Source organism: Ceratotherium simum, chromosome 13, assembly GCF_057802395.1.
Source record: "Ceratotherium simum simum isolate JZ-2026a chromosome 13, ASM5780239v1, whole genome shotgun sequence".
NCBI lineage: Eukaryota > Metazoa > Chordata > Mammalia > Perissodactyla > Rhinocerotidae > Ceratotherium > Ceratotherium simum.
The window spans coordinates 42344896-42485900 of record NC_141912.1 but is presented as its reverse complement, the minus strand read 5'-3'; the positions used below and the strand labels follow the sequence as shown (position 1 = coordinate 42485900).

Below are 141005 nucleotides of genomic sequence, written 5' to 3'. Positions count from 1 at the left end.
ACCTTTTGCCCTTCTGCCCTCTCACAATAATTAGCTCTCAACAAGTTGCGGGTGGCTCTTCAGTAAGCCCAAGTCCCTTTAGATTGAAAGGGTTAGTTAAAGGAGGTGGTCTCCATTCAAGACTTCCTAAAACACAGTCCCTGTGGATTTATCAGAACATTGTCAGAGTATCTGGAATATCTTGCAACCATTCATTCATTCATTCAGTATGCATCCGTTAAGTGCCAACTATTGAGGCCCTGTCCTCAAGAAGTTCCAACTCTATAGGGGAGAGTGAGGCATGGACAGGCATAACCACAACCTGGGGCGGAGTAGAATTGTGGCCTTCAGGAAGCACGTCATGGTTGTTTGAGCAGGAGGCACCAGGCTGTGGGAATCTGGGAAGGCTGCAAGGAGGTGGTATAGTTAAGTTGGGTCTTAAAGAACAGGTAAGATTCACTAAGCAGAAACAATGCCAGTGACATTCCAGGTAGAACAAACAGCACCAGCAAAGGCATAGAGGGAGGGAAGTGGAGGCCCATGGATTAGCTCTTTTAGTCCTCGTGGCATCCTAATTGAGTAGGTATTATTATTATCCCCATTTTGCAGAAGGATAAACTGAGGTACAGAGCAGTTGAGTGACTTGCCTAGAGCACACTCAGCTTGTAAGTGGTGAGCTGGGGTTTGCAGCCCAGCAGTCTGAGTCCAGAGCCCCTGCTCTTAGTCTTTTCATCACATCCGCTGGGGAAATGCAAGCTTAGCAGGGTGAATTTGGACCATGGGAATGAATGAGTGAGCTTCATTTATTCATTCCCACTGCCAGTCAACAAACACTGATGGAACACCCACTGGGTGCCAGCTCTGTGCTGGAGCAACCAAGGTGGCTCAGCAGCCCTCCCTCGAGGAGCTCCCATCTGGAGGAGGAGGCCAATGTGTAGATGCTGCCCTGCCTCACGGCCCAGTAAGTGCCCCGGGAGATGGGCACAGAGGAGAGAGAGTGTAGAGGCCAGAGGCGGGCTCAGGGAAGCCTTTCTCAGCAGGATGGAAGAGGGAGCGAAGTCAGTGAAGGAGACTGGGAAAAGTGGTCAGAGCGCTGGCAGGAGGGCCAAGAGAGCAAAATGAAGCCCACCCCTCACGTTTGCAGGGCCTAGGGAAACACACCAGCCCCTGGCTCACAGCCTGCCACCTTTCTTTTCACAGTCTCCACTTGTCCCGCAGAGCGAGGGGTCTCATATTAGTGTGCATGCACATTCCAGCCACACATCCAAGCTCTGTCCACACTCTCCACCTGCAGACAGCTGCCCCTGATCGCCCCTCAGGCCCAGGTGCACGCACTAGTCATGATTCACCCTCAAGAGGACAAAGGAGGGAAGAAGCCCTTGCAGGCTCTGGAAGTGGGCCTAGGGCTGTTTGGACAAAGAATTCCCAAATTTGGGTACCTGGAGCATGGCCTAGAACACAAGTTCCATTTCTTTGGCCCCATGAGCTCCTTGTTCTGTCAGGGACTCTAGTTGTCCAAGTCTAAGGGCCATTTTGGAGAGAATCATGGAGGCCCTACAAAGATGTTTCGTCCACTGTCAAATTCTCCAGGGAGGTTGAGAGGAGCGAGGATGGAGGCGTGGTCCCTGCAGTGAGAGGGGAGCCCGGGCTGGTGAGAGAGCAGCGTGTGAGCAGCGCAGGGCGTGTAGTGATGTCGGCTGAGCAGGAGGTGAGGAGCGGAAGGCAGAGAGGACAGAGCCCTCTTTCAAGAAATTTGGCCGTGAAAGGAAATAAAGCCAGAGGAGAGGCACTTGATGGAGCGGGAAATGAGGGAAGAGGGAATGATTTTGTTTGTTTGTGTTTAGAAGGCAGTAGACAGGAAGACGTTTTAGTCTGAGGGAAAAGAGTCTGAAAGAGAGAGAGGCTGAAAAATCAGGGAAAAGAAAAAGGAATGAAGACTCCCTAAAAAGATCTTTTTACCTCATCAGCCAGGGGAAATGATTGCCCTGGAAGAAGATGAAGGACTTCTCTTTCTCTGAGCAAAGGAGGGAGGGGATTGAGGGGGCCCTGGTTGGATGCTCTTGATTGTCCTTGAAAGAATCCACATTTATTGAACACTCACTCACTCTGTGCCAGGCGCCATTTTAGGGGCTAAGCATGTAAAATCTTATCCATTTCTCACAACTACCCTTAGGGTCAATACTACTCTTCTCCCCTCCATTTGACGGTAATGAAAACGGAGGCACAGAGAGCGTTAGTAACTGGTCTCGCGTAGCACATCTAGTTAGTCCTGCTTTTAGATGTAGGGATGGGGCCTCTGACCTAGGATCCGCACTTTAGAAGCCTCTGCAAGTCACAGCCACACACAAAATACATTTATTAACAGAACAAGACTTCAGCTTCTGGCTATAATGAAGTGACAGGGACTTGATTTCATCTCCTGCCTTAAAGAACCAGGACTCCAGACAAAATAGATGAAACAATGATGTTCAGACTTTGGACAAAGGCAACTGAGGAGTGTGATCCTTGAGAAACGGGAAACAAATGAGGTGAGTCCTATAATTACCCCGGCGCACTGCCCAGGGCAGTTTCCAGGCTTCAGTGCAAGGAGGAGGGAATCCAAACAGAGCATGGATGTCTTGCTGATTGAGAAGACAGGTTTAGAGTTGAAGAGGCCCAGGTGCTAGGATTTGCAGGGCAGAGTCCCAGGGAGGGGAGCTAACATATACCCAGAGATCTCAGAGGTGTCTCCTTGAGTCTTTGGCTGAGTACTGATTTGCACACACATGAAAGGAAAGGCTAGGGAAAGACCCACTGAAGGCAGAGGAATGCCTGGGGCTCACACGGTCCAAGATTAGTTTATGTTCCCAACAGGCAGAGTGGAAAGACCTGGTAATACATGGGGTACAGTCCTCAGAAGGGTATTACCTTAGTGGAGGTCTAAATTAATCTTAGACTAACAGCTACTCTATATCTGTCCTAAAAATCTTAAAAGCAAGCCTCAAAAGTGTACATCTTTTTCCAAGTATGTTAACTATGTGCCAGAACAAAGTTGAACCCACTTAAAGGAATGCAACAAACTCCAACACCAAGCAATGGAAAATTCACAATGTCTAGATTTAATCAAACTACAGACCAATATCTCTCATGGACATAGATACAAAAATTCTAAGCAAAATTTTAGCAAATCAAGTCCAACAATAGGTAAAAAGGGTAATACATTATGACCAAGTGGGATTTATCTCAGGAACGCACAGTTTGTTTAATGTTTGAAAACCAACCAATTTAATTCACCATATTAATAAACTAAAAAAGGGAAACCATCTGATCATTTCAATAGATGTAGAAAAAACATCTGACAAAAGTCAACATCCATTCCTGATAGAAACTTGCAGAAAACTAAGAATTAAGGAAAGTTCCTCAATCTGATAAAGAACATCTAAAAACAAACAAACAACAACAATAAAAGACATGCAAAGAAGTAGAAAGTATGACCCAGAATCAGGAGAAAAATCAATCAGTAGAAAGAGACCCAGAAGTGGAGAGATGAAGGAGTTAGCAGAGAAGGACATTGAAAGAGATAATATAAATGTTCCTCATATGCCTCACATATTCAAGAAGGTAGAGATACACGTGAACATCAAGAGAAAAGAAATAGAGGTTATAAAAAAAATCCAAATGTGATTTCCAGAAATGAAAAATACAGTATCTTAAATTAAAAAAAAATACACTGCATTAAGAGCAGATTAGATACTGTAAAAAAATGATCAGTGAATTTGAAGATATAGCAATAAAAAACATCCAAAATTAAGCCCAGAGAGAAAATAAGAAGGGGAAAAAAGAAATAGAACAGAGATAATATCAAGCAATCTAACATATGAGTAATTGGAGACCCAGATTGGGGCAGGAGGATAAAAAATATATTTGAAGAAATACTGGTCAAAAAGCTTCCAGATTTGATGAAAACTAAAAACACAGATTCAAGAGGTTCAATGAATTCAGGCAGAAGAAACATAAAGAAAACCACACGACACATCATAATCAAATTGCTGAAAACCAGTGATAAAGGGAAAATTGTACAAGCAGCCAGAGAAAAAACGACATATCTCATACAGAGGAACAAAGACAAGAAATGACAGCGTATTTCTCATGAGAAACTATGCAAGCCATAGGACAATGGAGTAGCATCTTTAAAGTACTGAAAGGAAGAAAAGAAACTGTCAACCTAGAATTCTATACTTAATGAAAATATCTTTCAAAAATGAAGGCAACCTATAGGCTCTTTCAGATATAGGAAAACTGGGATCTATAATAGCCAAAGCAAATTTGAAAAGAAGAAGAAAGTAGGAAGACTAACACTAACTGATTCCAAGACTTATTATGATCAATTGGTATTCATCAATTATAATTTGTATTTTCCTTTTAAATTATAATAGATAATGCTGAATACCTTAAAATAAAAATAAGAAAACTTAAAAGAATTTAATTAATTTTAATTTTTTATGTTTACTTTAAAAGGCATTTATAATAAAAATATATTACAACATTGTATACTTAGAACACAGTTACATTTTATTTTTACTCTCATATCGTTACTGTCAATAAAACAATTACAAGGGAATCTTGATTATAAAAACAGAATTGGTGATTTTAATGAAATGAGAGCAAGAAAAAGAAATGTTACAGAATAAACATATAATGATTCATGTGTTATGATATTTTTATTGACTATTCATCCAAACATTGCCAGCCCATCAACAGAACCCCATAGATGTACGATATTAATTAAATTCAGTGATTTTTATATTTTTCTGTCTTTCACCATAGCTCCATGTGTATGCACGTGAGTGTGTGTGTTTGTGCACACACACACATTTTTTTGTTATAAGGAAGACATATTTGTCAGCCTAGGAAGCTGGAACTTATTTGATGTAATGGTTTGTTAGCTTTATTTGTAACTTTTAAGTATCACGATGTAGTATTGGGGGGCCTCCTTTGCACTCTTGCCCAGACTGCAAACAGGAAGGGTGGGGCTGTGTCTGGCAGGTGATGGACCCAGAACCTCACCCAGGTGGTCTGGCCCCAGCACCCAAGTGCTTCCCACTGCACCACACTGCCTGGGTGTAGAGAATGGGGAGGGTGTTTGGGAAGAGTAATGCACTGAGAAGTTTCTGGAAGAGGCCTGTAAGGATGCCAAGGAGCCTCTGTAGGGAGTGAAAGTTAATGTTGAGGCCGTTTGATGGGTGCAGGAGGTAAGGAGTACAGGTTAAGGGTGGTGGGGTGCTGGTGGCACCAGCATGCCCTCTGGGACAACAGACTCACTGAGAGGGGGGCTATCAGGAGAGAGCCTGGAGCCTGGAGCTGGAAAGGCCTTGGGCCCTGACCCCTCTGTTGAGATGGCTCTCTTTACTTGAGCCAACTCTCTATCACCCTCAGGGAATGGAAAGCCAGCGTCACTTGACAATTATAAAAATAAATACAGGGGAAACAAAGCAATACTGTTGCCTGCCAGATACTGCTAATGACGAGCCAGAGACAGCTAGAGAGGTGTTAGAGCTGGGCCAGCACTGAGCTGAGATCTTTCTCTTTGATGGTATCAAAAGGATTGAGAAAGAATTCAAAATTCAAAGTTACGTTTTGCCATGCCCAGGTCCACCCCATCATCTTCAGGACCCCAGTGATGCAGCCCCCCTGGTCTGGGAAACACTGCTTGGACCAGACTCCAAAAGAGTGCTCATCCCAGTGGCCAAGCCAAACTTCCACCATTCTCCCTCTCCCACTGATCTAACCTTATGTGCTAGCCACACTGTTTCCCAACAATTTTTCCCATCCTTGTGCCGTATCGCTCCTCCTACCAGGAGGTGGAGGCTGTTTCCCCTCTGATTCTGGGTTGGCCTTGGGACTTGCTTTGACCAACAGAATGTACCAGAAGTGATGCTGGGCCAGTTCCAGCCCAGGCATTAACTGACAGTTTCTGCCTGGACTTTCTGGGAGCCCTGGGCCACCAGGCAAGAAGCCCATCCTGCTGGAGGAAGAGGTCCAGCCAGTGCCCACACTTTCCAGCCACCCCAGCTGGACTGCCAGCTGAAGGCAGCCAAATGAGTGGCCCCAGCCACCACCACGAGGAGCAGAGGTGCTGCCCAGCTGGACTGTAGAATCGAGAGAAGTAATAAATAGCTGTTGTGTTAAGTCACTAAATTTTGGAGCAGTTTTCACACAGCAATAGACAACTGAAACGTGTGCCAAGCACTGCAAAGAACCTTCTGCATGTTATTTGTTTCATCCTCACAACATCCCTGGGAGAATGTTACCTTTAGCTCTATTTTACAGATGAGAAAACTCAGGCTCAGAAGGGTGACATCACTTTGCCCACAGTCCCACAGCTAGAAAGCGGTGGAGCATGGATTTGGACCTGAGTCTGTCTGACTCCAAGATGGGCAGGACAAGGGGATGGCTAGGAGACCAGGGTAGGGCTTGCGTTCAGGTGACAGGAGGGACGGAGACGTGGTGATGCCCACCTCATGCCCCTAGAGGACCATCCTGGTAATGCAACAGTTGCATAGCAGGCTATGGAGGGCAAGTGCAAGATGGACTGGGGAGACCAGGTTCTGCATGGAGAGTGGACCCCAGGAGCTCTTGGAGTCAGGGTCTTCATGGCCGGGAGCTCTTCAACCCAGGCAGACTCTAGCCCCCACCCCCCTGAGACACCACCAGACTTCACAGGGTCCCAATTGGATGTTATCTTTGGCAAGGTCTCCTGGCTTGTCTAGTTCTTCAGCCTGGGGACCCAGGTGGCCAGCCTCCTGCTTCCCAGCGCCCATGCTGTGACGGTCACAGGGCTGCCCACGCTGGGCATTTCCCTGGCACAGAGCTGCAGTCCGTGAGCTGAGGGATCACGTGAGACTCCCTTTGTGGGGAACATCCCCTGCTTCCCTTCTCTTGACCTCACTGCTCCCTCCTGCCTCTCCATATCAGGCTCTGGCATCCTGCCGAACATTATTCTCAGGTCACAAGCTAAACCTGAAGTCCCCCTCCCCTCTGGATGCGGGATGCTTTCTCTGACGGATGGGAGGGGAAGGACAAGGTGGCCCATTAATGACACTAATATTTCCTCAGGCATGTAGAGAGCGAGACGTCACTGCTGAGCCCGCAGTGGGATTCAGAGTTGGGCTAGGTGTGGAACTGGTGGCTGGGGGCCCTCCAGGCATCTGTTTGCATGAGTTTACTAAGTCCCAGCTGGGCATTCCTGGGAGGAGGCCTGGGAAGAGAAGGGACGTTTCTGGTGCAGTCTCCTGGGACACAGGGAGAGATTAGAGGGGTGACGTGGAAACATCAGAGAAGTCTGTGGGGTGTCGCTCTCAATCTCCAGTCCATCCTTCTTCTCTGGAGACGTCAGAGAGCTGAAAGCCACATTTCTCAAAACTCACTGGCAATAGGGATTCAGGTGCAAATTAGTTTCTGCCTTAAATCGATGTGCTTGGTGCAATTTGGAAGGCAGCAGGGAGCGCCCTTTCTGCCTGCTTTTGCTCGGAGGTGAGGGGGTGGAAATGCAGTTTTTCTGCAGCAGCGTTCTAGGGGACATTCTCCAGCCTCCTGGCTGCTGAGAGGCACATCTGGCGGCAGTAGTAACAGCTTCCTGATCCCGGGTGGCAGCCATGGGGTGTGTTCCGGAACTCTGAGCTGCAGTGGGGCCTCAGAGGGAGGAGCCCCCTGGTGGGTCCCAGGCGGCCACGTCCTCTTCTGGGAGACGCTGTTCTCTGGGCTTGGGCAACGTTACGCAATCCTGGTAGGAGCCACACTTGCCTCTCTAACACCTCGTTCTCCTGGGTGATGTCTTCCCTCCTCTTATTCCCTCTCCTCTCTCTAAATCCTCTCCCCAAGAGAGCTGCTAAGCTCCCCTAACTGTCACTTCTATGCAGCTTAGAAGGCAGCCCCTGGTGTGGCAGGAGCGATGGATAGAGCATCCAGAGGTTGACAGTGTAGCCCTGGAATTGCCTCTCACCACCTGAGCACTAGGGAACACATTGTTTCTTCTCTGTGGGCCTCAGTTTCCTAACCTGTAAAATGATAAGGTTGAAATGAAAGTTCCCTCCCAGCTTGAACCTACAATGATTCATTCCACAAACATGTAATTGAGGGCCTGCTGTCTAACAGGTACTGGGCTAGGTGCTGGGGCAAACAAGATGAATGGGGCCTGGTTGCTGTCCTTGTAGAGCTCACCTTCTAGAAGACAGGCAGACAGATAAGCATGGAATTATGACACAGAGGCCTACGTGCCGTAGTTGAAAGAATCGGCTAGTTCCACCAGCCTTGTTAAGAAAAGCAGCAGTCTCCTGGCCTCCCTGTGCCCCGGTCCCACTCCCCGGGCACAGCTGCTCTCAATTCTTTTAGATGATTCCTTTGAATTTTAACATCGTATCTGTAGAAAAGAGATCTGCGTTGCTGCCTTATGATTTTTCAGTTTTAGGAGCCAATTAAGTTCTCACCCTATAATTAAATTAAAATTCTCTTTCATCTGCCCTCCCCGTCATAACCTTCCCCCAGGACCCCTGCCTGTCTCCCCATTCTCCCAATATGGTCATGTCATCCTCTTAGATCGGGGTTCAGGGTTTTCATTATCACCACCAAATGGTATTTATAGCTAAACCACGTAGTACGTTATCATTACTTTTCATTCAACATTTCACTCTCTCTAGAGTTAATTGCCCTTTTTTATTTGCTTAGTTTTCTTGATACAAATCCCCAAATCTTTCTCAGTAGTGGAGATCTCATTACAATATTTTCAAATTTTGGGCGTTCTATGCATTTTATCTTCTCGAAGAAATCTGTCCCAGAGCCCTTTGACCTGGAGCTGGCTGCTCTCTACTCCTGGTTTGGGTCCCTAACTTCTCTCCTATGTTGATCTTCTGCTTCCTTTTTCTAGTTTTTGGAGGAACACGTCCTCCGCCCTCCCACCGTGAGAAATGGTGAATGGGAGTGGCAGTCTTTGGAGGATTCGCACGTCTCGACATGTTTTTATCCTGCACCTAATTAATAGTTTGGCAGGGTATGGAATTTCAGGTTGGAAGTAATTTTCTCTTAGAACTTCAAAGGCGATGCTCCATTGTCTTCTACAGCAGTGTTGTTGAACAACCAATGCTATGTTGAGTCTTGATCCTTTAGTGTGACTTGTTTTTCTCTCTAGAAGTTTATAGGATCTTCTCTTTGTCTCCAGTGTTCTCAATTCCATGAAGATGTGCTTTGGTGAGGTTACATTTTTATACGCTCTTTGGACTATTCAGTTTGGAAACTGTCCATCAATCCTGGGAAACGCTCTTGAATTAACTTTTGAGGGATTTCCTTTTCCGTATTTCTCTCTTTCTAGATCTCCTGTTATTTAGATGTTGGTTCTCCTGAACTGGTCCTCTAATTCCATCCTCTTTTCTGTTTTCCTTTGTTGTCATTTTGTTTGCTGTAGTTTTGGGGGGATATCTTTAACTTCCAGTCTTCCTGTTTAATTTTCATTTCTGTTGTATTTTTAATTTCTAAGACCTCCTTTTGTGCTCTGAATGTTCATTTTGATAGCATCTTATTCTGATTGCATGGATGCAAGATCATATTTCTCTTAGAATAAATGATTTTTTTAAAAACTTTTCTTCTATCTGCACAGCAGTGTCCTCCACGTTGGCTTCATCTGTTTGTTTTGATCTCTGTTTTTCCTGTCAGATGCTTTTCTCATATGTCTGTTGATCCTCGTATTTCTATTGAAGAATGAGACTCTAGAAGCTCTGTGCCCGTGAGAGGGCCTTTGCTGCCCTGGCCCTCAGAAACCCTGATGTCAGAGTCTCTCACCTAATCCCCGTGTAGCGCCCCTGTCTCGACTACAGCAGTGTCCCCCAGCCCAAAGACCCTCTGTTATACCCACTCCAGACAACACATCTCCTGTCACCTGCAGTAGTACAGGGACAGCAAGGGACCTAGAGGACGAACCACTCCTTCAACTGACTTTCAACCAGTTCACTTTTTTTTAAATAACAGACTTTATTTTTTAGAGCAGTTTTAGGTTCACAGCAAAATGGAGAGGAAAGTGCAGAGAATTCCCATATGCCTCCTGCCCCTCCCACACACAACTTCCCCCACTATCAACATCCCCCACAGAGTGATACATTGGTTATGATCAATGAACCTACATTGTCACATTATTGTCACCCAAAGTCCATAGTTTACATTAGGGTTCACTCTTGGTGTTGTACATTCCACGAGTTTGGACAAATGTATAAAGACACACGTCCACCACTATAGTATCATATAGAGTAGTTTCACTGCCCCCAAAATCCTCTGTGCTTCACCTATTCATCCCTCCCTCCTCCCTAGCCCCTGGCAATGACTTACTTTTTTACTTTTTAAAAATGCACCCTCACCCTCGCTTCTTGGGGTAACCCCACCAGCCACCGATCTCAGGGCCCTGGGTAGGGGGGTCCATAACGTAGGGTGGGTTGCCTCTCAGCTTGCTCTCCTCACCGCTGGCTCTGGACTCAGATTTCTCTGCCATCCTCTCTCCAGCTTCCAAAACTTGTTGCTGTTTTCTTCTGCCTTGTTCTATTTGTTCCAATGAGTCTACACCTTAACAAAAAAAGTCCCTCCACTGTAGTTTGGCAGGCCTTCAGGAGGGCATGAAGGGAAATGCATGTGCTCAAGCCGCCATCTTGAAGTAGAAGTCACTCCAATTGGAGTTTCTGTTGTTACCTCAAATTCACTTTAACCCAGACTAGTTCCCTCATCTTCCATCACAAAATAAACTCCTCCCCCATCTATCCTCATTTCTGCCAGTGGCTTCTGCTACTCTGTCACCTAAGGTTTAAAACCACAGGGTCCCCTTTGCTCTTCTGCTTCCCTTGCCTCCTGTTTGTGGAACCATCTCACCTCCTTCTTTCGTCCTTTCTGGTGTCCTTCCCATTTCCTTTCCTCTCTGTTCACAGACACCACCCAGATCCGGCTTCTCACACCCAGGTCTGAATGAATGGCCTGTTAATGATCTTCAAGCTTTCCCCTTTCACATCTACGCTACAGAATGTCTGTTTAAAAAAAACAAAAAACACCCTGCCATGGTCTTGTCACTCCTCGCTCAAAAATATTTTATCTAGAGTAAAAAGTCCAAATTTCTGGGTTGGGCAGGCAAGTCTCCACAATATGACTCCAATCTGCCTCTCCTCTCCGGGCCTAATTCTCCCGCCACTGCTGCTGGGCACGGTCACTCTGAACATACTGGCCCCTTCCCGACTCTGTTCCTTCTGCCTACACATCTCTCAAGACCCAGCTCAAACGCTGCCTCTGACGCAAAGCTTCCCGAGTTACCCCAGGGAAGATGTGCACACCCTCTTCCGGGTTCCCAACCTCGGCTAGAATGCAGTACTGTCACTTTTCTGCTTACATATCTGTCTCTCTTTGGGGGAGGGACTGTGTCGTATTCACTCTGTACTTCCAGGGCTTGGCTTGGTGCCTTGGATGCAGTAAGTTCTCAATAAATGTGGAATCTATGAATGGTTGACTTTATAATTATATTTCATTATTTGTCTGGTCTATTCCTTTCCATGCTGCTGCCTTCATTGTCGCCATATTAATAACAATTTTATAGGAAGATCTTTTTGATAATAAAGATCTTTTTGACTCTCTCCTTGAAAGAGCCATCAGAAGGGCCTTCTGTATATCAGGGATTATGAAGTGCAAAAGGGGGAATAGTATGTTCTTCTCATGTTGCCTTATCTTGACTTACTATTTTCCTTATGTATTAGTCTCTTTCCCCAACTGTTCTGTGAGCCCCCTGAGGGCAGGGCCTGTGTCTAGCTGTGACTTTCAGCACCTAGCACCAGCCCAGGTGTACAGTAGGTGCCCAATAAGGATTTGTAGATTGACTCTGCGTGCTCTGGGGTAGGGGAAGATGAATGGGCCAGTTCGGGGTGACTCTCTGGTATGGAAGAAAAATCGGGCAGCCCAGCTTGGCCGAGGTCAGGCCTGGGGGTGATGGTGAAGGTGTGACAGCGTGGACCAGGGCAGACTGTGGGAGAGGGCATCTGGGAACAGCCAATCACAGCCAAGTGTTCTTTGGGAAGCAGGGATCAGGGGGAGGGTGAGGAAGGAGTTAGATGGTGGGAGAAGAGAAATGTGTGGAGTGGCAGGGGTGGGGGGGGCAGGTGCAGTGGGGCAGGGGTGAGGTAGGTGGGAAGGCCTCCAGGGGGAAGGCCTTAGGGCCACTTCTTCACTCTAACGGGCTCACCGGCCCGTCCTCCTTCCTCTTCCCGTGCCTCCTGTGCACCGCAGGAGCTCCACGTCGCAGTGCGTGTGTCAGAGCCATCTTCATCTTCATTGTTGCCGACTTGCCCCTCCTCCCCTGAGTGTCATCAGGTCCAGACCCAGGCCTCTGCTCGTGGATGTGGTTCCCCACCCCTCCTTCCCTCGGCCACATGTGAGTCCCATGACTGCGTCCTGCCTCCCCCTCCCAGAGGGCGTCCCCACCCCTCTTCCTGAGCAGCTGGATCCCGAGTCCTAGGGGAGATAATGAGGAAGGAGATGTGAGACACGCCTAGTCTGGTGGAGGAGGGAGGGCATGCTCACACACGCTCGTAGGAGTAAACAGCCTGACCCTCTTCTGCCCTCTGCTCACCCCCCTTAAAAATACGTAAAAATATACAAAGTCACACAGCTGAGAAAATTCATAATAAAACCTTTTCTTGACATTCTGTGGTCGTGTCCTCCCCGCCACCTCTGGCGGTCCTCTCTCTGCCTTTGCTACTATACTCACTGAAAGAGAGATTACACCCAAGCCTCCATTTCCACGCCACACGCTGACTCCTTCACTCATCACTCTTCTCTCAATCTCCTTGGAGACTATTCTGCCCTAGGGTGCCAGAGGCTGCCTGTTGCCAAGTCCATGGTGTGGCGGAGGTGGCGGGGTCCCCCAGGCCTTGCATTCCGTGAACCCTGCAGCCCCTGTCTCTGCAGAACCCCAGCCTTGGCCGCAGGACTGCCCGCTCTCCTGGTCCTCCTTCCTCCTCGCCCATTGACCATCTCCACCTGCCTTCACAGCCCCGCCTCTTGCCCCACGAGCAGATGTGGGCCCAGATGCGCTCCACCAAGGCCATCTCTCCAGCCCTCTGCACGGGGGCAGCTTGACGTCCTGCCTGCCCTCAAGCCCAGGCGAACATTCGACCTCTTCCTTGGCCCTGTCTTGAGCCTGGAGGGTCTGAAAGGTGAGAATTCTTCCTGTGGCACAGGACCTGAACAAGAATCATTCTTCTTTTGTTTTGTTTGGTTTTTGAGGAAGATCAGCCCTGAGCTAACAGCTGTTGCCAATCCTCCTCTTTCTTTGCTGAGGAAGCTTGGCCCTGGGCTAACATCTGTGCCCATCTTCCTCTACTTTATATGGGACGCCGCCACACCATGGCTTGATAAGTGGTGAGTAGGTCTGTGCCTGGGATCCGAACCTGTGAACCCTAGGACGCTAAAGTGGAGTGCACAAACTTAACCGCTATGCCACTGGGCCAGCCCCTTCTTCTTTTGTTTTTAAATGAAATATTTCGGTCACACAAAAGGTACACGGAAGAATAGAACGAACCCACCACCCAGCTCAAGAATTAACCATTATCGATATGCTTGAAGCCCCTTGAGTGCCCCACCCCATTGCATCCGCCTTTCCCAGAGAGGCGGCCACCATCTTGAATTTGTTATTTACTGTTCCTACAAAGTCTTTAAATGTCTGCTACATGTATATGTGCCCTGATGTGATATATAGCATTATTATGCATGTTTTCAAGCATTATTTAAATGGCTACATTCTCTATACATCTTTCTCCCACTTACTTTTTTTGTGCTCACATTTACCCTGCTGAAACAAGTAGTTTTTGTTTATCCTTTTTCTCTGCAGTGTAATATTCCATTGTAAAAAATGTGCCATGCTTGCTGTCCCTCCTCTCCTGTCAGTACACCTTTAGAATACATCCAGTTGAGGTCACTCTGGATCTCTCTTTCTCCCATGCAGCCATTCAGTCCCATCTTCTACTCTGTTGTTGTTCAAAAAGTCTCCTAATATTATTCTCCTAAGCAACCTGCCACCTGGATGACCCCAGTGGTCACCTAACTCGTCGCAGCCCCAGTGTTCCACCTCGCCTATTCTCCCCCAGCTACTCTCCCCAAACCCCACGTCGATCGCTACTCCTCTGCTCTAAACCCTCTCCTGGGCACACTGCCCCCAGCCCCCAGATGGCCTTCGGGGACCACCCCCCCAGCCTGACTCCCACCTTTCCAGTATCATCTCTCAGTACTGCAGGCTCTCTGGCCTTCCCGGTTCTTCCCCAAATGTCCTAACCTGTCCCACCTCTGCCTTTGTTCAGCTATTGCCCCCCTTGCCAAGCTCTCTTGCTGTCTTATCTTTCCCTCAAGGCTCCTGTAAGCCTTACCTTCTCCAAGAAGCCTGCTCTGAACACCTCTGAAGGCCACAGCCGTGGCTCTGGGACCACTGGCTTGGCCCCTGCCAAGCCCACTGTGTATTTGTTTAAGCACAAGGCTGCCCCCCTCTGGATGTAAGCTCCTCAGTGACACAGGGTGCATCTCTTCATCTGCATCAGCATCATGCTCAGCATCACCGCTTGCTGGGTATCCAGGGGTGTGGCCTGGTGTATAGGCTTCACATCCGCTGTTCCCGAATCTTCTGAGTAGTTAGGGATTCTTCTCGGCACTTTATAAATGAGGGAACTGCACCACAAGCCACTTGCCCAAGGCCGAGCCCAGTGTCAAAGGATGTTAACGTGGGTTGGCTGTGACAGAGGCGCGGCCCACTGGCCTCTCTGCCCCTCTGCCTCTCCCACCTCCATTCAACCCTCTTTCTGCCACACTAACCTTCCCCAAGCCCACCGCAGCCCCTCTACAGGCCTAGAAAGTCTCTCCTGTCCCCTCTTCCTACTTCAATTTCCCCTCCCCAGCTCCAGCCTCTCTTCCAGGGCGTCCTCCAGGAGCAGTCTGGTCCCCCTGACCCCCAGTTGTAACTGGCATCCAGGACTGCATTTTATTAAGAGCTATTATGTGTTGTGGGCCTAACATGCACCACACCTTTCTATATGTTATGTCATTAATCTTCTCAACAAGCCCGTGATGATTACCCCACCCCATTCTACAGACCAGGAAACCAAACCCCGGAGAGGTCAGGAAATTTCCCAAGGCTGCAGAGCTAGCAAGTAGCAGGGACAGGATTTGAACCCTCACTGGGCTGACTCCTGCAGGGCCTGAGTTTACTCCAATGCAGCACCCGGCCGATCTCCATCAGTTTTCCAGCCCAAGGACCAACCCTCTGAGAACAGAGACCTGCCCTGTGCTTCTCTGGAGTCCCCCACCCCTGGCCCTGTGCGTGGCCCACTCCTGAGCCAGGGAAGCGGCCTGGTGTAGACAGTCTGAGCTCCAGGTCTGGGGTAGAAGCCTTCTAGCCTGGGCCAGAAGCTCCAGAGCGCCCGGTGTGCCCATCCCACCCCTGCACCGCCCGCTAACTCGGGCCATCTTCCAAAGGCAGCCAGCTCCATCCCCGCACCCCATGCCCGGCCCCCCCTGGCTGGGACAGAGGGCCTTTCAGCCTTGGCTGCCACCATGACCACCTTTTTGGGAAGGGCTGTTTTTCTAAACTTTTGATCCTGAGGGGGAGGCAGCCTGCAGGTGTGGAGGGGCCCGGGGCCGGGGAGATGGGAGGTCCCTGCCTTGGGTGTCTACAGCTGATCGCAGGCTTTCAAGGCAGAAGGGACCTCTTGGTGTAAACACATCCGAGTCGTGGCACGCGTGCGTGCCCGTGTCTGCGCACACGCCCAGGTGTATGCTCATGTGTGTGTGTGCGTGTGGTCGTTGCAGACTCCCCCCATCAGACAAGGGCCGCTTTGTGTTCACTGCTGACTCCCTATTCCGTCAGAAGGCCCCTTTGATTACTCTTGTAGGGTGTTTCAGCCTTCTTTCTCCAGTTCCCTCTGTCCCTCAGACTATTCCAAGCCCCCACTTACCTGGTTCTGCCTAGAGAAGAACGGCAGCTGGGGAAGCCAGTGCCCAATTCCTGGCTCCGAGGCCCTCTGTGCCTCAGTTTCCCCACTGGGAGTCTCCAGGAGGGGGCGGGGGGAAAAGCCAAAGTAAACAGTGTTGCTAGAAAGCTGAGCCTACGCCACTGAGCCCCACCTCTTCCCTTTCCCCACCGTAAACCACAGGTTCCTCATTCTTCATGCTTCCTCTGTGAACCTCTTTGCCTCCCTGACTTCGGTTTCCTCATCTGTAAAGTGGGGAGAATAACAGTGTCTAACTCGGAGTTGTTGTGAGGATTACATGAAATATCAGGCTTCTAGAACTGTGTCTGGTAGGTAACAAGAGCTCATTGAATGTGATTACCACCACCATTAAACCTCTTTATTGAGCCCTTTGTTGGGCCGGTATACTAGGCTTCCCTCCAGATCCCTCTCCTCTCTCTTTCCTTCTCCTGTTTCTGTTCAGGATGCTTCACAGGTCACAAGTTGGAGAGGTCTAGGAAGCCCCCAAACGGCAGAAGGAACCTTTCCTGCCCTGGGCTGGAGGCTGCTCTCGGGACATAGGGTTGTAGGGCTGTAGTTCTCACAGGAAGTTGAGCCTGCCACCTGCCCCCTCACCCTGATGGTCAAGTTTGCCCAGAGGAGCAGAAAGTCCGCTTTGTCTATAGCGCCCTCTGCTGGCTATTGGCAAAAGACCTTGGGCAAGGACGGCCAATCAACAGTAGGGGAGGGAAGGGCTTTCTGAACGTGAGAGGAAGGGCACTTCTGCCAATCGCAGAGGCCAGAGTGCTACCTTCCCATCCTCAAAATGTCCGGCTTGGAGAATCCCTTTTTTGCCAGCCTGACACCAGGTTCCGAAGACAGCTTCCCTCTCCCCATCAGGGCAGAAACACGAAGACCAGGACCAGCTGCCTGCCAGAGCTAACAACCTGCCCCTAATAGTTGCGGATAACAGCAGGAAGGAGAGAGGCTAGACAGCGTGCAGAACTTCCTGACAACAAAGCGTGATTGGGGGGCATGGGAGAGTGGTTCTTATTTAGAAGGTAATAATGGGGGAGGTGGCTGCCCCACCTGGGATCTGTCAGATCAGTAAGAAAATTACTGAGTCTGTAAACCCAATGCACTCAGAAGCTGGAGATCCACAGCAGCCTCCTGTTTCTTATATCCCAAGCCCTCCTCTGCCCACACCTAAGGTCTTCACCCCACGTCCAAATGCACTAACCAGACATTTGCCATATCCCTGTGGGGAGGAATTAAAAAAAGGACTCTAGTTGAAGCCACAGAAACTGAAGTTAGACTGCTGGAAGGACTGTCCTGAGAGTGAGGTTGGCAGCCAACACCTCTGGATTCTCTGGGGGCTTTCTAGGAGGCCAGTGGGTCCCAAGGGGAAGCGGCCGCAGTGAAATCATGGGTAATTGTTTTATCGCACTGCAGAGTGCTGTTGTCCACACAGATTACACGCACTAGTTCTACTGTACGGGACCCCGGCGGCCTCCGCGGAGGGCGGGGAGGGCAGAGGGCAGAGTACACACACAGCAGTGCTACTTTATACAGTTTCTGGCAGGACAGCGGCAGGCAGAGTGGGGGGACTCTGAGACCCCAAGCCGAGCTCCCTTGGCTTGACCCTCTCTAAGAAGGGACTGGGAATTCATTCACCCCAGGCTCTACGCCAGTGTCCAGAGTATTAGGGGGCGGAGGCGGTGTGGACGGGGTGAGACTGAGAGAGAAAGCAGGGAGACTGAGAGACACAGAAGGAAACAGATGACAGTCAAATGGCATAGGGAAGGATAAGACAGGCCTGAGACAAAGACTCAAATCTCCAGATCCTCCTCTCTTTTTCCTGCCCCACTTCCCCCCAAGTTTGGCTTCTGGAAAGTTCCAGCAGTTGGGTGATTTGTGGGGAGCGTGGCTGATTTCAGTTCTGCTGCTTTCTCAACACGTCCTCCTCACCCTCTGCACTTCCCCCCAAGTACACACACTCCTTCCTGGGCCCTGCCCCAGGACAGAGGCCTGGGGGCCCCCACCCTTGAGAAGGGAGTGTTGGGACAAGAACCATGGTGCTGGAGGAAGTGAACTGGCAGACAAGCCTGGTGATGGGCACTGGGGCCTGGGAAGGTGGGGAGCCTGGATTTGAGGTGGGGCTGAGAGAGGTGTCAGGACCCACCTTTGGTTTGACAGCTTGGACCTGCTCCTCTTTTCCTTCTCTCTCCCAACTGTCCGGGGTCCCCTCTGCACAGTTTTCCAACCCCGAGCCCAACAGTATTATGACACTGCAAATACGGGCATGTGTGCATCCATAATAGCCCTACCACAAGCACCTCGATGCCACCCCGTGCGCGCGCACACACGCCTATCCAGGTAGCCCCCTAAGAAGACATGGGGAGGGGTGGCCCCGCAGCAGGAGTCCTCTCCATCCCAGGAGGAACCTACTAGCTGCTGAAAAGACTCTGGCAGGAACTCGGCTTTCAAACCCATGAAGGAAGTGGGGCAAGGAGCTGTGACTTTGGGAGAAAACAGGCGAGACCTGGTTTGAAAGAAACTCCCGGAGAACACCAAGACCATGCGTGGAAGAGGGGACAGGAGAAGCAGAGGACTGAAGGCCCTGCTGTAAACCCGGAGGCTGGCCAGTGCCCGGGGCACAAGCCCACGCATGCCCACTCAGGCCCTCACAGAAAGCACCCCGACAGGAGCCCCCACCGTCCAGCGGGCGCCTCCTGCCCCAGCCCCCAGAGCAGAGCCATCTTTCTGCACTAATGCCCCTGCCCTCCCTCACCTTGGTGACACACGCACGGCCCGGTGAATAGAGGACGTTTAATATTTCTGTGCTGGTCAAACGGAACACAGGTGGGGGGTACACAGGGGAGGGGCAGAGGGCCCCCCGCCTCTGGGGAAGGGTGGCTTGTGAAGGGGTGTATGTGGGGTTGGTTGGGAAATAGTCCAAGGAGTCTTCTCAGCAAAGGGGCCTGGGGTGTCATGAGCATCCAACACACCCAGTCCCTTGGCCTTGAGTTGGGGTCCCCCATAGGGGGTCTGTGGAGAGTCTCACTTTTTCTCCAGCTCCTCTGCTGGAATCCACACTCCCAGCGTGATGGGGGACTTGGTCCTAGAGAGGGGTCCGAGAGCCCCCAGGAAGCAGCCCAGGGTGGGGATGAGGGCTCCCACGGCCCCTGCCCGCGGGGTGTCGAGGGCTGCCCGCCTCCTCCCCTCTGCCCTCTTTCCTTCCCCCAGGCTGGGCAGGAGCAGAGGGGGGTAAGCAGGGCCCCCAGCCTCTCCTGAGTCCCAGGGTCCTCAGGGTAGGGTGGAGAAAGGGTGGAGAGAGAGGGTCTCGGCCACCAACAGACACTGTAAACTTTGGTTTAAAACAATAACTTAAGTGGAGGAAGGGCTTCCAGCCTGGGGCTGGGGTGGGAGCGGGGGCTGCGGGAGGCGACAAAGGAAAAAGCCAACAAAAAGTTTTGGTTTCTGCTTCCGGCATAAGAAAGGTCTTTGGTCATCCGTTTAACTGGGGGGACAGGGACTGGGTGCTGAGGGAGGGTGAGGGAGGACTGCAAGGGGGACCTGTAGGCTGGGGGCAGGGCTGACCTGTTGGGTCACAGCAGCCACCATATTAATCTCACCTGCCCCTCAGCCTGGTTTCAGCCTGGCCTTTCCCCGCGACAGACACAGGGTGCTGCAGCTGGGCGCCACCTCTGGCCCCAGCTCCAGCCTCAAGGGTACCTTGGCTCCCATCAGCTCCACCTCCAGAAGCCCACTTGGCACAGACCTCTCTGTGGAGGGCTGGCACTGGGCCTCTTCCTGTGCCCCCTGGAGTGGGGGCAGCCGGAGAAGCACCCAGCACAGAGGGTGGAGGCCCACTTCAGCGATGGGGGGAGGGGCTGGAGCCTGGCTGTCCTGCTCCCACGGACCCCCCACAGGGACAACCTGTCCCACCTCAGCTGTGGCTTCTGAGTGGGCACAGCTGAGGGGGCTGGTTTCTCTGGGGGGTGGTCTGAAACTTCAGTCCCCCCATCTAGGCCGGGGCGGGGGCCGGAGTTAGAGGTGGAGAGTTATTTCTTCACAGTACAGAAAAGACGGTGAATGGGAGCACAAATGAGGGAAGGGGGGGCCTCTGGCCAAAAATCACTGCCGGAGCCAGGTGCGAGAGGCCCTGGGTCTGAGAGGTGGCTTTGCCCCGCCTGCGGGTCTCCATGGCGCTGAGGGGCCCCGAGGGGACAGCTGGTGGGGGAGGAGGGCCCTGCTGCTGCTGGTGGTTGGGGGGGAGACGGTATTCAGATGTCGGGAAGGGTCTGAGGAGGGGTCTGGGCCCTCCGTGTCCTCTGCTGGTCCCAGACCAGGGGTTCTGTGTCCTCTCGGGGGCGGGACCATCCCTGCCCCCGAGCGTCTGTCAGTCAGGTCAGAGCGGGCGTTGCTGGCCCGGCCCCCATCTGAGTCCTGGAAGTGCCTTGAGGTTTGGGCGGGGCTGTGGAGTGGGGGTAGGTGGGGCCTGGCTTCCGGAAGGGAGGGGTCTCACCCCTGCCCTGCCTGCCCCTGGAGGCCCTTAGGACAGCTCCTCTCCCGGCAGCTCCTCCTCCAGGTCCCTGTCTTCCGGAGGCCCCGAGGTGCTGGGGTTGGGGGCCCCCAGGGCCGGGCCCGGCCGCCTGTCGTCCTCCGCCTCCGCCGGCTCCTCTTTCACCTGCACCTGGTGGCTGCGACGGGAGGGGGCGCGTGGGCACCCTGGGGGCTTTCCTCTGCCCTCTAAATGCATCCACAATTTGGGGGCCCGGTGGGGTGTCCACAGCTCGCCTCCCCAGGATCCCACCATCCCTGAGCATGGGGTCCATGCTGGGTGCTCACCTGTATTGGGGTGGGGACAGCCGAGGGGGGCTGCTGCTGCCGTTGCTGGGCAGCGGCTCCACGGGGGCGCCCACATCGTCATGGCTGAGGGGCAGGAGGCTGCTGGCAGAACCAGGGTTCAGCATGCCAGGGCTGTTGAGGAGGGGGAAGCTGCTCTCGGCCAGGGCAGCCTGGAGGGCACAGGGTTGGCGCCTGTCAGTGGGCTCCACCCAGTCAGGTGCGTCCCCACCCCCTAGAGAGCCTCCTGTGTGTCTGTGTGCTGGCCCAGCTGGCAGGTCTCTCTTGGCACCACCCCCAGCCCAGGCTCAGCCTTTTGAACACAGCACCCTCCCCAGGCCAGAGCTCTGACTCTGACCTGCTTTCCTGGGAACCCGCGCCTGACTTACCCCCTTGCCCAGGAGACAGAAGACCTCCAGACTGACAAACCAGGGAAGGGGACCCCATTGGTTATGCCAGCCTGTCTTCTCTCTGCCCAACCCTGCCCTGCCCAAACCCAGCTTTGAAACCAGAGGTGGGGGCTGGGCCCTGAGGCAGAGTGCAGCAGAGGGTTGGGGTTTTGGTCACACAGAGTGGTCTCCACCCTCCTTCCCACCTCCCCCACCCCCTCTGGCAGATGGGCCCATGGAGTGGGGCAGTGGGGGAGTCTCTTCTAGAGGCCAGTGTATGCAGGAGGGCAATTGAGGGGGCAGGAGGTAGAGGGGAGCAGGTGGGCTGTGCGCGGGGCCCCGTCACCTGGTAGCTGGCGTTAAGTGCTCCATAACTGAGGCCTGAGATCATGTTCTTCACCAGGGTGGGGCTCCTGGAGGAGAGGAGGCAGTGTTGGGTTCACTCACTCACATACTCCTCCTTCTCACCTTGACCCTGACTAAGGGCCTGCTCCGTGCCAGGAACTGGCCCGTTCATTATCCTGGGAGCCAGAGTAGGGTTGGCCCCGTCTGCTGGGCCTGTGCACCCCATCTTAGTCCTCACGCTGACCTGGCACAGCAGGTACCGACAGCCCCTTCCAAGGGGAGGTGCGGGGCTCTCACGGACTCTGGAACATGCCCAACCTCTCAGAGCTGGTAGTGGGAACAGGGACCCTCCCATGCCTGCCTTCACATCATGCTGCTCCCGCACTTCTTCTCTTCAGTCTAGACTTTCCAGTGTTCAGCAAGGTCCGAGCTAGAGCCTCTATAGTCCAGTATCTGTAAAATCCACACCTGGCCATCCTGAATTTTGGGACATCTAATAAGCCATGTGTTCAGCCTGTCCCCACATGCTCCATCCCAGAGGCTTTTCTGCACAAGAAGGTATTCAGGGGTTGGGTCAGGAAAAGCAATGGCTCAAGGCTGTCCCTCTTCCACAGTGATGACTGTCAGTTTACAGAGCGTCTCAGAGAGGTTAAGGAATTAACCCAAGGTCACACAGTTGGTGAGAAGTAGAAGTGTAACCTGAACCCAGGTCTTCTGATTCCACCTTCATGAAGAGACATGAAGTTACCTAGTGTTGTGACTGGCATGTGGGGACACTCAGAGTGGGTGGCTTTTTCTCCCTTTCCCAGGCACCAACCCTGCCCCAGCCCTCACAATTTCCCAGGGGAGGGGAAGCTCTTGTCGGGGGAAAGGGAATCTTTGAGGGGAAAAGGCACCCACAGAGATATCCATCTAGCTTGCTTCAGACCTCTCTCCCCCTCCCCAGAGGCCTCTGGCCCAAGAGGCACAGGCCAGAGGGTGGCCTGTGTGGAGGATGCTTGGGGTGGGGAGAAGGCCCCTGGACTAGAAGGAAAGCCAAAAGAGGAGGTTTTGACCCTCCTCCAACCCAGGTTCCTCAGTTTCCACTGAAAATGCTGTATGGTAGAGCAGAACACAAAAGATGGGAGGTCAGAGACCCAGCTCTGCACGAATTTGCTGTGTGACCACCCTTGCCCTCTCTGGGCCTCCTCTCCCGGTAAAATGAAGAGGTGGGGCCTAGGGATCTCAGAGGCTGGCTCATCTGGTGATAAGATGGGGGCGAGCGGCTCTGGGGATGGCAGCTCCCTCACCAACCGCCACATTGGCTGGCATCTGCCCCTGTCCCAGCTCCAGCCATGGCTACTTTGGGTTCTGTCTCCCTCTGGTGCCAGGTCCCCCTCAGCTCCTTCCCTCAGTCAGAACAAGACATAAGTGTCTTCTCTCTACTCATCTGTCACTTCCAGGTTCCCGTCTCCCCTGGGCTCCTCCCCTTTTCTCCCGGCCCCACCCCAAAGTGGGAAGGATTTGGTGTGCGGGGGTGCCCCGGCCCACACCACGGGCGGCTGCCCCTGCCCAAGTCTGGGCCCACGTACCCGGTCATCTTTGGCGGTCTCCGCTTCTGATACTCCCGCTCGTCCACGGTCCACACGGCGCCCTTGACGTTCTCCACTCGCACGAAGCACTTGTGCAGGCTGAGGTTGTGTCGCACGGCATTCTGGGGGCACAGTGACGAGGGGCAGATCCTCAGAGGCGGCTCGCTCGGCCCTCCTCCGCCCGGGTGAGCACATACAGGAAAGTCCTCGTGTCCCGTGTCCTCTCCCCTCCCCCCGGAAGGTCTCACCTTCCCGGCCCAGGGATGAGCAGGGAGGAGACGCAGCAAGAGAGGAAGGACGGCCCCCACCCACCCTTGGAGCCAGGGGCTCCCAGTGTCTTCACCAGCAACAGCCCATTTACCTCTGCTCCCCTTCTCCCTGCCACACTGTGGAAAACTCTTGTCTACCAACTAAACAGTATCTGTAATAATTTGCTTTCCCACCATCACTAATCTGACACAGGTAGCTGTTACCCGGGCCTTCTGATCGGCACATCACACTGGGGCCCTGGCACCTCAGGAAGCCTGGGACTCCTATCTCAGGTGCACGTAGAATTTCCATTAAATAACACGGGAACCCTCACCGCGACCTTCCTCGACCCCTAGGAGTGTGGGAGCTGTGACTATGAGCTGTGGCTCAGAACAGACAGCTTATTGAGAGCATGAGGTATACAATAGAGGCCTAATACATACTTGTTGAAATAAATAAACTGGGAGAGAGGAGAGTGTGGGTTTAGCAGCTGTAAGGCAGGAAGAGGAGAGAAAAGAGGAAAAGTCACCTGGTTGCTCCCACCTCCTCCTGGCAGGATAGCTTCAGGAATTGAGGTCATCTGGTTTGTAGGACACTCTAGTGAGGGTGGGGGTGCTTGGCCCAATTCCCCCCCCGGGAGCCTGGCCGAGGGCCCCAATCCACCCACTACCCTCTCTCTAGGTTCCTCAGTCCTGCCCCTGCACTCTCCTCTCTCAGCCTCCCCCTCGTCCCCATCCTTGTCTCCTCGTTACATTTCTAAACGGGGAAGAAAGCAGGCAGGGCAGCAGCTCGTGCCCCTGGAGATCCCCTCTCCCTCTCTCCCTTCCAACTCTTGCCACTTGCAACTGGCCCGATTTCATTACCAATTTTAATTTGCCTCTAATTAAATCCTGTGTATTTTTCCGACTCGCTCGCTAATCCACGAGGGAGGCGGGCGGCTGGAGTGGAATCTCTTGGAGCGATAATTACAAAGGGCCTAATCACGCCGGGGCTCCTGCCTTGGAATAAATTTGCCCGCATTACGGGGCTCCGATCCTCCGCTTTGCAAATGAGAATGACCCCAATTTCCGAGGATGGCCTCACTGGGGCTTTTTTCCCTCATTTCGAAGCCTGATTCGTGATGAGAGACTAATTCGTTACGCTGAAACATTAACGGCAATTTAAGGGGTCTGGCGGGGGCTGCGTAAACAAAAGGACGGGCCCACAACATCGGCCCTGCGAGGGAGGGACACGACGGAGGGCTGGCGAGGACCGTCAGCTTGGCAGATGGCAGCAGGGTCCCCGGATGAACAGCAGCTGGCCCAGCCCACGCCGGCTCCCGACCTCTCTGCCCTGGTCTGAAGTGGACAGCATCTCAGGGTCGGGGCCAGAAAGGGTGAAGGATGAGGGAGAGAAGGAAGCTGACATAGCTGAGGAGAAGAGGAGGGACCTCCAAGGGCAGATAAATGCGTGGAAACTCGAGGTGGAAGGGAAAGAGAGCTGGGTGTGGACCAGGTGCATTTCCCAAGTCACATCAATGAAGCTTGGCTGCCAAACTCCTGAAGGTCAGTGGACCTCAAGCTGAGACAGATTCTGCTGTGCCATGGGGCGGGCACAGGCAAGGCCCCAAGTGCTGGAAGCAGCATTCAGCCGGCTTCCTGTTGGGACTTGGACCAGGTGAGGGGAGATGGAAGAGGAGCAGGGAGGGAGAGATGCACCACTCAGATGACCAAGCCTGGGCAGCCAGTGGAAGGTGGTGTGGAAGGGAAAGGGGGCTGGGCTATGGGAGGGGTGGCTTCATGGTGGTCACTGAGAGGTTTAAGGAAGTCACCCAAACCAGCTCCCCTGACCTTAAGGAAGGAGAGAAATTGCAGTGGGGTGTACAGTTAAGAGAGAACAGGACAGCAGGGTAGGTGGGTGAGTGGTCCTGCCCCCAAGGAGGAGGTCGTCTTACGGAAGTCAGGCTCTATACTGTCACCCCTAAAGGCAGAGGATGAAGCTGCAGTGTTAACGTAAACATCAGATACTGGTTGTGATGACCCCTAACGTTTGTATGGCACTCTATCATTTATAAAACCTGGTATCCAAACTGGCCTGGAGGTTGGAGACTGGACCAGGTGGTCCCAAGAAGGCCCTGCAGGCGCAGAGAGAGGGCAGGACTGTGGTTGGCAGGAAATGACATCACTCACAGCCAATCAGAGCAGCTGTCTCAGCCTCGCAGCCTCTCCCTCAGCTTTGGGAATTGGGCATGGGGATACGGACGGTCATAGAGCAGTCCCACCTGCTGCATTTAGCACATTCCCGGGGCAGAGAAGGCTAGGCTCTGTGCAGACCCCACCCAGTCCCAGGCACTGGTGGGGAGGGGGCCTCAGTGACACTTGTTGAAACCCGGTGGGAGGAGGGGAAGTAGCCTGTTTAACTGCAGTTTCTGCACTTGCCAGCAGGGGGACTCAAGAGCCAGAAATCCAATTAAGGTTCTGAGACAGGGACGCCTTCCCTGATGTCTAACTTTTCCCCACAGGGCGCCAACACTCCCTTCTCCTTCCCCCACCCCCTCCCAATTTAGATATTGCTTTCCCACCCTGCTGCACAGACCCTAATATTCTTATCCATCAGAGACAGAGACAGACAGACAGACAGAAACAGACAGACACACACACACACACACACACACACACACACACACACCCATCTTGGCTACCGAGAAACAAATGGCTTAGCGCCCCAGCCCGCATCTCCGTGTCCCATTTTTCTAGGGTCCCTCCCTTGCCTGCCACCGGTCCCCCAGGAAAACTCATATGGCTGAAGATGTTGAAATGACTAATTAGATGAAGACAATTATCTTCCTGCCACCGATGGCAGAGCCAGAGAGTGTGTGTGAGTGCCTATGTTTGTGACCCAGTGTCTAGCCCAAGGGCCTTGGTCCATGCATGTATCTGGGCCTGCACACCCCCTACTCCCACCCCAGGCTTCAGAACATGCACCTTTAGCCAAGGTACCTGGACCCTTAGGGTCTCTTGTGAATGGAACCCAGGCCTCCCCACCAGGCTCCGGCATTACCGACTCCTGGACACCCTACTTCATGGGGCTGGAGTCTTTGGGGCCCATGCGGAGCACTTCTGAGAACAAGAGGGCTTCCTCCCAGAGAGAAGGCAGCACAAGGCTGGAGGGAAGGGGTCATTGAAAGGCGGTTAGAGAACATTCCACAGCCCCTGCTGAGGTGGGGTGGAGGGCCCCATGTCTCAGCCTGGGCCCTGGTGGGGCCATTTCTGTAGAACCGCCTCTCGGAGAGGACTAATTATTAGGCAGCCTTGGTTTCAATGGGATGTGGAGATGTCCAAGGGTGACTGGGGCCTTGGGTGAGGAGGAAAGGGCACGCCTCACCTTCCAGGTGGCAGTGTTTCTCCGGAAATAGGCGAACATCCTGGTGAACCAGTTATAGATCTCATTTAGGGTCAGCTGCCTGTCGGGGGTTTCCAGAATGGCCTGTGGGCAAGGAAGAAGCCAAGGGACCCTCAGTCTGGGCCTCGAAGGGTCAGAGGCCTGTGTTCTCTCCCCCAGGATCTCTCCTCTGCCTGGTCCCCACCTCACCCTGAGAGCAGAGGAGACCTGCTCAGAAGCGTGTGGATGAGAGGACTGGTGGGTGCTCGCTGATCCCTGAGGGGCAGACTGGTTACAGCCCAGCCAGAGGCCAAAGGGTACATGAGCCTCAAGGACTATATGCTTGTGCGAGAGACACATGAATTTCTTCTGGGGGGAAAATGGCTCCAAGTGCCCCTGCCCTAGAGTGGGAACGAAAGCAGTATTCTTGGGAGCGAGATGTCCAGGGGCGGGGCTGATGGAATTTATCCTGTTTCTGGCAAAAGGCACTGTAAGCATGAGACAGGGATGTGTGTGTATGAGAATAGGTGTGAGGCTGTGTCCCTCTGTGTGGGGAGATCAGAGTGAGAGGACGTACATGTAAATGTATGTTCATATGTGAGAGTGACTATTACATGAGCACCAAGGACACGAGGAAGGGAGGAGAGGGGTGGGTGGGGGTGTGTGTGTGTGTGTGTGTGTGTGTGTGTGAGAGAAAGAAGGAGGCAGACTAAGAGCGACCATAAGTCTATCAGAAAATAGCCTCGTGGGAAAGTGTGTGTACATGGAAATGAGCAAATGAATGACACAGTGGGTGTTGAATGGCAAAAAATAGTGTGTCTCCCAGAGACCCGTCTGTGCTACAAGCTGCAGCCTGTGAGAGAGACTGTGCGGCTGAGAAGGAAAGGACGTGTGAGGGGAGAGGACAGACGTGAGAGGGCAAGTCATCTCCTCTGGCCCCGGGACCCTCGGGAGACTGGGACCCTGAAGTCAGGGCGCATGAGGGCTGGGGAGGCAGCCTGTGGCCATCCGCACCCCTCCGTCCACCTGCATGCTCACCTGGCGGATGAGGGAGGCGTAGGTGAAGGGCGGCCTGACGTCAGCGTTCTTGTAGAACTCATGATTCTGGGCCAGCTCTGGGGGAGACAGGCAAAGAATGAAGGAGCCGGATGGGGGGCGGAGCTTGGGGGAAGAAAACGCCCCTCCCCTTGGCCCTTACCTGAGGAGATGGGGGAGCAGAACTTGTCGCTGCTCCTCCGGCGGGCGGGGCCCCCGCTGTGCAGGGAGGCAGAGCTGAGGCCAGGGGGCCGTAGAGGGGTGACAGGGGCGGCGGCCGAGGTGGGGGGGTGCACGAGACCATCTGGGAACGAGTCTGCTGCGGAGATGGTCACCTTGGAGAATGAGGAGGAGCCGGGGACCGGGTTCAGCTGTGAGCAACGGGGAGGGGGCTGAGACCAGCACTGGAGGGTGGGGGTCCCCAGGCTCCAGGGGGCTGTAGAGGGGTTTGGGGAGGGCCAAAGGCAAGGGAGAGTCACTCACTGGCTGGCTGAAGGGCTTGGGCTCCGAAGGCCGCATGTGCAGGTGGGCCATCATGGCCTGCAGCCGCTCGCTCTCCTTGGCGAGCTGTGGAGAGGCAGCAGGTGAGCAGGGGCTTCACCCCTGCCTCAGAGGCAGCCGGGACCTCTTCCTCCTCCACATCCCAGCTCTCCCCACCAGACTCCCCAGAAAGCCCCCATTCCCACCACCACTTGCCTCCCTTCCTCGGCACGCCGGCTCCCTCTCTCTGTCCCCTGTACCTGGAAGCCCTCGGCTCTTCTCTGCCCCTCTGGCCCCTTGTACCATCAACCATCAAGGCCAGGACCAGGGGGCAGCCTACCCCGTGAAGCCCTCCCTGCTTCTCCTCCAGACCAAGTGTCCCAGGCTCAAGTTCATCACAGCAGCTACAAGTCAGGGCCTCCTTCCTAACAACACACGCCTTTTCTCCCCAGCAAGGGCAGAGGCTGTGGCAGACCACCACCCAAGTTCAGTGGCACTTGTGCCTGAAAGGGTCCTCACACACTGAATGGAGTGCAGGACTGGATGAATGATTCATTCACCCCCATTCATCAATTCAATAGACTGTTCACATCTACCCTCTCACAGCAGGTGCCAGAGGGAAACGGGTAAGTATTAATTGGCTGCCTGACAGCCTGTCCTGAGTAGCCTCCTGAGTATGTCGTGCTATAGAGCTCAGACTCGGAGGAGGCCAGACTGCCTAGGTTCTAATCCCAGCCCTGCCACCCACTAGCTGAGTGATCGGAGGCCAGTTCCTTGACCTCTCTGTGCCTGTGTTCTCTATCTACAGAATGTGGATAATACTAGTATCCACCATATAGGATTAATAGGATTCCTTGACTTACAGAGGTCAAGTATTTAGTACAGCACAAAGTGCTCAATGTTAGCTGTTAATATTATTTTCGTTGTTTTTATTAGTATGAGTCTCTTCCGGACCTCCCAGCAGACACGCCCCCGACCTCGGTCTCCCTCAGAATCCAGCTGCCCATACCTCACGACCATGGTAATTAGGACCTAGAAAGCATAAGACGACCCTTCCATGAGACCTCCTGACCCCTCCTGGAAAGTCAGCGCTGTAGGCGGGGCCAGCGCCCGCCGCCCCGCCCCCACGGCCCGGCCCACACCTGGATCTCCAGCTGCTGCACCACCTGCATCTGCACGCGGCACTGGGCCGTGCTGCGGTCGTCCAGGGCATGCTCCGTGTGGAGGTGTCTTCAAGGCGGGAGGGGTGGAGAGGAGAAGGTAAGGCCTGGTTTTCCTGCTGTCCCCACCCTCCCGTCCCCTCCTCTAATCCAGCCCTCCGCCTAGAAAGCAGACAGACCAAGAGATACAAAGAAGGGAAAGAGGTGGGAAAAAAACAGGGCAAGCCGCCTTCTTGCCTTCTCTTCAGTCTCCTTTGATGTCTTTGCTAAAATCCCAGCTACAGAGAGATCTAATTGCAAGTGAACTAATTAAGTAAACCTCTGACGAAGCGTGAAAACAATTTGTTTGACCCTGATGCTGCCAGGGTCCGGAGACAGCGGAGTTAATCAGTCAGTGACAGAGCCTGGCACCGCCGTGGCAGCTGGCCGCCTCCTGCCCTGCCTGTGGGCCGGCCTCTGGCCGTCACCAGGCCATCACTCTCTGGGGCTGAGTCTGGGAGAAGCTGGGGAGGGCGGAGGGGGAGTCCTCTCCTTCTCACACCCCCACCTGCTGGGCTTCAACAGCCTGGGGACAGGTGGGGAAGCTACAGGCCTGGGAATATAGACTGCGGACAGGGGTGGGAGTGACCAGAGGCAGAGGAGGAACGAGGCCCTCCCTGGGGAGAGGACAGCAGGACAGCTGGTGGCCGAAGGCCCAGAAGGGGCAAGCTGGGGGGGAGGTGCCCTGTGGAAAGGCTGGCAGGGGTAGGCTGGGGAGAAAGGAGAGTGAGGGGGACACCTACTTGATAAACTGGCCCAGGTCTTCACACAGGGTCTCACAGCCTGGCCACTTGCACTCTCCGTGTCCGTAGAGGGGGTGGGAGGCGGGGGTCTCCTCGTGGGAGGAGCTAGGAGGACAGGAGGAGGCGGTGGTCAGGGACCCTGAACACGGCAGCAGCCGGGGGGGCCCAGCTCAGCCCCAGCTCCCCTGCTGGTGACGTTTCTGTCCCTAATACAGGTTTCCCAGAGCCCAAGCACAGTTCTCTGTGCCCTGGGAAAGCGGTAAACTTTCCGGGTCCCTGGGCTCCGGCCCCTCTCCCAGCCCCCACCACGGGTGTCCTCCCTAGGGGTCCAGGTGTGCCCTCGGGCAGGTCGGCAGCACCCCCTCCAAGCCTGGGCCGTGTACCTGTCTCTCCGAGGTGTGAGCACAGTGGGCTGTCCGTTGGCCAGGGTGTGGTGGGAGAGGGGGGGTGAGACTTTGGGGGGGGCGGCGAACGAGGTAGCGGTGGTGGCCGTGCCGGTGAGGTCCAGCCCCTCCTGCTTGACGCTGTCCTCGGCGGGCTGCCCAGGGGCCCCCTCGCCCTTCCACAGCTGGGGCAGGTCCGTTGGGCACACGGCTGCTGCAGGAGAGAGGCAGGTGGGAAGCTGGCAGGGCCCCCTACCTGGCCCTGGAGCAGGGGCTGCTCACCCCCGGGTACAGGGAGGGCCGTGGGTCCGGGAGGGGGCGGGCCACTCACCTTGCGGGAGGGTCTGCAGGGGCCCTGAGGCTTGGCTGGGCTGCAGGCTGACCAGCCCCTGTCTCTGCAGGTTGAGCAGGTGCTGCTGCTGCAGCTGTTGCATCTGCAGAAGCTGCTGCTGGAAGGCCAGCTGTTTGTTCCCCAGTGCCTGGTGGGGGGCCCGAGGGGGTGGGCAGAGAGGGGTGCCATCAGCCTCCGGCGTGCCATCTGGCCCCCAGCCTGCGGCCACCCCCTCCCAGGGCCTGTCAGCCCCCGGAGCTGTTGGAGCTGTCGTGGCGGCGTCTGCGGCTGCAGCGTCTCTGCTCCCGGCCCAGCTTCCATAGGGCTGCATGCCTCCTCGCAGTAAACACACGCATGCACGCACGCGCGCAAACACACACAGCCAGACCCAGACACGCAGCACGACGCCGTCCCTGCTCCCGCCTCCCTCCTTCGGCTGCTCCAGCTCCCGCACCGCAGCTGTGCGCGCCTGGTGGGGGGGGCTCATCTCAATGATCGATGAGCCTGTCAGACTCAGGGGCCACTCCCGCCTGGCAGGCACCCTTCCCACATGCCCGGGGAGCCCCCCTCCCGCTCTGAGGAGGGGGCCTTCTCCCCTCCAGCTCCTTTCCTCTCTTGCTTCTTAGATACGGAGAATCAAGCAGTCCAACCGACTTGAACAGGTCAGCATCAGCTGGTCATCAGGGCCAGGCTCAGGGAACGGGCACATGGCTACCGCCGGGGCACAGGCGCCCTCGTCTGCTCTCAGTCTCCCGTTCTCTCCCTCTGTCTTGCTCTGGCCCCTGCCCCCTTCCCCTCCAAATTCAGCTCTTCACACAGGCACTGACAAGTCAGGCTGTCAGCAAGTGTTCTGAGCCCCAGGAGCCAAGCGTGTCCTGGGTGCTTGGGAGGCAGGGCTGTCTCTGCCTGCCTGCCTGCCTGCCCCGGGGGTGGGGTGGGGTGGGGGGCTGGCTATTCAGTAAACTCAGCTTAGAGATAATGCTGAGAATGCACCAACTATAAGTTGAGGGGGAGGCTGAAGGCACAGGGGAATGACTGGCTGTCAGCAGGGCAGCCTTCTGGGAAGAGGCGACTCAGAACTGGGCTGTGGTTGGCCAGCAGGAGGGAGGCGCGTGTCTGGGCCATAGCAGGGAAGCTCAGAAGGCACTGTGGCCCAGATGAGACATGGGGTGTAGGCTGGGGAGTTCTCTGGAGGGGGCAGGGCTGGGGAGGAGTGTGGTTTGCTGAGAGACTGAGATTCTCATGACCAGAGTGGAGGGCTGAGGTGCTGGGTCGCTAAGAGACGAGTGGGCAGGAAGAGGGCACGACCCGAGGCAGCTGGTCACGAGAGTGGACCGTGCGACGCTCACTCAGACACGTGTCTACACGCATGTGCCGAGACAGCACAGGGCTGCGCTTTCCTGCTCTCCTTAATCCAACACAGGCAAGGAGAGGACTGAGTGGGGATGAGGGGGGGTGGAGAAATGGGGGCCCCGTCCCCCTCTCCCCGTGCTCCCTGACCCCCTCCCCCGGCCTCTTCCTGACTGGTCCACTATTCCCACAAGGCGACTCTCTCCTGACCACCCTGGGGCTCTCAGGCTCTGGCGGAACTGGGCTGGGCCGCAGGGCACGGGCCCTCACCTCTTTGGGTTGCTGCTTCCCAGCCTGCTGTTGGGTGAGGAGCTGCAGATGGAGCTGCTCTTGCTGCTTCTTGTAGTATTCCTGCAGCTGGGCGGGAGGGGTGCAGGAGGCGGGAGTGGGAGCAGGTGACCACGGGCAGCCGACGGCTGACCACAGAGCCACCCCAGCCCCATCGCGACTGGGCTCCGGAGGCAGGAGTGGGGAGTCTCCCTGTGGCCGGGCAGGGAGACATCCACTCTCCCCAGGCTGCTCTGAGGTTCCCTGAGCAGGGTCCGCACTGCACGGGGAGGGAGTGGGGCTTCATCCCACACCCCCGAGCCCTCTCTGCCTCTTGGTGAGTCCCCTGAATAGGTCACTACAAGATGCCAGGATGTTCCAGGACTTTGCCCTTCTCTGGGGTTCTGGAGATAGAGGGGCCCCGCACCCAGGGAGGGAGGATGGGGAGGCTGCTGGGGGAGAAGCCTGACCTCTGATCTCTCCCCAGCTGCCCCGGAGGAATGCAGACCAGTCTGGCCTGAGCAGTCTCTCTGGTTTCTGCGGTGCTTTGGCCCTCAGTGGTGTTGGCAGTAAACAGGGGGAAGGTGGGAGCCTGCCCCCACCCGCCCTCCTTTCCCTGACTTCTCAGCTGCCCTGGGGCCAGACTCACCTGCTGGAGCATGAGCGCCTGCTGCTGCTGGAGCAGGGCCTGCAGTTGTGGCGGGGACAGGATCTGCTGCATCTGTTGGGGGGTAAGCATCTGCGGCGACATCATGGCCACCGACATGGGCACCTGTGGGATCGGCCCTGTTAGCCTGCTCACCTCAACCCCGCCCCGGGGAGGGCGTGCGCCCAAGGCCCCACCCACAGGACAGCAGAGCGGCTCCGCGGTGAGGCTGCCTGGGTTCAAGTTCTGGCTCTGCCACCGACAAGCTTGGTGTCCTGGGACAAGTGACTTACCTCCCTGTTCCCTGTTTTCCCGTCTCTGAAATGGAAGTAGCGACAGTGCCCACCTCTTCAGGTTATCGTGAGGATTACTGAGCTAATCCTTAGAACGGAGCCTGACACACAGCAAGTGCACGGGGCTGGCTATTACTGTGGGGGGCGCTATCTTCAGGGCAGGAAGATTAGACCCGAGTGACACTGCTCAGCAGAACTCAGGCTTTGGAGGGTTTCTCCCCTAGGGATGGGGAGTGGCAGCCACTAGCGATTCCCAACTCTTGCTCATCTACTCTGAGAACACTGTCTACAGGGTGGGCCCGGCCAGGAGGGCCATCTGCAGGCATGGGAAGGATTGAAAAAGAGGCCCGTGTGGCAGGAGGACCTGGACTCATATACTCCAGCACACCTGTCTAGATGGCACACACAGAGGCCCAGAACTGAAGCCCAGGGAGCGCTGTCAGTGCCATCCTTGGGTGTGTGAGAGTGTGTGTAGGTTCAGTTATGTCTGCAGTGCGGTGGAAAGAACACCAGGCAGGGAGTTAGAAGGGGGGCTTCTATTCTAAGCTCTGCACTGAACTTGCTGTGTGACCTCCAGCAAGTCACTTGCCCTCTCTGGAATGTCAGTTTCTTCAAACATAAAACAGGGATTAGACTACAAAAGATGACTCCTTCCAGCTGCAACATGCAGGATTCTCAAAGTAGAGCAGCTCTCTGGCCCCTGCCCTGGGTTAGGCCTCTACAGGAGGCCCAGAGAATCTAGCTAAAGACAAAAGGTTCAGGGAAAAGCAGTAACATCATTCTTTTCCCAGCCCCACCTCCCCTGAACCCCCCAGGCTGGTGCAGTCACAGCCAGGGAGACCCAAGTTGCAATGCCATCTTGTCCCCGTTTTAGCAGAACAGGTGCCCTAATGGGGCTCTCTGCCACCCCCACCACTCTGCCCTGTGTGCACACTCTTCTCTAACCCCCTTCTTACTTCCAGGCGCCCAGCACACAGCAGGCACTCACTAAGTGTCTGCTTTCCTAAGCTGAAATACTTTCCCCAGCAGATCAGAGGCCCCTCTGCCAGCTCTGGGGCAGGGAGGGAGGGGCGTCCTGCAGGGACTTGTCCTGGGCGGAACGTGACAGGTTAGGTCTCCAGGGGACTTGTGGCCCCTGTCAACCTCCCCCAGCCTGGGGCGTGGGGCACGGGAGGAGGAGTTGGTTCCCCTCCAGATCCCTGGCTGGGGCAGGACTCAGCTTCGAGCCACCACTTGGGGAATCCCCAGGCAGAGGAGCAACGGGGGGTGCAGTGGATCCAAGGACATGAGGGAGTCCCACTGCCCCCAACTCTTCTTGCCCCCATAACTACGGGCCAAGCCCCAGTCCTGGGCTTTCCTCCTTTACCTCTGCCATCTCTGTGCAAACGTCCCCGAGAAGGGCACAACCCAGCTTTTTGGCCATGGGTGTACCATGTGAATGGAGGCAAAGGCTCCGAGGGTCTCTAATGAGGAGCCTTTAGCGGCAGGGCTGGGATTCAAGCCCAGATCTGCGTGCCCAGGTTCCCGGTGTTTCCACGTCTCACACTGCCTGCCCCGCCCCAGAGCAGGTCTTGAGAAGGATTAGGGAGAGTGTGGACACGGAACCACCCAGGGAGCTGGAGGGGCCGGAGAGGAGGCTGGAGACCCCAAAGACCAACCTCCCTCTTAACAATGTACCCCGGGGAGACTCTGGAAAGCCAGGCTGCCGGGGTGTTCCCGTCAGCACTCTCGGAGGTCTGGGGTGGGAGGCAGAAAATGGCACAGACCCACCCCCCTGCAGAGCCAGCCCCTGTGTCCTTGTCGGGTGCCCCCAAGGCAGCCGGGCAGCTGCTCACCTGTCCTTGCTTTCCTCCTCCGAGGGGGGCGCCCAACACAGTGGTGCTGAGCTCAGAGTCCTGGATCTCTGAGTCAGGCCACCTAGGTTCTTGTCCCCGACACTGACTCGTCACCAAGCCTCACTTTCTCCATGCGCTGAGTTTGGAACCCCTGCCCTCCCTCGTCCCCTCATCCACAGAGGATGCTGCTGAATGCTGATGACTGCTGATGACGCACCAGGCACTTGGCTAAGCCCTCTGTGTGCATTATCTCCCTGAATCCTCACAGCCACCCAGGAAGAGGGTATCATTGTTGCCACTTTACAAATGAGAAAACTGAGGCCAGGAGAAGTTAAATAACCTGCCTGCCCTCAAAGGGATGACAGGAGGAGGGTCAGTGAAAGTGATTTGTATGCCTCAATTCTATACAAATGTATGGAAAATTACTTTTGAAAACATTCTGGATTTTCCTCTTCCCTTTTCTATTCTCTTCCCCTCTCCCTTCTCCACTGTTGCACCTGAGGCTCGTCAGGGGCCCCAGAAGGCACTGCGTGACAAGGGTCACTCAGGACAAAAGCACGAGGCCTCTCATTCTCGTCAGGGCAAGAACTGAACTAGAGGACACGGATGTGGCCCACAGCAGGGAGAATGAGACCAGACACCCAGGAGATGTTTCCAGGCACTGGGACTGTGAGTCACTGCGAGTGGCATGCGAGAAAGGATGTGGCATTTCCTTCCTTGGGGCTTTCCTACTTGGAGGCAGGGAAAGAGAAGAGATGACCTTGGAAGGCGGCCCTGGCCCCCGCCGTTCCTGCCAATTGGCTGAGCAGCTGGCTGGAGAGGCAGAGCTCTGGACGAATCCACCTTGGGTGTACTTGTCTCTAAGGTGGCCCAATGGGGTCAGGAAAGGTCAATGAGGTGGCTGCCACATGCTCATCTGCTGAGCTGGCCAACCCCCTCCCCCTTCCCCCACACCCCTTGGGGTCTGAGAACTGAGCTGGAGCTCCCCTGGTGTCTCATCTGACCCCTCACCAGGCTGGGATGTGTCAGGATGGGCACCGTCAGCTAGTCAGCTTGGTGAGGCCCATGAGTCACCATCTGGAGAGCAGCCAGGGTAGTTACAGGCTTACTGAAGCTCTGGCAATGGGAGCCTGGGCTAGATGCCGACAGCCGCCTCCAGCCCCCTCCAGCCCCCTCCAGCCCTCAGCGACCCCGCTCAGGCCCAGGGCCCTCCACCCACTATGAATACAGTGTGCTGGGCCGGATGGCCTGATGAGGAGGAGCAGGGATGGGGCCTGACATTGAGGGTTAGGATGGATGCCATTTGGTGCCAGAATCAAGGACCTGAACTCAACCACTTGAGTATGGGGTCTGGGGTCCCTGGGTGAGTGGGGAGACCAGGCCAGAGCTTGGTTTAGGTTAAGCTCCCTTGCAAACGACCAGAAGGAAGTCCTCAGACTAATTCTCGGCTGGAGCGGCAGCAAGAAGGATAGTGGTGGGAACTAAGAAGAAATGGCAGAAGGGTAAGCCTCAGGGGGGCTGAGAAGATGAGACAAAGGCTGGGCAGAGCTAAGGGGCCTAGCCTGAGCCACCTCCCTGCCCAAACTCCCAGCTACCGGTACCGCCTTCCACGACTGCCCTCTCCCTGCTGGGGCACAAACCAGGCGGTCTCTAGGCTGGAGCTCGAGACCTAATCTGGCTTTAGGAACTCTTCTGAAGCTGGCTCTAGGAGAGGGGTGGACACGGCTGGGAGGTGAGTGGGCAGGCAATCCTGCCTCAACTTGGGAAGGGCAGTGTCTCATGGGGGCCACAGACCCCCTTCATTACCCATGTCACTCAAGCTCCAACTCAGCAAAATGCACTTTCCTACTCTCTTTCCTCATCCCCTGCCCAGTCTTGCGCTCACAAAACAGCCATTTCTAGGCCCTGGACCCCACTTGGGGACAGAAGCCCCACCTCCTGGAGATTGTGAGCTTGAGGGTGGGGATGAGAGGCAAGGATGTATCCAGGGATGGCGGAGGAGAAGGATCAACAGTCTGGGCTCCAGGCTCCCAGGGAAGTTCCGACATGGCCCCAAGAACCCCCATTCTCTGAACCTGGAGACTCATGCGGCCGGGCCTCTGCACCTGGGGACTACTGGTGTTCACTACTATGGTTTGGGTTCAAATCCTGGCTCTGTCCCTTCTTAGCTGTGTGACTTGGGACAAGTTACTTTTCCTCTCTGGACCTCAGTTCCTCACCTGCAAAATGAGGGTAACCCGCATCTATCCCATAGGACTGTGAAGGTCAAATGAGATGACACTTGTAAAGCACTCAGTGTCTGCTCCGTGCTCAGCACTCTGTCGATGTTTGCTGTTAGGTGGAAGTACTGAGCAAGTATTTGTTGAATGAATGAATCAATCATTTATTGAGAGATGAGGAAGCAAAGAGAGAGAAGGCCTGAGAAAAGGGTCGTTTTTATCTGTCCCTCGGACCAAAACCTCTGCCTCTCATCCTAGGCCATCTGGGGATCTCTCTCGTTCTAAGGAAGATTCCATCGCCTCCCTTCTTCTCTCAATTATTTGGGATCACCTACCCCTCATACCCAGCTATAAAGTCCTCCCTGATACCTGACTTAGATCCCTCTAACTACCATCAGGCTCCTCCCCTCTTGCCTTGGGTCAGCATGACCTTTCTCACTCGGGGGAACATTCCCGCTCCCCAGCCTGCCCCTCCCTGTTCTTAGAAGAGGGTACTAGGCTGGGCCCAGGGTGGGGACAGAGTCAGAGCAGTAGCCCGAGGGCTACTTCAGACCCAGGGAGTAAGTGCCGGGGTCCCTAATTCTAACAGACCCAGTCCTGACACCACATGGGGTGAGAACCTTCTGCATCATGCTAGTGCGAGAATTTTCTCTTCTTCCAATTACCGACCTTCCAGATTTGTCCTCCCCTCCCCCACTCAGGCCACTCTCCCTCTTTGCCCAACTCCCCCTCCTTGAGGGCTGTCTCATTAGGTTTAAGACTTTTAAGAGGACTACTGCTAAGGCCCACAACAGTTGGGCACCTTGAACTTCTTCAAAGCACTTTCTGAACACAAGCTTGTTTTACATAAAACCCAGATCCGCAGTCAGAGCACTGGACCAGGACAAAGCCTGGTCCTGGGTCCTTCTCCCAGCACCCTGCACCCATGCCCGCCCTCCTCCTCAATTCCCTTCTTCCCTGAGCACCCCGCCTGCCAGACTCCACAGCTTCTCACTCAGGATCCTGCTCACCCTTCCTCCCTTAGATAAACTTCCTTTCAAAGCCCTGCTTAATCCTCTCCCCAATTCCGAGCCTCCCCCGGCCCCGCGGTGGAGAGGGGTGGGGGGAGCGGGAATCTCGGCTGCTGGGCCAAGGGGGAGGGGAGCAGACTGCCCGAGTGGTGACCCACCCGCCTCAGACTGCAATTCTCCCAAGTTCTTTGTGACACAAAAGGTAAACAGAAGGCCTGGCTTACCCCCGCCCACCCCCCACCGCTCTCCCCTCCCCCAGCCAGCCAGATGGGCCGGCACGCTGGGGGGGCGGGAGGGGGAAGAAAAGGGCAGATTGTGCAAAGGAAAACAAAAGAGACGGAGAGACAGCAAGAGACAGGAAACGTGGGGAGACAGAGAGTGGTGGGTGAGAGATAAGGGGGGACGTGGCGGCCTCAGCAACTGAGACAGTGCGGGAAGGGAGCAGAGAGGGACAGGCTGAGTGACCCACAGGGATGGAGAAACAGAGCCCTGAGAAGTGACTGCCGGGGAGACCCCGAGGGCAGAGCCAGAGAAGAGGGAGCAAGCAGAGAGATTCAGAAAGACAGAGCTGAGTGCAGACTCAACTCTGAGGACAGAGACTAAGCAGAGGCAGGCCTGGGGGACCAGGTGACTGAGAGAAAGTGGGAGTTTCTTCACTCACCCCTGCAAGGCCTGCATTTCCCCCGAAAAAGCTGCCCACTGTTTGGCACTGGGACTGGCCAGAGCAATTCTCCAACTGGTCCTTCCCCTCCCTCTGTGCCAAGCCCACCCTCCCGACCTGCCCTGCCCTGCCCAGTGCCAGAGGGGCGCCCTGCTCCTCACCTGCACAGCGGAGGCTGACTGCTTGCTGTCATTGTTGCCCGGGGAGCTCAGGCCCGAGGCCTGCTGCAGCAGGAACTGCCGGGCCACCTGGAGAGCCTGCAAGATAGGGGCCAGTCAGTGTGCCTGCAGGATCCAGCCACAACCTGAAAGGCTGGGTGGGAGGTCAAGGGTCAACGCAGGATCTAGGATTCAGGGGGAGTTTGGGAGTAGTAAAGGGGAGGAGATCGAGGTAAGGTGGAAAGTCTTGGGGGTGAGTGAGAGGGTAATAGGGTCCACTTAGCCTTGGGGGTAAGGACAACGGTAGGAATCACTGAGAGAAGCTGCCAGGCCTTGGGGATCAGAGGCTGTAGGGACTCCTCTGGGACCCGGTGAGGTTTTGTTGGGACTCAACAGGGGCAACAAATGAAGGGTCAGTGGTCAAAAAAGGACCCCAGGGAGAAGTACAGCAGATGGACTTCAGGTATTATGATGGTACTATTTGCGGATGGTATTATTTAGTGCAAGCACTAAAGTGCTTGCACTTTACAGGCAAGATCTCATGTGATCCTCTCCTATGAGGTTGTGAGGTAGGGATTATCAGTCCCCTTTTACAGATGAGCAAACTGTGTCTCCAGGAAGTTAAGTAACTTGCCTACACACAGCTAGGAGGTGTCAGAGCCAGGATCTGAGCCCAGGAAGCCTGGCTCCAAGGCCAGCTGCCTTACTAAGTGGTTAGTCTGGAGGCTAAGGGAGTGGCATTCACTTGTCAGGGGGGAGCGTGGAGTCTCAGGGTCTGAGCACTGTGGGGCTTTCTGAGTCCAGGCAGTCTGGGTGCAGGGCCTCATGGCACTGGGAGAATTCAATCAAGTCCTGAAAGTTTTGTCTGAACTATCCTCGAGTAACATGGACCATGGTTGGGGTCTGCCTGGTGGCACAGTGGTTAAGTCTGTGTGCTCCACCTCGGTGGCCCGGGGTTCACAGGTTTGGATCCTGGGCATAGACCTACGCACTGCTTATCAAGCCATGCTGTGGCAGGCGTCCCACATATAAAGTAGAGGAAGATGGGCACAGATGTTAGCCCAGGGCCAATCTTCCTCAGCAAAAAGAGGAGGATTGGCAACAGATGTTAACTCAGGGCTAATCTTCCTCACCAAAAAAAAAAAAGAAAAGAAAAGAAAAGAAAAAAAACCCACAGACAGTGGTGGTCTGGGCTTGGACTGTGAGCTGGCGGGTCACAGGAGTGGGAAGTATGTGGAGTTTGCAGGAGGAGCATCTTGAGCTGGCCGGTCAGTGGCCTGAGATGTGCAGATGGGCAGTGAGAGGTCTGGTAGGAGAGTGAGGGGTCAGGGAGGCCCAGGAAGTTCTTTGTAAGGTCAGCCAAGCCCTCCATCCCCCGACTCCAGGGCAGTGGGGGGCTCAGAGGCAGGGGATGTGGGGACCTGTCCTGAACCCACATTCCAGGAGCACAAAACCTGCCTGCATCCAGGTTCCTCAAAGACCTCCGTGGGAGCCAGAGCAGTTGTGTCCAGGCCTTGGACATGGGCTCTGGCATCAGGCAGACCTGGGTTTGAATCCGCTTACCAGCGGTATGACCTTGGGCAGGTTATTCCATATCTCTGGGCTTCAGTCTCCTTATCTGCAAAACTGGGACACTACCCATGTCTGAAACACAGGGTAGATTAAGGACCAGCACTTGGCACTTAGTTGGCATTCGCAAAGTGTCCGCTGCCTTCCCTTCTCATGACTCTCTTGACAGTTCTCCCTCGCCTCCTCCACCACACCTGTGAGATGAAATGTGCCCACCTGTGGCTCACTCGCACGTCTGTCCACACACACACTTGTCTGTCCTCACATGGATTCTCCTCTTCTACCCCACCACAAGCATCGATAAGGCGAAAACTCGTAAGGTGGAATATGGACGCGCTCACACACACTTGCCACTCAGCAAACACTTACGGAGCGCCCACTGTGTACCGGGCATATATACGCATCCCCCTTCCCAGCCCTTTCACTGTCATCAAAAGCTGAGCCTCTCCGGAGCCTTACATCTCATTTACCTTAGGATGGCATCTAAACACACACTGGTGTATCTACGGAACCCCGCAGACCTGGAGTTCAGGTTAGCGTGCTCGCACCAGCTGCCCAGATCCTAGGTCTCCCCGCCCCCTCACTCTTCCCCTGGACCTCAGACCCAGAGAAGTGGCCTAGGATTTCTTCTCCTCAAGATTCACTTCAGAAAGTAGAAATCTGACCTTTCTGAGTTAAAAGGCTCTGAGAGGCTGTGGACAGTGGGGAGGGTGAGGAGAGGAAGGGAGGTGTCCAGGTGGTCATCAGGAAGGAACCCAGCCTTGCTTTTAGTGACCCCTCCAGGTCTAATGACACGAGATAGACAAATGCTCTTTGTCCTCCAAAGGTGGAGGTAGGGTAAAAGGTTGGAGGGGTCAGAGGCCAGGGGGCAAGGTGGGAAGAGGATGGCTCGGAGGAGCTGGCTAGCCCAGGCGACACAGAGGGGAGAGATGGTCAGGGTGGGGAGATGAAGCACCCCAGATTCCTGGAGGGGAGAGGGGAGGAGCAGGAGAGGGGTTTCCAGGGGAAGCTGGGGGAGCCCCGTGCTGCCTCCTGGTGGGGAGTGGCCCGGGGAGTTGGATTCACTCCCCACTGACTCTCTTACTCTGTGCTCCCCTGGAGCATGAAATTACAAGATTTACAGGAAAAAATGACACAGCCTTGCAACCTCATTCCTGAGACAGGCCCTTCACTCCCCCTCCTGCTCCTCCTCCCACTCTGGGCCTCTCCTCCTGGCCTCACCCAGGGCCTCCCCTTCAGGCCAGATGAGAGGAGCCAGGTGAGACCCTCGGCCTGGCCAAGGCTGCCCCCTCCTCCGACTCCCCACTCTTCCCCCACTCACTCATTCTTCCCGTTCACTGAGCGCCTTCTTTGTGCCGGGACCACAGGAAGGTGTGCGAGGTGCTGGGATACACAGCAACAGAACGTGGCCCTGCCCCAGGGCTCACGGCTTGGGGACCGTGATGACAGCTGGTGTCAGAGGCTGAAGTGGAGGTGGGCGCTGGGCACCAGAGCCCAGAGAAGGTGGCGGCACCGACGAGTCCTGAAGGGCCAGTTCACCAGGTGGACGAGGGGCAAGTGTGTTCCAGGCACGGCGACCACCCACCCCGCAGAGGAGTGAAGTGGCCTAGGGGGTCCAGGGCCCTTGAAACCACGCCCAGGGGCAGAACATTGAGCTGTGTTGCTGACAGTAGCAGGAGAGACTGGAAGAGCCCACAGGGTCTGAACCCCTCCAGGCACTTCACTCATTCATTCTCTCCTTCCTTCAGTCACCCACATGCACGGCCACCCGCCATGCACAGGCCCTGTGCCTGGGGGAGACAAGGAGGCAACGGCGACAACACAAGGTCATTTCATGTAAGTTGCTTACAGTCCAGCCCTGATTCAATTTGGGAGCCGGTACCACCTGAAGAGCACCCCGTAGGTGCCCAGGGGTGGGGGTCCAAGCTCCCCTCCCCAGATGGCCTGGACATGTGCATTTAATGCTGCCCCATTCTCCACTCCCCACCACTGTAGTCACCAGCTACACATCCAGATCCCAGCCAGGGACGGTGTTCGGGGTGGGGAGGCCGCCCTCCGGCCCACGATGTCCTCCTCCAGGGTGGTCACCCAAGGGATCAGGTAGGTCTGAGACATTCTGAAGCCCCACCCAAGTCGTATTCACCACTCCGATGCACACTGCCTACTGGGACTGGGGTCTGATACATCACTGCACCACCCAGACATGGGAAATGACAGCCCCCTACCCTGACAGATCGAGCCCACTTTCTCTGATGATGCTGACCAGGTCAGAGACTCCTTGAAAACACAGATGTCATCAATCGTATGTGAGCCCCCGCCCCAGCCAGCAGCACACGGCAGACGCGCTCGTGAAACTCCCTGGACTCAAGGCTGAACGCGGAGGCAGGCACAGGCTGACACAGTTTAGGAGCCAGCCTTTGTACAGTGCCTGGCAGTTTTCAAAGCACTTCTACAAACACTGAGTTGAAGCTTCCCAACCTTGAGCTAGACACGGCCGGTGTCACTGTTGCCAGTTTACAGACAAGGAGATGCAAGCCCAAGGTCCCAGGGCTGGGAAGTGGAGCGCAGACACCTCTGACAGCCCAGCCCCCTTCACCCCCCTGGGGGGCCTCCGTCATCTCATGCATAGTCCCATGAGGCCTGAATCCATCTTCCCCCAAGTCTGGTGTGCTTTCAGCTGTCTGGGTGGGAAGGGGAGGTGAAGCTGGTTGAGGTGGGCAGAGAAGACCAAGAAAGGAATCTCCAGGAGGAAGGTGGGCTCTGTTCCCTTCCCTGGGGGCCAGATACCCAAATACAGTCTTGGGTGGGAAAAGGCATTTAGAATCCCATGCCAGGGAGAAGCCAACACGGGGAACCTGTGGGGTGGTAAGGGAGAGGGGGCTCAGGGCAGAATGGAAAACTGGGAGCCAGTTGGCCTTTTTTTTTTTTTTCCCATTTTTCTCCCCAAAGCCCCACTAGATAGTTAGTTGTATGTGGTACTTGCACATCCTTCTAGCTGCTGTATGTGGGACGCGGCCTCAGCGTGCCTGGATGAGCGGTGCGTCGGTGCGTGCCCGGGATCCGAACCCGGGCCGCCAGCAGTGGAGCGCGCGCACCTAACCGCTAAGCCACGGGGCCGGCCCCCGCCAGTTGGCCTCTTAAACCTCATTTTTCTCCTCCCTCCACCTCTTGGACTGAAAACCAAATGCCCGGCTCTGTGGTTTAGGGAGAAAGGTCTAGTTTTCCCCTAAGGGAAGCAGTACTGGTCCATTCAGTGCATGGACCCTGGTCAAAGAGAACAGGATCCAAATCTCGGCTTCACCATACACTGAGTGACCTTGGGTAAGTCGCTTCACCTCTCTGAGCCTCAGTTTCTTCCTGTGCAAAACAGGAGTAACCCTGGACTTAGCTCACAAACTTGTTGTGAAGTGTACATGGGGTAATGTACACGGAGTACTCAGCACAGTGCCTAGCACCCAATGGGTCCTGGATGGACATTAACTATTGATATTATTAATCTTTCACATTCCCAGGCAGCTCCTGGTCATTTGTCCAGTACCACCTGGAAGAACTTGCTAACCAAACCCTCTTCCAGCCTACACGCACCCCCACTCCCCCTCAAGCCTAAGAACTCAGTCTCGCTAATGAAGCTGAACTCTCCTCCCCCATCGCCCATGCAGAGTCATTAGCAGGATCTCCACAATTAGGAACAAATGGCTTATAACGGATGGCATCCAGGGAGGGCGGGTGGGATGGAGGCGAATGAAGCTGGAGCTTTGAGGGCAACAGGGAGCTGCTGTGAAAAGAAAAACAAGTCTTGGCACAGTGGGGTCTCTCATCTCCAGGATGAGACCACACCCTCATTCGGTCTCTGAGATTCAGCGGGGAGGGATAGGCATCCTCTCTATGGAAGCCATGCACAGGGCTGGTTACCTGTCCTTTCTCCAGGCTGGAGGATTCCAGGTCTGTGTCGGGGTCCCAGCCCTACTCTGTGTGTGTTTGGGAGGGCAGGGATGTGGCGCTCAGAGAGATAAGCTTGAAAGACTGAACTTTGAGAATGGAGAAACAGAATCACAGACTACAGGCCTGGTGAACTGGAAGTGTTAGAGGGTATCTAGTCTAGTGTTTTCCAAATTGCCAGTCACAATCTAATGGTGGGTCATAATATCAATTTAGTGGGTCAAAAAAATAGGAAAACACACACACACAAAAGAAAACATCAGAGCTACTAGGGAAGCATAAGCATTGTGTCATGAAACTGTGTGCTAGATTCCAAGGAAAATGTCTTTCTTACCATAGATCAAAAAGGTTTGTAAGGAGCTGATCTAGTTCACTTTATAGATGAGGAAATGGAGATCCAGAGAGGGGCAGTGACATGCCCAAAGTCACACAGTGGCAGAAGCAGAACCTGAATCCCCTGGTCCTGACATGGGGCTCTGCCCAGGGATGGGGAGCCAGGAGCCGGCCAGGCAGGATGAGGGACCCCCCTAGCCAGTTCTGTGGACTGTGGTGAGGGGCAGCCAAAATAAACAAAATCCAAACTTCTTTTGTCTGCATCAGCTAACTCTGGCAAAATTGGGATCTAAATTGTCTCTATAATTAATTTCAACTGGGGGCTGGCTGGATTTAGGAGAAGGGGCACTAGGAGGGTGCTGGGGGTGCTGGCCCATCTCAAACCTGAAAAGCACTCCCAGGAAAGCCCATCACCTGTCCCCCAGGGCCACAGTATGACTTTCTATTCATTTACCAAGAATTGAGCAAGGATTTATGAAGCAGGGTGTTCACACTGTCCTAGACACTGGGGACACAGTGTATTTGCTTTCACAGGGCTCACATTCTAACGAGATGAGACAGACACTAAAACAAAGAGAGAAGCAAGCTATGAGACAGTGGTAAGCCTTACGCAGACGACGGCTGGCTGGCTACTGAGGTATGTAGCCAGGGAAGGCCTCTCTGAGGAGACATTCAGGATGAGGAGGGAACTCTCTCAGGGAGAGTATTCACAGTGGAGGGAAGAGCTGATGCAAGAGCCCCAGTGTAGGAATAAGCTTGGTACATCATGAACTAAAAGGGCCAGTGTGGCCAAGCTGAGTGGCCTGAGAGGAAGGCCCAGAGGTGAGCGGGAGCCAGATCACATGGAGACAATGATTTTTAATCTCCTTCTACACTTGATGAAAAATTGCTGAAGCATTTTAAGCAGGAAGTGATACAATCTCTCAAGGTAGATACCTAACCCACTGCTAGTAAACAGTAGGTGCCTAATAAATGCTTGTTGATTTGAATTAAGCAGGAAACACCTCTCCATCCACCCCTGAAAACAACTCTTCTGGGACCAGCCAGGAGGAGGGAAGATGAGTGGAGGAAAGATGTGCAGGGAGAAGGGTCAGAGGTCAGTGGCCCCAACCATTGAGGGTACTGACCTGGGGAGATCCAGGTTCTCCACCAGCCAGGCTTTGTCCTCCAGCAAAGAGACATAAAAATGAAATTACACAGAGAAGGGGGGCAAGGAAGATGGGGGAGAGGAGACCATAAAACCCCCGAAGTGATTCTACACCTTCTTCCCTTGGATAAAAAAAAGCTTTTTGGAAAAGGCTGTAAATTTTTTTTACACCAACCTCGTAAAAATGACATCGGCGCATTCTCAAATTAGAACCATTAAAATGAAAACCAGCAACGCACAGATACAGACAGGCCCACGTGGGTGGGAGACTCACAGCCCGGGTGCACAGCCCGGTTTCAGGACCCCTTCCCCGCCAAGCGTCTTGAAAATGCCTCCTCTCTGCAAGGAACCAGCCTCTCCCCTGGAGGAGCTGAAAATTAACAAATGAACCCAACGGTCCTGAAAAGGGAAAGGTGCTCCTCTGAGTGGCTCCTCCGTTTTCTCCCTTCACCACTGCCTGGTGCAGCCCTAGGCGGCCCCTCCAGCCCCTCTGGGCTGGGAGAGGCAGGGCCTGGGACGTCTGAGAAGGAGCTAAAATAGTGCGGGAGGGCTGTCACCTTCCTCAGCTGCTCTCCTGTGCTCAGAGACTCCTCCCAGATGTGTCGCTCTATCTGTGGAGTTCCCCGGAAGCGGGTCTATTCCCAGGTCTGGGTTCAGAGCCACTATGAACCCAGCCGCTCCCTCCACACCAGCCACTTCTGCAAGGGGCTGTCACTGTGGGATTTAGAGTGGAGGCTGTGGGGGGCATGCAACTCCCTTCCCAAGGATTCCCTGGGGCTTCTCAGGATACAGCAGCTGGCTAGGAGAAAACCTAGCTCACCCATTGAGGGGCGGCCTGGGATGCAGCCCTCCCCACTTCAATCCTTCACCCTCAGAGAGGAAACTTTCACCTCCCCTCCCCCAATTCCCCCCTCTGTCCCCAAACTCCTAATCAGTAAGGACAAGAACTCTGGGAGTGAGAGACAGGGGGAAAAAAGACAGGGTCTCTGAATTCCATATCAGGAGGGAAGCCTGCTGGTAGAGTGGGCTGGCTCCTTCCAGGTCCCAAGAAAGCAGGGGCCTGGGGATCCCTTTCCCGGCCCTGGGCCCTCGCCACTACCTCTCCCTCTGGTCTTAGCATAGCTCCCTCCTACGGAAACTTCCTTTTTTGTTGGACTAGGATGCAGACACACAAAACAGGGTGGCATAGTAACCCAGGAGGGGTACAAGAAGCAGGGGTTAGGCCCTCTCCTGGCCACATCCTCTCACAAACTCCCCTCCCCTTACTACCCCGCCCCCCACTCACCTGCCCTCTGTTCCCAGGCAGAGGAGGGAGGGGCAGTTTCTAAGCACCGCCCCACAGCTGTTGGAGAATCAGGGACTTCATCATGCAAAGTTTCCAGGTCTCTCCCCTGGGGGGTGTGGGCCCCAACTCTCTCTCCAGGCCCCCAGCATCTCCTGGGGAGGGGCTCATTCTACAGAAAGAAGAGAGTCCAGAAGGTGTGGGAACAGAGATGAAAGAGCAGAATGTGGGGCATGAGGGTGGGTCCCAAGACTGAAGAAATGGGCCCCAGACCTGAAGACAACTGTGGACAGTGTGTGTGAGGCGGGGGTGCGCTAATTCACCTCTGAAGCCTCCCCTTCCCGCCCCTTCCCCCTAAGTAGCTTGGACAGCGGAGAGCCAGATGGGGGAAGAAAACAAAAATCTCTTCCATTCTTCTTTCCCTCTCTCCCCACTCCCTGACACCCCCCATCTCTTTGGAGGGGGGTGAGTTAAAAGCCCATTACTGTGCTGAGCCCCCCGACCCTTTTGAATCTCCTCACAGGATGTGAACAGGGTGGGATTTGGCCCCGGTTGCCACGGCAACGGCGGTGGGAGTTCCCAGACGTTGGGCAACCCTCCCGTGACCCTCACTGACCTATCACCCCCGCAACCCGAGGACAATGGGAGTGCGAGCTCTGGGGGCCCAGGACGCCTTTCAGCTCAGGCGGCTAGCAGCTCTGCCCGCCCCCTCCCCACCAGGCTCAGCCCTCCCAGGCCCCAAGTCCACCTCTCCTGGGCCAGAGCGCCCAGTCGGGTCCCCAAGACCTGCCCAGGCCCTCCACCTCCCCAAAGCTGGCCCGCACTTATCCCAGCCCTCACTGCCCCCCATCGGAGAGCCCAAAGGGTATTGGTGCAGTCCCTGGGGACACCCCCCCCACACTGGGGACATTTTCATACAGGTGAAATGAGATTAGGATGAAACTCGAGAGCAACTTGCAAAGAAAAAAGCCATCACAGAGGGGAATACGGAGGAGCGGCCAACGAGGAAGGAGACTGCGCCTTGGTGAGGGCAGGGGATGGATGGGCAGCTGGCAGGTCTGTTGGGTCCAGGGTTTTCTTTAACAGCAGCTGGGGACCATCAACTCCAGCTGGCCAGCAGGGTGCCCGGCGCAAAATGGGTTCAGTGCGTTTCTGCTGAGTGAATGCATGCTCCGAGGCTCCCACACTCCTGTGCCTTCTCAGGCTAGATTCTCTGTGAGGGGCTCAGGTTGGAGACTCTGGAAAGCCCCAAGGGCAGAGGTGCTGTGGCTCTGTCACTCACCAATAAAGGAGTTGGGAGGAGGGAGCGAGAAGCTGGAGCCTTGACTGCTGAAATAGAACAGCGAGCCAGGGACCCCCTCTCTAGTCGACAGGGCCTGGCAGCCAAGCCCCGTCAGCCCCCACCCCCAGCCCCAGCCTCTGTTTAAACAAGCTCCTGCCTGCTGTTGCATGGAAACGGCGCCTGCTCTTGTTCCAAAGTGACGTGGCTGCCCTCTTCAGCACTGTTTGTTTCAGCCTAAAGTCCTGTCACTGGCCTGACTTCTGACTCGCCCTGTTTATCTCTCTCTCTCCTTCGTCAACTCATTACTCCCAAAGGCCAAGATTTCATTTCCAGGGCTTGTTTACCCAGAGCAGAGGGACAGGGACCAACAGACAGACGGACAGAGGTAGAGGGGCGAGGAGCCCCAAGGAGGCACAAGGAGGAGGACAGCACCAGTGCAGACCCACCCGCAACCTCCGTCCTCTGGAGGGGCTACTTAGGGCCAGTGGGCACTGTTGCTCTTGTTTTAAGGGCGTTTTTAAGTTGGGAGTGGAGTGCTCTCATTCACTCCCCCAACAGACATTTACTTAGCACCTACTGTATCCCACACCTTGTTCCCTCCATTTCCCACAGGGGACCGTGTGAGTGCAGGAGGCTGGGCTGAGCCCTGAACTAGGAACTGGGAGACCTGAGGTCTAGCTGTGGCCTTTCCTGTGTCACCTGGACAAGTCAGTGCCACCCCTGGCTGCCCCCTCACCTGCAAGATGGGAATAATAATATCCACCTCCCAGGGATGGCAACGTGGCCACACGACACAGCGAACGTGAACGATCCAAAGCACCTAACAGACACGAAGTATTTGTTTGTTCATCTTCAAAGAAGGCTGGGGTCGGGAGGGAGAGGAACCTGCTGGGCCAGGCCCTCTTTCCTATAGTTGGCTTACCTCGTAAATAGTCAGAAACAATTGTTTTTGGGGGTTCCAGAAAGTGTTACCCCTGAAGCTCCCCCAAAAGCCTTGGGGGTGGAAGGATGGCCCACATTCTGTTTCATTTTAATTGAAAATTTTGTAATTTTAATTTTGAAGAGTTCTCTTCATAGTCTGGAGCCAACAAAACCTTTTTTAAGTCTCAAATATTTTCCTTGGCCCCGGGCACTACGCCCATAGTGAGCCCAAATGGATAAAACAGCCCTCCTCCTGCCTCCAAATCTCCACCCCAGTTTATTTGTGAAACAGATATAGGATTTTCCAGGACTTTGGGATATTCCCCAAAACAAACAGGGATAACTGGAACATGGAATATAGAGGGTAAAACTCGGCTTGTGTGCGAGGCAGAAACCTGGTCGGTATAGACAGTTCTGTCTCTTCCCACTCCACACTTCTCCCCACTTATCCAAATATCTGTGTCCACTCTTGTCTTTAAATACTTTTTTAAAAGAAACTTTCCAGTTTCAGTATTCCCCCTGGCCCCCTCACCACATTCAAAATTTTTCTGCAAACTTTTTAGCTCTGTCTGCATAGAGGTGTGGAAGGGAAAGAGCTGGCCACACTAAATGGGGGGCCTTGGAGATTTCTGGGGGGGTGTGTTTTGTTATTATTTTGATAAAGGGCAGGATTTTGCCCTTTGACCTTCTGTCCCCAGTAGACGGCACTGACTTTGTGGGTCTCTTCCCCGGAGAACCTGCTTAGGAAAGACGCCAACAAACTCCCAAGGACCATCTCTCTGGGGAAAGGAGACAGGCCCGCTCTGCTCAAGTCTCCCCTGTTTGCAAGAGGAAGTGATTTTTTTTTTTGTGAGGAAGATTAGCCCTGAGCTAACATACACTGCTAATCTTCCTCTTTTTGCTGAGGAAGAGCGGCCCCAGGCTAACATCTGTGCCCATCTTCCTCTACTTTATGTGTGGGACGCTGCACAGCATAGCTTGATAAGCGATGCGTAGTCCGCACCCGGGATCCGAACCTGCAAACCCTGGGCCGCCGAAGCAGAGCATGCGAACCTAACCACTACACCACTAGGCTGGCCCCGAGGAAGTGATTTTTAAAGTCCTCAATTCTGTTCACATCCACATAGAGCAGTCAGTGTGTACAGGATTTCACACCCCACTTGCATCTGATCCTAACAACGCCCATAATTTAGGTGCCAAAGAGGCCAAGGCTCAGGGAGGCCCCGGACTTGGACTTGACCAAGGTCACACGGCTGGTAAGGGAATGGGACTTAACCCGGGTTTGTTCAATTCCTGCATTAGTGCTGGCTGACCAGCTCAGTGCAGGGTGCTGGGCATCCGACAGTACTGCTTCCACTCTGACCTCTGGCTCCAAGGAGTGTGGTGGGAAAGGGCCCCTTAGGGGCTATGCAGTGGGGAGAGTAGCCCCAGGGTGGAGCTGGGAGAGAGCAGGAGGGCAATGTGGGTACACACATCTGTGCACACAAGAGGCAGGGGCGGGGGCATGGGCCAGGAAGCGCACACAGGATAGACTTTTCCGCATTCCCAGCAGAGCCCACAAGGGGCAGTGCCACCAGCAGAGAGTCAAATAAGAGAAGGAGAATCCCAAGGCCAGGGCTGGCTGGGCCGGTTCTCCTGAACTCGTCAAGCATGATTCTCCCTTTTTCCCGGGTGGGGCTGGGTCCTGGGGCCCCTGCTCCGTCATCACCCAACCAGGCTCCCCACCCTAGGGCCTCTCGATCCTCAGAGAGGCTGGTCTTGAACTCCTGAACTCTGCAGTTTAGAGTAGGAATGATGGAGGGGGGAAACGGGGAGGGGGATGCAGAGAAAGGTTCCCAGTTGGAGCTCGAAAAATGGAGGCCTGCCTTTCCCCAGCTGCTTTGGCCCCTGGTGCCTGGAAGTTTAATCTCTTCACAGCCTGGATCAGGGGCCCAGGCAGAGATGGTGGTGGGGAATGTTTGACAATACAAATAAAGTGAAGATACCCCTGTGTGCACAGACTCCCTCTCCCAATGAGCACACACGCAGACTCCCTCTCCCAATGAGCACACACCTAAAGTGGGGTCTCCCTACCCCAACGCCATTAACTTAGCCAGTGTGCAGGAGAGCCCACGTGCCCACCCCCCCAAGACGCATACTCTCAAGCCTGCTGCCCAGGCGGCTGTCTGTCCTTGTGGGCATTTCTGAGACTGTTCTGAGGTCCATGATCTCAGGGCCCCCCGAGTCTCAGTTCTCTCTTTTGGGAGCACTGCTCTCCCCAACCACCAGAATGGGAGGGCGCAGAGGGAGTCCCTGCAGGCTGGACCTTCTCAAGAAGATTAAAGTGAGGCTGCTCGGCAGGGAGCAGTGGCACCAGGTTGCCAGGATGTAGAGGGAGAGACCTGGCGTGCTCCTCTCCCCCTCCCCAGTCGCCAGGGAGGGGCGCCAGCTCCTACCTGTTGCTGCTGGAAGTGCAGAAGCTCCGCAGGGCTCATCTCGCCATTGCTGTCTGAGCCCGGGGCCGTGTCCCTGCCCGCGCCACCTCCGGCTGTGCCCGCAGCCCCGGCCCCGCCGCCACCATCGGCCTGCCCGGAGAGGCTGCCCACGCCATTCTGACCAGACGGAGCTGACCTGATTGTCTCCGAGGCGGATTCCACCATCATGTCGCTCTAGCGGGACCTAGAGGGGGAGGAGAGACACAGGGGAGGGGCTGAGGCTCCAGGCTGGACCGGCTGTTCCACCGGTGGCAGCAACTGATGCCCCTCCACACCACCCCCAAACAACAGGACCACCTCCACCTAATCCCCCCACCCCCAGTCCTGCGGCATCTCTTCTTCACTCACTCTTCACCCAGGAGGCCACTCCAGGGACCTCTCCTGGGTCGCAGCCCCTCCCAATGTCACCCTCCCCTTAGGGCAGGTAAGGGGCAGCTGCAGACTGAAGCTGAGGCTGCCCCGCTGCCCTCCTCCCCCACACTTCCTCGACTGCCAGGAGACCCCAGCAGGGAAGAAGGGGAGGGATGCCTTCAACCAACCCCTCCGGGGTCCTAAACCTGTTCTGGCCTCTCCCTCCAGGCTACAGCATTGGGGAGGGAGGGAGGGATGGGTGGGCAAGGGTCCTGTCAGGACTTAAAAGTGGATGAGCCATTCACTGGGACCCACCATACTGCCTCCCCCACCCCCCCAACACATACCTGTAATGACCTTTGTGTATGTTCCCCAGGGGCAGGGCCTCCTTATAGAGTCTCCTTCCCCAGGACACAGAAAGGCTCTAATCAGTGTTTGTTCCACAGCAAAAATGGCTGCCATTTGCCCAGCACCCACTAAGAGCCACTCAGCCAGCCGGGCCTAGAGCTGTGCAGTGAAGGCAGCTGGGATCCCACTTTTCCGAACTTCCATTCTAAAGCCCTCAGCCCAGCACTCGGCCAAAAGAGGACACTCAGTCATATTTACTGTTTCTACAGGCACCACGATTCCTTCTCACAAGAATCGTGAGAGAGAGTTATGATGATCCTGATTTTATGGATGGGTAAACTGAGGGTCCAGAGAGTTAGAGGATTTACCCAAGGTAAAGAGTCAAGGCCTGAATCCTGTGCCCTCCCCCAATGGCCTCTCAAGGAGTGGTGGAAACATTCCCAGAAAGAGAGAGTATGTTTGAGATGGTCAAGGGTAGTGAGGAGGAGGCCTGAGCTTCCTTCCACATCTCACGGAGGCGCCAGTATCTCATGGCTTGTGCACACCTGCCGTCATGCCGATGGGAGAACTGCAGTATGCAGAGGTGTTCTCAAAGTCGGGGTGTGCCCAAGTATCCCCAAAGCCACAGCCCCTTGGGAGGAACACGGATTTCACTGGAACAGAACACGGTCGGTAGCCACTACCCATCTTTGACACTCGTCTTAAACTCCCTAAGTCTCAGTTTCTTTGTCTGTAGAAGTAATTAACCGCAGCCTCTTAGTCTTTCCAGAAGTAAATAAAACAGCACAGATAAACCCCCTGGCAGAGTAAGCTCCACTCAGCCCCTTCCCCACCTGCCCTATTTGTAAGGGTGAAGACCCGGAGGCTCAGAGAGGTCAAAGACTTGGTCCTGATCACACAGAGAGCAAGGGGCAGAAGCCACAGGGCCTGTGGAGCAGCCAGTGTTCTTTCCTCCCTTCTTGATTCCCTTCTGGCCTAGGCAGACCCCACAGCCACATGGTCTCCTTGAACCCTGCAGGTGGCAGAATAGGGAGAAACAGCTGGAAGATACTGGATTATTTCCCTAGTTCCTTCCCCAAGGGGGCAGCTCCCAAGAGCATCTCCCTCCTGCCCACAAATTCTCTTTCATTCCAGAACTCTTTTTCCTCACTCTACTGGGCCACTTGCTGTTTTTGTCCCTGCCGGAAGCCGAGTGGGGAGAAGTGTGAGGGCATGGGGGTGGGGGAACAGAGAGCTGCCAGAGGTCCATGAGGAGCCCACCAATTCACATATGTGCCACATTACTGCTCTCATGGGCCCGCTCCATCTGTGACTCTAGGTGTCTCTGTCCCAGCGGCTCTGTGTGGCCTCTTGAGAGACCCTATGCTGCTGGAGTGTACCACGTTGGTGCATTTCTCTGTGTGTTCCCAAGGGCTTGCCAACCCACCTCCAGCTGCCGCTCCCACTCCTGGGTTCTGAGAGGAGCTGGGCCAGGGGCGAAGGCGAGGGCGAGGTTGGGGGCGATGGTTCGGAAGAGATTGAGCATTCGGTCTCAGGCCTTAATGGCTGTGTCAGCCTGAGGGCCAGTGGCTGCCAAATGATGGATGGGGTGGGCGCTGTCCTCCACCCGCCAGAGCACAAGGCTCCAGCCCCTCCTCCCAGCTACCCACCCTGATCCCTCCCAGCAGCCTACAGAGCACCTTCCCCCACTCAGGCCTGGGCTCCAGCTACATGAGGGGGGATGGGAAGACAGCAGGGGCCCCCTCTGCTTTTCCTCTCCCCCAACCCTGGCCCTGCTGGGGGTGGAGAGCAGCTGCCTGCCCTGATTCCAGTCTAGCTTCCCTGAGATCTGAGAACTCCTGGGCCCCAGGGGACAAAGACCAGAGCCTCAGGGGTGTGTGTGTACAGCAGAAAGGAGAGAATCCAGCAGTTACTTCCCTGGGGTAAGGGAGAGTGCCCTCTTCCAACATACACACACCAGAAAGTTGTAGATCGGACAGTAAGTTTGGAAAAAAGGAGAAAAAAGGAAGGAGGATGCAAACAGAGGTGTCCCTTTCTTTTCTTTTTATTGGGGGGGGTTCAGAGCGACACCCAGTGAACAACATAATTGCTGCAATGTGGCATGTAATAATAGCTATTCAAGGACCGATCATTCATATTAAACAGGGTGAAGCAAGCCTCTTATTTGCATGCTTGAGATTATATGCATTTGAAAAGTCATTTCTGCAGGGTGTATGAATGGCATTAATTCCCCCGGCACACTCTGCCCCTTCCCAGGGCCTTCACCTCCTCTGTGCTCCCACCTGCCCACCAACAACCCCCCACAAACCTGCATGCGGGTGGGTGCTCCCAGGCATCTCCACACCCTCACCTCTGCCCTGAGACACCTGCCCTCTGAGGATGAGCACACCCACAGCCTCACGCCTCCTGCCCCGCCCCTCCACCAGGTGTTGCAATAGCACTGGGGTGTTCCCTGCATTGTGGGTGAGCAGGCTCTGGGTGCCTGGGGCCCAGACAGCTAGGGATGGGATGGAGTGGGGTGCTGTAACTACAAAGGTGTGGGGTATGGAGGAGGAAGCCAGTGTCCATGGGACCTTGGACCCTGGCTAGAGGAGAAGGCAGGGGCCTGGGTGTCAGGGAGCCTGGGCTCAGCCACAATCAGCTGTGAATTCTTTGCCTTCCTCCTTCTCTGGGCCTCAGTTTCCCCATCTCTACATGGAGAGGTGGTCTTGAAGGTCTCTACTGACCTGGAAGCTCCAGGAGTAAAACTCCCTAGTCCAGCACATGCACATGATGCCACAGGGTTCTGGTGGCTGGTTGAGCCACTGAGGGTCCATTTGAGTCACAGCCATGGTCCCTTTCCCAAAGGGCTCCACCAACATAGACTGGTGCTGCCTGCTCTGGTACTGGGGGAGCACCGTCCAAGGGCCCCCTCCTCCCTTCACAGTGCCCTTCTCTCTCTCTCCACACACTCCTTCCCTCCCCATCCACGCTCCTCCCCTATTCACCCATCTCCTCAGCCTAGAGCAGCTGAACACCTGCAGAAGAGAAGGAGAGCAGCTCTGGGAATTAGACCACCTGGTTTTCAGGGCTGCTGTGTGACCTTGGGCATATCCCTGCCCTCACCCAAGTGACTCCGTTGCTCTTTCTGCCATCATACAACAAGCAAAGAGGAGGGAAGTAGAGGTCTTTCTAGGATTCGCTAACATTGAGGCTCTCATCCTCCACCCCAGCCTTTCCAGGTCCCTCTCCTACCCTGAGCTGGGCGCAGGAGAGAGCCACCGTGGCCTGCGTTATTTCAGGTGGTCTAAGATTTCTGTCTAGGGCTCTGGTCCTGCCCTTAAGCAGGTGCTAGTCTCCCATCTCTCAGGGATCCCCTTCGGGAGCCGGGGCACCTCAGCGCCCTCAGCCGGGCTCGGAAGCTCCCGCAGGCCCCGAAGCTCCCGCAGACGTGCCTGCCGTCCGCAGGAAGGAAGCTGGGTCAAAGCCGCAGCCGCCTCTTCCGCTTTGGGGGAGTCTGTGGGCCACTGGGGGCTCCCACTTCCCCCGAGGCTCCTGACCCTTCGAAGAACCCCGGCAGGCGCGCAGCGAGGGACGCCTGGGAACTCGCGGGTCCGCCCTGTCCCCTCCTTGGGCGGAAGTGACGAGTTGCACCTACCTTGGGGCCAAAGGGAAGACTCAAAAGTCTAGGGTACTTTCGGGCGCGGGGAAAAGGGGCAGGGAGCCCCACACGCGGAAAGATCTTTTGTGCCTTTTCCGCGGGCCCATATGGTGTAGGGAGTACTAATTATCGTAGCTTTTTAATTAACAATCGCTTAATCTGAGCCGTAACATTTGCCACGACACCCTGCGCCTCACCGCGAACCCGCGCCGCCCGCCCTGCCAACTCATCAATTAATTTTTATTGACGTTTTCTTCCCCAAACAGGCACAATACCAGGGTTTTCCAATTAACACCTCCGCGATCTCTAATTAGTGCAATTAACAGACTGATGGATGTCGGGAGTTTACCGCAAGGGAGGGAGGGAAGGGGCGGGAAGGCCCCCAGCGCGCTCTCGGGGCGCGCGTCCCGCAGGGCGCACACGTGCATCCCCAGCTCTTAGGGGAGCACGGCAGGTGGCGGCGTGACCACAGGTAACCTGTACACAGAGCAGTTGGGGGTGGTTTGAATTGAAGTTAGGAGACACTGCTTCTAGCGCTCTGGAAACCTATACTCTAGTCAGGGAGACTGAAAGCCTGAGACTAGAAGTTGGGAAACCTGGCATCTAGCCCCAGCTCCATCACCAACTTGCTGTTTGACTTGGGCAAATTCCTCCCTTTTCTCCTCTGTATAATGGGGAAAACTGGACTACATGTAGCTATCTATTTATAATGTATACCTCCATCAACTTCCAAGAAAGACTGGGAAGCAGACTGCAATAAAAGACAGATAAAAGCTTCATAACTATAATATCACGAGTAGTAGGAAGGAGAATAAATGGACTAAAACCTTAAGCCAGAGGATCTTAAACTTGAGCACATCAGAATCGCAGGGCTTGTTAAAACACAGATTGCTGGGCCCCAGGCCCAGAGTTTCTGATTCAATAGGTCTGGAGTGGGCCTGAGAATTTTCATTTCTAAAAAGTTCCCAGGTGAGGCTGATGCTGCTTCTCCAAGGCAACAGGGCTCCAATGAGGAGCACTGACTTTAGTTATGAGCTTCCTGGTGGCCAGAATGAGATGATCCATCTCCAAGGCCATTCATTCTTTCAACGTGGACTTAGTGCCTGATGAAGCCAAGCACTGAGGATCTATCTGCAGGAAACTGAAATTCGGTCCCTGCCTTCTGTAGGCTTACAAAACTCGAACAGGCCAGTGCAATAGTGTCCCACATGCTTTGAGGGCAACTGGTAATGATGGAGGTCCTATTCTCCCTCCCTTTTTCCTAGGTAAAGCTGGCATTTGTCTTTCTGAAAGTTTAGCCACTAGTAGAGTTTTGGCCATGAACAAAGTCATTCTTCTCTCTCCAATGGCTGGCTAGGAGCTTATTTCACCAGCAGTGACCCTTCATCCATTCATTGGTTCAACATTATTTAAGCACCTGCAGTGTGCCAGGCTCTGTGTGTGCAGACCTGAACAGAACAGGCACAGGCCCTGCCCTCCTGGAAGCCTATGTTCCCACGAGGAGAGGCAGATGATAAATACGGACACAAATAAATAGATAAGCTCAAATAAATTCTATGGAATGTGAGTACAGGTAAAAACCTGGGGATCTAATTTAAATGGCGGGGGGGGGGGGCGGGGCAGGGAAGGCCTTCTTTTTGAGGAAATGGCATTTATGCTCCAAAATAAAGGATGAGTAGGTACTGGCCAGGCAAAGGGTACATTGAATGCAGGGCAAAAAGCATGTGCAAAAGCCCTTATTTCACAAGAGAGGTCGCCAGTTTTCAGACTTTTCCAGAGCTAAAAGTCTTTGAAATGGACACATTTCTAGATTATAGAAAAAGACACACACACGGGTACCACATAGAACAGAGCACGGGGATGCCTTATATTTCCTTCTTTCTGTTTCTTTTCCCTTCTGTCTAGCCATCCTGCTATCAGATCTTACTTGTGTCAAGGGACATAAAGCAGAAGGCTTTTCAGAGCAATAAGCACCGGCATTACAACTAACTGAAGGATGCTTCCCAATCTGTCATCCAAAGGCCCAGGGACCCCCCCACCCCCACTCAACTCAGGCCCCAAAGGCCCACCGGCTTCAGGCTCCCAGGGGAGGGGAGGGCTTGGGCAGCAGACATTTTCAGCCTCAACCTTCCTTAGCCGGCCACTCCTCTGCCATCCTACCTGCTGTCCCTTCTCTGGTCTCTTATTACCTTTGTAATACAAACACTGAGCAGTGAGGTCACCAGTCTGACCCTCGGTTTCCTTATTTGTCATATGGGGCTGATACTGATAAACCCTCCTTTCAGGGTTGCTGTGGTATTGAAGATACTGCATGAAGAAGGCATTCAGAGAAGGGTAGTTACTGTAATTATGGGGGCCCGGAAGATCCTGCCACAACCCGGCTCTGAGGGGGCTATAGTTTAAAAATTGATAGTATCCCCTTACCACAGCCCTTGGTTTAGCACTTAAGGAAAGAGAGGCAGAACCCAAGGGTTAGAATGTCTGTATAGTTCCAAAATGGGTCCCCAAACCAGAATGGGGTGATGCGGGTCACATGGTTACTTGGCTCTCTGATCAGGCCAGCAGTCTCTCCCCCCAGGCACACGGGGCTCTCTGAGTTCCAGAAAAAGCTGAGTCCCTCTCCAAACCCATGTCCTTCCAGGACTTTGGGACTCTCCCCTGTGTAGGTCAGAGGCTGGCACCCTGGGCTTGCCTCCCTCCTCCCCCTTCTACCTGACACTTTCCCTAAATGACACACTAGGAGCTACCTGTCCCAACTTTAGGGACCACCGAAGGCCTCTTCTTAGCACAAAACCTCAGTGTCTGAGGAGCTGAGTGCACGTGGCAGGTGTGGACATGCTCTCTAGAAGGATGCAACAAGCCTCTGATTTGGAAGCTGAGCCACCATCCTGTGCTGTCTGTTCCAGGTTCTCTCCCAAGTTTCAAATAACTTTATTTTCTAATCATAAAAGTAACAGACTTCTTGGCAGAAAATTTTGAAAGAAAAAAAACTATAAAGAAAAAAAAAATCGTACCCATAATTCTACTATCTAGAGAGCCAGCCTTTTGGACACACCCCTTCCAGTCAGTCCATTTTCACTCTCTTTTGGCATAGAAACATTTAAAAAGTGAAATTGGGGTCATAATCTGTACATGGTTTGAATTTTCCTATTTTTCCACTCACCACTTACTATCATAACCATTTCCACATGACTCGAATATTTTAAGCAACAGTTTTTAGTGGTCACATAGTTGCTCGAATGGGCTGCGTGTTCCAGAAATTATTTAGCCAATTCCTTAGAACTGGACATCCAGACTGTTACCTATTTTTACTATGACTGCAATAAACACCCTTATGTGAACAGAATACTCTACATTTCTGACTATTTGCTTAGGATACATATTTAGAAGGCGGATTTGCATATTTTTAAGGCTCTTGATACATTTATTCCCTAAATTGATGTCCCTAAAATTTGTACCAATTTTGCCCTTCAGCAATGCAGCCATGTCCCAGAGGACTCACAAGCCTCTCACTTTTTTAGTGATTTCCCTCCATTCTCCTCAGCTCTCTCTCCAGAAGATTCTCAGATCCAGCATAAGGCATTCAAAACCCAACGCTACAGACAGGTGAGTTAAATCTGAGTGGGTTTACAGGGTGCATAGCTGGGTGGTCGGCCTCTGCCTGCAACTGATACTGGGCACAGTGGGTCCTGGGGTCTGGGCATATAAAGGTGAATAAAATACAGCCCTTGCTTTTAGGGGGCTTACAATTTGGTGGAGGAGAAAGAGAGCTACACGGACAAACACAAGCATTAAAAAAAATACCCAGAGGCTGGCCCCGTGGTTCAGTGGTTAAGTGCACGTGCCCTGCTACTGGCGGCCCGGGTTTGGATCCCGGGCGCGCACCGACGCATCGCTTGTCCAGCCATGCTGAGGCGGCGTCCCACATACAGCAACTAGAAGGATGTGCAGCTATGACATACAACTATCTACTGGGGCTTTGGGGAGAAAAAGGGGGAAAAAAAAAGGAGAATTGGCAATAGATGTTAGCTCAGGGCTGATCTTCCTCACAAAACAAACAAACAAAAACCCATATCCATGCTCCGCCCTGGATCAATTAAATTGGACTCTCTGGGGAGTGGGATCCAGGCATGGATAATTTTAAAAGCTTTTCCAAATATTCTAAACTTCAAAGGTGGCCAGGATTGAGAACCTCTGCCCTACACAACACACACAACTTTACAAATGTTATGTTAAGTAGACACTGGGGGCTATGGGTGCCTAGAGAGAGTGGGGGTGCTCTGGGAAGGCTTCCTGTAGGAGGTGACTTCTGAGCTGAGTCATAAGGAAGTGAAGCCTGGGCACATAATTTGTGAACATATTTTATTCTTGAGAACAACCATTCCACTCACAGAGTCCTTGAAAGTCCTTTCCCATACTCTGCCTCCTCCCCACTTCTCCATGCAACCTGGCACTCACTTTGACAGACAAAAGTCTAGTGACTTGACAAGGTCACCTGACTGCCAAGAGGCTAAGCCAAACTGAACCCTCCAGCTCTTCTCACTCCCAAACCAGTGCTCTTCCCCCCATCCCACCTCAGAGGTGGTGAGGCCCAGAGGGTGGTCACTCTGGAATTCCCCTGGAACCCAAACCTTTCCTCACCACCACCACTACCCCCCCCAGGTCACTTTTCACTGGTTCCAGCTCCAAAATGCTCCTCCCAGGCCCTCCCAAGGTGGCCTCTCTCAACACTCCTTAGCAGGACCATGACCAAAAGGAAGAATTAACAATAAGGAAAAAAAAAAAAAAGAAAAAGAACCAAAGATCCCACTCCATCTCATTAAGAAAGTAAACATAAGAGCCATCTAAGTGTCTAATTAAGCTTCTAATTAGTCCCTGCTTGTTACTAATGCAAATTAGATTACTCCGCTTAACTACAGCATGTCCACAACACCCTTGTTAATTGCGGCCTTTTGAAATTAAATTACTCCCTAATTAGCATATCAAAGCCATTGATTCGAAGCTGGGAAAGAAGAGGGCAAGAGAAGCCGAATGCCAAGTTTGGTTAATCAGAGATGGCTAATTAAATAGTGACGTCTTACGTGGGGGGCCTGCTGGTTAAGGGGTGGGGGCCACTCGCTCAGGGCCTGAGTGGCCATCTGGAGCTGGGTTCTGGTAGTGCCCTTGGCACCAGGGGGCTCCCGTGAGCACAGGAGGGGCTCCAGCCAGCCTGGGACAGACCACTAGGTCTGGCCCTCCCTGGGGCCTTTGCTGCTCTGCCCAGCCTGCCGACATGCCCTGGCCCCTCCCTCTGTCTCCCTTGATGATAGCTAGGTTCACAGGGATCTTGGGCACCAACTCAGGGGCATCCAAACACATCCACATTCGAATATGGGAGATTCAGCATCCTTCCACATCTCTCTCCCTGTTCCAACATGAGCTCCGGAAGGATGACTTCTGCCCACTTCTTCTCTAGTCCCCACCTGTGGTTTCACTCTTGGAAGAAAGTCTCCCCCTCCCCCCACAAAAAGTCCTTAAGTTTGGGGGGCAGGTTAAGAGGGTAATGACACCTGGGCAGGGATGGGCTAGTTTCAGCTGGGAACAGGCCCCTGGAGACACAAGACCCTATAATTCCCTCTATGGTAGAAAGAAGGGAAAAAAATTATCCACCACTATCAGTTCTTAAGCAGCTGTGTGGGAATTAGATCTGGGTCAGGGTGTCCTTAAAGGTCTTCTCTGAGCTCTTGCACAGACCCTGCAGAGTCTTTCAGATGCTGGCCCTCCTAGCTCTTCCTTGAAGAATACTGAGGACAAGTGAATCTCCATGATGGAGTTGTTAACCAAAATGCCCTCAGGGGGCTGGGCTGGTCACCTGGGAGGCCAGGTGATCCGTGCAGGGCACTCAGTCCTTGTCCATCCTTACCACACAGAGATGCAGGCTCAGTATTGACCAGGTTTGGGTTTTTCAAAAGAAGCCAAAGTAGGGATATTTCTGTGAAATTTACCATTGTAATAAACTTTGTGTGGGTCAATAAAACTCATAAGGTGTGAGGTTAGTCAATTTGTGACCTCAGTCCTTATGGCCAGCATTCCAGAGAGGCAGGTTCCAGTTAGCTGTGTGACCCTGGTTCTACCCTGTGCATGCTACAATCCTCACCACCCCCCACCCCCAGGTTAGGCTGTCTTCTAGAACCTTCCTCCTCGGAGGCAGAGTCTGGGCTTCTAAGTGTGCTTGGAAATATTGAGGGCTTGTTCCTGCAGATGCCTGACCTGGCTGTTGGGCAGCTCCGAGGTACCACACACCTGTGCCCTCTACCCCTGCATTCAATGGATCAGCTCTGGCAGCGGTAATAGGTCTTAAATGACTCTTCTAAAAAAGATGGAACTTGCACAGGGACAAAATCCCGGTGGCTGACAGGTCCCTAGCCTGGTCCTTCAATGTCCCACTCCCCCAACTAGGCTGTGTGGAGTGGGGGAGGATCCTTAGAGTTTGCCCCCAGACCCCCCCCCCAAGTTTCTCCCCAGCAGCCCCTGCAGCACACAGGGTCAGGGTCAGGGTCAGGGTGGAATTCCCAAAGAGTGATTTAAGGAGGGATCAGAGAGGGCCCAGGGGAGAGGAAGGGGCCCCCCACAGCTCAGAACCCAGGCAGTGCCTGGCCCGGGTATCCATCCAAGCCAAGCTGAGCAAAAGGACCCATAGCAGTGGTTTTATTTTAGAAAATAAGTGAAATTAAAAGCAAGGCAGAAAAAGAGAAATGGGGAGGGGTAAGGCTGTCCTGGTGTGAGGGGGAGGGCAGAAGAGGCTCCGCACCAGGGCCAAGCCGCAGCCCGCCTCGCTGAGCTCTCTCTCCCAACGAGATTCAATTAATTGATAACAAGAGGCATCAAATTAATTTCTGGAGGATGTGAGAGTCTGATGAAGGGAAATCTCGTCGATGGGGATCTGGTGGGAGGGGGGCGGGCAGCGCCCCCTTTTAATCAGGCTGGGCCGCCTAATTGGGGAGGAGACCTGCCTGGGCCGCAGGTCGCCTGCCCCGGGCTCCACAGCGCCCTTTTCGGAAGGACCCGCAGAGGCAGTAGGCTCCGGCCGAGGTGGAAAAAAGGGGAGTACACTGCGACCTTCCGGTCTCTTCTCGCGTGACACCCAACCCGAAGCTGGGGGAAGGGGAGGCCAGGGAGAGGGGAGTGCGCGGGCTCCCTCACCAACTGTGCAGTTAGGAAAACCGAGGCCCAGAGAGAAGACCGTCATGCCTAAGGTCGCAGAAGGAATTAAGAAGTTACTAGCAGTGCGCTTACTGGTGCCCCTCTCGGGAGAGTCCAGACTTTATGACCCAGACGCGCAAAGTCATCCCCAAGAGCAAGGATGGCAGCACGCAGCGTGGGCGGCCCTCCCTGTGGTTAAAGCACAGAGGCCACACTGCCCGAGCCGCCGGCTCTTCCAGCCATCCCTGGACCCCCGGCGCCGGGCGGAGTCGGCCTCCGCCCCGGCATTTTCTCAGCGCTCTGGCGAGGGCCTCAGACACCCGTAGCTGCATCCCGGAGCTCAGGTCTCAGAGCTCAAGGGGCTTCCTGCAACTATCACTGATGCGCTCGCGGGGGCTCAGGGAAGTGCCGGCCCGGCTAGCAACCCAGAGCAGTGCCCTCGGCTGCGGAAGATGGGGAGGGAGGTTCGGCTGGGGAGGGAGGACCGGGTAGCTCTGGCTCTAGGGGGAAATCCCGGAGGCCTCCTAAAGGAGGGATTCTCCCAAGTGGACCAACTCTGCGCCCTCCCTCAACACGCCAACTTCCGACCTTCACAAACATGCGCCTCCATCTCTAATCCACAGATGCGGAACCCAGGGAGCATCTCCATGCGCAGCGCTTTGCTCCGCAAGCGCTTACAGCCGCACCACTCCCTGGGTTTCCTCCAAGTCTTCCCCAAAATTCTCCCCAGCTGCGCACTTTCCTTCCAGGGTGCGGATGCATATCTGCCCAGGAAACCCCTGAAGAAAAGGAGGAAGTACACCCCTACCCTCTTTCGGACCAACTTCTTTCCGCCTGGGTCTCTGGAAGTGTGGGCTCGAGAGCTGGGGAACCAAATCCGAGAGAGCTCGCCCGGTTGAGGAACCAAATAGAAGCCCCCTCACCCGCCCACCCCCAACCCCAGTTTCCCTTCACACAGCGTGGCCCTCCTGATGGCTCTCCGGGGGCCAGCGCAGGCATCCTGTCCCTGCTGGGGAGCGGAGCGGCCTCGTCACCAGTACCTATCGGAGAGATCGGCGCTGCTCCATTTCTGATTCCCCAAGTTGCAAGCAAGCCACCTCTTATTATGCCTGGTCACCGCCACCCTCATGCGTGCTACCACAGTGAGAGCTCCACAATGTTTCTGGAATGGAGAGTCTCGGTCTCCATTCCCTGAGCCACCCTGCCCTCAAGTTGCCATCAATGGTCCCTCCTTCACTAGAGGGAAATCTGGGTAACTTCCGCCCCAGTGACCCTGCCTACCTTGAACAAATGCCAGAGGGTCGCTATTCTACACACACTCCACTTTGTTACCATGTGAAGAAAACCCACCATCTCACTCCCACCCCCATTTGCATGGAAGCCAGGCCAAGTGCCATCAGAATTCCCGGTGGATGAGAAAACACCATTTACCTCTGTCCTGCACCACCAATGACCCCATTCGCCCTCAGGTCTCAGCTCCAGAGGCTCCAGTTGGACAGAGGATGGGGCCTGGGGAGGTGGGCAGAGGCGCTGGGATTCGGGGCACAGGCCACATGGCTACGGCCAGGGCTGGGGAGAGAAAGGTGAGGGCTGCACTGGAGCTAGGGACAGCCCTGCACAGACCCAGGGAGGAGGAATCCTGGGACAGGGATCAAGGGGAGGGAGGGCATCAGCCAGGTCCAGGCTTGGATGGCTCTCATCACACACACACACACACACACACAGGCACAGGAAGCTTGAACTCCACGGCCCAATGCCCGGTGGCCCAGTTCAAACATGCACCTTTTGTGCTGGGAACTCTCCATTTCTACCTCAGGTAGGCTCCGCGAGGGGCCCACTGAGCACCATCTCACCAGACCACTCACTGCATCGGCAGCCACCAGGTTCGGAGTAAAGGGGGTTCCTGCTGAGATCCCAGCACAACCGGCAGTGGGGGCAAGGAGGTGTGCATTTCCACAGAGAATCCAGGACGGCAATGCTGAAAAAGCCTGCAACTTCAGGCTCAGGGGAAGTTTCTTGTTGCTTCTTCGAGATGATCCATCCAGGGGTGGGTCCCAAATGGATTTGAGACCGGCTGCCAAACTTCTCTCCCATAAGGCTGTGTAGGTCAGGGTTCCAAACGGTAGAAGTCTCCCGTTTTGGAGAGAGGTAGTGCCAGCCATTTTTCCTCCTCTGCGTTCTGGGGAATTATCCCTCTCGTTTTTATTTGTCTCCATGAGCACCTTAGGAGGGTTGGAGTGGGGGGATTCCACTGGCCATTCCAGGGTTGTGTGTAGGTGGCAAATGTCAGGTTCTGAACCCAGACCTTCCCTTCAGGGGACAGCAAGTGAGGACAGCCTTCTCACTGGAGGGCAGAGGGGTGGCCCAGGTCTGAGTTTGTGAAGGAGGGAGGGGGGAGTTGGCAAACCCTCCCATCCCCTCCTTTCTCCCTTCCCCAGAGCAGAGGCTCAAGCCCTACTGGTTACACTGGGAGTTACGAGCCCCACATTTTAGGCCCAGCTCTACCACCAACTAGCTGTGTAACCTCAGACAAGTTGCTTCCTCTCTCTGGGCTTCATTTTCCCAAGCCATAAAATGGAGGTTAATATTCAAGCATTTCCAGTACGCAGTCCACCACATGGCCTGGCAGTGCTGGGAATCTAACATAAAGGCCACCCCTTGGTCAGCACTACTTGCTCTCCCATTCAACTCCCAAACGGGCTCTCTAAGGTGGGTATAAGAAGCCTGAGTTTCCAAGAGCTTAATTAAGTTCCCCAGAGCCCCAGCACTACTGGAAAGTTCCGAAGCCTTTTCCACTCTGACCCATGTTCTGCCCCACGGAGACCCGAGTTCCTTGCCCTGGGCTCCAGAGTTCTGGAACCAAATCCGAGGCAGCCATGTCAGCCACTGGAGCCTCAGAATCCTGTCAAAAATTGTATGTGCCCTGCCTTGGTGTGGGGAAGCTGGGAGAACTGTAAGATCGTGAGGGGAAATTGTGTGGAGCTCCTTGGATGGAAGAAATGATGATTTTGCACGTTTGGGCTACTGGAAAAGTAAAGATACTGTGCCTGTTGGGATGGGAGTGGAGGGGCTTGCATTTCAGCTGGAGAGACAGGAAAACCACCAAGCAGGGCAGCGAAGGGTTGGGATATAGGGAAGGAGGGTGCAGCGGGACAGGGAAAGTTTCTTGGGGAGATGACCCTTCCCTCCTCCTGCACCTCAGACCTCTCCTCTGAAACAGACACCCTGCTCCCACCCTGCTCTCCAAGATGTTATATCTCACCTCTCGCTCCTACCCTGACAATGTGGGGTCCAGAGAACAGACCCCAGCTTCCCGGCTTGGGCACTCCAGTGCCCAGCCTGGGACCTGCCCAGGCAGAGTAGGGGCTCAGCAAACATTTGGGGAATTACTGGATCAAAGGAAGCCCCCCCCCCAGTCCCCCTGCTTTCCTCCCCCTAAGGAAGAGGTGTGTTTGGAGTAGGGGCCCAGCAGGATATGCACATTCCTGGCAAGAAAGGACCTACCTGCCAGCAGCCAGAAAGGAAGTTCCTGGCCAAAGACGGAAAGAAAGGGGGTGGGGTGAGGGTGTCCAGGTGTGAGAAGGGCACCTACAGAGAAAGCGACAGAGCAAGTCCCTTTGCAAGCTGGGCCCAGCCTGCCCTGCCCCCAGCATTCCCCAGCATGGGTGTCAGGTCTTTCTCTCCCCAGGGCTCAAGGGTTCCTCAACTCCATAATTCCTGGGAAGCCTGCCCAGGACCAGGAGAAGGATAGAAAACCCCACCCAGGAGCCCAGAGCTCAGTGCCAGGCGAGAAGGTGCCTGTGGTCTCCCCCAACTTCGTGCCAAGCCTAGGGCCAGGGGAGGTAGTGTTTGGAGGGTCCAGGAGGAGAGATTCAGATCTTGGGTGTGTGTCGGGGGAGGCGGCACCCACAGCGCCACTTCCTCCCCATTCCACCTTGCCCCACTGACAAGAGTGGGAGCAACACCAGACAGGGAGCCTCCCAAGGCACAGCCCTGCTTTTGAGAGGCTCAGATCTAAGGAAGCCTGAGCGAGCGAGCCCTCCAGGCGCCCGCAGCACAGTCCCGGGGCCCTCCCTCCAGCCTGCCAGGTGACAAAGAGCCCCAGGACCAGGGCAAGAAAAAGTTTCTCAAGTTAAAAAACAAAACAAAATAAGCCTGCAGACTTCCCCTTCTGTGCAGCGGGTTTTCTGCCGGGTTGGGCGGGGGCTGTCTGAGAGTGGCTCCCCTTCAGGCAGCCAAAGCCCCGCCAGCCCGCCCTACAGCCCCTGCACCCACCCGCTTGCAATGCCCAGCTTCCATAGGGTTCCGTCCGAGTTCTCCCAGGAAAGTGAGCTTCTAGGTTCAAATTCTCGGTGGCCTCCATTACCCACTGTGTTCCGAGGTGGGACTCGTCAGACCCTCCCACAGCTACAGGCTGTGTAGGATGCCGCTGCTCTTTCTTTCTGCGTGGGAGAAGGGGGCACTCGGGCCAGCCTCGGGCTCCAACCCCAGCTGCCCCTCAAGCTGCGCTGCCATGGCCCTCAATCCCGGAGCCCATACAGTTCGCTCTGGGATAATCCAGGCGGGTGCTTTAAAGCCGAGGATGAAGATGCTTAAATCGAAGTAAAAACCCGCATTGGCCAAAATGCTCCTGGGCTTTCTCAGGAACCCCCGGGGATGACAGCTTCAGACTCGGGTTTGCTCCTTGGGGCCCCCCACCTCCAATCCTGCTCCAGGCTCCGCGGTCACCCTCAGAGAGACCTGGCGCTGGCCGGGGTGCGAGACGCGCGGTGATTTCCAGACGCCTTAAACCCCAGGCGACGAGTGCGCTAGGAAATCGGCCAGGCGGGGCTTGGCAAGAGAGGCCGGGGGTGCAAAGGGAGGAGCCGGGTGCTCTATGGGCTCAGGGTGTCCGTGGGCCTATATCCTTTTTCCCCAACCTAGAAAGTCCGGGTCCGGGTGGGATGCAGATGCGTTCACGAGGTCGCCCCAGTTGGAGAGAAGGAATCCGCAGCCGTTAGGGCCTCTGCCTCAGAATCCGCGTCCCGCGAAATCACACGGTCCTTTGCCGGGGAGGCCGGGAACCCAGGTCGCTCAGGGCGCCCCGCATCCTAGCGCCAGGGGCTCTGCCCCGGCTCAGCCCAAGTTAGTTTTGGCATTAACGGGGAGCGCGGGGCTGGAGGGCGGCCGGGGTGACCGTCAGTCAAGGAGAGGTGTCTGCGGGGGGGGCTGTCCAGCGCAGACACTCGAGTCCTGATCTGAGGGGGAGTCCCGCTTGGTCACTCCAGGACACTCTTTCCAAGTGGCCTCCGAACCCTGCTGCCGCCCTCTCTTTCCCCTACTTGGTGAGGCGGGGGCTCTCCCCAAAAGGGGTGAAGAAAGGTATCGCCAGGTCAGTCCCCTACCCTCCAGCACCGGCGCACAAAACCACAAGAGGCCGTTTCCAGACGCTCTCAAGTCCCCAAGAAGTTTTCCGCTCTATTTCCGAGCTGACCGAGGGATGGGGGAAAGGGGCTGACTGGCCCCGCAACTTCTGAGGTGTGACCCAAGCAAAAAGAGCCCCCTCCACACCCGAGGCGACGCAGTGGGTGGGATCGCCGTCCCCCCCATCGCCCCCCATCTGCCTCCGGCGCGTCTTGGGGAGTCCTGGACAGACTGGGGTTGGAAGAGCTCACTTCACCACGTCCCTCCCCAGCTCAGGAAAGGCCGGGCCGGGAAGTATTCTTTGTCTGACTCGGGGCGGGGGGTGGGGGGGGTCGCACCCCCTTACACCCCATTCCCAGCGGCCAGGCCGGGAGGGGGCGGGGCCCAGATTCTTGGGGAAGGGCGGGCCTCAGGAGCCTTTCCAGCCCCCCCACCCGGGCCGACCTCCGGCTGTCTGCCCCCCCTCCCGCCGCCGCGCCGTAGCCCCCACCTGTTCCCAAGGCAGCTCTGGGCCGCGGGGGCCCCGGCCGGGGGCGGGGTGTCGCGGCTGCGCGGGGTCAGTGCGCCGCAGCCGGCTCTGGCTGGAACAAAGTGCGCCGGCCTGGGCCCGGCTCCTCCCGGCGCCCGGCGCGTCTCCGGCGGGCAGTTTGCAAACACAAAGTGAGCCAGTGAGAAGGCGAGAGAGTGCGCGAGCCGGGGAGTTGCGCCGGCCCAGCCCCCACCCGCGTCCCCGGGCTTGGCCCGCCACCTACCTGTCCGGCCCGGCCGCTCCGTGCGGGCTCCGGCCCGTCAGCCCGCGCGGGGCATGGGGCTCGCTCGGGGCGCAGCCCGGGCCCGCCGCCGCCCGCTGGGGCTGCCCCTCCGCGCCGCCCAGCGCCGCGCAGCTCCCGGGCGTCCTCCCTCTGCGCCGCGCCGCGCCGGCCGCTGCGCGCCCTAGCTCCGCCGGGGCATCGCACTTTGTGGGCAGCTCGGCTCGCTCCGGCTGTGCTGCTCCTTCCCGATCCTCCCGCGACGCTCGTTCGCTCGCTCCGGCTCCGGGGCTCCGGGACCCCGGCGTCCCCGCCCCCGGCCCAGCCCTGGTTCCGGCCCGGGCTCCTCCCCGCCGCGCCGCCGCCGCCTGCGCCGCGCCCTCCTCGCGGGCTGGGGGCTCCGTCCCGGCCGCCGGCCGCACTGTCCGGTCCGCAGGGGCGGCCGGCTCCGGACTCCGAGGGGCTGCGACTGAGCCGGGGCTGCGAGTGGCTGCGAGCGGGCGGCGCGCGGGCGGGGCGGGAGGAGGCGGGGGAGGAGGGTGGAGGGGGAAGGAGGGAGCGCGCGGAGAGCCGGGGAGGAGGGAGCGAGCGAGCGAGCGAGCGAGCGGCGGAGGGAGGGGAGACCAACTTCTAGCGCTACCATAATTCCCCTAAAGCAGGTGCAGCCACTTCACCCCGCGAGGCAGCCAGCCGTGAGCGAGAGGAGACCACGTGGACCAAACTCCAGGGGAAGAAAAGTGGGGACCTGAGGAGAAGACGTGGGGCTGCGGACCTGAAAGCGGCGGGAGGTGGAGAGACCGCAGGGATTCACCCTGGCATCGCAAGCCTATGGCGCCCTGTGCAAGCCTCAGCCTTTCCCTGGAGTCTGGAGGTACGGCCAAGCTCTGCTCCCACACGGTTCATTGGTTCCCGGCGGGCTGCGCTCGGCGCGGGGAGTGGCCGGGGGCTCGGTGTCCTGCCTGGCTCCCTCCTTGCCTGCCTCCTACTCCCCACTGCGTGGGGGCTGGGGGTGAGCTTTCTGACCCCGGGTGGGGGAGGTGGGGAAGCTCCTCTGGCCTTTGTGAACCGTCACCCCTGGCGCGCGCTGCCTCCCTTTCCGGAAGGGGAATTTCCCATAAAGTGCTCTGCGAACCAGTGAAGAAGGGGCCCGAAGCCTGATCCTCGCCGGCAAAGCGAAGTGCACAGTCGAGGCAATTATCCGGACAAATTAGATTGTAAACAAAACTCAATGTCTTTTGCCCCGAGGGACTGGAGGAATTGTGGTGGTGGAGGAGTTGTGTTTTGGGGTTGGGTGGGGGAAGTCCGGATGAGGAAAGGCCCAAGATCCAAGGGGGAGGGCGATGCTGGTAGCAGACGCCTCACTCTGAGACCCGTGGAAATCTGAATAAATCTCCCCTCCCACTCTCCACCCCCAAAACACCTCCCGTCTGTCTCGGTGTGTTGCTGGTGGGGAGAGGTAAGGGACGCCTCAGAGATCTCAAGGAGAGCCCACGACCAAGGGAGGACCCTGCTGTGGGGTGAGGGCAGGAAGGCAGTGGCTCTTGAAGGTTCTCCTGGCCCAAATCACTTGAGGCAGGTGGAGATGGGCAGACACATGATGCCCTGTGGAATGTGAGCTGGGGGTGCTTCAGGAATTGGTGCTGTCGTCCGGGGAGAGAGGATTTCTTGGAAGAGAAGCCTTTCCAATGGGGCTGGGAAGAAATGGGTCTCGGGAGAGGAGGCTCCCTCTTGGGTTGTTCCCTGTCACTTATTCCATTCCTTTTCTGTGGTTGCTAATAGCCAGAAGTAGTTGTCATGTTAGTGATACCTGTCCAGATCCTTTGTATTTGCCCTACTGGGTGGATGTGACAGGCATACTTAGGTCCTGCTGGAACCTTGCGGATATCTAGGTGTGGAATTGTTGGGGAGAGGACTCCATGTGCCATATACGTGGCTACCCAGTGTCCTTTCCAGTGTAGCAATAGTACTGACAATAAGAATAAAGTAACAGCAGCTAACAGTTGAGTCGTCCCACATGCCAGGCATAGACTCATTTCATCTCCACAATAATCCTATGAGATGGATAGTACTATTATCTCCATTTTACAGAGGAGGAAACTGAGGCATAGAGAGATTAAGTCACGTGCCCAGGCTTAAACAGCTGGTAAGTGATGAAGCAGGATTCCAACCAGAGCCACTTCAGTGAGGACAGGGAAGAAGCTCGTGGGGGTGTTTAAAGCCGTACTGCCTGCTGTGGGTTCCCGAGAAGGAGTCAGTTTGGGAGAAAGGAAGCCCTTGGTGGTGTGATCCGATTTATCTTCTATGGAGAGTCAGCTCTGGTGGGAGTCAGGGTGTGTGGACAGGCCTGGGCCTGGCCTGGAGTTGGCAGGTCCTTGCATAAGCCCAGCTGGGCCATGACCAGCCCCTCAGGCCTGCTTCCCATCCTTCCTACAGAGGTTTAGTGTGGGGTGAGAACAAAAGAAGGGATTTCTGCGGTGGGGAGATAGAGGGAGGTGACCTCCACTGGGCTTCTCTGGCTCTTTTCTGGCTGGCTGTCACACCCACTGAATCCTTTTCCCATCACCTTCCTGCTGCGGCCTCCAAACCTCACACACAGACTCGCTTTCCCAGAGGGATTTCCCTGGGAAATGCTTTGGCTTTTGTTTCAGTTTAGTCTCCAGGCCAGCTCAGTTCTCAGCACCCTGTGAGTCATGAGGGGGCCCAAGGGAGGCAAACAACCTGTCTTGTCCTCCCCTAAAGGGCATTTTAGTGAGGAAAACAAGGCCTCACCAAAGAAAGATACAGAACAAACACCTCGAAATCAAAGCAGCCAGCCCAAAGCCCTTCCTTCTGGTGCCGGAGCTCTGTGAGAAGGTTCAAAGAGCTGCCCTTGGCTCCTGAGGCGAGTGAGAGGGAACAGGCAGGGGGGTCCTGTTTCCGTCCTTGTTTCTTCAAATGGGCCAGGGCCAGGGGCTTTGGCTGTGGCAAGAAGCAGGCCCGAAACCAGCGAGGCCGTGGTTAAGAGCACAGGGGCTGGGGTGAGGCAGCCTTGGGTTGAACTTCAGCCTCCGTCACTAGCAGTGTGACCTGGGCAAGTTACGTGCTGTCTGAGCCTCAGTTTCCTCGTGCACAAAATTGGGAGATCACCTCCTAGGGTGGGGTGGGGAAGGACAGCATGGAAAAGCATGGGCAAAGCTTCTGGCTCGGGGACCTGTTCATCAAGGGCTTTCCATAAGTGCTCATTTCCCTTTTTGTGAGCCCCAGTTTCCTCCCCTAAAAATGAAGAATACCAACCTCATAAAACTGCAAATCATACACACAACTGCAGTTGATACGTATTAAATGCCTGCTGTGTGCCAGGCACTTGACTCTCGTGCTGTTCAGCGTTATCACCCCAGGCCTGGTGGCCCTTCTCATTTGGCAGGTGAGGAACTGGAGGCTCAGAGAGGTCGGGCAACCTACCCCAGGTCACACAGGTAGGAGGTGGTGCAGCAAGGACGTGCCCTCAGGTCTTCCTACTCCAAAGCAGATGCTCCTTCCCAGGGCACCTGCCTTCCTGTTGTGGGGATGAAGTGGGCTAGTGGGTGAGCTAGCTCCTACCACCAGGCCTGGTACTCGGTGGGGGGGAGGGTGGTGTGTCTAGAAACATTAGTCTCCTTGTTCCCATAGTCCCAACACATCTAGGCCCAGAGGTTTTATGTTTCCATTCATCTGCCTGCTTGAGTCTTACTTCTTTCTCCTAAAACACTTTTTTTAGTTATTGAGGAATAAAACTTTACCAGCATCACACAGCAGCTCTACTCCTAAGTATATACCATCAGACTACATACACATCTGTGTTTACCAAAAGACATACACTAGAATGTTCTTTTTTCTTTTGAGTGGTAATGTGCGTACATCTCCTTAGGGTAAATGCCAGAAGTGTGGGAAGAACGCTAGAATGTTGTTAGCAGCACTATTCTCAATAGCCATCAAGAGTGGAACAGGTGAATAAATCCCGGGATTCTGATACACGGGCCAGGACTTGGCAATAAGAATGAACCAACTATTGCCGCACACAGCAACAGGGAGACATTTCACAAACAGAATGTTGGGCACAAAAGCAAGACGAGAAAACACACAGTATGATTCCGTTTATCTGAAATTCAAAAACCAGTCAAATTAATGGGGCTACTCTAGGTGGGGGAGTGACTGGGAGGGGGCACACGGGAGTTCCTGAGGGTCTGGGAATGTTCTGTGTTTTTTGAATTGGGGGTGTGGTTACATGGGTGTGTTCACTTTGTGAAAATTAATTAGGCTGATGTATACTTACGCTTTCTTATACTTGTGCATCTTTCTTCATGCTTAAAAATAAAAATAAAAAGCTTAAAAATGGTTGCTGATCTAGTTGAGGTTCTTCCATATCCCTTCTCCCTCCCTCCATCCTTCTCTTGCAGAGGTAGCCAGTTTTCTGAAGCTGGTAGGTAGCCTTCCCAAGTAAGCCTTACACTCTTAATCATTTAGTATTGCATGGGTATCTTGAAACTTTAAATGAAAAGTATCCTCTGCTCCTTGCTTTAACTTTTCGTTGGTGGTGTTTTTTACTCAATTTCATGTTGCTGAGATTAATTCAGGTTTGCTACAGGTATCTCTAGGTCATTCAATGAAAAGGTTGCTGGAGAGTGTTCTGCCATATCTGTGGACCCCGATTTCTTTCCCCAACCTCCTGGTGATGGACAGTTGGGTTGTTTCCGACATTTGGCCACTGTGGCCACACTGCGGTGGGCTTCCTTCTGTGCAGTGTCCTCCCCCCACCCAGGGCCTTCTGTTTCTCTCTCCTCCTTTGCCTCCTGCTCAGTCAAGTCGCCCCCCTTTTCCCCTGTGGTTCCTCCACTCTGAAATCTTCCCCCCTCCCCGTCTCCCAGCTGCTGCTCCCCACCCTATGTCCCAATCTTTCTGACTCAGAAAGACCCAGGGTCTGTGCTAGGTGGAGGTGGGGGAGGGGTGGGAGGGGACAGCCTTTTCCTATGCCACGGAGGCCCCTGTTCTCTGAGATAAATGGTGATTTAAACAAAGAAATATTTCATTAAGGGTTGATATCTTAATGAACTGTGCCAGGAACCTTCAAGGCACTCTCCTGACTCCCCCCTTTTTAAGGGGGGCTCCTAGCCCTGGGGGGAGGCTTATCAGCTTACCATATTGTCCTGAGTAGAAGACCATGTGGTGTGGGGAGCTGTCCTGGGGGGCTGTGGAGGGGAGGGCACCCAGGACTAGGGGTGGAGCCAGGCTACCCTTCTTGGCGCCAGGCTGGCCTGGTGCCCGGGCCCTGGGAGATGTTTGCAGGCCCCCTGTAGTCGCCTTTGAGGACTCAGAGACTCAGGCCTTGTCTATGGGGTGGTAGGCACGGGACTCCGGGCTGATTGGTGGAAAATCAGTCATTAAGGATCAGGAAATGTACAATAACCTGACAAGCAGTAGACAATTTTCCATCAATTAGAACACAATGTCTTTGGGTCAAATGGGACCCTCTGTAGAGGGATCTCCTTGCGTGGAGAGAGCGGGACACACACAGGGATGGGCAAAGAGAGCAGACCCAACCCTGTCCCCTCTCCATGCTGGCATCCAGCCATTCACTGAGGAGGGGTGTGCCTGGGGGCAAGGAAAGGCCACGGAGCGGGCACAGAGAAAGAACCCCTTCTCCCTTCGGGTAGTTCTTCATCCTTTAAGAGCTAGGTGAGCTCTTGAAGCTACGTGAAGACGTACACATGCTATGTCTTCCTCCCCTGTGAAGACCCTTGGATTTAAATCCCAGTTCTGTCACTTTCTAGCCTGAAATCCTGAAGCCAGGGGCTTAATCTCAGTTTCTTCAACTGAGAATGGGGGAAAAAATGAGGGTCTGGCAGAGAGGTAGTGAGGAATAGTAGAAAAGTCAGGTAGGGTCCTTCTCAAACGGGCACTGGATAGGTGGGAGCTGCTCTCCTTGCTTCTTTTTTTTTTTTTTTATAATTTTTATTTATTTATTTTTTCCTCCAAAGCCCCAGTAGATAGTTGTATGTCATAGTTGCACATCCTTCTAGTTGCTGTATGTGGGACGCGGCCTCAGCATGGCCGGAGAAGCGGTGTGTCGGTGTGCGCCCGGGATCCGAACCCGGGCCGCCAGCAGCAGAGCTCGTGCACTTAACCGCTAAGCCACGGGGCCGGCCCTCTCCTTGCTTCTTGACTAACCCACACTACTTCCACCTCTTTCTCTCTCCTCTTTAGCGCTAGTGTTGATGTTACAATGTTAAAATGGCTAACTTTTATTTAATAAGCACCTAGTAACTTGTCACCATTGTAATTTTTGTTAACTGTTTAGCCCTTTGTGCCTCATCTCTCCAACCAGACAATAAACTCCTGAGGTCAGGGGCCCACGATTTTTAGTCATTTTGGGATATTCTGTTGCACCCAGCATTGTGTATTTTGCATAGTAGATGCACAGTAAATGCATGTTGAATTGATTTGATTATAATTTGATACTTGAAAGCAAAGTTAAAAAAAAAAAAAAAAGCCTGACACCTCAGGGCAAGTCTGTGCCCTGCAGGTATCAGCTGGGGGTTGAGAACATATGCAGTCACTGTGTCTTCAATGGTTGGAGGGAAAGAGCTGGGGTTCAAGGGGGACTTGGCTAGAAGATGGGATGAGGCAGCACCCTCACTCCCTCGGGGCTGTCCCTCCCTCCCACAGGGCTGTGCTCCCGTTGTTCCCATTGTTCCTTCCTGCTCCCTTTCTGCTGGTCCGCCAGGGGTGCCTTCAGAACTCTGTGCTTAGCAAGGGAAGTGTTCCTTCCCCATGGAACCTTGGAGGCTTGGGGTTCGGGGTCTCAGCCACTGGCGCTGGAGGGCGAGGTGGGATATGAAGGAGGAAAGTCAAAGCCAAAGTAGCCTCATACTGGAAATAGCTACCACCTATTGAGCATCTACTGTATACCAGGCATTTTTTTATATGTATCTCTGATCATATAAACATAAAACCACAATGGTCTTAATGTTTTGTCTTGTTTTTTTAAGAGAAGTCAGTACCCCAGTTGGCAGAGGCAATGGATGTAGTGTGCATATAAGGGAAGATAATCGAGAATGTTTATAAGTCCCTTATTATGTGTAGCATCTAGCTGGGCCCATGGAGTGGGGCCCACACATTTTCCTGGGGCTTCCACACACTGGTCTGAGTCACATTCCATGCGTGGCCCGGGCCCCAGGGCCCACCTCCTTCCTGCTTCTCCTGTACCCCCTCTTCTCTCTGGCCTTCTCTCCTCCAGCCCCCTCTGCTCTTGACCCCTGGCCCTCCAGCCCCTCAGATCTCTCTCATGGTTGTTAGGCAGAAGGAAGTCCCTGGAGTCAGGCATCTGAAGGCTGGAGTGGGGCTGGGTCTTGATTAGAGAAGAACCAACCGTGCGTCAGGTAGCGTAACCATTCTTCCTGTGACCTCATTTCACCTCCCAACAACCCTGTGAGATGGTACACCAGATGCTGTTGGTGCCCTGCCCTTATGCCCTCTCCCTGACCACTTACACCCCCAGCACCTACCTACGTGCCTGAGGGCTGCCTCTGGGCATGGGATCCCACTTTGCCACTGTGTGGGAGGCCAGAAGTGTGGGGAATTAACACCCTCCAGGAGAGCCCTCTGCCTGTGAGGGATGGGAATGGGTGTATAAATATCCCCACTCCCTCACCCCTCTGGTGGGATAACTGAGGTGTATGTCTACGTGCACTCCCAGGGATTCCTCAGCAGGACTGAGCCCACCCTAGTGGCTGGTTGATAACACACTTTACTGCCCTCCTTCCCTTCCTTGTCTTATGTTCTCACTTCTCTACTGGTGTTTCCTTTGCCTCCTGAAAATCAACCATCTGTACTGGAATAGTGGTCTCTGGGCCTGCTTCTGGGGAACCCAGCCTAAGTCAGGTGGGTGCTGTTATTATCTGCACTTTACAAATGACAAGACTAAAGCCCAGAGAGGTTGAGACTCACACTCAGTTCCACAATTACGTAAGTGAAGTGCCTGCATTCATGCCCCGGCTTGGTACACATGGGAGTGTCCATTTCATCACTCTACTACATGGCTTCTTGAGGGTCTTCCCCCTTGCCCCCATGAGTCTGGTTCAAGGCCATTCTCCTTAGTTTCTTGCCTTGAGAGCTAAGAAGTGAGGATTAGGCTGGAAGTGGAGAGTGTTTTCAGGCCACCCAGCCCTCCCTGCCTTGCTATGGGTCGCTGGCTGGCAGTCTCGCAGACAGAAAAGAGAAGTGATAAACACCAACAGGGCTGGACATATGATGAATGGAAAAAAGTGAAAGCCACCTGGAGTGCTGGAAGGAGAGAGGACTGAGCCGAGGGTCCAAGGAGAGGGTGGGCTCAGGCTGAGGAGTCTTTCCAAGCCTTTGCTCTATTCAAGGGGCCGTGACTAGACTTCCCTGCGCAAAGCGGCCCCTATAAAAGCAGGAGGAACTGAGGTGAGAGATAGGAAAGGATTTCTTGATAGTCAAATTTGCTCAGCCTTGGAATGTGCAAAGTTGCCTGCTGAAAACCTCAGGATCAGGGGAGAAATTGGCCTGCCTCTCTCATCAGTGTGGAGGTGGGCACTGTGCATGGGGCAGGGATGACGTGATCCCCCCAAACAAAAGTTACCTGTGGAGAATATCTTAAAATTTTCGACTGGTTGGGTTTTCATGACACTGTTTTCTTAGTTTAGGTTCTCCCAGAAGCGAACTCTGAGGCCAGGGTTCAAGCACAAGTAGTTTATTTGGGAAGTGGTCCCAGGAAACACCAGTAGGAGAGTGGGAAAGTGAGAAGGGCAGGAAGCCAATACAGGGAGTGTTATTGGGCACTTTATGCCACCACTGTGACCAAGAGTGGTGCAGTCCCTCTGGGGAACTCCCGAAGATGTATGAGACATGCCTCGAGTTGTCTACATCACGGGCAAGGGAGCTGGGGTATTTATGCACCAACTCCCTCTTTGTCATTGGTTGAGAGCTGCTTCCAGGCACATGAGCTGGATCCAAGGGTGTTTCCATGGCCAGGAAATAGCAGGTGTTGACAGTAAGCAGCCGTCCCCTTTAGAGGTAAGTGCCAAGAGATATGGCACCCGCCACACCTATTCTCCTTGACTTTTCCTTTCCATGTGTCTTTGTGGGTTCATGTCATTGCCCACTGTCCCCTTTGAATGCTTGGTATTCTCAAGCTGTCAACCTTGACCTATTACTCTCCTAAAGCCACATGTCCTCTTGGACACTCTCATCTACTCTCATGGTTTTAACTACCATCTGTGGGTTGATGGCTCTAAGTACTAGCCCTGTCTTGGACCTTGCTCCCATCCCCATGTCTGTGAGCCTCCAGTGATGGCATACTCAATATGTCCCAGACCCAAATCATCATTTGTATCAAAAACATGCCCCACCTCTGCATTTTCTCCCCAGTGGTGGCATCACGATCCACCCCATCACTCTAGAAACTAGGGATCCCCCCTTGATTCTTTATATCCCTTCCTTTTGACATCCAGTCACCATGTCTTGTGGACATGGCTTCCCAAATATTGCTCAGAGTCATTCCCTCATCTCTACCCCCGACTCCACTCCATTGGTCTGGACCCTCATCATCTTCCAGCTGGGATATTCCAGAAGCCTCTAACTGCTCCCACTTCCAACCTGATCCCCTCCCCGTACCTCCTTCCTGTCCATCCTCCACAGTGGTCAAAAAGTTCTATATAAAATGCCAACCTGAACTTGTCATGCCTTGCTCAAGACCCGTTCCCACAGGACCAAATTGAAGCAACTTGGCCTGCTACAGAGGGCACAAGGTATCCTTTCTTGAACCTCCGATTCTATCTCTGGCCACTCCCAGCTCTGCTACTTGGGATTTCTGACTTGTGCTGTGCTCTTTCCTCTCAAGCAATGCCCTCTGCTTAGAATACCTTCTCTTCTACTTGCTTTCATGGCTGACTCTAAGACCCAGCTGACACCTCCTCTTGGAAGTTTTCCTTGAATGCCCTGAGCTGGATTAGACTCTTGTGTGCTCTTATATTGGTTCAAGTATCAGAAAATTCACTTCAAACAGGCTTAGATAACAAGAGGAATCGATTGGCTCATGTTACTGAAAAATTGAGGGGTAGGGCTTGCTGCAGGTGATGTGTGATCCAGGGTCTCAAAATGATGCCCTTGGGTTCTCTACATTGCTAACTCTGCCTTTCCCTGGATGGGCTTTGTTCTCAGAGTCCTCGGAGGGAGTCCCATCAGCTTCAGACTTACGTCCTGCCCAGTTCAGTTCAGTGAACTGCTCCAGCAAACGCTGGCTGGTTGGGACCTGCCTAGAGATTTACTTGCCCTTCTCCAAACCAACTGAAATGGCCAAGGGCTTAGAGTGTTCTCCTTCAGGAGTTGGCAAACTGTGGCCCGCTTGTTTCTGTAATGGCAGAGATCAGTAGTGGAGGCAGAGACCAGTAAACTTTTTCTGTAAAGGGACACATAGTAAATATTTTAGGCTTTGTGGGCCGAGGCAAAATCGAGGATATTATGTAGGGACTTGGATAACAAGAGAGAAAACAAATTTCCACAAAATTTTTATCAATGGAATTACAATTACAATAATAAGTACAATTTTTTATAATACAAGTCTGCAAACGTTAAGACTGGGATTTTTTAGCGGGAGAGGAATAACATTTTGCTTCATTGGGGTTTGGAGTTAATGCTCCCTATCATCAAATTGATGGCAAACGTTCACCTTAGCTCATTCTTACCTCACAGACCACACAAAAACAGGCAGGTTTTGGTCTGGGGGCCACAGTTTGCCAACCCCTGAATTAAATCAAACCGTTAAAAAGCTAAGGGAAGAGACTGTGGGGAGCTGGAAAAGGAGACAGCGAACCACTCTGATGGCGGAGGTGATGTCAATGCGACAGGTCTTCATATGTGGGGCTATCTTTGTGATGGGCTATTCACAGGGTTGGGCCATGGGGGCATTTTATAAGACATTTCTTTATAAGACAACTTCATGTCCATTAGACCCCCTACTCCTGACACCATCCCTATAAAATAGGCAAGGTGAGGTGGTTGTGCCACTTTCACAGAGGGGAAACTGAGGCTCAGAGGTGAGTGGCTCATCTGAGGTCTCAGAGCTAGGCATCTCCGGGACACCTTTGAGGATTCTCAGACATGGGCCTTGGGACGTGTGCTTTGTTGAGTAATTGAACAATTGTGGTATCCTCTGGCTGAGAGACAGAGGCTGGGCCAGAAGGAGGACAGACTGGTCTGGACATGGCCAGGGAGGCTAGGTCTCCAGCTGGCTCTCTGACACCCTGTTGTTGACTGCAATGGGCCTGGTCAACACAGGTGCTCAGGAACCCAGTTCTGTTTCAAGAATCTCTGGGCTTAGGCCTGTCTCCCTGTAACTCCCCATACCGGACAGGTGATACCAGCTCAGTAGCCCTGAGCTAGAGAGAAATCAGGCTTCAGGCAAGAGTGCCCAGGACCACAAACCCCTCACTGTACTGCTTCCAGCCTCTGGGTCTGGCCCCATTTGGATCCCTGATGAGCACTCTGGGTCCTGTGAGCCAGGATGGGGTTTAAACCTTGGTGTTGGGATGACCCTGGGGTGGGGGCAGGCTGTGGGCAGCCCTCAGCAGGACCGTCTCAACCTTCCTCCAGGGCTGCCCTGGCCTCAGGCAGGGCTGCCCAAGGTCAGGGAAGGGTTCTAGGGGTGTGCAGAGGCAGCAGGGAGTGAAGGATGGTTGCAGGGTTCCTTTCCAGGGTGATGGTATGTAGATACCAAGTATGTTTGTGTTGGTGCGGACAAACACACACATTCACACATTCCCTGGTCTTACACACTCCCATGGTCAGACAGTCACACCCACACCCATCTTCACTACCAGGATCTCACACACACATACACACACGTTCCCACGGTTTCCCACACTTATTTACACACGCCCAAGCTCACACGACATGTTCATATACACCGGTATTAGTTTCCTAGGGCTCATGGAACAAAGTACCACACACTGAGTGGCTGAAAACAACAGAACTTTATTGTCTCACAGTTTTGGAGGCTAGAAGTACAAAGTCAAGGTCACTTCTGAGACCTATAGGGGAGGATCCTTCCTTGCCTCGTAGCAGCTTCTGATAGCCCCAGGTGTTTCTTGGTTTGTAGATACATCGTTCCAATCTCTGCCTCCGTCTTCGCATGGACTTTTGTCTCTGTGTCTTCTCATGGACATCTTTTTATTAGGACACTAGTGATGTTGCATTAGGGGCCACCCTACTCCAGTACAACCTCATCCTAACTGATTACATCTGCAACAACCCTATTCCCAAATAAGACCATATTCTGAGGTGCTAGGGGTTAGGACTTCAACATATTTTTGGGGGAAGGGGGCACAATTCAACCCATAACAACACTTTATGGCCATAAAATCTCACATGTGCATACCGTACTCCCATTGTGACACACATATGCACACTCACACGTTCACATGTTCCCACAGTCACAGACTGATACATATCCATATATACCCCCAGGATCACACGCACACATTCACACACTCCCATGGTCTCTCACGCACACCCGTACCTACACTCACACGTCACAGATACACACTCCCCCTCCGTCTGCCCGTCTTACATACAGCCCCACACACCCCTTACGGTCACCTTCCTTCATACGCCCTCACGCCCCCGCCCCACTTCCACACATCCCCTTGGCCACACTCAGAGGCCACCCGTCGGGGGTCATGCTCTGAGACTCGGCACATTGGCAGCCTCACACTTGGCTCGGTACCTCTCACATCCTCTCCCGCCCACACAGTCGCTCCCTTTCTGCCTCCTCCTCCATCCAGCACACCGGATCCCCAGCCAACCCTCAGGGTGGGGAGGCTGCAGCTGGGCACCAGGTGGGTAGCCCCTTGCCGTCTGGAACCGGGTGTCCCCACGAGCCTTCTCCTTCGCAGACTCCCATGCGTCCCTCTCGGGGCAGGCAGGCAGGCAGGCAGGCAGACAGACAGACAGACAGAGGCACACACTCTCACATTCACGGCGCCCCTCCGGCAGCCCCACGGCAGCAGTCTGTTCCTCATTATGGGCCAATGCGCCTGTTTACTCACCCAGCTGGAGATGGTTAGAGAGTGATAAATAATGAAAGAGAAAACAGGCTTTTCCCCTCTGCGGCTTCTATTTATGTAACATGTGTCACAGCTCACTCACAGACTTTGTTTCGGAGCTGGTTGCAGGAAATCGTTTATTTTTTCCGGACGGTGGCTTGAAGGGTGGGGTGGGGGCCGGGGTTTGGGTTTCTGGTCTCACACCCATGGGATTTTTGGGATCTCCTCCCTGAGTCCTCCACCCCTGGTGCCTCCGCTCCCTGCCTCCCCTGACACCCCCAGGGCAGACATCATGGCTCAAGTCTGCCTTACAACGGGGTTCCCCGTCTCCACTGATTTGGAAGGAGTTGGGGTGGTTGGGGGCCCCTCCCAGCTGCCTCTGAAACCCCCTAAACAGATGGGCTTGTTTCAAGAGCCAGAGAGCTTAAGACTAGGACTCCCCAAGAGGAGGCAGTGGGATGAGGGGCTTCCTAGGTAGCCTGCACCTGTTGGGGGGAGGGTACAAAAGGATTTGTTCTATAAAATACGAATAAAAGGATCCATACCTGTGTTCACTTAGCACTTTTATGTCCATGGTCTCTCTGAGGCCCCACAACTTTCAGCTGCTCCTTCCCAGGTGAGGTCATTGAGGGCCAGGACCGGGAGGGACTTGCTGTGGTCTGGTCCGCTGGTTGTGAAGAGCCAGGACTTCAAACTCACACATCCCGCTGCCCCCCTTTTCCCAGGGGCACCTCCCTTGGAGGAGTTCTGTTGAACGTAACTCATGTTAAGGCAGGTGGGAGTAGTTACAAGGGTGTGGGGACTTGGAATGTAGGGGATGTGAGCTGGCAGAGAGACGTGCCCCCCTCCCAGTCCTTCCCCAGACACTAGGGCAGCCATCCTTGGGGGGACAGCAGAAAGCTGCCCTACTCCCCAAACCCCAGTGCAGGAGGTTCTTGAGAAGTTGGAAGGCAACCTGCCCCCAGCCTGAGCCTGTATCCCTGAATGCCAGGGCAGGGAGCCTGTGCCTTGCTTGACATGGAGCCCCAGTGGTGTCCCAGGCCACCTGCTGGCAGAACCCAGAGGTACGGACCCAAGGGATGCAGAGTCCACTATGGAAAATGGACCAGGAAGCCCCCCACTCCTGCAGACTGGGGGTGGGGGGGATGTACAGGTACTGTGGGATCAGTCCTGCCCAGTGGCCCCAGGGGTTCTCACAGGGCTGTCCCTCAGGAATCTTCTGGCTGGTGGGAGAAGCGGCCACATTCCCTAGACAAGGACCTTAAACACTCTCTGACAAGCCTAAGAGCACAGAATGTAGACTCAGCGCAAAAGAGAAAAAGCGCCAAGGAGGTGGTTTTCAAATTGAGTGGGTGTCAGAATCACAAGGGAGCTTACTAAATGCTGATGCCCAGGCTTGCCCCCGGGTGCTAATTCAGCAGGTGGAGAGCATCCAGGAATCGGCATTGCTGGCAAGTTCCTGGGAATCCTGAGACTGGCGGTTTCCCAAAGACTGGGAGACAGTAGAGCCATAAGGGCGCCCCAGAGGCACCCCCTGCCCCTAAAGATGAGAAAGAGGCATTACGGTTAGTCAGGAGGGAATTTCCCTTTCCCCAGAGGGCGGGAATGAATTGGTCAGAAGAATGATAACATTGGTTTGGTTGGAAGGAAGGGAGAGAGGAAAGGAGGAAGGAAGGAGGATGGAAGGGAGGAAGAGAGGGAGGGAAGTAAGGAGGGAGGAAGGAAAGAACAAAGGGAGGGAAGGAGGGAGGGAGAAAGGAGGAAGGAAGGAAGGAAATGAGAGTTTACCAACATCCGTTAGTTACCAAGCATAGTTATATGACATTTTGATCTGGCTGCTTTGAGTTTTTGGCATTCATACCCATTTCTGAAACCTAAAATACTGCCAACGTTCTGTTTCTTATTACCGAGTAATGCTCATACAGACATACCCATCTCACCCTGAGTCAGAACTTTGTGTCAGCCGGGGTGGTTTGCACATCTTTGAGCTCTTACTCCGTGCGAGGCACTGTTTTAAGTTGCTTTATTTTTACACCACAACACTGACAAGCAATAATATTTCCATTTGACTGAGGAGGACACCAAGGCTCAGAGAGGTTCAGTGACTTGTCTAAGGCCACGAAGCTGTATAAATCCCAGCAATGGTAAGAGCCAGTGCTCTTGGAATTGCTCCGGGGAGGAATCGTATTGAGATCGAGTAACCAAATTCAGAACCTGATCACAGCCCTCTCTCCAGAACTCCCTCTCCCAACCTGTGGAACGGAAATGTGGGATGCAGAGGCAGCCTCTCTGCTACACCCCCAGCCTCTTGCCTTTGGGACTCTCTGGACTCAAACAAATCCCACCCAGCCTGTGTCCGGGTCTCAGAGCTCTCTGCCTGAAGGCAAATGCCCAGGACAGGAAGCTGAGCTCCTGGGGTCCTGGGTACCGCCTTCCAGTTTAGTACAGGGAGCACTTGTGGCTCTGAGGTGGTCCCAGGAGAGAGGGGCCATGTGAGGGAGCTTGAGGAGCACCCCTTCCTGGGTTTCCAGGAGCCTCCTGCATCCCTGTCCCCTTGGCAGGATGAGTGTGTCACAAGCGGGAGGGTGGGAGTGTGGAGGGAGGGGCAGGGCTGGCCAGAGCCCACTGCCCTGGACGTTCCTTCTGGCTGTGGGCCGAGCTTGATTTCAAACACAGGGACTCAGCAATGTCCCAGGAGCCCTGCCCAAACCTCCTCCCCCGAGATGCTCATCTGCACACATGCTCTCAAGTGACTCCCCTGCATGGAGAGCTCCCTTCATGAAGACCCAGACAAAACTCTGGGCTCTAATGTCCCCTGTGGATGGTGACCTGTATAGTAAAAATCATCCTAAACCCCAGGTGCTCTGCACATGTCTCTGAACTTCACATTGATCCTGCAAGGAAGCTTTTATTATAACCCTCCCACCCCCACCCCACCCCTCACGCGTGCACGCGCGCGCGCGCACACACACACACACACACACACACACACTACCTTGTAGGTGAAAAAAATGGGACTCAGAAAAGCCAAGTGACTGGCCTGAGGCCACATAGCTACTACGTTGTGGAGCTGGGGTGGGATCGGGACCTGTCTCATGCCAAGCTCTCCCTCATCCCTTTCACCAGGCTGCCGTTTCTCTTTCTCTCCCAGCACCCAGCACCCAGTAGGTGTTCAGGAAGTCAACTGATTAACGTGTATAAGTGGGTCTTATAAACACTCGGTGTGGGCCCCAGCTGCCCCTTTCTCCAAACCCACCTTGAGCTGTGATCTCCCGGCAGACTCAAAACCGCAGACCCCTCTGATTCCTCCACAGCCAGAACTAGCACCAGCCTGAATTCCTTGGGCTCCAGCCTCAGTTTCCCCTCTGCCTCTCAGGCCCGCACACCTGAGCAAGGCTTCCCCTGTATGAAGAGATGAAGAGCACTGGCTGGACTCCTGCCCTGAGTCTGACCCTCACTCTGGAAGCCTCTGGAGTGCAGCCACCTCCATCCTCCCCTCTTTCTCCGAAACGTCAGGCCTGGCACTGCCCCCCTGCAGCCCCCTCTCCCCCACGGCCCCCGGGGAGCCCAGGCTTTGCTTGAGGGCAGCGAGTGAAGCCGGCTGTAACAGAGAAACCTCAGGCTCCTCTTTAGAAGTCCCGAAGGAGGCAGATCTGAGGAAGGGCTGCCGAGAAGGCGCCTGCAGCAATGTCATCTTGAGAACAGCCCGGCTGACAGGATGCTGAGCGGGGATTAGGGTCGGGATCAGGGAAGCCGGGGAAGTGAAGGCAAGCTCCCCGCTCCCCTCGCCTCTACCGAAGCCTCCTCTGCTGCTGCTCGGTTTGTTTGTCTTCTTGTTTGTTCTTCCTCCGGGAAAGTGGAAAGTGGGCGGGAAGGGAAGTGGGCAGGGGCGAGGCAGAGAGGTGGGGGGAAGGACAGGGGAGAAGTGGAGAAGGGCAGGCGGTGGGTGGAGGGCCATGGAGAGGGAAGGATGCCAGGCCTCCTCTGGTTCTCAGGGCTCAGCCCAGGGCAGGCAGAGGCATGGGGGCCCTCGCCTGGGACCCTTACCCAGTGACTGTCCTCATGCCAGTGCCCCTGTGAACTTCCCCCAGGTGCAGAGCCTGTCCTGAGTGTTGGCAGGGACAGTGAGGACAGAATTGACCAGGCTGATGTGGCAGATGTGATAGACCCTCTGGATAGGGGACAAGCCTGTTTCCTCTTGCCCATAAATGCAAGGTACCTCATTTGGGGAAAGGCTATCACCTTGACCTGCCCAATCGTTGAACTGTCACAGGACCCCAGCCAGAGGGGCTGCTGAATTCCAGGTCATCCAGTGCAACAGAATTCTAGTGAAACCACAAACCCTCACATTGTCGCTGGTGGGGTGATTTAGAGTGTGGCTTCTAGTCTCAGGCTGCCTGTGTTCGAATTCTGACTCTGCCACTCATTTGCTGTGTGACTTTGGGCAAGTCGGCTAACCTCTCTATGCCTCATTAGGAGAAAGTGGTAGCACCCCCTCATAAGGTTGTTAAGAAGATGGAGTGAACACATGAAGAGTTCTTGGAGTAGGGCTTGCCATAGAGGACGTGTGCCATGAAGGTCGTTTATTTATTATCGGGTGGGGTAGGGGTGCAGAGTGTGGCAACATGAAGTTAATTGTCTGAAAGCTTCCTGGAGGAAGGGAGTGTGGGCTCTGATTTTGGAGACTGAGACTTGGCAGAGCTGAAGGAGTGAACTGGGGGTGAGGGACAGAGCTCCGGTTTGCCAGGTGAGTGTGGGGCCCGAGGGGGTCAGGGATTTAAGGAGGTGTCTGGGGAGAGATGGACAGGATGCATTTCCCTGGAGCCCCACTCCCGGCCAGTCTTTCTCCAAAGTTCCTGCTCTAACTAGGGGTCACATGATTACTCTCTCCAGCCCTGCCAAGGTGAAAAGATGCTGTTTATCATGGTGACCTTCCCAGAATGGAGCTTTTCCAGAAATCCAAGCAATTCCGAGCGGCTTCCAGTTGCACCTGGGTTCTCTGGAGCTGGTGAGGGACGAGAAAGGTACAGCAGAGAAAGGTGCAGAGGCTACAAAGCTGGAAGCAGACAGTTCGTGGGGTTAGGTTCCAGCTCTGCCACCCACCAGCTGTGTGACTTGGCACAAGTCGATTAGCCTCTCTGGGCCTCAGTTGCCTGGTTCCTGAAGTGGGATTAAAATTCCCACAGAAACTGAGGAGGGATCATTCCTGGCCTCCAGGGCTGTATATTCAGGACCTGCTCAGCCTGGCCCAACCCTCAGCCCCTCCTGGGGGTCCTCAGCCCCTCACCCCATCTCTGGACACCCTGGCTGCAGGCAGGGGGTGGGGAAGGGTCTGGGTGGGAGTGAGAGCCTGGTATGGGGCACTGGTAACTGAGGCAAGGGTCTGCTGAGTCTGATTTTTGGGGGAAAGCACCTGAGGCAGGGGGCCTAGTCTCTGCAGAGGTGTGTTGGTGGGGAGCTCCTGGCTGGGAATTTTCTCTCGAGGGGATTAGTTTCTGGAGAAGCTAATTTCAAAACCATCTTTTTTTACCTGTCAATAAAAATTATGTATATTTATTGTAGAAAATTTGGGAAATACAGAAAAGCACAAAAAAGGAGATAAAGTTCAGCCATAATCCCACCACTCAGAGACAACCATGCTAAGATGTTACTTGTACTTTTTTAAAGTACACACTCACACACACATTCACACACATACACACTCATACTCATGAACATTCACAAACATTCACATTCATATCCTCACACATTCACACACACATATGTAACTTTTTATTACAACATAACGTGCTGAATGTACAAGTATCTCGAAAAATTTAGAAACAGGATCGTGGAATCATGAATACATTACCATTTTGTAAACTGGGTTTTTCATTAAACAAAATATGGTGAACTTTTCCCCCAGGTCACTAAATATTCTTCCTTGATGTAATTTAAAATGACTGTAGAGTGCTCCATCTTTTGGGTATGTCATAAGGCATATCATTTTATCAATCCTCAATTGTTGGTCATCCAGATTATTTCTAGGTTTTTGCTATTATAAACAATACTGTGATGAACATCCTTGCAGAGAAATCTCTGAGGGGGCGGATAATTTTGCAATTGTGTGTTAATGAGTCAGTGTCAGGCTTTCTGGGGCAGGCTCTGAGTCTGATTCACTAGCTCTGCTCCTGGTTCTCTGTGGACATCCAGTAATTGTTGAATTGAACTGCATTTCTGGAGCTTATGCTCAGGCCTGAGGAAGTGGAATGGTGGGCTGATCAGGAAGGAGCCCACATTCCCTGCTAGAACACTTAGGGGTCCCCAGTGCCCCTATGTTGGACCTGCCAACTTCTCTTAGGATAAAAACATTCCCAAGCCCAGAGCCACTGGAGGCCCGTCCTGGAGGCTCCCTGAACTGCCTCCCTTTATCTGTTATCTTCCTGGGCCAACCAACTATTGCCCCCGCTGCCAGGACCCTCCCCCTTCGTGCCCCCACCTCTGACTCATTTGAGTTCTTTTGTTGTGTCTTCAAGCTGAAGGCCCAGCCGCAGAGCCCTTTCACCTGCTCATTACTGCTGGAGCAATGTTGTGGCAGCTCCCCTGGGGTCCCCATGATCAAGCCCCCTCTGCAGCCCCCACTTCTGACAGCACAGCCTGCTTGGCCTCTGGGAAGTACCCACACCTCACACCTCAGTCCTGCCCCCTGCTCTGCCCGCCACCTCCCATGGCACGGAGGAGCCTTTGTCTCTTCCCCTTGGGGTCTCTGGGTGGATGCTGTCATTCTTCCTCATACAGATTTGTAGAATCATGGATTTTGGAGCTGAGAGCCAGCTCCCAGTTTTTCAACAGATCTTTACAAAAAACATAAGAGACAAAAATCCAGAGGTAAAACTTACTAATTTAATTTCGCCCTCTCAAGCTTCTGTGCTCCCAACCTCTTGCAATTTTCTCTTTTTAATTTTTGTCTTTTCTTTCCCTCTCCTTTCTCTCCCTCTTCCTTCCTTTCTCTTCTCTTCTCTCTCCCACTTCTCTTCTCTTTCAGCTCTGACACACTCTCCCACCCCCCTGTGCTCATTCCCCCCCGCCTTCTTTTTTAAGTTTTTTTTCTTTTAACTTTCAAGGTCATTCCGGACTCCTGATGCTGCCAGTCCCTCGGTGAGACGTGAGCGCCACTGGCGTCCGTGGCCTCTGTTTCCGTGGCAACCCAGTAACCATTAATTTTCAATTAAAGGAGACAAAAAGCTCGATGACAGCTCCAGGTCTGCTGAAGATGTCAAGAATCTGTATTAATATACAGCGAGAGAGCATAATTGTGTGTCCATCTTCCAGAGCAGCGAAAAATGGAGGGATAATTACCAGCTCGAAAGCCACTCTGTAATTTAGTTCTTACTGTCACCACAGCCCTACACATTAGCATAAATTAAAAGCAGAGTTTATTGTTATCAAAGTGCATTGATATCGCCAGACCCGCTTTCTTCCTTTTAACTGTTTGTCGTGGGTGAGTGACTCCCCAACTCTCGCCGGGGTCTCCCTGGAGTGGGGAGAAGGGCGAGTACAGGGGCTGCTGAGGCGCGGATGCTCCATCTGAAAGGTCTTGGCCATTTCTGCCATCTTCCCTTGGGGCGGATGGGGACAAGGGTCAGGTTGTTGCCCCTCTGAAGGGGTCTGGGGATGGTGGCAGGGGGGGGCTTGGATACTAATTCACCTTTCATGTGGAAGTACTTTGTTTTGCCCAGGAGCCCCCCAGCTCTTTCCAGAGGGAGCTGCTGCCCATCTCGGGGTCTCCCTTCAGTGCCTAGGACAGTGTAGGGCAGGTGATGGGCTCTCAAAGCGAACCTGTTAGACAAAGGTATGAGTGAGTATGGAGGGTTTCCTCTCCTGGGGTGGATGTCAGCAGGGGACCTTCCTGCTTTCCCAGTTCGGGGCGTGGCCAGCTCAGGGTGGAGATGCTCGTCCACCTCCCCCCCCAGGGTGGCCCCTCTGGATCCCCCCTCCCCTTGTTGCTTGACCATCCACCACCACCCCTTCCTCCTGCCTGAGTCCTGCCACCTTGCAGACTCGCCTCCGAGTAGTTGGAGCACCACAAAGTGTCTCGCTGCCAGGGTGCCTGTGACAAGCACGGAAATCATGAATTTCCGTGAATGGGGGATGCAGGGTTTTCTTGTGTTCTATCCAGAGAGAGCTGTCCTTCAGAGGGGAATTGAGTGTAATTACCCTTAAGGGAGCGATCCTTACACAGTCAGTCACAACACTGACCTCCTGGCGGAGATCTGACAGCAAAATTACAGGCTGTGTACGCAACAGAAGGGGCATCCTTCTTTCGGAGGGGGGGTGGGAAGGAAGGAGGAGGAGGGAAAGGAGATGCAGAGGCTTTGAAAAGAAAAGTGCAGGCTTCCAGCTGCTAGGCAAGCGGGTTCTCCTTGGCAAGGCATCTGTGGGGCAGGGAGAAGGTACCCAGAGATCCCCCTGGTACTTAGCTGGCTCCTGAGGACGGGTCGAGGCGGGCATTCCAGCCCTTTCACTCTTTGAGCCGTGGGCTGTGATCCTAGCTGAAGTTAATGTTACTGTAGGTAGAGTATGCAGGGTAGTAGGAATTATCTGATAAACTACTCCAGCATGTTTCCCTAAACATCTCTGTCCCTCGATCTCTCACAGTGCCTAAAATTCCTCCATTCCTCTTACTTTTGCGTTAACACATCCTAGACCCTGTTAACTGCCCCTCGGTTACCTGGCAGGACTAACGTGCTGTGACTACTCCAAATTTAGCATGGACTTATCCATCAGATGTGCTGGCCTGTCATGGCAGAACCCTAAGGACACAGGTCAGGCAAGTTTTCACAAGGTAGTGGAGAAAGTCTGGGATGTAGGCAGATCTCCATGGACTGTGGAACCTGCAATGGAAGGAGGTCCCCGAATCTCCCAGCTGGGAGGGCTCCCGGAACCAGCAGGCCCACACTCCTCCCAGAGCAGGGGGCCCCTTGCCCAACCTCCATCCAAAACTCAGCACCTCTGCTCACAGGACTCCCATCAGCAGGAGCTCAGTAACTCTAAAGAGGTCCATTCCATTGCCAACTGCACTGACTACTGGAAAATTCCTGCCGAGTGAAGTGAAAATCCGTTTCCTTGAAATTCCTACCTTCCTTTTGGAGCCCAGGAACAAATCTAAACTTTCTCCAGTGTGACAGCCTTTCAGCTATGTGAAAACAATGCTCAGCGATCCACCTTCTTCAATTCTGGATCCTGGTGGGCCCATCACTGTCTGGCTTACCTTACCATGGAAGAACCAAAAAGGAATATGAAAGGATGAATGAGAGCCCGAAATACAACCAGCATTTATTGAGCATCTACTGTGTCCCAGGCACAAGCACCCACCATGCCGCCTCTCATCCTCCCAATCATCCAGTGAGAGGAGGATATATTATTCCCATTTACTGGAGAGAAAGACCCAGGAAGCTGCAAGTCACTTGCTCCAGATGACCCGGCGGGTGAGGGGCAGAGGCAGGATCTGAGCCCAGACTCCTTGTCCCAGCTGAGGGCTTTCCTTGAGAATCTGGCTGCCTTTGCCCCCAGACCCCTCAGGCACCGTGAGCCCTGTCATTGGTCTGCCTGTCTCCCCACCTGCAGGATGCCTTGCTCCAGAGATGCCTTCTCTCCTCTCCACTTGGCAGGGTGAAGGAATTCCAGGGGAAACCCAGCTCAGGTCCTGCTTCCTCCCTGAAAGCTCCCCTGCCCTCAGTAATTGCTTTAATGACAACAACAGCGATTATTTACGACCACCGACCACGGGACCATGCTCCAGAGCTCGTGCCGTGTGCTTCACATCGGGCATTTCATTCAATTCCCCAGGCATTTTCCCTGGCTGAGTTTCTACCTGACCCCTCCCCTCAGAGATCTGCATCTCCTTCAAGGCCACCTGCTCAGTGAGGCCAAACCTAACCATCCTTTCCTGATTCCTTGTACCCGGCTCCATTTCTTCCCATAGCTCCCATCACCTTCCAACATAGTATATAACTAACTCATTATGATGCTCACTGTCTGTTTCCCTCCTCTTTAGGCTCCAAAAGGGCAGAGACTTGGATTATTTTGTTTATTGTTGTATCCCAAGCACTTAGAACAGTGTCTGGTATAAAGCGGGTGCTCAATGCCTGCCTGTCAAATGGAGAGAGGCATATCTGAAGCCCTTTGAGGCAGGCGTGTTATTTTCACAATAGAGAGGAACTAGGGCTCTGGTTATGGGGTAGGTGGCTTGTCCAAGGTCGCAGAGCTGGTGATACCCAGATTCGAGTCCTCATTTATTTTGGGCTGTGGAGTATGGGCCATCTGGGGTGGGCCCCGAGCTGGGCCTGCTCTAAACTTTGAGTTGGGGGGCGGGGCAGCTGGCTTCCGGGATTTCTGCCTGCAGCCAACCAGCAGGTCCTTCTGGGAGCCCCTCCCCACCTAACAGGGTGAGGAGGGCTCCTTCCCTTCCTGCAGCTCCTTTCACCCCTCCTGTCCTGCCCCCAGCCTGGGAGGGACCTGCAGGTGCAGTCCAGCTCGCTTCTCTGCCCTGTCGGTCTCTACCTGGGCTGGAGTCCACACCCAGGGGCCCTGGGCGCCCCTGGGAGGCCCCCACCCTGCTCTCTGAGTGGCTCCTCTCCCTTAGATGTGAATCCGGGCCCCAGACTGGCCACACAGAACATAGATCTTAAGCAAACACTTCTCCTTGCTGTTTATCTCCCTGGCCTTTAAACAAACTCTTTCAAAGGTTTCTGCTGATAGGAGAGATTTACTGAAAACCATTCCTTGCTTAAAAGCCCTGGGTTTATGCTGCCGGGGTGGGGGCAGCGGGGCCTTCAAGCCTGGGGTTTCTCTGCCTCCGGACAACATGTTTATCCTCCAGGCCTTGATAGAGGAGCAACACGGACTAATCTTTATGGAAAAGAACATAAGAAAAGCAGGAAAGGGGAGGGGTGGAGACTGGGGGAGAAGTTTGCTTCTTGTCATTGACTCTGCCAGGCATTGGCAGGTCTGGCTCGGCTGCGCCCACCCCACGGCAGCCTCAGGGGGCGGGGTGCAGTGCCTGGGAAGGGTGGGGCTCCCCTGAACTTTGGACGGAAGGCCCTTGGGCAGGTTAGCCTCTCCTTGGGCCCCTACCCCCTGGACAGAGACCAGAGAGGGCCTCTCCCAGTTGGGGGGCGGGGACCTCAGGTCAGCAGTCATATGACAATGTTTACTCCTGTATTCAACCAACATTTAGGAAGCTCCTAGCGAGTGCCAGGACCTGGGGTACAGAGTTGAGTAATCGTTAACATTTATTTCAGCATTTCTGTGGGCCTGACACTGTTCTAAATTGCTTGCATGAATTAGCTCATTTAATATAACAATAATTAGCCCCAGAAGTAGATAATAGAATTAACCCAGTTTTGCAGATGGAGAAACCAAGGCACAGAGAGATTACTGGGCCACACCCCAGAGGTTTGGGTTTAACTGAGATGCAGTCTGGGCATCATATTCTAAAATGCATCCCGAGTGGAGAGCTACTGCTACAGGGATTGACATTCTTATCGCCCCCTCCTCGTCCTCCCAATAATAGAGTATTTCATCAATTCTCAGGCACACTCATCTCTGAAATCTGAGATGTGTCCCACAATCCATTGACAGCAGCATTTCTTCCTTAGTGGAACGTAAAACAATGGTGCATCTTACAATCTTCGGTTCGAGGACATATAGTCATAGAGAAGTAACCTCCGCCACCTGTGGGGCCTGGGCTGGGTGGTTTGCACACAGTATCTCATTTAATCCACCTCCCAGAGTTTTGAGATAGGGCACAGGAGCACCTAGGATGAGAAAACTGAGGCACCAAGAGCTTAGTAACTTGCCTAAGACCACCCAGCTAGGGGGAGGTGGAGGCGGGATTTGAACCCACAGTTAAGTGGCCTGATATTTATTCCTGACCCTTGAAGGGTGCTTTATACTTTTTAAGCTGCCTTCACGCTTATGTTGTCCATTGAGGAAGACACTGAAATCCAGAAAGGTTAAGTGACCTGTTCTAAGTTACATATCTGACTTCTCAACCAAGAATGTGAAAGACCCGTGGAGGTTGTATTTATTTTGTTTATTTAAACCTACAAACCTGGTCTTAGTAGATAGAAGCTGCTCCTAAGAGGGGAATGGGGCCAGGGAAGAGGGCCAGAGCAGAGGCCTCTGAGAGCGTGGGCGGTCCAGGGGTCCAGGGGTTGAAGACTGGAGCCAAGGCCCGTCCTGGATCCTCCCGAGGGCAGAGGCCCTGGGCAGAGGCAGATGTCACTGCAAAGACTCCCTGACTTCCGTCTGTGCTCTGTTTGTGAAGTGCAGGGGCTGTGGCGGCAGGTGGGGAAGGGAGCGGAAGGCAGGTAGGAATTTCTACTCCTTCCTGCCCATCTTCAGGCCGGAAGCCACTGCCCCTCCTCCGTGTTTATACTCAGAGGGCCACACCCATCAGGATGGCACAGACTGACACCCCACCCCCCACCCCTCTCTTTCCCCAGCTCCAGGCCAAATACCTTTCCCCTCACCCTGAAAGCTCTTTCCAGCACCAGGGCCTGAGATAGACCGGGCCTCCAGGGTAGAAAGGGGAAGGGTGTAAGGAGGAGACTAGCGGTGGGGTGAGGTAAGGTGGGAAGTGGGGGGTAGTCCAGGCTAGGACAGAGTTATGTGAGTGATTGTCTTGCACTGGTCACCTTTCTTTTTGTATTATTTTTTTTTTTATATAGTGACACCCAGTTTCTAAAACCTTTCCTTGCCCCCAGCGCCTCTTACTCTAAGAGACTTCATTCACACCAAGGTAAACATAACTGATAACAGCTTCTAAAGTGACGCTTTCAAGAGAGAAGCACATTTTGGCAATGGCCTCTTTGTTTGTTTGTCCATCTATTCTTTGATTACTCAACAATTTCCTTTGTCATTCCTGGGGACCCTCCATCCCATCTGAGAGCCTTAGCTGGGACATCTCTAAGCTGTTTGGGAGGCTGCTGTCCAAGCTTCGACCTTTGCCAATAACGACACCCCCACCCTCTTATACAAGATGTAGGTGTATCGGCAGTAACCTGAGCTCTCTTTTTCACAATTCAGTGAAAGGAAAGGTAATTCATCCTCATGCAAAAAAATTGGGGCAACTTTGCCTTACATGAAAACGATGGTGTTCTAAGAGTGGATTTCCAGGTATCAACTGATCAGTTTACTCTAGTTTGGCCGTGGGGCTGAGCTCCTCAGGGCAGCCGGGCAGGAGCCCCTCCAGGACATCAGACCTTGGGTGGAATTTCCTAATGGGGCCACTGGCAATCAGAGTTCTGCATTCGTTTCTCTCTCTGTCCTTCTCAGTAGAGAAAGGGCTGACTGTGAGCTATTAGGAGAAGACTCTGAGCCCAGAACTGGAAGGAACCAAGGAATCATCTAGTCTAGCAGTTTACAGAGGGCAGAGTGACTTAAAAGTAGTACAGGGGGCTGGCCCCGTGGCTTAGCAGTTAAGTGCACATGCTCCGCTACTGGCAGACCGGGTTCGGATCCCGGGCGCGCACCGACGTACTGCTTCTCTGGCCATGCTGAGGCGGCGTCCCTCATACAGCAACCAGAAGGATGTGCAACTATGACATACAACTACCTACTGGGGCTTTGGGGGAAAAAAGGAGGAGGATTGGCAATAGATGTTAGCTCAGAGCCGGTCTTCCTCAGCAAAAAGAGGAGGATTAGCATGGATGTTAGCTCAGGGCTGATCTTCCTCACACACAAAAATAGTAGTACAGCCCTTTAACAAACTTAATTTACACTGAAACCCAAAATATAAGAGTTGTAGCTCTGGTCGAAGCGGGGGGGCTGGGCCCTGCACACTCTGCTCCCCCATTACCCCCTGAAGTGGTCGAAAGCTGCCCTGTGGAACTCCAAAGCTCGAAGAACGCATATAGAATCCACATAGAGCTAGTTCAGTGATCCATTTTACAGACAAGGAAACTGAGTCAGAGTGTGACGGGGAGATGGTGGTCCTTAGGGTCCTCCACTCTCCCGTCGTCTGCTTGCGGTTCATGTTCATTCCCTGGATTCATGATGTGTCCTCCTTTCCAGCTTGACCTGCAATATCCTCCCCCGCTTCAGGCTCAACTCCAATGCCACCTCCTCGTGGAGCGGTCCCCTATTCTGTCATCCAGGTCTGGCCTGCGCCCAACCCCCTGGTGTTCCCAGGGCTCGCTGTTTTTGCACCTGTCTTAGGAACAATTTCTCTTGCATTTCTGCTCATCTGGAGCAGGTCTCTCACTGGACTGGTGGGCTCTCTGAGGTCAGGGGCGTCTTTTTTATCTCCGGCGTCCAGCCCATGAGTAGATGTGCAATCACAGGGAAGCTGTTGACATGTTTTCTGGGGTGAAGGTGAGATGTTTTGCCCATGGGAAGGGGGGTCTGCCTCCTGGACAGCCCTAGTTTCATCAGCTCAGCTGGGGAGGCACTGAGTTTGATTAGATTGTTACTTGGAGACCTGAGGTAGGGCGGGGGAGGGGACACAGAACCTTTAGAGCCTGGGGGGAGGGGCCCTTCTGTCCCAAACTGGCCCTTCCCCCAACTCCAAGAAGATGGAGAGCAGGAAGGGGGGTAGAAGAAGAGAAGCTCACACCTCCCACCACCACTGATTTCCCTCTTCTCTGGCATTTTAAGAGCTCAGACTCAAACCCTTCAAGGGCTTTTGAAACAATTAGATTTGCAAGTGCCCAGCGCTCAGTCTAATGGCTTAAAAGCCACTTCAGGCTCCAACTGACCCAGAGTAAAACCTGGGGCCTGGGCGGCAGGGGAGGGGAGACCCGAGACACTCTGTGGCTCTGTTTCCTGTGCCTTTCATGGTGACAAAGGGCTGGGCCAGAGGTGATGCCAAAAAGGAGACTTCTCTTGTCTCCATTGGCAGAGCCACCATGTCCCTTCCCCACCCCTGCCCCTAGGGAACCCCTCACACCTAACCCTTCTCTCCTACACCTTCTCCTGCAAATCCCAGCATCCTTAAGGGTGGTCGGGGCAGACGTGTCCAGGACCAATTTTGAGAGTTAGAAAGTGACTGCCCCAAGGTCAGCAGGTCCAGGAGTGTCAGAAGGCAAGCCTTGAGGTGTCTGACTCAGAGACGATGCTGTTGCTCTGGGATCTTCTGCGACTGGGGCCTGGGGGCTTTTGCAATCTCTAAGTCAGTTCCACCTCTCCATGCCTTCCTGATTACTCTTCCCCCCAATCCTGGTTTCCGTATAAAATTCTTCTCTCTGGCCCAAGACCTTGCAATGCTCCATGTCAGATGGGGTCACATCTTCCCTGCAGTCTTCGAGCCCCTCCCTGATTTGGCCCGACCTCACCTTAGCTCCAGCCCACCTCTTGCCCTCCATTCCTTCACCATCCAGATGAAGACATCCATTTATGTGCCCAGCACCAGGCTAAGCGGTGAGAACACTGGGAGGAATAAGCCATGGGCCCTGCTCTCAGGTGACATGTTCTAGTTGCACATAGAAATATAAACATATTAATTTCTTTCCCAGATAGTTGTTGAGCACCTACTTTGTGCCAGATGCTCTTCTAGGCCCTAGGGACATCAAGGCAAACAAAATAGATAAAGGCCCCACTCTCATGGAGCTTATATGGTGAAAGGAGACACAGGAAGCACCACATATGCAGAGAAATATATAATCTGCCAGGTAGAGATGAGGGAGTGAAGGGAAACAAAGCAGGGGGAAGAGAAGGATCTCAGAAGTGGGGACATTTGAGCAGAGACCTGAGTGAAGGGAGGGAACAGCCTGTGCAAAGGTCCTGAGGTGGGGTGCCTGTGTGTTCAAGGAGGAGCAAGAGGCCAGTGTGACTGGAAAAGAATAAGTGAAGGGAAGAGATGAGGAGATGAGTCAGAAGGAACAGGGGCTGGACCATGGTGGGTGCTGTAGTCTCAGCAAGGTTATTGGATTCTCGAGTGAGATGGGAGCCATTGGGGATATTGAGCAGGGAGTGACCTAAGCAAATATATGTTTTAAAAGGCTCACTCTGGCTACTGGTGGAGGACAGCCTGGAGTGGGGGCAAGAGGAGAAGCAGGGAGACTGGTTAGGAGGCTACTGCAACAGTCCAGGCAAGAGATGGTAATGGTTGGCGTTGGGTGGTTGTTGGGGTATTAGGAAGTGGTTAGATTAGAAATAATTTTAATACAGTGTAGACACTCTATTATGAGAGCACAAGTCAGGGCCCCCTGGCAGGGCTGGAGGCGGGGCTGGGCTGTTGGCAAGAAAGGATTACTGAAGGTTTCATCACAGAACTGACTCTTAAAGATTTTTTTTTTTATTTATTTTATTTTTTCCCCCCAAAGCCCCAGTAGATAGTTGCATGTCATAGCTGCACACCCTTCTAGTTGCTGTATGTGGGACTCGGCCTCAGGATGGATGGAGAAGCGGTGCCTAGATGCGCACCCGGGATCCGAACCCGGGCCGCCAGCATCGCAGCGCGCGCACTCAACCACCAAGCCACAGGGCCGGCCCAGAACTGACTCTTAAATGAGGAAGAATTTGTCCAGACAGGAGACGGGAGATGGGCCAGAGGGGACCGCAGGCAGTGAGGTGAGGCACTACATGCTTCATGTGTAGCAGGGAGCTGGGAGCAGTACAGCCAGGTCAGAGCATCATTTAGAGGCAAGGGGTGGTGTGGGCTGGGGCTGGAGAGGATGGGGGCTAGACGCCAAGGGCCAGGAACTGAGTTGCAGAGTTGGGGCTTTCTTCTGTGGGCAGCAGGGAGCCACAGAGGGTGCCAGGCCTGACTGCGTCCTGGTCCAATTTGTGCTAGAGAAAGATCTCTCTGGCTGTGGAGAAGGGGGGTAGGGGGCAGGCCTGGGGGCTGGGAGGCCATCAGGAGGCTGTCATGGTGACCCTGTGACAGGTGAGAGTGGCCTGGACCACAGGAACCGTGATGGGGCTTGGAGAACCGTTTAGAAAGGAAAGTGGCCAGGATGTTCAGACATTGGTTGATGGATAAAAGGGATTAGAAAACAGAGGAATAAAGAGGGACCCACGTTCAGCTCCAGAGCCCTTAGACTGGGGACGAGGGCCTCCCACTTCAGGACCTCTCGCAGCACTCCTCACAGGGCAGGGAGTCTGCAGAGCCCACCAGGAGCCACCGTCCTTCCAGATCACTTGCCAGATGCCCAGGACTCCAGAATTCTTGTGTGTGGGGCCTGTGCAGGCTGCCTCCTCAGCTCCACCCCCCAGGGAGAAGTGTGCCCCATTGTAGGCCGACTGCGGGCATGTGCACAGAGCTTGGGCATGCGGACTGGAGTGTCCCCCGGAGCGAGCTCTTAAAGCTCTTCTTAGCTGGAGGTGAAGGTGGGGCTGGGAAGGGGAGGGAGGCAGCTGGGGGCAGGGACTAGGGGAGCCCAGAGGCAGTTTCTCCTTGCGCTGCCCTGTGCAGAACTCCAAGAAGCCTGAGAACTCTAAATGTGAACCTGGCCTTCCAGATCTTTAGAAGGTGTATGTGTCAGCATAGGAGAATGGAACACATTTTATTTAACAGTTTGTTAACTTGATTTATAACTTTTAAATATTTAGACATATGGAATGCGGGCCTCCATTTGTACTTCTGCCCGTCCAGGAGGAGCAGTGGAAATCCCCCAGGGCCAGGATTATGTCTTATTAGCCTTGTTCACCCTCCGCCCACCCCACCCCGGGCCCCTGGGCCTTGGTAATTTCCAGCGAACTGGAAAGAGATTCAGATCCCAGCCGATAGTGGGAACTGTGGACTTGATGTGGCCGCGGGGGAAGGTGGGTCAGGTGACTGCCTGCAGAGGCCTTTGGATGGTGTGGCCTGGGCAGGGGAGGACGCAGATGGGGCCAGGGGGTTAAGAGCAGGAACCCCAGGCACAGACTCCAGGGGTTCAAAGCCCACCTCTGCTCTTTAGGACTGCATGGCCCTGGGCAGGTTGTTGAGTTCCGCAGGGCTTCGATGGCAACCCCTAGTTGCCCCTACCTTGCAGGGTACTAGGGGAAGATGCGCGAGTGTCTGGCATGTGGTAAGCTCTAGAAAACATCTGCTATTACTATCACATAAAATGGCCCCTTTGAGGGAAATTTTAAGCCAAGCTAAGGGGCAGCTCCTGGCAAATCAAGGAAGGAATCCAAGTTGGTTTTGGTGCCCCATCTTTCTTCTCACACTTTCAGAGTTCCCCATGGGGGCCACTCAGTGATCAGGCTGTCCGTCCCCCGTCCCCCTCCAGGGACACCCTCTCCCACCCCCCCAGGGTTGTCTGCTGTTTTGGGTCACTCCTTCTGTTCTCTGTCTCTTCAAGCAACACCATCTCCATCCTCTCAGTCCCTGGAAGCCTTGCCAAGTCACTCACTTGCTAACTCTTGGGGCCCCTGTTCCCAGGAAGAGATCCGTGGGTGAGGATGGGCCCAGCACTGTGCAGCGCGCCCTAAACACGTGGTCTCCTTCAGTCCTCTTAATAATCCTATGAACATCCTAGGAACATCATCCTATTTTGCACGTGAGGAGACTGGAGCAGAGAGAGGTTAAGTAACTTGCCCAGGATTTCTCAGCAGATAAGTTACAGAGCCAGGACCAGAACCCGGGAATGTGTGGCTGCAGTCCACACTTTCTCGTCAGGAGGCCAGCCTCATTCCAAGCTCCTGTGACACCCCTGCCTCATGGAGTTCAGCCCCAGTGGGGACAAGGCCCCCTCCCAAATGAGGTGCACTGACAGGGAATTGCAGGCACTTAGCAGGACGGGGGTGGGTTGATGTTCTGGTTTGTTGGGGAGAGGAAGTTCTTTTGGTTTCCCTCAGATTATAGCTGAGGACTTTCCAGGCAAAAATACAAACAAACAAACAAAACAACCCTCTCTTTTCAAGGGACCTGGGCTGGAGTAGGTCTGGAAAGGAAGTACTTTGTGTGCTGGAAATTCTGAGGCTTTTTTGGCAGTGTGGGTTCCAGTGGAGGGGACTCTACAGAGACAAGGAGCTGCTCCCCCACTCCGACCCTGTCTCAGCCCCACAGCCTGTCTCTACTGGGGCCCCCAGAGGCAAGTTGGTGGTATGGGCTCCTTGAAAAGCTGCCCGACTTGGGGAGCAAAAGCCCATGAAATGATGTTCAGCCATCACTGGCTTTTGAGTGGAGACAGAGACATCTGATTCTGGCCCCTGCCCTCCAGAACTTACGATCTCAGAGGAAGACGGACACACATACCGGGGGAGTTTCATGTGGAAAGAGCACCAGCTGAGGCCTGCCTTCTGGTCCTCATGTGAACTCGCTGTGTGACCTTGGGCAACTCACTTACCCTCTCTGATCTGGGTTTCTCATCCATAAAATGAGAAAGCTAGCATTAATCACTGGGTTAGACTTTGTTTTTCTTCTTAACAATGGGACCTGTAGTTCTAATACAATCCAACAAAGGACTCGGCCAAAGAAAGCAGAGCTGCCTTGCCTCCGAGAGGTGGGGAGCCCACCCTGGCTTCTTCCTCTTCTTTTCAGATGATTTCTCAGGGCAGCTCTAAGTGTCTCTGATTGTAAGGCCTGAACCACACTGGGAAAACTTAGGACGGCCTCATGGAGGAAGTCAAGATGGACTGGAAGGCTAGAAGGATTTCGATGCATGGAGGTGTGGGGAGGGCAGTATGTGAGGTAAGATGTGAGAAAAGATGCAGAGACAGAGATGATGGGCAAGGTCTACGCTGGCACAGAGGCAGCCTGGCTGGACTGCAGGAGTCCTGTACGACAGGAGGTGGAAAGAACCTAAGAAATGGGTTCCCGGGTGGTGTCCATTTCCTGTGTCCAGGACACAGGAGCATCAAGGGGTAACGATTATGTCTGCAACAACTCGAAACACGTCCAGGCTCCTTCCTACAGGAGGGCGGGGTATGCCCTGCTGCTGAGGGGATGGGAAAGAACCAGCTTCAAGGAAATAGTAATAATCACAGTGTCCACTTCAGAGGGTTGTTCAGATGGTGAAATGAGTTAATATACCTAAGGCCCCAGAACAGTGTCTGACACACCAGGAATGCTGTGCTAAGCCTTTGTTACATACGTTCAGACCAGAGAGGACCCTGAGGTTGCCCAAGTTGTGCGTCCTTCCTGGCCTCTGGCCTAGCGTTGGTAGTGATGGCTTAGAATTTCGCCAGCTTCTATGCTCAACAATCGTGGTGATTATGAGATGTGTATGTGTGTGTGTGTGTGTGTGTGTGTGTGAGTATGGGGGTGGTGTTGCTGCAGATGTCTTTCGGCCACTCCCTAACACACACACACACACACACACACACACACACACACACTTCCTCCCTTAGTCCTTTCTCTGTTGCTGGGGCTCTCCTGGCCCTCTCACCCTCCAGAGCCCCTGATTTCCTTCCCTACCCACTGCTCCAAGCCCACCCCTCGCTCTCAGCCTCCTCCCTCCCCTGTCCCTGAGCCCCTGGCCCTCCCACTCACCATAAATCTGGAACTCTGGAGTGTGTATGTGTGTATGGGGGGGTACGGGGGAGAAGGGGGGGCTGCGGTGGAAAACCAGCAAACCAAACCAACCCCAGCTAATGAAAACGGTGATAAATCTCTGTCTGTCAGGTTTGTTGTGAGCACAAACACTGCCAAACAAGGGCCCAGATGGCTTTGCAGGCCCTCCTCCCCCGTCCGGAGAGCTTTAAATGGAGATGCTTGCTTTCTACATCTATTTACTACTTGGTATTGGAGGAGCATTGAGTCCAGGGGTGCTTGGCCAGGAAACAGGGTGCAGGCCAGGTGGGAACCCTCTGTGCCCCATACCTGAGAGGACTCCTCTGGCGGGTCCCCAACTCCCCCATCCCTGCTCCTGGAGACAGCTCAGGGTGAGCGCTCTGACAGAGGCCAGATGGGGGAGGGGAGGGGAAGAAGCCTCCACAGCCCAGGCTCAACCTGCTCCAGTTCCCAGACACACACCCCTGGGCAGCCAGACCCAGCTCCTCACTGTTGTTTTCAAGTTCTTCCCCCTCTGGCCAGAACTTACCCTCCTTTCTATCTGGCCCGTTAAAGCCTACTCTGTCCTTCAAGCCCAAGCCAAGCCCACTTCCTCCAGGAAGTCTTCCTACCCCTAGTTGGCCCTCCTGGACTTCTCTGGGCTCCATTCCTACAGCATTGGCCCTTGGGAGCCCACGTGGTCGTTATGGTACGGCTGGTTCGGAGGTGGACAGGTCTTCACCACTAAGCCAAGGGACCTGGGGCAGGTTACTCTGTCAGCCTCAGTTTCTTCCTCCGTAAAGTGGGTATAGTTATGGGATGGTCATGAGAATTAAATGAAGTGAGTGTAGAATGTGCTTAGCAAAGCGAGGGGCACAGTCTAAGAGCTCTGTGAGTGTCAGCATTTATTATAGGTGCCACCCAGTCACGACTGGGCAGCATGCATCTCCGTGCCCTGTCTTTTCAGAGACGTACGTGTGTGTGTTGTGTGTGTGTGTGTCGGGGGGTGTCCTGGTTTGGGTCCCCTGAAAACAGACTCTGACACAAGAACTTGCTTGCAGGTAGTTTATTTGGAAGGTGGTCCCTGGAAGCTGGAGGGAGGGGATGGGAAGGGAGACAGGGTGGAAGGGGAGAAAAGCCGATGAAGGTTCGTTAATGAGCGAGTTACACTGTGGCAATGGGGCTCGCTGAAGAACTCGCTGAGGACACATCATAGAATTGTCCCTCGGAGCTGAAGCAGCCAGCGTATTTATCCACCCACTCACGTCCCTCATTAGTTGAGGGTTGGTCCCGGAGCTGTGAGTCCCTGGCACTTCCTAGCTGCCCTATGGGCTGAGTAGAGCTCCCTCGGGCCCAGCACAAGGAACTGTGCAGGTGGGAAGCAGAAAGCCTTCTTGGGGTGGACGATTCCAGCACTGCCCCCTTGTCATCACAGTTGCGGATGATCTAAGAGGCAGGCCCCGAAGATGGGGGTGAGGCATCACAGCATCCTCTGCTGAATTCTGCACTTTTCTATGCCTCCAGCCTCCAGCACAGAATTTTGCACAGAGGGGGCACACCATAATTATTTGTGGATCAAAAGAAGGTTTGGGCTAAGAGCTGGGAAAACCTAGACTCTCCCCACTGCTCAGTTTTTAACTCACTGTGTGATGTTGAGCAAGCTGTATGACCACTCTGGGCCTCATCTGCTCCTTCTGTAAAATTGGGACATTGCCATCTCCTCTGCTTACCCCATAGCCCTGTGGTGGTAAGTTGGAATGGTCTTTGGGGGGTGCTCAGAACAGGTAAGGTGTGGCTGTGATGATGTGTGTGTGGGGGAGGTTTCCCTATCTGGGTGTTATCCAAGCCAGAGGTGCCCAGCGGCATACTATTCACATACTCTGTGGTCAAAACACACAGATGTGTTCCCTTGTCTCTACTGGGATGCCTCCTGCCTCTTCCCATCCGGTAACAACGGCAAAGGTAAAGTATCAAGAAAGAAAAGAACAGCTTTGAATTGCTGACTCTTCAGTGGAAAGAATCCCAGTGGGTTCCAAGAGAATCCAAAGGATGCTCTGTGGCTCCTTATTTCTAGTAGGTCGTGGGGTTTGCCAACGGCTGGAGAATGTAGAAACCATTAGTACAGAAATTCTTAACTTGGGGGTCTTGGAATCTCTAGGATGCCCATGGATAAGCTTTAGGAGCCCCTAAATCTCTTGAAAATACATGTAAAATTGAGTGTGTGAGTATATGTGTGCAAGTGAACTGCTCTAAGTTGTTGATCTGGAGCTTCCAGCAAATTCTCAAAGGAGAATGTGACCCAAGAAAAGTAGGTTTGCTCTACCCCAAATCTCCCACCTCAAAGGGGAGGATCCTGAGGCCAAGAGAGGGCACATGAACTGTGGGGTCACATTAGGAGCCAGATGAAACCAAGGGTCCCTCACCCTGTGTGGCTTTGTGGGTCAGTTAGGTCTGCACAACCAGAAAAGCATCCCTAGGAGGCTGTGTGAGAGCCCACAACACAGGACAGTCTCTCCTTGCTCCTGGGGAGATATCTGAAAGGCACGATGTAGTCACTACTCCCTGGGGATGAGGGTGGGTGCTGAGGTCTGTTCCCATGGAAAACAGAACAAGAGAAAACCAGACAAAAACTGGAAAGAAAAGGAAGTCCTTGTCACAGGAACCTCGGGCATTGGCCGGCCTCAGTTTCCAGTTGTGGAAATGAAAATCATAATAATGCTTACATCTCTAGGTTGTGGTGAAGATTAAAAGCGACCAAGTGAGTGGAAATGGCTTATAAAAAGGAAGCTGTAGGGGCCTGCCTGGTGGTGTAGTGGTTAAGTCCGTGCGCTCTGCTTTGGTGGCCCGGGATTAGCAGGTTCGGATCCCGGGTGCGGACATACGCACTGCTTATCAGGCCATGCTTAGGTGGTGTCCCATATAAAGTAGAGGAAGATGGACACAGATGTTAGCCCAGGGCCAATCTTCCTCACCAAAAAGAGGAGGATTGGCAACAGATGTTAACTCAGGGCTAATCTTCCTCACAAAAAAAAAAAAAAAAGGGAAGCAGCACACAAGTGTTAGTAATAATCACTACAGCAGAGGCCGGGTGAATACTTTTTGCTGCTGGGAGGAAATTGTGTACCACCTCAATGATCCAGTTCTGGACAACTCCGAAATTCTCCTGCAGGCCCTTGCAGCCTAAGAGCTCTGGTTTTGGAGTCAAACCTGAGCTACACCTCAGTTCCGCCACCTGTGAATGTGTGTGACCTTGGACAAATCACTTAACCTCTCTAGGCCTCAGATTGTCCATCCGCAAAGCAGGGATGCACGCCTAACTGACTGGGACACTACGAGGATTTGATGTGTTAGTTCAAATGAAAATACCTATAACAGTGACTGGCACATAAAAGCGCTCAATAAACATTAGTTATTCTGTTCCTGTCCCCTGAGGGTAACTTGGGGCAGTGTATTTGCTGGTTGTGAAGTCTCTGTCTCCCCACATCTCCGTCTTCCATTCATAGGTAAGTTCTGTAGCTTACGGACAAACAAGCCTGTCTTGTTTACAGTCGCATCCCCAGGCCTGGCACACGGCGCGCAGCAGCTATTCCTTAAATGAACGAGTGGAAGTGCAGGAGCACGTTTTTCAGGATGGGAAGGCACTCTGACGATGTGAGAACACTCGTCAGTCTGGACCAGCCCCAAGAGGGACCCGGAGCCGTGCCAAGAGCTCTATTAGGGGTCAAGAGAGTTGGCCTCTGGTCCTAGCTCTGCCACTTAACTGCTGAGCCACCTCGGCCAAGTCGCTCGGCCTCTCTGGGCCTCTGTGTGCTTCCTCCAAAGCGTGGGAGCCCAGAGATTCCAGGGCTTCCCTCTTTGAGACTGGCCTCCAAGGAGCTCCGACCAGATGGGGAGTGTGGGATTTGGGGATAATTCAGCCTCTTAATTAATGAAGCGGAAGAAGTGGGAGGGGATACAGCCGGGGGTGGTGGTGGGGAGGTGGGGGGTGGGGGATGCAGTCCTGGAAGAAAAGCCAACTCGCGGCTGCGGCGCTCGCCAGGAGCGGTTGGGCGTGGATTTGGGGAAAGCCACGCTGGGCCCCAGCGCCGAGCGGCCGCGCGCCCCCGGAGCGCGTCTCCTCCGCGGCATGTGCGCCCGGGCCTCGGCCCGCCCCTCCCTGACTCGCGCGCCTCGCCAGTTCCCGCCGCCACTGACTTTCTGACTTCTTAACTTGTCAGCAAATCCCAGAGTTAAAAATGCACACGCACCCCGGCCAGCCGCCAGCAGGGCCGTCTGGCCGCGGCTCCAGATGTGGGGCCACCGCGCGGGCCGCCCGCCCCGCCGCGCAGACTAAACAATCGGCCTTGGCCGTGAGCGCAGCGCAATTCCAGATGCCGCGTCCCTCGCGCCGCGCGCTAATTGGGCCGCGGGCGCGAGGCTCTGTCAGCGCGGGCAAGGCCCTGCCGGGGGCGGCCTTGGCCCCGGGCCCGTCCGCGGAACTACCTAGGGCGGGGGCGGGGTGGGAGGGAGAGAGGCAGAGAGAGAGACAGAGACTCAGAGACAGAGACACACGAAGAGAGGCAGACAGAGACAGAGACATTCTCAAAAAGAGACAGAGAGCTGCAGAGACAAAGGGAGAACCAGAAACACTGAGCCATATTCAGAATTAGAAGGAGACAGAGACAGAAGGGAGGGAGGGACACACCCAGTGATGGGGAGACCGGAGGAGAACAGAAAAAGAGGCTCGAAGGCTACCAGAAGGAAGCGCGGACGGGCCGGGGAGCACCCGCCCAGAAGACCCACATGTCACCGCCGGGTCGCTGCCGCCTTACGAGGGTCCACCCTCCAGTTTTACAGAGCCTCCTTCTCACATTCTCACTTTTTATAATTCTTCCTAGACCCCGGTGAAGCTGGGGGCTGGGCGCGCCTGCATGAGGAGCCTGGGTGGCTGCGCGGAGGAAGAGTCCTCGCCCCCAAAGGAACCTGAGCCGTAGAGAGTTCACCCCCAATCCTGGCTTGGAGACCTGGCCGCTGCGGGCAGGTGCGGGATGGGGCTCTGCGGGGGTTTGCCTCGAGGCAGGGGGATGCCCCCAATGACTCCTGCAGGGCCCCTCCTCCACCAGGCAGCCCTCCTGCGGCACCCCCCTTTCTCTGGCGCCCTGGGGCCTCGTCAGCCCCGGAGACAGGGGGATGGCAGGTTAGCCGAGGCCCAGGGCAGGGAAGCCCACCGGGGACCACCCGGGGGAGCCCCCCCCAGCCTCGCGTTCCGCCCCCGCCAGGAGGCCCGGGCGCCCCGGGGGTGAGCGCGGAGGGCAGTGCGGCGGCCCGGCGGCTCTTGGCGGCCCCTCTCTGACAATCTTTCCTTTGTTTGTTTTCTTAAATCTGGGAGGCCCGAATTCCTGCCGGATTCCGTAGGTTTCACTCAGGAAGGAGGCGCCCCCACCCCCACCCGCTCTCACGTCGGGCCGGCTGCAGGGGGAATGGCAGGTTCTTCCCGGAGGCCCGCGGCGCGCAGGCCCTCGGCCCCGGGCAGGGGAGCGGACGCCGGGCGCGCCGGAGAGTCCCGGGCTCCCTGCCCGCGCGCGCCGCCACGCAGCCCCGCCGCAGGGCCACCGGCAGCCTCCGCGGAGAAAATTAGAAAAAAAAAAATCAAACCGGGAAAGTTTCAAAAGACACAAAGAGCAGCCCTCCCCCCACCCCAGCCTCATTCCACACCCCTCTACCTCTCACCCCCCACCCCCTATTTTTTTATTTTGGTCGCCAAACTTGAGCCTCATTAATTTCCAAAAAAAATTTCCCCCAATAAAAGGCAAACATGGAAAGAAAAACAAACTATTAGAAAATAGAGGAGGGAGGAAATGTTATTTAAAAGGTTAGCAGACCGCATCATTTTCCAATGATATTATATACTCCCAGCAGTATCCAAAATATATATGGGCCCTGGGCCAAGAATGTAAAAAAAAAAAAAACTCGAAAAAACCCTCACTTAGACACAACATCTGGACCTGGGAGCGAACAAACCCCCCATTTATCACACTTAATCCTCCAATGAAGCAATCGACAGTTGACTTCTGTTTTGCTAATTTAGCTGCTTTCAAGCGCCGGCCCAGTCCAGACCGGGAATTAAGTGTCACTTGTGGAGGGCCTGCCCTGCCCCCGCCGGGCTGCGCTCCCTCCCGGCCTCCGGGCCCTCGGATAGAGAAAAAAAGACCATTAAAGAAAGAGACGTTTTATGGATTCCCTTTACCCCGCCCACTCGGGTCAGTGAAAACCTCGACTCTGACCTTCCTCTGCCCCCTCGCCCAGCACCCCGGCACCCACTTCCTTGGTGACAACCCCCCCACTTGCCCGCTGCCTCCCCCCTCAGACTCTTGGAACAGTGGCATCAGCCAGAACAAATGCCAGCAGCTCCAGGCGGTCACCCTGCTCACTGGCTGCTCTTTGGGTTGACTAGGTGCTGCCAGCCTCGTGCCTGGCACTGCCCGGTGGCCTGGCAGTTTGACTCTCAGCTGGGAGAGCAAAACGGAGGGAGGGTCACCGTGCTTGGTGGAGGGGAGCCTCCATTCACCCCAGGAAGAGGGTGGGAAGCAGGAGGCCCGGAGGTGGAGGCCCTGGGCCAGCAATGCCCTGAGACAATGGGGTCTTGTGAGGGCGCAAGCAGGAGAGAGAATAAATCAGAGAGAGTGTATCATTTGAGGATTAGTCAATAAGTCCCTGGGACCCTGGCCCAGTGGGGCTCGTGCCAGAGGCATGGCTGGCTGGGAGTACAGCCTTCCTTCTGCAGTAACCTTCCCTTCCCCTCCCCAGAGGCCTCTGTGGGGCTCTCCTCACCTCTCTCTGTCCATCTCTGAGTCTCCATGGCTCCTCTCCTAGACTTTGGAGCCCAAGGCACAGCCTTTTGTTGCTCCCCTCCCCTGTTGCTGGGGACAGCTGTACAAGGGGGCAGGGAAGGTAGCCGGCCGAGAGTACTGTCCTCAGGCACCAGCAAACAGAAGAGGCTGAGGCTGGAGAACGCGCCCCAACTCTTCACTCGGACCCAGCCTACCCAGTCCCCAGCTCTGAGTCCTGGCAAAGTCCCCAGAAACAGCCTGCACTCCTAAAAGAGGCCCCCAGCACCCCGGATCCCAGTCCTCTGTAGGCTGTCATGGCAGCCTGGCTGGGCCTCAGACTTCTTGGGGAGCGACCCTGAGTTCCGGCCCCAATCCAGATGTAGTCCCAGACCTCCTGACCCCACCCTCCAGGGCCCGCAGAAGCCTCAGATCTGGAGCATCCTCCATATGGACAGTTCTCATTCCAATAGGCATTTATGAGCACCTACTGTATGCAAGGCAGTGTGCTAGACTCAGGATATGGAGATGGACGGGACTCCTTGCCCCTAGGGGCTTAAGCCTCTACTGGGCCTTATGTTCTGTTCATATGGGGATGTCACATTACCCAGCGACACTTGTTCAAAAAGCAGTCATTGAGCGCTTGCCATGTGCCAGGCCCTGTGCATCCAGAGATGATGGAAGACCATTTCTCTCCTCAGAGTTGCCAGGGAGACAGACATGCCAGCAATTAATTCTAAGACAAGGCAGAAAATAAGGGCCCAAGTGAGGTATTTAGAAAAGCTTCAGGGTGTTCCCAGGGGAGGGACTGACTCGCCCTGGCTGGGATGGAAGGAGGGGTGCTATGGACCCCAGGGTGGTGGTGGGGCCTCATTGCTCTAGCTCTTATAGCCCATCCTGGGGGAAGTACAGCCTAGTGGTTAAGAGCAGGGGCTGGTACCGTTCAGCCTCTTGCTCTGCCACATTAGCTGTGGGATCTAAGGCTTCTGAGCCTCTTTGAGCCTCAGTTTCATCCTCTGAAAAGTGGAACTGACAATAGTACCTGCTTTGTGAGGATCCGATGGGATGACACAGGGCAAGCAGCTGGCACATGGCGAGCTCTGAATGAATGTGCATTTTAATTGTCTTTCTTCCAAAGGATATGGACAGACCACCTTGCAGCCTCCCTGCCCCCCTCCCCTTGTCCTCTCTCCCCAACCTGAGGACCTGGCACCATGCTGGGCACACAGAGGAAGTGGTGGAATAAATGGGTGGGTAAAATAGAAAACCTGTCAGACCTTGGCTCAGGTGACACTAGGTAGAAAATGCCGTGCACGGCGGCTGGTGGTGGGCCTGAATGTGCTGTCTCCTCCCTCTGATCCCTGACCATAGGCTGGGTGAGCCATGATGGCTGTTCTTGTTTTTTTGTGAGGAAGATCAGCTCTGAGCTAACATCCAGTGCCCATCTTCCTCTTTTTGCCACGGAAGATTGGCCCTGGGCTAATATCCGTGCCCATCTTCCTCTACTTTATATGGGATGCCCCCACAGCATGGCTTGACAAGCGGTGCGTCAGTGCGTGCCCAAGATCTGAACCTGCAAACACTCGGGCCACCGCAGCGGAGCGCTCACGCTTAACCGCTGCGCCACCGGGCTGGCCCCGATGCTCTCACATCTCCAGAAGCCAAGCAGAGAAGGACCCTCTGAAGCCCCCTTCCCCCACTCAGCAGAAAGTCAAGAAATTTCTGGCCTGGAGCCACTATTCTGTGACTCTGGTTTGGGTTGAGTCCTGACTTGCTGTGTGTCCTTGGGCAAGACATGTCCCCTCTCTGGGCCTTGGACTTCATAGGTAAAACGAGTGAGTTGGACTGGATGCTCTCCAAGCTCCGTTGCAGGCTTTCTGGTTTATATTTGATTCCCCTGTGAGCTGGGGGAACCTCACCTTCCTTTCTGGAGCCTGCTTATCTGAGGATGTAGATTTCTGCTCTCCCATTCCTGCCTGCCTTTTGGCTTTTCTCTGTGGTGTCCTCCTCTTCTCCCTTTTTGCTCCTCTTGGCTGTCTTTTTCTTTCTCCTCCTCTTCCTCTGCCACAGTCTCCGGGCCTAGAGAGTGTGGGGATGAACTGATGCTCGACTCCTTCTCTGGGCAGCTTCCCCCCCACCTCTACCTGGCTTCTTGACCCCCAAACAGAACCTGGGCCTGAGGAGCCATGCCTCTCCATCTGTCCTCTTGGCAGTGAGTCTGTCCCCAAAGGCCTTAGGGGCGCCCTGACCCTTGACCTCTGACTTCTGAGAGACTGGGAGAATGGCATCCCAGCTGGACCCAGAGAGCGCCTAATATGGGTCTTCTGTCCCCAGAGACTGGCAGGCTCTGTATTCCCACGCTGCCCTCCCCCCAGAATCCCAGGCTCAGGGAAGGGGACGGGAAGGGAGGCCTTTTCTAAGTCCAGCTGACACTCACCCCCAACCCACCTCCTTCACATTGCTGCCTGCATCTCTGAGGCTGGGGGAAGCTGATCCTTCACAGAGGCCCGTGTGCCTGGAGGTTATTATTGTCACCAAGGAACCACTTATTGTCAGAGAGCCTACTGTGTGCCAGGTACTGTGCTACGAGCCAAGAGGAGGCGTCTGTGTTGTGGTAGAAGGGAGTCGGGCAGACAAAGGCTGGGGGAGTCCCAGGGAGCTGTGCTGCTGCCAAGCCTCGGCTGTGGGCAGAGGGTTTGGCAATGCCTGTGCGTGGGCCCAGCTGGAGTGGCACCTGAGATGGAGCCAGGTCCTGGAGGCAGGTAAACAGGACGCAGTGTGCTGGGTGTGGTGGAGGGGGAGGGGGACGCCAGGGGAGAGGGGACAATGGGCCATTGTGTGCTCCGGAGTCACTGTCACTTCTGAGACTCTGGGCTTCCCCTTCCTCTCCATCACCCTCCCACTGGGCTGTACAAATATCAAGAAATGTGGAAGATGCAGCCACAGGCATCTGCTTTTGGACTCCTCAACTCTTGCCTAGACCACAATGGACCAAGATGGCATGGTGGCTGCTGCATGGACCAGGCCTTGTTCTTCCCCAGCCAGGAGGGAACAAGGAGGGAGCATCTGGTCACTGGGATGTGGCTGACGGAGATCTAACCGAGTCTGGTGACCAGGCTCTGGCCTCAGCTGGTCCACTAGCTAGCTGTGTCTGTCCTTGGGAAAGTCACATAACTGCCCCAAATCTCAGTTTACTCATCTGTAAAACAGGCTAAGAGTGACCCTTGCCCTGTCTACCTCGCAGTGTTGTGTGGTGTTGTGACAAGGCCTTGGACATTGTCAAGGGCTGTGCACAGGGCAGAGCTGGCTGCTTTTGTTTCTATTGTTACTCTGCTGCAAGGCTCCTTCTGCCTGACAAAGCTCCCCTCCTCGGGGCAGGAGCAGCCAGAACTGGTGACTACCCCGTGGGACTATGAGAGACCTAGGGACAGGAATCAGGATTCAAATTCTCAGAGTATTCAGCAAACCAACCTTAGTGCATTCACCATTCATTCAGTTAACAAACATTTTTTGAGCTTCTCTCTGTGCCAAGTACCTTGAGGCCCTCAGCCTTCAAAGATGAACAAGATATGTCTCCTGCCCTCAGGGAACTCCTAGTCAGATGGAGGAGGCTGAAAGCACTCACACACACACACACACACACACACACACACACACACACACAGACACACACGCAGCATTAACATGCAATAATAACAGCTGATATTTATTGAGCACTTACTATGTGCCAGGAATGGTTTGAGCACTTTGCATGCATTAACTCATATAATCATTCTCATTTTGAAGATGAGGAAACTGAAGCACAGAGAAGGCAAGCAACTTGCCCAAAGTCACAGAGCTAGTAAGTAGCAGAGCCAGGATTTGATCCTGGGCAGTCTATTTAGAGCCTGAGCTCTTACCCAGTACATAGTACATAGTACACAGAGCATCCATGAACCTACACAAACAAGGGCAAAAGAATGGTGAAGAGAAGACTGGCTTGAACCTCTGAAGAAAGAGAAGAGGAGGGATTGGCTATTGTCCAGCTTCCACTAGGGCAGGACAAGGTGAAACAGGCTCTACTTGTGACTGGAAAGACTTCAGTGTCTCAGGGAAGGGGGTCTTGGGATGTGTTTCCAAGGCAGGAGGCTGAGTCAGTCTTCCCTGAAGACAGCACAGGGCTCTATGAGTGGGATGGAGTCCCTGTCATCCCTCTGCTTGAGGTCCTTCCCAGCCCAAAACTCTGGGAGGGAGAGCCCTCAGGAGTTCCTGGTAGAAGAACGAGACACCTATGGCACATGTAAACCAAGCCTCCCCAGTCCCAAAGCCTGTGGGCCCCTGCTCCTTCTCTTGCCTGCAGGTGCTGGTGAGCTGGGAGGAATGAAGTAGGACTGAGTGTTGTAGAAGGGATTGCTAGGGAGCAACTGCATTGGGGGGGTTGGGGGTTGGGGGAGGAGGTCAGGGGGGCTTCTCATCTGTTGGAGGGCAGGGAGGGGTGGGTACAGCATGGCAGCATTTCACGCTCACATCTCAGGAAAGAGAGCATCTGCCCCTCCCAACACCCTCTGTCTATAAAATCCTAGAGGAAGACTCCTATTGGCCTAGCTTGGGTCATGTGCCCACCTCTTGGACAAATCCGGTAGCTAGGAAAATATTCTGCAATGATTGGCTAGGCCTGGCTCATGAGCCCACCCTGAGGCCAGAGGATGGGGGAATTGTGATTGGCAGCCCCACAGGATTACATGGAATGGGGGAGCAGCCATTCTATGACGGACAGGGGTACAATCACCAAAAGTGGACAAGGCTGCCCAACAGACACAAACAACAAATGCCCCTGACACAGGGGACAGAGGAAACAATTTAATAAACTTGGCACACCTTCTTGGAGCCTCAAATTTTACTCCAAGATTTTTTTGGGGAAAGATTTTAATGACATTTTAAAACGTTATTTTTATTTATAACACACATAGCTATATTATGGAGTAAAATTCAAAGTTCATATAGATGTCTAAGATAAAAAAGAAGATATCAAATAAGTTTGGGGCTTACAGCAGGCCATTTTCCTTATCCAACACTCTCCCACTCCTTGTCTATTTTTCAAGTTTCTCTGATGTTAAGGATGGAGACGGGGTTGGAAAGTTTGACATGCCCTAGGAAGGGAAATAACATGGATTTTGGAGCCAGAGAGATGTGGCTTAAAATCTCGCTCTGCCATTTTCTGGTAGTGTGCTCTTAGGAAAATCATGTCCTCTCTCTGAGCCTCTTTGCTCTCCTGTAAAATGGGCACCACGATGTCTGCTTAGGAGAGGGGTGGTGATAAGGAGTAAGTAACCTAACGCTGAAACGCCCAGCCCAGTGCCTGGCTCCAAGGAAGATGCTTTGTAAATGTCAGCTCTCACTTTCTCCTTCCTGTGTCTGCAGGTCCCCAGGCCAACTCAGGCAATCCAGGACCCTGGGAGCAGGGAAGGGAGCCCCCATCCATGGCCCCCAGCTACACCTCTGCCACTCTTGCCAGAAGCCTCATGACCCTCTCCGCCTAGGAGCTCTAACCACAGACACGAGCTTGGGGACAACTGGCTTCTGCCACCTTGTAGATACCAAATAGGCAATTAATCCTTTGCTAGTGTAGACACATCACCACCCACCGAGAGGGAATTCAGTGTCCCATGTTCCCAAAGCCCTTTGTCCTAACTTCTCCTGTGGTTCATATGACCGCGCACTGCAGTGATGCGTTTACCTGTTTATGCGTCTCTTGCTGCGACCAGTTTGTGAATTCTTGCAGCAGGAATCGTTTTCACCCCGCATCCCCGGTGCTAACCCCGAAGTTGGCCTGGAGTGGGGGCCCAGCGATTGTTCCGTGGCTTGATGAAGGAATGAGTGGATAGACCTGCTGCCCTGGGTCACTTTTTGTCCAGGTAACAAGAGTTACCACCACTGTTTATTGAGCCATTACAATCTATCAGGGGAGTGCTAAGAGCTCTTTCATATAATCCTTAAAACAACCCTATGTCATAAGGACTATAATTTGCCTGCATTTTAGAGATGAGAAACTGAGGCTTAGAGGAGTAAGGAACTTGCCCAAGGTCACCCAGCCTGTCAGTGGTGGTGTTGGAATGCAAATTCAATTCTGTCAGATGTCATAGTGGGGGGGATAAACCTCTACGTGCTTGTTTCTTCCATCCCAGGTTATGCTGACGTGTGCAGAGACATGGGCTGTGGTCCAGAGAAACCCCCAGAAATGAAGCTGAAATGGGGGGTGCACTGGAGAGAGAAATGGCTGGTGATCAGAGAGGCTGCTGGGTGGGACTGGGGGAGGGGGAGAAGAAGGGGGCTCTTGGGGCTGGAGGTCATGGGGAAGTTCAAGGGGACTTGGGTCTGGGGAGACCGAGTTGTGGTCAAGCGCTCAGGAGGAGGGGTCAGGGCAGGGTCTCCCCCTCGAACTGGCTGGGGCTGGGAGTCAGCCGTTTAGGTTGTTTTCTAGCTGGATTGGGGGGTGTTTAATATTAATAGTAATGACTGTGGCGGGAAGATAATAGGCCTCAGTCAGATTAGAAGGGGGTAAGCGCTTATCTCTGGCTGCTGAAGACACATGTCTTTCACCTGCTCCTTTAATATCCCCCCTATTTCATTCCACCACCCACCCCCTCCCACCAGCCTAGAACAAAAGGGGTATTATGGGCCGGGGTGTTTTCAGGCTGCAGCCAAGGAGACCTCCCCTTCCCCCTCTGCCTCCCACCCCCCCCCCCAAGTTTGAATGAGATTTTTTCCTCCCGCAAGAGATTAGCTCCGTTTGACAAGGCAGTGAACTTTGGGAGGGGTGAGTGGGGGTCTCCTCTGGGAGCCTCCGAAGTGCAGCCCTAACGAATGCTGCTGGAGAGAGACCCCGAGAGACAGCCTGAAGACAGACACACGGAGTCAGGGCAGACAGACTGACAGACACACAGACACAGAGCAGGAAAGGCACTGAGGTGGAGTTAGACTCTGAGACATGGGGAGCCCCCCCACCCCCTCATCCCACAGTTCAGGATGTTTAGGAAAGGGAGGAGAGACAGGGAGAGAGACAGACAGACACACAGACATCCACAAAGAACAAAGAGACAGAGAAACACACACATAACATACTTGTCACCAGATAGACTGACTCAGAGAGAGACAAAGACAGAAACAGAGATGGCGGGACAGAAGACGTAAAGAAGGAGACCCCAAAGAGACAAACAAGGATGCGGGGAAGAAAGGAAATGGAGGGAGAAAAAGGAAGAAGAGACGCAGAAATTGGCAAGAAACAGGGAGAAAAAGGAGACTTAGAAGGAAAATTGCAGGAAGGCTGTTGGGCCCTTGACCTTGCTGGGCTGGCTCTGCTGACCCTGGCCGTGGGCCCCTTGCAGAGTCAGGCAGCTCTGAAGCAGGAGTTTTCCCAGCTCAGGAGGACTAGGGATGGACATGGATCTATGGGCAGGGGGAGACACGGATGAGAGAGGAAAGAGAGACAGACTGGGAAGCAGCCCAGAGACAAATGTAGTGAGTTGGAAAAGAGACGGACAGAAGATACCAGAGGGAAATGGGAATTTCCCTGATAAGGTAGCTCCCAGCCTCTGGAGGGACTGTCTGATGCACGTGAGCAGGTGTGGAGGTGATGGGCTGGGGCACGAGGCTCTGAGAAGTCTTCTTCTTGGGGTCATATAGGAAGAGGATCCATCACTTCTGCTGGCGGCAAGATGGAGGGAGGAGGAAAACCAAGGGCCACTTCCACTGTTGTTAAGATTCCCAGCTCCTCCCATGTTGGAGAGGTCCGATGGCCTGGTAGTGAGAGAGTTGGGCTGTTAGACCACGATAGTCCTGGGTTCAAATCCCTGCTCTGCCACTCCCTGACTTCAGGTAAAGGACGAACACAGCTTAGCCTCACTTTCCCCATCCACAGAAAGGGAATAACAACAGTCTCCCTCAACAGTTGTTGTAGGCTCAAATTGGGACAATGTATTAAGCACCACCAGAGACCCAGAGTAAGGACTAACATCTATTGGCTGCTTACTGTTTGCAGACCCTGTTCCAAAGCATCTTTCAGATATTATCTCATTTCAATCTCAGAACAACCCCTCCAAGAACTAACTGAAAAACACTGTAAATCACAAACTCTTCGATGGTGGAGCCATGATTTGAACCTAGAAAGTTGACTGTGTCTCATGCTGGGTACTGTCCTTATTAATATGAGACACACAGTCCCAATCTCCACCGTCCAGAAGGAGCTCCTCAGCCTTTTCAGGAGGAAAAGCTGATTTTTATATATCTGAAGGGGCCTGTGGTTCTTGCTGGTGGCAGAGCAGGCGAGGCAGAGGGACACTGGTAAATCTTCAACAACTGGCTTTCAGGAGGAAAAAAACCGCTCACCAATTTCCATGGTGTAAACACTCCCGCCATGGCCGACTCCAAGGTACCATGGTGACCTTCAGTCTATGGGGAGTGGGGAAGAGATGCCTGCAATCTGCTCTGGCCAGCCCGTATGAACCCGCTCCTTTACTGCACCGAGTTAAGTGGGGCCCAGGTTGCCGGTGCAGAGAGAAGATGGTTATAGTGTACCCCTCTTTTTCCTGGGAGATTGCAGCCTCATTTAGGAGAGAAGGGGCACCTGGTATCCACACTCGGTGCCAATGCTAGGCACTGTACAGAAGGTCCCAAACCAACAGCACATGTTACGGAGTTTGTAGAGGTTCAGAAGTGGGAGGGGCATGTGGGGAGTGGCTGTAGGGGGGCATCCGTTTTGTGTATCCCTCCATCCTCTGCAGCTGGGAACTCCTAGAAGACAGAGCCCGCCTCTTCTCCTCCCCCCATCCTTGGCCAGTTCTGCACCCCCTTGCCCTCCCAGGTGCCCAGAACACCCCTCTGGATTCTGTGAACCCCTAGTGTGCGGTAACAATAGTGCTGGAGGAGGGGGGGCACCAAAGGCCTGTGGCCCCTCCTCCTCTGGGGCCCCCAAGTGCCGTCTGTGAAATCAAATACTCCCCCCAATCGCCCACCCGGACACCTGACTCCCTCCCGGGGCCCTCTCGGGGGCGCAAGCCGTTTCCTGTCTGGGTCTTGGTAACCCCCTGAAATCCCGGCCTCCCTCCCCCGATCCCTTCCAAATGCTTATTAAGCCGTTTGCAAATCCAGGGCTGAACTGAGCGGCGTGAGTTTAATAAAGCAGAAGACAGATGCCATCCATCACAGGGGCCCCGGGTGGGGTGCCGGGAGCTGATGGACTCACACCCTTCTGGCTGCTTCTAGGTCAGCCAGCCACACATCCGGACAGATCCTCTCCTTGCCCACCTTGGCCGTGCTCCCTGTTCAGGACCACCTCCTAGCTGCATGGGGCCACCCCTTAGGTCACATTCCTGCCACAGGTCCTGCTGGGCACCCTGGCTCACCATGGACAGAGAGTGTCTGGGGATGGAGGGAGAGGTCAGCCCAACCCCTGCATCGCACATGGATTTCTGTAACATGCAGGGCCCAGACTAGGATACACCATTTAAGTGGGGCCCCCGATCCTCAAAAATCAAGATAAATAATATTTCGATGTAATATTTTAAAAAATCAAAATTAAGGCCGAAAAATCCATGATGAATGAAAGACTGCAGTTTGAAGTAAAGACAGGACCAGTCTCACTGGTTGCTCTTGTCGCCTCAGTCTCCCGCATGGCTCATAGCAGCGCAGAGGGCAGCCACCTCAGATTCAGCAGGTTCAAGAGCACATTCCTGATCTGCCCCCAACCCTGCTCCGTCTGCAGTCTTCCCACCTCAGGAAAGGCAACTCTATCCTTCCAGTTGCTCAGGCCAAAAAAATGGAGTCATCCTTGACTGTTCTCTTTCTCTCACACCCCGCAGCCAAATTTTAGGAAATCAGGTTGGCTCTAATTTCAAAATACGTCCAGAATCTGATCACTTCTCACCAGCTCCTCTGCTGCCCTTCCGGTCTCATGTCACCCCTCTGTTCAGAATCCCCCATGGCTCCCATTGCACTGGGAGTAAAAGCCAGGCCCTTATGATAGCCGAGGACCTCCGTGGTCTGTTCCATCCCTTCTCTGACTTGCCTCCTATTATTCTCTCTCCTGCTCCCTGTACTCTGGACATGTTAGCTGGCTAAGCCCACTCCTGCCTCAGGGCCTTTGCACTTGCTGTCCCTCTGCCTGGGACACTCTTACCCCAAATGTACATATGGCTCCTTCCCGCATCTCTTCTGGGGTCTGCTCAAACATCACCTTGCCACTATATTTAAAACAGCCTACCGCTGCCCGCCTTGGTACTCCCTGTCCTGCTTGCCCTGTCTTGTTTTTCTTTTTTCTGAGGGTAGAGGTTGTTTCTAAGTCCCTTTGTGACTCCAGTGCCTGGCAGGAGAGACACAGTTAGTGATGTCTGCCAGCCCCACCTTGGTGTAGCCCTCCACACACACCAGTCTTTGAACAGAATATCTTCCACTGCAAGTGCTTGCTCCTGCCTGTCCACCAGTCTGTGATCTTCATCTTGTTCCAAGCCCTACGAAAGGCACCTCCTCCAGGAAGCCTGGGTCTTGGCCAAGAGTGTGAGGACCCAAGTCAGAACAGTGGTGCTATGTGAAGGGCTCTGAACATGGACCAGGAGCCCTGGGATTCAGCCCTGCTCTGGGTCCAACTCACTGTGTGTCATTGAGCAAGTCACATTTCCCCTCTGGACCTCCATTCCTCCTTTAGAAAAGGGTCTGGACCAGGTTCCTTCTAACTCTGACCTTTTAGATTTTAAAGTCTTTTCTGGGAGCCTCATGCGGTCTCTGCAGTCAGACTCTCTGGGCTCAAATCTTGGTAGCACCGCTTTCTAGATGGGCCAGTTAGATGCTCTAGGCCTCTTTTGTAGCATCTGTAAAATGGGGATAACTATGGACCCTGCTCCATGGATTGTTGTGAAAATTAAATGAGAGGATGAGTGAACTCATGCCCAATGATTCAGAAGGCACCTGAAATACTCCATAAATGTTAGCTGGTTTCATTACCATTAGTAGTAGAATAATTGTGGAGAACTCCAGAGTGTTATAATTGGCTTCTTGTATTTTACCAAATACACATACTTATAAACAACATCAGCAGCAAACCTTTTACCCTCAGGAAATAAAATGGCTGACAAGGGGCCAAGGGAAGCCCGCTCTCGGTGCCTTGCCTCTGGGCTGTCCTGGCTTCTCTTATCCCAGCCTCACATCGGGTGGCCAACCTGTCGGGTGAACACCTTCCTCCGATGGGCTCCCACACCGTTATCCTCTGCACTCCAGCCTCCTCCCTCGTGCAGCCCCTGGACCAGCCCTTCCCACCCACGTTCCCTGAGCCTGAGACTGCTGATCCTAAGACCCAGGCCTGGGCTGCGGCTCGCCCTTCACACCCAGACGCAGGAGCCGGGTGGTGTGGGAGCCCTGCCTGGGGCTGGGCTGGGGGCCAGCTCGACATCTGGCATCGATTACCAACGGTGGCTGTGGAGTGGACTCCTCTGCCTGCCACTCACCTATCTGCCGGGGTGACAGAGGAGATGGGAAAAAGGTTTTCACAGCTGGAATAAATTGAGGGGAAGTGGAGGGGGAGGGTCGAAAAGAGACAAAAAACAACATTGAACTCAAGATGGAAGAAAGACAGTATTAGAGAGGAGGTAATGAAGACAATATGTGTGAGTGTGCCTGTGTGTGTGTGTGTGTCTGTTGGCAAGTCAGCCAGGGCTTCTTATTTAGTGCTATTTAGTATTTTATTTATTTGGGAGGGGGCTGCCCAAACATACTGAAGACTGGGCAGAATCCCTATTTGTGGTCTCCCAGGAATAAGAGGAAGGGGATTGAGAAGGGGGAACAGGGAGGAAGAGGGGGGAAGAGGGCAGGGCAAGGACAGACGAGTGGGCAAGAAAGGGAACCACAGAGGAAGAAGGGAAACGCAGAAAAACACAGCCCTTGGAAGAGGAGAAGAAAAAAAGCCGAGTGACCCAGAACATACCGTGGCCTCGTCCCTAGCCCACTGTCTGGTCCCCTGGATCTGGGTCCCAGAAGCCACGTTGCTCTGTGGGTGACAGTCCTCTCCCCTCCCCCTCCCCCACCTGCTGACCCCACACGGCTCCCCCATCCCTCCCTCCCTCCCAGCCACCCACACCTCTGAGGCCAGGCCGCAGGAATTCCCCTCCTTCCCCATCTGCTCCCCATTGACACGATGGAGCTTTCAATTGCCCGCTCATTAGTCACCGAGATATTTCCCCTGGACCAACCCCCCACTCGTCTAGCTTCAATCGAGCCAGGGCCAGCGGGGTCCCAGCCTCCCACTAGGCCCCTGTCTGCAGGGAACTGTTCTGTAACAACCTTGTCAGAATGCAGAGGAGCTGGCCAGCTGGGGGACTTGGAGTGGGGAGCTGGTGGCCCTCGCAGCAGAGGGGGTGCCTCAGAGGCCCCTGAAGTATGGTGAGGGGCTGGGGGTGGGTGGCCCACTGTGAGCAGCTCACTTGAGGCGGCCAATGCCCCTTCATAACATTATCCCTGTTGAGTCCATAAAAGCCCCCTCTAGCGTTACGGCATTTGAGAGACTATTAAGTTTTAAGGCCCTGGACCTCCGGGGAGGAGGCACGTTGACACGGGTGTTTTGTGGGCTCTGGGTTTATGTGGCAGTCAGGAGGGGGACTGACTGGGGCCAAGGATGAGGGCAAAGGCCTTGGAAAGTGGTGGTCAGGGAGAGGGTTGGGGGCCAGCCCAGGGCCCAGGATCTCTTTCTCTGTGTCCTGGTCAGTGGCTCTCAAACTGATGAAGACCATAGACTAGTGGGGCTGGGAGAGCAGGGAGAAGAAAGGGGCTTTTCTCCATGAGACCAGGAGGGTTGAGGGGTTCCGGCCGTAAGGAATGACACACTGTCTCACAAGCCGCTGGGCCAGCTTGTGGCCCCTCAGGGCTGCCCCACGCTCTGGCCTCCTTGCCTAGCATCTACCGTGGGAGGACGTGGAAGCCGTGCTCCTCCAGGCTTTGCTGTCACCCCGTCTCTGGAGTTTTGGCACCCCGCCCCCCACCTCTCCTGGGCTCCACTGCACCCTTAGGCAGCTCCATGAGAGCAGCCAGAGCCCCCAGCAGAGGCAATCCGGGCAGGTGGAGAGGTCCTGCCTGGGAGCGGAAAATCTGAGTTCGAATCTGGGCCCTGCCACTTACAGCCAGTGACCTTGGTGCTCGTCTTTGGGCTTCAGTTTTCTTGCCTGTTACCAGAAAGGGTTGGACTAGATGATTCCTAAAGGTGCACCAATTCCGTGAGTCTAATTTCATTCCTTTGTGAGAGGAGTGAATATTAGGTTCAAGTGAAAATTCAGCACATTTACAATAATAGCTAACATATTCGAGTGCTCGCTATGTCCTAGGCATTTTACAGATATTCTCTCATCACAGCAACCCTCTGCTGTAGCAATTACTCCTTCCCACTTTGCAGGGAGGAACTGGAGGGAGAGGGAGATGAAGTGCCCAGCTCAGGGCTGGCGGGCTCCGGGGCCTAGCGCTCAACACTATTCAGTCCATTCTGTGGCCCTGACCACCTGTTAACCTGTTATGTGCTCGCTTTGTGCAGGAGGACTCAGGTATAAATGGTGGAAGAAGTACAGCCCTGGGCCTCTAGTTGTTCTCAATACCACATACATGTTCTCCTGGCCAAGCCCTCCGAGCCCCATTTTTCTCTTCTGCACATTGGGAACACTGATGGTTCTAATGGCACCCACCTCATTGGCTGCTTGTGAGGGAGTAATGGAGAACAGGCATGCAGAGCAGTTAGCACAGGGCCAGCCCGTACAGAGGGCTCCTTGCATGTTACTTACTATTGTCATTGTCACTGCCATCCTTACAGTTGCAAGATCCCTGCTTCAGCCAGCTCAGGAGGAAAACCACCCGGAGAAAGTCCATGCAGGGGAGTCGGTGCAAGGTGGTCTGGAGGAGGCGAAGCAGCTCTGTCACTGACTCTCCACCTGCCTCTCTCTTCCGAAGGCTGCAATTGGGAGGTAATGGTAATAATAACACCTCACATTTGTAGAGCACTCTCTTTAGCATTTCGATTCAATTCTGCAAATATTTACTGTGTGCTGGCCATGTGAGGGAGCTTCACGTCGATCACCTTTTCCTAATTGGCAAACCCTTCCCCTCGGCCCTGGCACACACACGCATCTACACACAAACCCATGCACACGTGCATGCACCTGTGAGTGCATGCATGCACATGTACACACACACACTTGCACACAAATGTGAGCACAGGCACATATGCACGCATGCTCACACACATGCACACACACACACACACACACACACACACAGGGCTCGTGCTTGCCCTCTCCCACCTCCCCCAGCCTTCATATACGTTTTGCTGTTAACTTAGTGAGTTCATCTTAAAGTCTAAGACTCTAAGCAGTGTGGGACCCTGACCTCCTAAATCACCCTGCAGAAGCTGATCCATGAGGATGGTTCCAATGGGTCTTAGAAAGGCACGGAGCTGAGGGATTAGCACATGGGCTTGGGAGTCAGTCAGTCCCAGTTCAAATCCCTGCTCTGCTGCTGAGCAGTTTTGTGTCACTGGACAAGTTGCTTAGTCTTTCTATGCCTCAGCTTTCTTATCTGTAAAATGGGGTTGCTGATAGTAGCCACCTCATAGGATCATCATAGGATTAAACAGGACAACACACCTGGCAGAGTGTCTGGTCTACACTACGATGCTGCTGATGGAATGATGATGGATGTGTAGACAGCTCTCATGCAGAGACACTTCCCCATACAAGGACATCCATGCATCGCCATGAGGGATCCCAGCTAAAACAGATTTTCCCTCATCATCCATGATCAATGCCACTATGGGTCCTTTGGGCTAAGGTATTTATCTCCTATTTAACTATCCCTGGAATTCAATAGTTTATCATCTTCATGTGAATGAGTTTAGAGATCCCTTACAATTTGACTCTAGTTATGGGAAGATTCCTCCCTCCCTGCCTTCAGGAAATTTATTGTTCACTTCCTATGTGCTGGGTGCCAAAGACACAAAGGTGAATAAGACGCAGAACCTGCTCCCAAGGAGCTCCCTGGCTAGAGGGGAAAACACACCATGGCAGTCAGTGAGGAGAGCTACGATGGTGGTAAGCCCAGGAGGGTAAGCCCAGGTAAGCACCCCTCCGGGTGCTTCCAGAAGATGGAGGGGAGTGAGTCTGGGAGGAAATGAGTGCTGGCCCAGTGGAGAGAGGTAAGGGAGGGCATTCCGGGCTGAAGGGCGGGAGGGTAGTTGGGTTTTGCAGACAGGGCAGTGCTGGTGGAAGGGGGACAAGGAGGCTGGGCAAGTGCCGGGGGCACCACCATGGGAGGACAGCTCCCTTGGGGCACACTCTCACCTCCAGGTTTAAATCACGTCTCTCTCTTTTTCTGTTTGGATACTTTCAAGTAAATGCTCATATGCTATGACCCCTGCAGCCCCCATCGCGGCAGCCCTCGGCAGCTGGCCTGCTTCATTCACCTGTGCTGTTGTAGTGCCCCTGGCAACCAACCAGAGTAGCATCCCCTTTATTTTACTGAGGCTCAGAGAGGGGACGTGCGTTATAGTAACGGCAGAGCTGGGGCTGTGTTCCAGGGCTTCTGCCTCCGCGTCCATGTTCCTTGCCCGCCCTCCTTGTGGTTCCCATAGCAGCACTGGTGTCTCACCCCCAGGACCCAAGGGGAAGCTGCAGTGTCAGAGGATAAAGGACCAGGTTTTACAGAAGAAAGTCCAAAAGTTCACCCCTGTCCCCCTACCTTGGCCCGTCCTCTGCTCTGGGTCACTTGCCTCCATCGCTCTAGTTTTCCCCATAGTCTAATATTTCTTCTATTAAAAATAATATTCTTATTGATGTATAAAATCCATATAGACACGTGCATAAATCATAAGTGTACAGCTTGATGAATTTTTGCAAACTGAACACAGCCGGGTAACCAACACTCAGATGAAGAAATAGAACATTGAAGTGTTGCATCATGCTCCTTGCCAGTTACTGCCCATCCACTCCCCCCAAAAAGTAGCCACAGTACTAGCTTCTAATACCATAGGTTTGTTTTGCCTGCTTTTGAACTTGATATAAATGGAATCATACAGTATGTAAACTTTTTGTGTCTGGCTCCTTGCACTCAATATTATGTTTGTGAGGTTCACTTACATTGTTGCACATAGCAATAGCACACTCTTTCTTGTGACCTTGTAGTATTCCATTGTGTGAATATATCTCAATTTGTTTCTGCACTCCACTGCTGAGTTTTCTGCTATTACGTATAACGTTGCTATGAACATTTGCCGAGGAGTAGAATTTCTGGGTCATAGAGGATGCACGTGTTCAGTTTTACCAGATGATGCCAGATAGTTCTCAATAATTGTTGAACCAATTTATACTCCCACCAGCAATGCATCAGAGTTCTAGTTGCTCCTCATCCTCATCAACGCTTGGTATTCTTTGTCTTTTTATTTTAACTGCTTTGCTGGATGGATGGTGGTAACGCATTGTGTTTCTTAATTTTTGTGTTTCTCTGATGACTAATGAAATTGAATCCTGTTTCTTATGTTTATTAGATATTTGGATATCCTCTTTTTGTGAAATGCTTATTCAAGTCTTTTGCCCATCTTTCTATTGTTTTTTTTGTCTTTTTTTGTATTGATTTGTAGGAGATATATATCTCCTGGATATGGGTCCTTTGGTGGGTATATATTCTACAAACATCTTTGTCCATCCTGTGGATTGTCTTTTCACTCTCTTCAAAGTGTCTTTTGATGAAGAGAAGTTCTTAATTTCAATGTTGGACAGTTTATCAATTTTTATCTTTCAAGGTTAAGTGTATTTTGTGTCCTCTTTTTAAGAAATCTTTGCCTACTCCCAAAGTCATGAAAATAGTCTATGTTTTTCTTCTTTCATCTTATCTTTCACATTTGGATCTATAATCCACCTGGAGTTGAGAGTTGATTTTTGTGTATGCGGTGAGGTATGGGTCAAGATTCATTTTTAAAATATGGGCTAGCACCATCTCGACCTCGGATTCCATCCACTCCCAATGAAAGATTTACTTTAATCAAGAAGAGCTTTTGTATCCAAATGTGTCCTTTGACAGCCACATTCAGAAGCGGCTCTCTGGGCCTCTGCATCGGGGCCAGGGCAGAGCTCTCCATGTGTGAGGTCCTGAAGTTCGCTTGGCCCAGCTCTTTGGGGAAGTGACCTAACTACTGCTACAGGCAACACGGATGAATCTCTAAGACATTACGCTGAGTGAAATAAACCAGACACAAAAGAGAACATATCATGTGATTTCATTTATGTAAAGTACAAAGTCATGCAAAACTAATCTATGGTGATAGGGGTCCAAAAAATGGTTGCCTGGGGGAAGGAGGATGACTGGAAGGGGCACCAGGGAATCTTTCTGGGATTACGGAAAGGTTCTCTTCCTTGATCTGCGTGTTGATAACACAGATACATTTGACAAAACTCATCAACTGTACGCTTAAGATCTATGCATTTTTTATTCTGTGAAAATTATATCTCAATAAAGAAGAAAACGCAAAACCAACCCAAAAATCTTAGATCTTTGTCTCCCCTCCTCTGCCACCAGCCTAGCTCAAACCCTCCTCACAGTGTTGGGACCACTTTTCATCTTTCAGCTGTCAGCCATCGTGGTTCTCCTCCATCCTGCACACAGCAGAGGATCCATCTTTCTAAATCAGCTGTGGAGGAGAGCAAGGAGCCCCAACTTGCAACCCAAGGATATCAGTGTAAATCTCAGCTGTGTCATTTGGTTGAGCCACATCACTTCTCTGAGTCTCTTTCCGTCATCTGCAAAATGGGATGACAACACCTCCTTCAGAAGATTGTTGGGAAGATGGAAATAGAATAAGGTCTGTGAAAGAGCTTCAGAAACTGAGGAATTCAGCTACCATGGGGCACTGCTCAGACCCTTCAACTGCTTAAGAACTTTCCATGGCTCTTGCCTAGCAGCTAAGGCACGTCGAATCATTGGTCCCCAAACTTCACTCCTGGTGCAGTAATAGGATTCTACACCCAAATCCTTTGTCACGTGACTCTACTTTCCTGTCACGTGATGGTGGGCTTGGCCATGTGACTCACTTTGGCCATGGTGAGTCAGTGGACGTGACCAGAGCATAGGATTAAAAATGTTTGTGCTGTTCGGCTTGGTCTCTTGAGCTTCTGTGATTGCCATGCTGGTCCAAGGAGAATGTGGAGTAGTCTTGAGCCCAACCCACAGTCCGTGAGTGAGAGAAACAAAGGCTTGTTGTTGTAAACCAGGAGTGATCATGTGATTTCTAGGCAGCATGGCTGTGGTAAAGGCTGACTAACACAGCCTCAAGCTCAAGGTCTCCAACCAGGTCTCCATTCACCTGCCTCTCCAGTCCCATTTGCAACAAGTCAGCTCCAGCCAAACCAGTTCCTTCAACACCCCATGAGACCTAACATTCCCTCTCACTCCCACTTGGCTGGCTTGATGTGTGGCTTTCCATCCCTATCCTTCCTCTCTCTTGAATGCCCAAGCCTTTCTCCCTTCACTGGACCAGTCCATACCAGTCTATACCAGCCATACGTATCCTTCAAAAGACAATTAAAGTACCACCTCCCTTTGGAAGCTTTCCTTCACTGCCCAGTCCCACTCCACCCCAGTGCAACGTCCCTCTGCTGAGCTCCTGCAGCCCTGCCAGTCTATGCCCTTCATGGGATGCTGAGCACACTCTGACCTGCATCATCATTAGCTTAATCTTTCCAAATGAATAGCGACGTCCTTCATCTGCCTGTGGCTTAGGATTCTTCTGTTGAGCATGAAATTGGTGTTTGGGAAATACCTGTTGAAGAAATGAATGAAGAAAGGGATCAACAATAGCCCCTGGGTAACTTGCCGCAGAACACCCAACTTCCTTGAAATTGCAAGTCTAGCTTCAGGTCCAATCTAGAAGCTACAACTGGGGTGGAAAAAAAGGGAGTGAGCATCAGGCTCCCAGCAAGAGAGAGTGGACATATTTATTCCAGGAGTCAAGGACAGAGATGGGTGATAGCCCTCACTCTACTCGGATCCTGTCCCTGTTCTATCCCATTCCTTCTCCTATCTGTATCTCTATCTCACTGAATGGCTATAATGACTTCCTGGACAATAAACCATCAACCACACAGCTGGAATCTAGATTGACTGACTTATCTTGGTGTTCATCTGAGTGCCCCGTGCTTTGTATTTGTTGCTCAATAAATGCTTAATATCTAAAGGAATGAATGATACACTCTTGCGAAGTTTGATTGGAAAATCTTTTATATTTGGCAGTGTAGGCCCCAGTCTCTCTGAGTTCAGAAACATTAAAAAACTCCAACACCGACTATTCTGGGTTTGGGGTGATGATGGCAGAGGTCAACATTCTTTGGAAAGTTAAAGGGCCCATTGGCAGATCTCTGCTGTTTGAAGGGGCCTTCCAAGTGGGCAAGGGGGCATCTGTTAGAAAGTCCCTCTTCAGAAATTCTCCCCACACTCACACATCCACCTGAAGACCAGAACTTTGGGTTAAAAAGTCCCTCTTTTAAAACTTAAGACCATCATTTGAGGAGATGCAATCCCTCAACCAAGTGTTAAAGAACTTGCTTGGGAGGAATGTTTGCTCCAGGTCAAGCTCCCGGAGCTGGGCTGGTGGCAGAGTGGGAGCTCCAATCCACGTCTAGAGAAGGGCAATTGAAGGGGGTAGGTTTCAAGACAAATGTTGTCACTCTGCACTTTTATCTAAGACCCTGTGGCAAACAGAGGCCCAGATATGGAAGGGTGGATTATCTCCCGCCTCCCTATAGATTCCTAGGCCTGGGTCCATACCCCCTCACCATGGTGGGAAGGAACAGGTGCTGCTGTAATCTTAGGTAGGAGAGGCCTGCTTTCATGACTGGGCTGGGGATGCCCTGTAGGGTGGGGATGGGGAAGGAGAGAGTCCTGAAAGGGAGTCCACGAGAGGAGTATGGGGGAAATGGGGGCGGAGAAAGAGAGTCTCCTCCAGCCCATTCTGCAGAGAAGGCCCAGGCCCCCTAGGGCACTGTGGCAGGGGTCCAGGATTAAGCCTTCTGTGTGGGATGCAACTGGGCAGCGATAAAGGAGGAGGAGGAGGCAAGTGCTGAATTAAGGAGTCATAACTCCTAGGGAGTGACCTGGGAGCTCTGTGAGGCCCACCTGAGCCCCACGTCTTCAGGATTTATGCAGTTGCTATGCCTCCTTGGGGCCCTGCCTCCTAACTCAAGTCATGGGATTATTTATTCCTGCTAGTGTCAGCTGAGAGGGCTGAAACCAACTCCAGCTCACCCGGAGCATACAAGGGAGCAAGCGGGGGCTGGGGACAGGGCCAGAGCGCAGTGCATGCGTACAGACAGACTGACAGATACACACAGGCCAGAAGGCCCCTAACCACCCCCCCCCCAGCCACAGTACAAGCCCTCAAGCCCCAAGCTAGATCCAAGCGCCCAGTCCCCAGTCCCACAGCGCCTAGAGAATTGTGGAGGTTATTTTAAGGTTGTTTCCATGTCTTTATCTCCCCCGCCCCCATCCAACAAACAGTCAGACAGAAAAACAAACAGGCCAGTGGCCTGGGCTGTTCTCACGGAGAGGCAAACCCCCTCCTCCCTTCCCCCACCCCCAGACTCTTCCCAACCAAATTCCTCCAGGCAGGGCCCCTATGCTCCTGTCCCGCTCATCCGAAGGGGATAACCCTGCTGTCCACGCTGAAAACTGTTTCCCCCAATTGCTTTTTCTTCCTTGTTTTCCAGAAATGCACTGGCAGGGTCTTGGATAGGATGGGATGGGGAACTTGCCGGCCAGGCGAGCCCCAATACTTCCTGGCCGAGCCCTCCATCCTGGCCATTTGGGTCAGAGTTCCCAAGTGGACTGTTTTGTTTTGCTGAGGGTCATTGAGACCCTCCCAGAAACACTCATTCCAGGTCTCTGTAGAGAAGGAAACATTACAAAGAGTAGGAAGAGCTAAAACAGGATATAAAGGGTCCATTGGGGAGGGGCCTTCTGTGTGCCAGGCCCGATGGAGAGGGGGGCCGTGAGGGGGGGCTTGCAGAAACAGAAGTGTAAGACTTATTCAGTCAACAAATGTTTACTCGGTGGCTTCCACAGGCCAGGCATCCCTCTAGGCACTGCAGAGCGACAGGTGAACCCCAAAGCCTAGTCTGGCCCTCATGGTGCCTAAATTCCAGTTGAGGGAGAGAGAAGGCTGGGAGGTATGGCTGGAGCAGGGTGGGGAGGGAGGGGGGGATGAGACTGAAATGGAGAGGTAGGCCCTGGGTACAGTGGGCCTTGTTGGCTCTTACCGGTTCAGATTGTATCCTAAACAAAATGGGAAGGGTGGGAGGGAGGGCCTCTGGAGTCCACAATCTTGTAGAGAGAGGAAGGAACACCTGAAATGTAGGGACCAGAGGTCCCCTATGAGCTGGTGTTCTGTGACAGATGCAGTGTCTCACTCGGGGTGGGGGGCAGGGGCTCTCCTATCAGTCTCAATCAAGGGGCTCAAGGCAGCCTGCAGGCCCTGTCAGGCTTCCCCTCCCCTTTCTCTTCCCTCTCCACTGACTCCTCCTCCCCCCTTCTTGCCTCCCCACTTCCCACTTTCTTTCCACACTCTCCATCTGGCCTTCCAGGTGCCAGACAGCCTCTGCCTCCCCATCTGACTTGGGTCAGGGCCTCAGGAATTCTGGATCTGGGTTTTTGGGCCCTTTGGACAGCCACACAGCAAAGGAAGCCCAGGACACAATCAGGACGTGACCCCGAGACTCATGGGCCAGCCAGAGCCCTGGTCTGAGGAGAGGAGCCATCCAGCAGTTCCTGCACCTCTGCCTGCTCCCACCCCCATTGCTCTCCAGGCCAGAGCTCCTCCTTTATCCCCAACACAGGCTGGCCATTCTCAGGACAGAGTTCTGAGCTGCAACAGAGACCAAAGACCCATTAGAGGATCAATCCATCCATCAAAGCTCCAACTGAGAGGTTCACTAATTTGGGGGATTTGTGGGTGTTTAATCAAAATAGAAACTCTGCCTTGCTCTGGAGGGTCCTTCAGGCCACCACTTGGTGGCTTTTGCGTTTTCCCACGGAGAAGGGGCAGGAGGCAGGATCTCATAGCTTGATCATCTGGGTTGGAAGCTAGTGAATGAGTGGGAAGTTGGGGGGGCATCTCTGTCTTCCTCCTGACCCTTAACTCTCTTCTTCCGACACAAACGGTGGGGGGAGGGAGAGGTGCTGTCCACCAGCCAGGCCTTAAGTGTTGGCACTTGGGATCAGCCCGTGCCTCCAGGACACCAGGAGCCCTTCAGAGGGAGGGAAGTCCCAACTTGCCCCACCTCCGCAACTCCATCCTTTCTCTCTCCTGGCGTCCTCTCCAGCTCCGAAGGGCTCCAGCGGGAGGGGACAGTGAGGTTACCGCAGTCCCCTGGGGACGAGAAAGCCCCAACGGTGACCAGCGTCTGAAGGCACAGCAGGGACCCAAGTGACCCAAGGCTCCACCCTGAGCCTATCTTGGACCCACTCCGGAGTCGACCCCACTGCCCTGAACAAAGCTGGTGGCAGCCATATCTCCATAAAAGCGCTCGGCAACAGCCCCACAGGGTTTCCATCCCGCCCCTTCCGCTTCGGTCCACCCAGCTGCCCATTCATCCCGGCCTGGGCCCAGTCGCAGGGCCCTCGTCTCTCTCCCCAGAAGCTCTTCTGTCCTGTCCTCTCCTCCCCCTTGCACGGAAGCGCTCCGGCCGCGTTTCTCCGACGATCCTGCTCCTCCCCGCCGAGTGACTAATCCCGCGGGTTGAGCAACTGGCCGGCCCTGGCGCCCCAGAGACCGCGGGTCATTCTCCCTCCGCGCGGCGCGATGCCCCGGCCTTGAACTTCCCCGGCCCGGCGCCGACCCCGCTCGCTCCCGCTGTCCTGCAGGGCTTTGCACCCTGCGTCCCCGCGCCCCGCGCCTCCACACCCGTCCGAGGACGCGCGGCCGGGCCTTGCCTGTCCCCTGGGACGCAGGCGCCGCGTGGCGCTCGGGGACCCCCGGACTCTCCAGGTTAGGAAGGGAGGGCGTCCCCTCTCACCCAAGCTCGGGTAGGGAGATTGTGGGGAGGGAGGCACCCCGCGAAGGGGAGGATGGAGAGAAATGCTTGGACCTCTCTGCCTTCTAAGCTCAGTGTCTGCGAATACTCGAGGGTCCGGATGTGTTTGTGGAATACAATTTGCATCTCCGTTGGAGTGGAGGGTGCTCAGAGGCACTGGTCCCAGAACACGCGCACCTCCCCCGGGCCCCTGCTGACTCTGGGTGATCTCGCCTCTCTCTCCCTCACATGACTCCTAATTTTTCCCCTCTTCGCGCTTCCCCACCTCCCTCGCTGTCAGTGTCCACTGCTTTCTTTGTCTGTCTGTCTGTCTCTCTCATCACTCGGGGTGTTTATTTAATTGTTTTCCTGAGCTCCGTGGCAGGCTCTCCTGCCGTCAAACTGCCATCCCCACTCTGCCTGGGTAATTTAAAGCTATAGTTAAATTATGACTTCTCCGGACCTGTTGTGGCACCTACGCCTAAGCCTAATTAAATGATCACATCCATTCTGAAGGCAGCTCTCTTCTCCCCTCCAACGTTAATTACAACATAAGAGGCTTTAATGGCCCGCCTCACCTCCAGCTCCTGGAAAGAAAGGTCAGGCGATTAATTTTCGTCATTAATCTTTTCCCAATGTGGACACTGTGCTGTCACCCGAGCCTATTAAACCCCCTTTGTCCCCCCTTCCAGCCTCCCTCGCCCCTCACCCCCTCCTCCCTGAGTGACTGCAGAGAAGGAAAATATTTAAGAATCACTTTGTCTCTCTGGTTTTTTTTTTTTTTCCTCTTTCTGGAGACAGCTTCTCCTTGGGGGTCTTGGGGGTGGGATACGAGGGGGGGCACCAAGTTCATTTCCCTGCGGCTTCAGAGTGCACCTCCAAAATGTTATGAATCCAGGAGTCAGGCTGGGGAGCAGAGAGGCTGGGTCTGTGGCATTCCATCGCTCCTGGTGATAGGGGCTGGGTGTGGAAGGGGAGATGAGGACAGGGCTGCCACTTGGCCATCCTCCACTTGGATCCTCATAATAAAACACCATAAGGAATGTGTTGATGCCTTGGGTTTTATGGTCTAGTATAGACAATTTTTTCTGGAGTGGTCTAGATTCCTGCCCCATCATCTCCCACTGTTCCTTTACTCCTTCCTGCCTCACCCTGCAACTTCAGCCCCATTAAATGGGGGATAATCTAGATTTCTGCAGTTGCAGAGGGCTGAGCAATGGCAACTCCCTCTGGGGAAGCTGATTCCAGACCCATCCCTTAGGAACTGGGTGTTATCCGGTGTTGATGGTTGTCCTGGGCTCAGGGGTGGGGAGTTGGGGGGAGGGTCAGCCAAGTGGGCTAGCAGATAGAAAAGGCTGTGGGGGCAAGGGGACTGAGGAGGCCCTGAGGGTGTGCTCTCCCAGCCGCCCGAATTCCAGCAGCAGGCCACAAAGAGGGAGAAGGAGGAGTGTGACAAGGCTCTCTGCAGACAGCTTTTATTTCAATCCCAGAATTTATTTGATTAAAAATTCTAATCCAGAAGAGAGTCCCCGGGAAGTGGAGGGGGTGAGGCTTGGCCAGGAGGTGCCGAGGACTGGCAGGAACAGGAGGGGTGCAGGTATGAGACGTGCCAAAGACACACGCGCAGCTCACAGCCTGGCCCTGCCACTGCTCCCTGTGGGGCCCAGCTCTGTCCCATGCAGGAGGGTACAGGGTCTGGGCCAGTGGAGTGACAATTAGAAAGTGACAAAACTGGAGGATGGGGTTTGCATGGAGGGTGGGAGCCCACACACCTGAGCTCATCAGCCCAGACAGGCAATACCCTACTCCCTCACAGTCACACATGCCACATCCTGTCCCCTGCAGGGCTCCCTGGCACATTCACACCATCTGTCCAAGGAGACCAAGCCATACACACGCTCTCCATGTCTGAGGATTTAAGAATCCCCTGGGGTGGCTCTGCATGGAACACAGACCCATCACCTCAATGAAAGCTGGATGAGCCATCCCTCAAACCTCAGAAACCCAGGGCTGCAGTGATTTCTAGGACTTCTGGCGCTGGGTAGAAAGATGCTGTGTGTGTGTGTGTGGGGGTGTCATTGGGACCCCAAGACTCCCCAGCCGAGAAGAAAGGGCCACTTGGCCACAGCATTCACTGACCCTAAATGCCCAGTGATGCTGTTAGGAGAGGCTCTTTTGGGAATTTGGCCAAACTTGTGCAAGGCCTTCCAGTTCTGGACTGGGACGGGGGAGAGGTAAGGATCCAGTTTGCAAAAGGGACTCGGAAGACACCACCAGTGACCAGAATTATCTTGTGTCCAGCAAGGCTGATTGTGTCCAAATCACTGGCTTTTGGAAAGAAGAAACTTCTAGGAAACTCAGGAAGAGTTGGCCAGGACCCAGGAGGCTTAGATTCCTCCGCAGAGGCCTTCTTTCTAGGAAAGTGTCCCTTGTCCCCTCCACCTACCGAAACCTGGCTCCTACTGGCAGCTGCCACAAGGTGGGCATCTGCGTCTTCCTGTGGCCCAGGAGCAAATCTCCCCATCCGGAGTCAGCCCCTCCCCTGATGCCCCCCCTCCCCTAACTCTACCCCAAGGACATTGGGGACATCACGTCCACAGAGCCCTGCACGGCCGGATAATAATAATTAATAACCATTAGGAACAATAAGGAGAATGCCAGTGCCCAGTCAGCCCAATGTGCAGCCTCGGCTTTTTCCTTTCTTCCTTTTTTTTTCACTTTAATGAAAACAATGATTTGACTTTGAAGAAAGTGACTTTTTTAAAGTGAAAGCTGGATCGAGTTCCTCCTCCGCCCCCTCCCCCTCTTGCCATCCCTCTTCCCTTCCGAGCTCCTCCTCCCATCTTGCCCCCCCATTTTTCACTCTCCCTTTTTTCTTTTTCTTTTAATACTCTGCGTTCTATCATGCAAATCCCCTTTCAAATTATGAGAGTATTAGAGCCATCAACGGTAATGTCACCGCCACAAAATGAGAGTGGGGACTTAAGCACCTAACGAACAATGAAATGTGCGAGCCCTGGGACAGGACAATTAAGAACTGGGCTTAGCCAGCCAGGGAAATTTATTGCTATCAAATCCATATTTCTATTTTCCCCCTGAACAGTAACCTATTTGAATATGATTAAAGGGTTTCATTACGGCAGAGAGAAAGGCCCGTGTCCCGCTGTTCCTAGTGAGCTCACAAACACGGGCTTGGAGTTGGGGTGCCCCTGTGAGGATATGGGTGGGGGGCGGTGGGGGGTAAGGTTGTAGAGCACCTAGGGGTCCAGAAATGGAACATTAGGGGGCTGGGTCTTGTATAGACGGGTCTAGGGGTGGAAGTGGTTGGCTAGAAATGAGGTCTGAGAGTCTCTGGTTCTCTGACTCTTTGCAGAAGGTGCCAGAAGGTTCATTAGCAGATGGGGAAACTGAGGCACTAAGAGGTTGAGCAACTTAGTGAAGTCCACTCAAATTAGTGAGACTGGTAGATCCAAGATGGGATCCAAAGCCAGTGGTAGCCTTCCTCTGCTGCCTCCCTCCCTATCTCCCTCCTTCCTTTCCTTCCTTCCCTCTTCCTTCTCTTTTTTCCTTTACCCATTGTCATCCCCACCCATCCCCATCCCCCCCAACACCCCTGCAGTGCTAAATGCTATGAAGAAACACCAGAAACACGAGAAGCCATCCTGGCCAGGGAAGATTTACAGTCTGGGCAAGGAGATGAGACTAGACACAGGAGGCTGAGAGCAGCTGGAGACAGTGGAAGGCTGAACGTCAGAATGAGTAGTGCCGAATGCCGAGTCCTGGAGGGGTTCAGGGTGGGCTTAGAGGGGCTGGTGTGGGCTGGCGTAGCTGCAAAAGGCTCTGCTCTGACACAATCAGATGGCAAAGAATTTTTCTCCCCTAGAAGTCTGCACAGTATCACTCTGCTCCATGGCAGAACCTTAATAAGATCCGGCCATTGGCCCCTCCTGCCTCCTCAGCTGCACCTAAACCGATACCGGTAATGATGACGACACCAGTGATGACCACACCACTTGTGTGCATTTGTGCATCATGTTGGTTGTAAGAGCTTTCACATCCCTGTTCTCATTACATCCTCAAAACGACCCTTGAAAGGGAACAGGGCCAATGAGCGAGATCCAGAGAGGTTAAATAACCTGTCCAAAGACACACAGGTAATAAATGACAGAGCTGGAATTTGAACCCAGGTCGGTCTGGCTCTAAGACCCATGATCACACATGTGTGATTTCTGGCAGGGGGCGTGGTGACGCACACACGTTGGCCCAGCAGGCTGCTCCCCGCCCCAACCTGTGGCAGCTTCCTTCTTGCTGGAAGCCCTTTAGAAAAGAACAGGGGCCTAGCCAGACAGATCAGCTGTATCAACCCTGGCATCCGGAGGGTGACAGATGTCGTGGGAGGTCACCCTCGTGTGCAGCACACACTCACATCAGCAAAAGGAGAATCATATAAGATGGGAAATAATTAAGTGCTAAATTATGTGGTCCTAGGCTGGGAGGAGGCCGAGGTGGGCCTTGAGATCGCAGGATCTGAGGCAGAGCCCTAGCCTTCCAAATGGGCCCTAGACATGAGGGAGAGGCCTGGGAAGGGGCGGCCTGAGAAGGGACAGGCTGAGTGGCGTGACTAGGACAGAGGGCGGGGTTTGAGCTGTAGCCTTTTGGCTCCCCCTCTCCTCCTCTGGTACTTCCCCTTCTCCCCTCTGGGACAGCCCCGTGTTTCATACCTGGAGCGTCCAGAGGCTGCAGTCTTGCACCCTGGGAAGCTGGATGAAGTAGCATTACAGACCCTTGGATCTGCCCTGTGCCATCTGGGGCCCACTCTCCACCAACATACCCTGGCCCGATGCACCTGAAACTTGGGCATCCCCGGGGGCGGGGGTGGCAAGTGAGGGGTTGGCCCAGGGTAAGAGAAGATCCCTTCTGGTCCCCAGCAGCACCATTCCAAGGTCTCCTTCCCCTCCTTTCCTGTCCATCTCATAACTTCCCCATCTGCTCCCCCCTCCCATTATACTCTTCAGCGTCTGCTGCCTCTTTCATTCACTTCTTCATTACTCCTGCAGCCATCCATTCAACAAACATTTACCAAGCGTGCGCTGGGATATAAAGATGTTTTACACAGCATCCTTGTTTTCAGGAGTTCATCGTCTATTAGAGAAATGGGCATGCACACAGCAGAGAATAATGACCAGAGGATGGAGGGACAGGTTCCAACTGGGCACAAACCCCCTCTAAGGTAGGCAGGGCAGATACTGTCCCCAATTGAGAGGTGAGCCAATGGAGGCTCAGAGAGCTCAACTGAATAGCCCAAGGTAGTGGCCGGTGTGAAAAACCAAAAGTCGGCCACCTGACAAGCTATTTAGCATTTCTGTCCCTCCCTACTTCCTTCCCATCCTTCTTTCCCTAAAATCACTGAGTATCAATATTCAGTCATGGCGTCTGTTCATCCACCCACCCAAGGGTGTTAGTTAAAATAATAAGCTCATATACTGACCAGTTAGAATGGACACTGGTCAGAGCAATGGAGCAGGGTCCTGAGGCCCCCTGCTGGGCTGGGTGCTAACGTTTGGTTGCTGAATCTTGGGGAGGTCCAGCAAATCCCAGAGCAGTGGCTAGGATGGTGGGGGACTGTGGCATTCAACTAACCAGTAGAGAAATTTCAGCAACCAGTACAGACACACTGGTATATACCACCTAACTATCAGCATTGTATCCAGCCATCTGTTCATCCATCCGTCTCTCTGTCCATGAACCCCATCCATTCACGAAGCCATTCCACCCCAGCCCCGCCCACTAGTATGCTTCCAGCACTGCAGAGGAGCAGCTATGAAGTAGAAGATAAGCTTTCTTCTCCCTAGAAGCTCATACTTGAGTTAGGGAGCCAGGATAGACTCACTCAAATGTTCAACAACAGCCCAAGAGGTGTCTCAGGGCAGCATGGGATGGGTTGCCTAGTGCCTGGTACATGCCTAAAGGGTTCAGAGCAGACAAAGATCACGTGTATGGGGAGGCCAGGGGGCTGCCAGAGCATGACAAGCCTGGGAGCTGGAGCTTCGAGCAAATGAGGATAAATCTCCCAGCAGCATCACATGCTCCTTCTCCATCCCCACTGTCCAGGTCTGAATATTAGTTTGCTGTCAGCCTGCCTCCACTCTGCCTCAGAAACCAGAGAGCAGGGACCCAGAGATGCTGCTTGCTCCCACCCTGACCTCTCTCTCCGGCAGGCACGTTGCCTCCTGCAGGGAAGGAGCCAGCCTCTACCGTTGGGTCCCAGCTCTCCCCCTCTCCCTTTTCTCCCTGTCTCTTGCCTTCCTGGGGCTGTCAGTTTAATGGACAGGTGTTTAATTCCAGCCTGTCAGGCGCCTGGAAATGCCAGCATCACTGCACATCAGTTTGCGGAGTTGGCTCTTAAAAGAACAGCGAGAAGCTGAACTCTGCTATCTGCAGCTCGGGCCCCTCTCTCTTTGTCTCCAGTCTCATCGGGCAAATGCATTGCACCTCTCTCACGGATATTTTCCACCGGGGCAGCTGAGCTCAGGGAGCCTGGCAGAGGAGGCGAAGAGTCTCTCCAAATGCCTCCAATGCAGATCGAGTTCCCCAGTGCTAGATGTCATCAATTATGTCCCTGGCACGCGCTGGGCCTGCTTTTTAACTATTAAAATCGTGTAATAGCTAAAGCACACTGCTCCTGCAGCCCCGGGGCAGAGAGGCAGCTGTCAGGTTCTCCAGCCAGCACAAGCTGCCTGTCTCCCCTGCACCAGCCCTGCTCAGGCAGGAGCCAGGAACCCAGGCTCCCCTGCGGCCTGGGAGACACATGGAGGCAGCCCCAGGAATCTGTCTGCAGAGCTCTGGAAGCTTGGACACGGAGGTCAGAGCACTGTCCGGAGTTCAGTGTAATGCTACCCAGCAGGATCTGATGCCCAGCTCCCCCATCTGTCTTTGGGAGAGTCTCAGGGTTGGGGGACCAGGGGCTGGCCCAGAGATGGGAAAGGAGGGATGAAGCCTGAGCAGTCAGGTCAGAAGTGGGGGCCTCTGGGGCGTATCAGCTGCAGCCAGAGGACAGAACTGGACAGCCCAGCTCAGGCAGCCAAGGCACTTGAGTGGCATCTCGGAGGGCCACTGGGCTCACTCACCCTGGCACACAGCTTCCCCTCGACTCCCTTTCCTGCCCACCCATGCCCACTTCCCTCCTGTTCACTTCTCTATTTCTTTCTGCTTTCACACCTCCTACCTGTCCCCCCACCAGACCTCCACCCATCCACATACCCCAACGAAGCATCACGGTTCCTAACGAAACGGAACCACTGCCAGATGAAATATATTACTATTAAATACTTAATTCTTCTAGTGAGCAGAGAGCAGGCAGTATGAATACGATTATTAAAGAAAATTACTTTGGCTGATCAGATATTTCTGCATACTAATTTCTGACCCCTCTTCCCTCACTCCTGCTTCTCGTCCCTCAGAGACCAGGACAGATAAAATTCCGTCACAAATAGCTGATTACCAAGGCTTGCGTTAAAAATCACATTTTCCCCCTGCCTCTCTCATTCTTGTACCTTCTCTATGCTGATATCCTTACTGGAGAAGGGATGTCCCTAGACAGCAGCCACCACTGGACAACATCTCAGCAGACTCTATTCCCTCCTTCTCCACCTCTCTCTCCACATTTTCTCCAATATCAGCAGATCCACTACTCCACCCAGGTCCCTAAACG

General features: G+C 54.0%; 1 protein-coding gene and 1 long non-coding RNA gene across 8 annotated transcripts; one reads left to right on the top strand and one right to left on the bottom strand.

Moving 5' to 3' along the window:
- Positions 1-19454: 19454 nt before the first annotated feature.
- Positions 19455-70426, bottom strand: FOXP4 (forkhead box P4). Of its 7 annotated transcripts, none has more exons than XM_087438569.1 (17): positions 69958-70426; positions 52243-52465; positions 39338-39433; positions 33162-33284; positions 32516-32596; positions 30896-31043; positions 30565-30778; positions 30182-30286; positions 29382-29469; positions 28243-28326; positions 27923-28130; positions 27763-27839; positions 26728-26829; positions 23116-23237; positions 21546-21612; positions 20814-20983; positions 19455-20665 (listed from the first exon to the last, which is right to left on the bottom strand). In XM_087438569.1, the coding sequence occupies exons 2-17, from the start codon at positions 52447-52449 to the stop codon at positions 20518-20520; spliced, it is 2040 nt and encodes a 679-aa protein (XP_087294695.1). In that variant the 5' UTR covers positions 52450-52465; positions 69958-70426; the 3' UTR covers positions 19455-20517. The 7 variants fall into 7 exon arrangements, with proteins under 7 accessions (XP_087294695.1, XP_087294696.1, XP_087294697.1 ...); XM_087438570.1 differs by having other exon boundaries at positions 32516-32602; positions 33162-33251; XM_087438571.1 differs by having other exon boundaries at positions 32516-32602; positions 33162-33233.
- Positions 70427-70565: 139 nt separating this feature from the next.
- LOC106800885 (uncharacterized) lies at positions 70566-90467 on the top strand. The gene is made up of 3 exons (XR_015554132.1): positions 70566-70825; positions 87927-88057; positions 90137-90467. It is a non-coding gene; the product is annotated as an uncharacterized LOC106800885 (long non-coding RNA).
- Positions 90468-141005: the final 50538 nt, after the last annotated feature.

Excerpts from the sequence above, each read along its gene's own strand:
- FOXP4 (XM_004424166.3), bottom strand. The coding sequence starts at position 52,449 with ATGATGGTGGAATCCGCCTCGGAGACAATCAGGTCAGCTCCGTCTGGT. Across the intron at positions 27,840-27,922 it reads CTGCTCCCCCATCTCCTCAG|AGCTGGCCCAGAATCATGAG; the intron begins GTAAGGGCCAAG and ends TGTCTCCCCCAG. Across the intron at positions 21,613-23,115 it reads AGACCGCCAAAGATGACCGG|GAGCCCCACCCTGGTGAAGA; the intron begins GTACGTGGGCCC and ends CCTCTCCTCCAG.